General features: G+C 34.1%; 4 protein-coding genes across 4 annotated transcripts; all 4 read left to right on the forward strand.

Moving 5' to 3' along the window:
* The first annotated feature begins 23,030 nt into the window (after positions 1 to 23,030).
* On the forward strand, positions 23,031 to 52,502 carry LOC128165078 (tolloid-like protein 1). Its single transcript, XM_052829286.1, has 11 exons — positions 23,031 to 23,309; positions 33,607 to 33,637; positions 38,276 to 38,369; positions 39,990 to 40,084; positions 41,629 to 41,850; positions 42,334 to 42,566; positions 42,890 to 43,100; positions 47,893 to 48,056; positions 48,973 to 49,213; positions 52,075 to 52,256; positions 52,497 to 52,502. Exons 1-11 carry the CDS (start codon positions 23,229 to 23,231, stop codon positions 52,500 to 52,502), a joined length of 1,560 nt encoding a protein of 519 aa, XP_052685246.1. The 5' UTR covers positions 23,031 to 23,228.
* A 1,987-nt stretch (positions 52,503 to 54,489) lies between these two features.
* Positions 54,490 to 83,498, forward strand: LOC128165079 (fibropellin-1-like). The gene is made up of 14 exons (XM_052829287.1): positions 54,490 to 54,502; positions 54,637 to 54,807; positions 55,170 to 55,343; positions 56,874 to 57,044; positions 59,489 to 59,611; positions 59,829 to 60,032; positions 60,176 to 60,370; positions 60,464 to 60,670; positions 70,615 to 70,830; positions 71,281 to 71,520; positions 80,685 to 80,764; positions 82,133 to 82,325; positions 83,043 to 83,282; positions 83,494 to 83,498. Exons 1-14 carry the CDS (start codon positions 54,490 to 54,492, stop codon positions 83,496 to 83,498), a joined length of 2,232 nt encoding a protein of 743 aa, XP_052685247.1.
* A 12,873-nt stretch (positions 83,499 to 96,371) lies between these two features.
* LOC128164732 (BTB/POZ domain-containing protein KCTD7-like) lies at positions 96,372 to 97,058 on the forward strand. Its single transcript, XM_052828727.1, has one exon. It carries the CDS (start codon positions 96,372 to 96,374, stop codon positions 97,056 to 97,058), a length of 687 nt encoding a protein of 228 aa, XP_052684687.1.
* Positions 97,059 to 104,614: 7,556 nt separating this feature from the next.
* On the forward strand, positions 104,615 to 142,399 carry LOC128165080 (sushi, von Willebrand factor type A, EGF and pentraxin domain-containing protein 1-like). Its single transcript, XM_052829288.1, has 8 exons — positions 104,615 to 104,705; positions 106,349 to 106,486; positions 106,907 to 107,072; positions 115,600 to 115,842; positions 116,008 to 116,273; positions 116,526 to 116,660; positions 141,154 to 141,360; positions 142,140 to 142,399. Exons 1-8 carry the CDS (start codon positions 104,615 to 104,617, stop codon positions 142,397 to 142,399), a joined length of 1,506 nt encoding a protein of 501 aa, XP_052685248.1.
* The last annotated feature ends 1,780 nt before the right edge of the window (positions 142,400 to 144,179 follow it).

Consider the following 144,179-nt stretch of genomic DNA (forward strand, 5'->3'; position numbering starts at 1 on the left):
TTTGTTTTGGTCTTTTTTTTAAAGATATTATGTCTTCAGCTGTAAACTACATTTGTATTATTGAATAACAAAAAAATTCATATATTTTAGCTTTTAACATTTTGCTTTTTGCAATGTGTGTGTATATATATATATATATATATATATATATATATATATATATATATATATATATATATATATATATATATATAGGCACACGGAATGTATATTTGCATTTTCTATTTTCTATTCTATTGGCTTGAAAAGGGTTATTTTCATAAATTCGTCGGGTGAAGTGAATTTTCTTTGCAGAGGCACAGTTTACTTAAGAACGAGAAACTAAATATTTAGACAACAAATCAAATGACGAGGCATTTAAACAACTTCAGGCAATTCATCAGGACACGTGCACACGTTTAAAGAAAATTAAAGCAAGCTAGACCAATACCAATACCAAAATTTGGTTTATTTCTAATATTTTAAAAAGAGCTCCACTATATATAACCTTAAAGTTCAGTTTGATACATATTTTTATAGGAAGAGAGGTTGTTAGGGTGGTTTATTTCAATCTAACCTCTGACCTTTTCGCCCAAAAACGTCGATGGTCATATTATGTATTGCCAAACTCACAGCTGTAGCGTTCAGACATTATTTGATTGATGGTACCAAGTTTTATTTTCCATGAAATCCTTCCCATTTCACCAAATGCAATAAAATGCGTTTACCTTGGCTGCTAGCTACCAGCATACATGTGTGACAGTCATTATAAAGATTTCTTCATTCTATCAATGTCTGATTATAGTTCGTCGAAGGGGCCAACATTACGTGTATTTCTAAATTTATGAGTTTATTCATGCATATAATGTTGTTTATTGGTTCCCAAAGTTGTACATCAATCATAGACTTTGCAAGATATTTTCTATTTTAATTTTCTGTAAGAAACTACGTTATACAAAAAAATGGTTGCAGTGAGTGAAGGTTGCTGGTTTGATTCCAACATTAGGGTCTGCACGGTAGACCATTTCTGCACCGTCTCTTTCTATCCAACTATTGCCGGTGTAACGAAGAATTTTGACCCGGGTTGAAAATTGACCCGGGGGTCATTTTTCCACGTTGAATATTGAGACCAAAGGTGTTGAATAAAGACCCTAATCCGTTGAAAATTGACCCGCATCGTGGAATTTTGATCATGAAACCGGTTCAAAATTCAACAGCAAAGAAGCACAAATTAACGAATCAATATTATAACTTGAGTTTATTTAATTAAAAATTAGCAGTTTTTATATATTTATTCTTTAGATTTACATGTTCACATGTTTCAACGGGGGGGGGGGGGGGGGGGGGGGGGTTAAAATTAGACTTAAATAATTATTTTTTGAATTTACATAGTATCCCTTTAAATATGTACATGTAATAACTATTTTATTCATAATACACTTTTCGCGTATAATTGCTGTGTGTGATATCTATGTATTTTTAAAGAAATGTATGTTTTCTAATAATATTAGAATACATGGTTACACGTTAAAATATTCAATTCAGTAAATCTCTTTTTTTTTAATTTGCTGGAGAAGTGTACAAATATAAATAATTTTTAAAAACTACAATACGTCATATTATTTAATTTTGGTTTTACGTTCACCAGTAAATTGAAACTTTGATATTGTTCATTGTAAATTTTCTGAGTGGGTGTAAATAAAAAAAAAATTACAGTATGTCATTTTGAGATTTTTGTGTTTGCACCCACTTAGTCACTTAATTTTGTAGTCACACCCATCCAGCCAATAACAGTTTACAAAATGATGATATGCTAACATGATTGTACTCTTTCATGAACAATGCTGTAGTAACTATATCTTGAAAGCCGATTGTGGTTGTTTTATTTGTTCCGTTAGAATAACTTTTGATCTAACTAAATATCATCAAATCGCTAATTTTTCTAGGCATTAACAAATCTGCTTCATGGAATCTGTAGCAAGTTAGCAACCTAATTTTTGTACAGGATGAAAGTAGAATTTTGCTTTAAAGTTTCTAAATTGCTTTGATCACAAAAATTTATCATAAATTTACTAACAGTAATTGTTTTCGTCAATAAATTGGTAAATTGCATTTTTTTAAAATAGAAATAAGTAGTAGAAGATCAGCGTTGGTGTAGATGATTGACCTTCCTATCACAGCCAATTAAAACGTGTTAAATGTGTATATTATGTGTATATAAGACATGAGGTACTTGAATATTAAATAATTATCTGAATATTTATCATATATGATTGTAAGACATATTGTTGGTAGACATGTTCACTCACACCTATATTAACAAACATATCACCTTCATTTATACCTGCAGAGATACAAACATAAGAATGAGATTTTCATGATCCAGCCCGTTTAAAAAGAACAGCAAATAAAAGGGAACTGTATATTAAGTAAATATACAGGTATAATACTTAAATAGGTTTAAACAGTGTACCTTAAGAGAATCAAAAACGCTTTGGAGATCTAACATATGGAAAACAATTTTACAATTTTATCTATATGAAAAATCAGAACTACCATAAAGTATATAGTTCATATAAAATGGTACACTAATGTCAATAACTTGTTTAAAAAGTTCGTCTCTTTGTTGAGTGTATCTTGGATATCCAGGGGAAAAATCACATTTCCTTCAGATTCAGACCCACAGTATAAACATCGACTCACATCAGATAAAAAAAATCCTTAAATAAGTAAGCTTTACTAGCTTTATTCCGTAATTGACGTAAAATAATATTTCCTATTGTCTTAACTGAAAGGTTTGTAAGCTCTAAGTATATTTTGTTTTTTAAGTTTTGACTTAAAAAAGAACGATAGAGTTGATGAAATTTTCTTTTCTGCATGAAGATTATTCCATAATTTACATGTAGACGGAGCAAAGCCATTGTAATAAGTATAAAGTGGTAGATAGTAAAAAAGCTAATTCGATCTATGATTATATGCATGTTCAGTAGGAACATATGATTGAATTCAATCTAACATATCTTGTGGTGCTAAACCATTTATATTCTTGTAGAATATAATTAGTTTATTGTTATCCCTTCGAGATTTCGAGGTTTCCAAATTGAGCTCACTATATAAAATTATTTTAGAAGAATTAACTCTGATCCCTGTCACTGTCCTGGTTGCTTCAATCTGTACATGTTTAAGCAATTCGGATTTTCCCTTGATACAGCTGCTCCAAACAACATATCTATCAGTTGTATACTTTTCGCATACCTTTTCATGTATATACCATTAATATAATTAGATCAACAATCCTCCGACTGTATATTTAGATGCAAACCTACTTTTTTAATTGATAACATTTTTGCTGTAGAGGGTATATGATTTTAATTTTGAGAAAATATATTAAGTCAGTTGCCTGTGTTTCTAATTTACAGGTAAATAATAGAATTGAAAACTCAAAATAATAGAAATAAATTGCGTTTTTAAGAAGAACCATGACTGTATATGCAGAAAATTGGATGGTGCTTCAATAAAGTTAATCAGACAAGTTTATGAAAAATTATTTTTAAGTCGTACAAAATTAAAAACATGTGTACATGTAAATATGTATATGCTGTATTTATACGTATAAAAAAAACCAAGTATATATGAAAACGGATAAAAAATATGACAACCAATCATTTATTATTTTGTCAGTGAAATATTCTGACTTCTTCAAATTAATTAAGCATAGGTATCTGACATTATATCCTTTTGTCTTTATATAAATATAGATACCCTTTACCCAATAAAGCAGTATAGAGGTTATATATTTTCAATTATTAGAAAAATATACAACGTCAGGTGCCTGTCGAATAGAGCTCTGTTGAATTGCCTTAAAAGTGACGATAACGGGCAATATGTGTGTTAGATATATTTATCAGAGATTGTGACAAGTTTAAACTTTAAATTCTGTCACATGAGGGAATGAAAAACATGTCATCTATGTCAAAAAGTATTTTAGCCCTACTCGCCTGCTCCATTCCGAAGCAAACGGTCATCTTCTTAGCTTTTATACATAGTATTGTAATATTAAATGGAAATCATTTTTTAAATCTAAAAACTAAATGATTAATTGGACATATCAGCCTAAACGAAATTAGCCACGTCCGCATATGTATCGGACAGTATGTACATTTTAAAACTGAAATTTTCAAATATGTGCATGATTGTACATTTAAACCGTGTAGAGTAAGTTCCAGTTCAGATCAAAACTCTGAGGTTTGGGTCAATTCTCAACAGGATCAATTTTCAACGGGTCGAGGTCATCAGAGTTTAGAAAAATCTTTCTCATACCGTTGAAAAATGACCCCGGGTATAGATTTCACGATTTTGGTCTCAATTTTCAACGTTGAAAAATGACCCCCGGGTCAATATTCAACGTTAAAAAATGACCCCCGGGTCAATTTTCAACCCGGGTCAATATTCTTCGTTACACCGGGAACAAGTTTTGTTTGCATAGTCTTACAAGCAGCAACCATTTTTAAACCTTGAATTTACATTAGATGCAGTTTTGTGCTATTCGGTGGGGCCTCTGTGATTCCTTCATTTTTCCTATGCACCATTGCATAGCGTCCTGCATTCTTCCCATATGAATTTCGGTTTCTCCTGCTTCATTTATATAGCTTCACTCAGGTTGCCTTCAAATACGTGTACATAAACACGTGTATGCATATAAACACATGGGAGTTTTGTAAAGTACATGTATATTTTTCAAAACCGTGTACTCGGAATCGAAGGATTTTTCGATAGTGGAGAACCCTCTCAAAGACCCTGAGTTCAGTTATGACTTTCATTTCTTTTGAATTCTTTAAAATTTGTGCAAGATAGTTTTATATGTTATATGATTATAATCGCATGGAAATCATTAGAAATATTGTTAATTTCAAGATATTTTCGCAGCTTAATTTTATCCTAAATTTCCAATTTTTAATACATTTTATGTATGCTAAGGGGAAATAACCCTTTTTCGTACCTTTCTCTTATATATAGTTGTATGTTTAAATGCTATACATTTCTTATCCCAACAATTAATTTTAAAATGTGCTTGTAGTTTTAGTTTTCTGACACATTTGACAATTATATTAAATAAAATAAACTAGTTTCTGCCTACCAAATTTTTACTTTTGACAAAAATATGCCGTTTGTGATGCTTAAATGTGCTTTAGTATATGTATCATATATCTGACATCTGTGTGATGACATGTATATTTTTTCTTAAAATTGATGAAATCTAAGTCCATTAAGTTAATTCAGTTCAGTTTTTTAACTTTCATCAGAGAACTTTACGAGTATGAATTTACATTAAGTATTTAAGGATCAAATTCATGCTAAATAAAGAACAAATCTTAACGTTTTGTTTCTTGTACACACAAACACATGTACAGATTGACACAAACTACATCTTCGCTAGCGAAGATGCACAAACTATATCAATTTGAAGATCGCACACACTCCGTCGAGCAATATTTCGTCCCTCAGGGGCTAATATAATCAATGTTGCCCTCAGCTCCGGTCAATATTTGTATAATATTCATTCTTTCACCACAGGTCGTGCTACATAAGCTTCGCGAAGCTCGTGTATCACGACCTCTGGTGAGAGAAATTTTTTTTAGGTTGAAGGTTTCGACCAATCGATAAACGGGTCGCGAAGAATTCAGTCTTGTTTTAGTTTCTACGCAGCTATTAATTACAACCATTTCCGTAATATATAGAGGGAATAATATTTGGTGGATGTAAATATTGTTATGTAACAGTTAAATCAATCAATGGAATGTGGCTTTGCGTCTCATCCAATATTTTATGCAAAAAACCTCGTCAAAGTTTTCATTCTCACCTTTCACCTTTTCATAAAAAAATCTTCACTGCATGCGCCCTTGTTCACTTTCAGTGTTTCGTTGCTATCTAATTTTTAACGGTTTCTCTCTCTCCTCCGTAGATGTTTGAGCAAATCTCGACATTGCCATTCAGCCATTTTATTACAAAAAGAGGTCATTTCAAAGGGCAACTACTCTGATTTAAAAAAGTTATTTCAAAGGGCAACTACTGCAAATAAAAATAAAGTTAACGCAGTTTCTATTTTGAAACTGAACAGTAACCTACTTATTTTACAACGCTTGATAAACAAGTTCTAGATATCTCTCGTTGGCACTGATGTTATTTTCCGACAAATATCCAAAACATAAGACGTGTTTATTTTTTTTTTTTTTCGTAATGCATCGTGCGTGTACGAAGTATGTGTATGCAGTGTAGAATTCAAGAAGTTTTTTGATGAGTTGGAATAATTAACATATCGCTGGGTTTAAGCATTTAGATCTAATAAAAAAGGAAATGAGAATACTTTTTTTTCTCTCGTTTTCACATAGTTTTGATTTCCAAAGGTCTTGTCAAAGTTTAAATAGTTTCTTGATTATAATTTTTTTCTTTTGTCATAATCTTATGTAGTTTTACATGTAAAGAACAACTCGGGCCACACCAAGATACGTTCTTGTCCGTATGACCCCGTGCGCTCGTATTTTATAAAAACATAGTAATACACTATATTTTTAATTTCTCGCATCCAGTAAATTCTGCGCTGTTTTCTGTTCTATTATCGCTCTATTTTTTGTATTTTGAATAATTTTAATATATAAATAAGAAACAAGTAGATAAAATATGACCGTCCACACAAATTTATTTATGTGCTGCATAAAAATTATGCCGACAATAAGAAAACAATTTTTCTTATTTAATCGCTCGCCCACTTGTACATTTTTCATTGGACGCCCGACGAACAAGAAATTATATTGGTGTGGTCTCGGAAGATTTAAATTATCCATAAACTGCATCGCTTGACAACTGCCTTTTCCTTTTTAGCTCACCGAGACGAAGTCAAGGGGAGCTTATGCTATACCCCCGGCGTCGGCGTCGGTGTCAGCGTCCGGACCTGGTTAAAGTTTCTGTTGCAGGTCCTGTATCTAAGTTATAACTTGTCCTATCTTCACCAAACTTGCATGGATGATGCATCTGGACCTACTTATGGACTTGAAAGACTTGGATGCTGAATCTGGGTCCTAAATTTCAGATGCTGGAGGAGGTTAAGGTTTTTGGAGCAGGTTAAAGTTTTTGTTGCAGGTGCCCTTTGATAGCAATATCGAAGTAACTGTTGGTCCTAACTTCACCAAACTTGCATGGATGGTGTGTCTTATGATACTAATGCACCAGACAGGCTTGAATGCTGAATCTGAGCTGTAGGTTTCGGATGCTGGAGGAGGTTAAGGTTTTTAGAGATGGTTAAAGTTCTTGTTGCAGGTGCCATCTGATGATGATATCTTAGTTACTACTGGTCCTAACTTCACCAAACTTGTATGGATGGTGCGTCTTATGATACAGATGAACCTGACAGGCTTGAATGCTGAATCTAAGTCATAGGTTTCGGATGCTGGATAACGTTCAGTTTTTTTGAATAGGTCACTTGTTTAATAGATAATAGTACTATTTCTTGCATAGTTGAGTAAACTATAATATCGTATGATACAATATGATATAATATACACTATTGTATCATACGATACAATATTATATATTGCAATATCATATGTAACAGTATCATATGATAATATAATAAATAAATGATACAATATCATATTTTACAATATTGTATCATAATATACACTACTATACATAACAATATCATGATACAATATCATATCATTAAATATAAAAAAAAAATTGATACAATATCATATCGTATCATAAAAGTTTTTACAATATAACATGTGATATTATATTGTACCATATTAAACAATAGTGTAACATATTATACAATACTTTATCATAGTGTTGTAAGTTTGATAGGATGCAATATTGTATTGTATATTATTGTATTGATAAACATTGTATCTTATAATACAGTATGAAATGATGATATGATTATCATACAATTTTTTAACAGATGATATACGATATGATGCAATATTGTATTGTATATTATTGTATTGATAAACATTGTATCTTATAATACAGTATGAAACGATGATATGATTATCATACAATTTTTTAACAAATGATATACGATATTGTGTCAGAACAGTATCCATGAATATCCAAGATTACAAAGTATAATTTTCATATAATATGATAAAGGTGGTCTCATAAATGTGATGCCTCAAAAAGGTGATGCCTCGTCTCGGTGAGCTTTGTAATCAGTGATTACCTATGTTTTGTGTATGCAGTAAATTTTCTTCTTATTTGGTACATAGGGCTATGCCAAAAACGAAAATGATTTATACGTATAAAATGCCAAAAACGAAAATGATTTATACGTATATATTGATAATGGAGATCACTGTATAACATATTTCAACTGGCGCCAATTGCATGTGCTTATAAACAAACAAGATGTGAAAAAAGGATACGTTAATTATGTTTATCAAAAACAATATGATCTTTTAGAACATCAGTAATTTATATATATTTTTTTTCAAAGAGCATTAAGTGTCTCAATAAGAAAAAAATGTTGATGTACCTTCATAACGCACTTTGAAAAAACAATTCAAAGTGCGTTAACCCAGTCTTAGATTTAACCTTCTTTGAAAAATTTTATCAAAGTGCGTTGATTTGGTCCCAAATTTAACGCACTTAATTTTTTTCAAATTGCGTATTTTTTTCAAAGTGCGTTGCCACAATTTCCCAACTTGTACAGTGTATGTGTAGATATGATCATGCACGTGTGTAATTGCTTTAAATATTTAGATTTTAAATGACGAATTAATAAAAATAAATGAGATAATTGTGTTCCATTTTGATAATCCAACTTAAAAGTAATTATCGTGTTAAATTAATATTGAACGTATTAATCAAATAAATCTTTAAATGTATATGTATCCAGTGCAACTATACCAGTATACTTTTGTTCATGCGCTATGCTTATACTCTGATATGTGAATATGTGGAAATTTTCAAATCCCTTAAAAAAAAAATAATCATATACCCATAACTCTGATGTCACCCATTATGAAGTCATTTTTTTTTTTACATGTACAACAAAAATTTTTCGATTATATCTACGCAGGATAGATAAGGCTACACATCCTTTTGAAATGCTAATGAAGGGATAATGAGTTATGACGTCATAATATAAGCCCCGCCTCTGTATTTCCATATATAGAAAATATACCGAAAACAGCAGTTTAAGCAAAAAATACGGCTGATTTAATACTGCAATAGAAAAATATAACTACGAATCATTCATGTGTGTTTTGATAAGTTTACAACAATCAGAATATACGAAGAATTTCCATACCGCATCTGTCGTATGGGTGTGAATCTGCGTCCCAAAAGCGCTCGTCAGACGATGTAAACACGTGTAGCTGGTATTCCCGATGATGGCGATTTTTTGATGATTTATCAGGTATGTAGAATAGATATACACTGATTTGTAATGTACCAGATAGCTTAATAACTATTTTATAGTGATTCTATACTGTTGATGCATTTCTGATCGACTTAATTTGTTGTTTCGTTCAAAACATGAGGAGAGACTGCATTGTTTACATTTAGGCCTATACAAAGTAGGCTACATGTAGCTTTAAATTTATTGCCAGTCCGTTAAATTGTTGATCATTTTCACCAATCGACACGAATCAGTTCATAGTACTTGTACTGACAATATTTAGCTTTACACAACTGTTAGTTTTTTTTTCAATTTGTAAGTAAACAATACCACTACAGCACAAAGACTGTGAAAACAGCTGAGGCCTAAAAAAAAAATAGGTTTGTTTCCGCTTTCCCGACCGACCCTAACTTAAACCCGCCGACCCAAATTTTTTTTTTGAGTTTTTTCGTAAATTTCCGTTTTTATCCGTTTTTTGTTAAAATTTCGTTTTTATCCGATTTAAAAATTTATAAAACCTATGTCATCAGTGTTGTGTAGATGTTTGTTATTTACAAATGGCAGCACATGTCGTGCCAGTTGAGCTCGAGAAATGTTCCCATCAGCCGGCAGCCAAGGAAAAAGTTCATCAGATCATTTAAAAAATGACAACAAATACTTGGTTGTTTTTTATCTTACCCAGTTTAATAGATAAATGGTTTAATAACCACAACTGAACAGATGGAGAGGAAAAAAAAAAGATTAAAAAAAAAAAAAAAAGCCGACCTACCGACCCTAATTTTTTTCAGCCTGAAAGCGGAAACAAACCTATTTTTTTTTTAGGCCTGATTTGATTTTCTGAAAATCGGTAACGTTACAGTACAGGCTAAAAGATGCTGATTTCATTTTCTGGAAATTGATGAACAGCTGATCAATAACACCTTTCAACTGTGTTCAATATTCTTCCAAGACAGTTCATTTATATTTTTTGCACATTCATCCAGTTGATATAAGATGTTTATGCACATTAATTCTTAATTATTACTAGTTAGTATTTAGAACTCAGTATATTACTATGTATCATAACACTGTTTGAAATCTTGTCACCTGGGTTCATACTTACATATGTATGATGCTGTATTATTGGTAATAAAAAAAACCCCAAATAATAATAAATAAATGACTGCATGTCTCCATCTGATTTTCTCAAAATGAGGAATCTACATTCATGGTCATATGATACTATATATGGAATTGTTTGTGTAGAATGTGTATGTGTAACTTTCAAATAATATTTGAAGTGTAGGTCATTTTACCCATCCATGCAAAATATATGTAGACCTTTCACAAAAATGTTCAAATTATTGTTGACATGTTCTTATGTGCATGTAAATTAAATTGTATGACTTAATTCCCATAATAATTTTTTTGTTTTTTGCAGAGTAATTTGAAAAGTGTCACACTTATTTGAGAAAAAAAAGGCTTGAAGAAAATGTAAGTAAATAACATACATGTATACATGCACAATCATTTATCATTGAAATAATGAAAAATCTGATCATTCTATGAAACAATTCAATTAGAAAAAGCATTTCCATGTTTGTATGGTTTCATGTTTTAATATGATTGATAGAAACCTATTTCATTTATAAATTTACAATTTTGAATAGTTCATGTTTACAAATTGCTCATCAACATATTAACAATACATTGGAATGTTTTCACATTGACCGCACCAGCATTATAATATCAATCTTGTATAAAATCAGTTAAGAGAGAGAGAGAGAGAGAGAGAGAGAGAGAGAGAGAGAGAGAGAAAAGTGCACTTTTAAGGTCATGCTGGGTAAAATAAAGAGGTGCAATTAAACTATCATGCACATATCAGGGGTAAGGATGCTAATAATTTCAAATCGATCAAACTGATAAGATATTTCAAAGCTGTATTTAAATTTTTGTCCAAAATTTAAATGCACATCAAAACATAATGAAATGTTTATCAAGATAAACAATTCCATTTATTGTCTAACAAATTGTAGAAAATACTCCATTTCAGTCTTTCCGCCATTTTGCATGATTACAAGTTAAACTTACTGAAATATGTATAATTTTCATTTTAGCTGGTACCTGCTTTGTTTTGGGATTTACTGGTACATAAATGATGTTCTTATTGGTGACAATTTACCTGCACACTTATACTGGGGTCATATAAAAGATGAAATGATAAGAAAAACCTGAACTTTAAGAACAGGAAGACTGTGTTTTTGAAGAGGGGAGAGGAGCAGAACGAAGAAGCCATACAATAAACACATTGACATCATATAAATAAATTGCAATTTTGAGTTTGCATGCATATGTCAGGTTTAAATGATGTCACAGAATTTTTTATTAAGAAATGTATTTTATCTTCTTGAATCAATAAAACTAATGAACCAAATATAATTGTTTTTGTATTGATTACATAATTTTGTTTGAGAAGTGAAAGGAGACATTTACTTAAGTTAATATATTAAATTTCTATATGCTGCATGTATTTAGGATGTAAATGGGTGGGAGAGAGAGTCTCTGATATAGGAGAATTCAGACTTATTTAAATTCTATATATTGATATACCTACCAAAATGTATTTGATCGCCCTTGTCGCAGGATTTACACAACCTCTTTTCTTTCTCAGTAATGAGAAATTAGCAATTAAAATTTATTTTGTTAATGAATAGATATGCTAACCCCCCCCCCTTAATCGTTCTGCATGTCTTGAATAAAAATAAAAGTAAATTTTAATTGTTGTTAAAATTAAAAGTGTAACATGTGTAACACAAAGGTGAATACTGTTGATTTGTTTTATAATATGGGGGATGAGAAAAGGCTACATACATGTACATGGGCAGATCTACATTTTTAGTCCCCGTGGAAAATTTGAATTTAATTCACAATTTATATAGTAAAACACCATGGTACCTGGCCCCTGGCAAACTGAATAAAGTTACACCTTTGAACCCCCCTCCCCAAAATAATATTTACAGACCCAAGCAGTGCTATAGAATATGCAGTCATTGGGCAAAGGCAGCATATGCATTCATTTGGCATTTAATCATTGTGAAAAAAAAACCATATCTTATTTTTTAATATATATTATCCGGGACGTATATATACTCTGATATCATGATGCCAATTTAGATAATTGTGTACAGTGAGCTCTTATATAGTTTTCTCAAATTCCTAGAAAATATTAAGAACTCATTAACTCCGCAAATGTGGTTAACCAAGAAAACTGATACACAGCGGTTTTTTGTTTACATCCATGATGCGACAGAGGAAATGCGGGTGATTCGTCGTAACCTTCTTGTCTCTTTTAGAATAAATGAAACATAAACACCATGTTTAAATAACCATTTACATAATGTAATGTTGAAACATTTCTTAAAATTAATTCGGATTAGGTGATAAAATGACATCGCGCCAATATCAGAAGAGTTATCGCTCAAAGAGTTACCTCCCCTTTTGGGATTACTTGTGCGTTTGAAATGTGTATTGATTTGAGAGACCTTCCAGATTGAGAAATAAAATGCAAAAGTCCAAGTGCAAGACGGCAATGAATATTTCTAAACTTCATATGATTTTCTTCCCCTTTACGAGTTCTTTATGAAAACTGATGCTCATTTGTTGAGAGATGAAGGTTTACTTTGTTATTTTAATCCAAATATACATAAATGCACTATTTTAGGAACAAGTAGCCAGTTTTTTAAGATATTTTCATAACAAGTAAATTTTACAACTGAATGAGCATTGATTTCTGTGATGTATGGATAATTTTGAATATGTTGCCATATTACTTACTCTAAACTTTCTTTGCCTTGCACTTGAACTTTTTGTTTCAATTTAGCATTGACGTTCTTTGTCTAAAAGAAGCCCACGTGACCCTAAAAAGTCACGTGACCGTCAAATTTAGACATGGTCAAGTTAAGGTGACCCATATCTTTACAAAAACACCCAAAATAGTGTTGAACTATTCATTATGCAGAAATTAATAAACAAAAGCAAAACGACCTCCTTTTACTGCTGTTTAAAAGCAAAATGTTGCCTTAACTGTCCTGCGTAATTATGACAGTTGTAAAACATTCCACCTGCTCATATATGTGTTACTAAAAATACTGATCAATATTTTTTACACAGGAAACCTTTGATATTTTCTCGTATTTTTAAAGAGGGGGATTTTAATGACATATAGAAGAAATGTAATATTCGAGTGAAAGTGGTTGTCAGATCGGGGGAGGTGGTCAAATCTTGTTTAAATTATTCAATAATTTGAAAATAAATATGAATTTTGTTTTATATTTACTTCGAATATCATAAAGAATATCTGTATGTAATTATTGCGACTTAAATATTGCGACATCTGAAGTGCGCTAAATAATTTGTTAATGTAAACATATATATGTAATTGCAAATGTATTTACAGTATAGTGCTTGTAATGTATACGCATAAAAATACCCTCACCGAAAAAAATAATTAATAAATAATAATAATTAATGGTTATTATTGATTTTACGCTGAATTTAGCATTACATTCAATATTCTAATACGTAATCAATTTACTGATTGTGTGATCTGAGTTTCTTTATTTACCAAATGTTGATGACAGGCACGTGATATCTTGTGTAGGGGATCATATCCCTTTTCCCCGGGCTCTGAAACATCTAAATTGTCACTGCAATGAAGAAACTGCAGGATGGCCTGGAAACGATTCCTTGATATAATTTTGCAAAAGTTTGGCGTTTCAAAAAACCACGCACGGGGGTTCGATTCCCAGTACGACTCAAATGTCGGCTTTTTAGCTCACCTGAGCTGAAAGCTCAAGTGAGCTATTCTGATCACATTTTGTCCGTCGTCCGTCTGTCCGTCTGTAAACTTTTTACATTTTGAACTTCTTCTCTAAAACCGCTTATCCAATTTCAACCAAATTTGGCACAAAGCATCCTTATGGGAGGGCGAATATAAATTGCAGAAATAAAAGTCAGATCTGTATTCAAAGCGGAGAAAACCTTGAAACTGTAGAAAAAGGGGGGTGCATGTTTAAAAATCTTCTTCTCAAGAACTACCGAGTTCAATTCAACGTAGTTTAGCATCAATTATCCTTATGGGAAGGAAAATATAAATTGCAAAAATTAAGTGCTAATTCTGTTTCAAATCTGAGTTATTACGAAAATAATAATAAAGGAAAGGCGTGTTTCAATCAGTTTAATAGCTTCGGGCTCGGCATACGGTAAAATGGGTAGGCAAGACGTGGCCTGAGCAAAACAAAAGATTGGCAGGTATTAATCCGCCAATCTCATTAAAATTTCGGGATATTTGATGGACCAGTATATTTGTATTCGCTGTAAATATTGCTGCAAAATAATGCGTATTTGGAATTGACGATTGCCGATCTGCCCCGGCTTTTATTTTGCCACGGCCCGGGTTTGCATACCCATTTTACCAAAACTCGTATTCCATACTTCTAAAACGAGGTTCTTTGTTTAAAGCAGCCATGACATTATACGAAAAAGGGTCGATCTGACTATGATGAATTTGCTTGCTATGCAACCGTTCACGTACGAAGGGAAATTGTTGAAACATGCAAAATATATTGGTGCCGATTTTGTGAAGTAAATTAAGGCTAAATATTTCTATGCGTTGACAGTTTTCACACATGACGTTGGTGTTAGCTTGTTCTGATTTTCGTTTCGTTTTCATTATTTATGCTTTGTAACTTGGGAACTATCGTCTGTATTTCGTGATTTTTACGTATCAAATCAAACAAAGACTTCGGTAAATCAAACAATTAACTGTTTATACCTGCACAAATTAAGCAAAATCTGATGTAGGGATACTGAAATACAATTCATTCTATCGGTAATTCGGCATTATCTTTTGCGTAATGGTAGATTACTGCAATAGGTTTTGTTGAGATGCTCGGCATTTTCTGAAGTTTATTCAGTTTAAATAGAGTTTGATATCGCTGACGAAATATGTAGGTATATACATGTATATATATATGATTCATTTCGAAAAAATAAATTGTGTTCTTTATTTGTTATACATGTAGTGCATGTTTCTTGTGTTTAATTGTTTACAATTTCTATTTACTAACCATATTTGAGTGTTAAGCTTCGAATTATAAGCAAGATACAGAGATTTGCTCACAATTCAATGTTTGTACACAGATCTTTAAAGCTAAAGATTAAAAAAGTAAAAAAATTGTCAATATTTATTACGAAAATTTTCAAAGTCTGTTCTTCCAGAAACCAACTTATTGAATTGTAAACTTAAACTTTTTAGCTCACCTGAGGGTGGGGCCACAATGGGGGTCGAAGTGTAACAAATGAATATATAGAGTAAATCTTTAAAAATCTTCTTCTCAGAAACTAATCGGCCAGGAAAGTTGAAACTTGTGTGGCAGCATCCTCAGGTAGTGTAGATTCAAAGTTGTGAAAATAATGACCCCCGGGGGTAGGGTGGGGCCACAATGGGGGTCGAAGTTTAACATATGAATATAAAAAGTAAATCTTTAAAAATCTGTTCTCAGAAACTAATCGGCCAGGAAAGCTGAGACTTGTGTGGAAGCATCCTCAGGTAGTTTAGATTCAAAGTTGTGAAAATCATTGCCCCGGGGGTAGGGTGGGGCCACAATGGGGGATCAAAGTTTTACAAAGGAATATATACAGTAAATCTTTAAAAATCTTCTTCTCAGAAACTAATCAGCCAGGAAAGCTGAACTTGTGTGGATGCATCCTCAGGTAGTGTAAATTTCAAAGTTGTGAAAATCATGACCCCCGGGGGTATGGTGGGGCCACAATGGGGGATCAAAGTTTAACATAGGAGTATATACAGTAAATCTTTAAAAATCTTCTTCTCAGAAACTAATCCGCCGGCAAAGCTGAAACTTGTGTGGAAGCATCCTCAGGTAGTGTAAATTCAAATTTGTGAAAACATGACCCCTGGGGGTAGGTTTGGGCCACAATGGGAGGTCGATGTTTTACATAGGAATAAACAGAGTAAATCTTTAAAAATCTTCTTCTCATAAACTAATCAGCCAGGAAAGCTGAAACTAGTGTGAAAGCATCCTCAGTTAGTGTAGATTCAAAGTTGTGAAAATAATGATCCCCAGGGGTAGGGTGGGGCCACAATGGGGGGGGGGGGTCAAAGTTTAGCAAAGGAATATATAGGGTAAATCTTTAAAAATCTTCTCAGAAACTAATCAGCCATTCTTTATAATTGTTATGACTTTGGTCCCAGGACAATTCTTTGGCCTCACGAGAAGGTTCAGAGTTTGATGTACGTTTATATCCCATATATAAACTATTGTTAGGGATCTTTTTAAGAACTGCAATACTCAACATATGATATGACTATAAAATCATCCTGTTAGAAAAGGGACTAATGATTATAAACATAAGAATATCCAGGGGAAAATGGATTTTATTTATACAGGATCTACATGTATTATTGTACATTGTCCAGATAGTTTGTATCATGACTCCATTGAGCTGATTTTATCATACCTATTGTTCCTCAGGTGAGCGATGTGGCCCATGGGCCTCTTGTTTACAAGTCCCATGCTCAACACTATTCCAACAAGAAATCATCTTGACGCAAGCGTCAAATGGGCCGCAAAAAATATAATTGTTGTATGAATCATTGGTTGTTTACATTAAAACACACCACAAAATAGAAAATAAAATTTGGTTGTACTAATTTGTATGGTAAATTTTAATATAATTTCAGCAACTTGTTTTGAAGTTTAACTTTTTACTATTATCACAAAGAATCGAGTTCGTTACTGTAAGCATTTCTAACGGTAATTGTTTGATCATTGCCATAGTATGAAGTAATGGAAAACACATTGATTTGTACAATTCAAAGTTCAACTCATCATTTTTCTCTTGGAGATTATGTATTTCAAACCAATTTGTTGGTTTTTTTTTGTTGCATTGTATTGAATGAAAACTTAATGCATTAGTTTATATGAATTTAAGAGACCACATGATAAAATAGAAATTGATTAGTTTAAATTTTCCAGTCAATTCAAATTTTCATTTCTGTCATATTTTTGCGTAAATAATTGAAATTGATGTCATTTCATGATATTTTCTACCACATTTTACATGGAAATATAATAAATACACACACAAAGTCATTTTATTTGACACGGCACACAGAAATTCAAATATATCATTTATAAAAAATTTAATGACATTCAGGTCTTTAGTATTTTAGGTCTTTAGTATGTACCGCATACCGATCCCGATGCATTGTTTTGAAAAGAATGTAAAAACTCACGAGTAAAACAAAAATTATGTGATATTTTTTAAAAGGTACATCACATATTTCTATATGCAAATTTACTTTTAATTCATAAAAAATATGCATAGTATTAATTCTATTAAAAAGAACTATCCCGCAGAAACGCAGTAACAATATTTAAATGTGTATCAAATAACGGACCGCCTTCCGGCGGCCCGTAATAAATGCAAGCAATTCGTCAATAGTCACCGGAACCCAATGGCGAAAACGAAATGTGGACCCAATATTCCTGGAGGTCTGCTTTTTTGGGGCGATTTTCTAGTCCGCATAACAATTGGTCTCTCTTACTAAAATATCTATTAGGCCTATATCCTTATCATCATCGGTATGCGAGAATTTAAGAAAATAATCCAGAATTGCCATACCAGGACTAAAGTTGACGGGCCCGGCATTTTCTGTAAAATCTGGCTCCGGCATCTGGAATGTCTGGCGGTCAACTACGCTAAACCATGGACCTCTGAAAAAACCCAGCTTCTTCGCTTTCCAAGTCGGAAACGTCTTCGTCGGATGCGTCAACGTCTGACCCAGTGTCAGAATTGCTTGCCACCGAGAATTGTTAGCGCAATAACATGACGTCATATTTTGACTTCAACTCAGGGTAAAATGACGTCAATTTAAGCTATATCATACATAAAATTTATAATATAACACAAACCTATTATTTACCATTTCTTTCTTTGGAACTTTTCCACACGTTTATATACTTTTTCAGATAAATTCTAGATAAGTATAAAAAAACCGACATTTACGTTGCTTTGGCATAACGACAGGTAACGACATTTCTGTCGCTTTGGCGTTGAAAGGGTTAATGGATGTAAATAATAGTTTACGAATGCAATTATAAGTTTATCTGTATGTAAATAAACTTTAAAAATTGCCTTTGTTGATAAATATAGATCCACATCAATAAACTATCATAATAATTAACAATAGTTAGTTACAGTATAGTTTAAAGTTGTTAATCATAGATTCACAAATCGTGAAACTATATTTATAAAAATAAACGATGTTTTGTAATTGTACAACCGATAAACCTAGTTTATTAACTGTGAACTATATTTAACTCATTTTTGTGAATATGGCATGCCATATCTGAAACATGTAAGTTATCGCGTTAATTATGGTTTATAGATATTTACAAATGGAAATAATAGGTAACGAATCGTTAATTATAGTTAACGGTTCGTAAACTATACATGTAGTTTACAGTCAATTACCCTAGTTTATTAACTGTGAAACTATTTTAAGCTAATTTTTGTGAATTTAGCGTACCATATTCAGAAGTGTTAACATAAGCCATCACTGAAAGAACAATTTGCGATTTAAAACAGTTTAAATGATAAATATAGGACGCCAAAATAGCAAAGTGAGCTAAAGATAGTTTCAAAGTCGATAAAATAGGTTTATAGGTTGTAAACTATACTTTACGGAAAGTTTACTATTATAGTTAACGACGTTAGTTAAAGCAGACATATACCCGGTATGTTTCAGAAGTGTTAACTATAATAAGCACTGAAAGTAACCGATTGCAATAGCAAAACATAGTTAAACGTTTTTACTGTCTACGTATTTTCCCGTTTTCCCGATTACGACAAAGAGCACAAGGCCGATGTGACCGGCCAACAAGGGATGCTCATTCCTCCATGGCACCTGATCCTACCTTTAATTCCTTTAAAGGTCTGTGTTTTCTGAGCTCCTATTTTGTATTTTTCATTCAATTGGACTTTTGATTTTAAACACTATTCGTTATCTCCACATTTCATGTGCTCACATCTTGAGAATTTGGCGTGCCATTAAATCTGTTACTTATTTTTATCTGGTTCCCAAGTTCTGTCTCCATTCTATCTCATTCATACGAATCATTCTTGAAGAATCCAAGTTTGGATGTTGATGATGGCAAACTTATGGATGTTCCTTGTTCTAACTTTTTGGATTTAGAAATATTGTACTCAGATGACTATGTTGACGTTATATGTAACTGGCATACTTTGAATAATGTTATTGTAACATCATGTTAGGTTGGTATGGAATGGGTCATTTGGTGTTTAATTCTTAATCTTCGATTTCACTATCTGCGAGTTGAGTGCATGTTGTGAAATGGCGTTTCGGCTCTTGAAGGAAAATGTGTGCTTGATACGATCACCTGGATCATGACAGGTGTTAGATAATTGTAGTTTCTTGTCAGATACAGTCATTTAGGGATAAACCCAAACACTGTGTCGTGTTTCTCGGAAGTTTAAATTACTACATGTAGTATCGCTATGAATTGTTTCTGTGCAACTGGAATGTATAGTTGGGACCTAAACGAGTAACTTGATAAGGACCACGCACTTGATATGTCAAACTGTCTGACTAAGGGTCGTTCGGGTATCTGTAACTAAAGCACGATCATCTTGTCTACAATCGGGAACGTTGGCTGTTGTTTCATACATACCTTAGAGTTTCTTTTGCTGTTATGGTACATCTTAACAAGGTTTGACATGAACTGTTGCATGAACAGTCCGTGGCACTTAAATACTAGTATTTTGGCTGGAGCTCAGAGGCTTGAGAAGAGAAAAAAACTAGTGACATGTAAAAATAAGGCATATTTGTATTTATAAGAACATGAAAAATATGTAGTATGATATTTAAATAAGACAACGGATTTTAAAATTTATTATACATTTGATTTATCATATTACATGTAATTAGTTTGCTGTCTCTAATCTATGTGATAAGAACAAATGAAACACACTGCCTGAGATTCGTCTGACTTTAACATTATTTATTATTAATATTATTAATTTTATAAAAGTATTTTGTAAAAAAATGATATTTTTTTTTATTGTTTTCTGTCGTGACAAGAAAATCAAAGATCTACACCTCAACCTGGATAACAAGTATTCAGCATTATATCATTTTGCATAATGGTAATATATTTAGCATGTGCTCGTGATACCAACTACCTTTGTCCTTTGTCCTTTAAGTTTTCCCGATGTTCACGAAAAGGGGCCCATAATACAAATATAGTCATCCTAAAACTTATTACATACTTAGTAATAAATACAGGTTTTTGGCATATGTGAAACAGATGACATCACACAACTCATATCGGCCTCCGGGGCTGATACAGGTTATCAGCCCTAGGGCTGATACGTATGGTGTTCCGATGGGGCCACTTCGACCTTCGCACTTTCGCCTTAAGGTCGAAGATGCGAGAGTGCGACGGCGAAGGAGCGAAAGTGCGAAGATGCAACGGCGAAGCGCGAAGATGCGATGGCGAAAGTGCAAAGGTGCGAAGGCGAAGGAGCGATACTACCATCGCTCTTTCGCCTTCGCAACTTCGCACTCTCGCCTTCGCACCTTCGCACTTTCGCCTTCGCCTTTTTTGAAAGCATTCAGAAAGTCTCGGTCGAATACATAGAATTTGATGCAGACACCGTATTCGTCAAGGTTTTCCGATTAATCCATGATATTATTGGTACGCATGCGCTAGGCCATTGTTTATAAATATTTTAATGTGTATATGAGACATATATGTTTACCATTGCTGGCTATGCCTAATCATTATATACTCCACTTAAAATGTAATGTCCGCCATAATGTATACAAATGCACTTCCACAAATACACTCCTGTCACTCCCCAGTTGTCTGTTTACCGTGGATCAAACACAGTAACGTTCTAACCATGTTTCATTATGCGACACTCCTTGCTCATGTATGGATCCAGGGGGGGGGGGGGGGGATCCGCGCCCCGGAAAATTCAATATTAAGAACTTCACACTTGCAGTAAAGGGGGAGAAAGGGTCCGGAAAATTTAATTTTATTAATTATTTATAATAAAATCTCCAAAATATGTCTCGGGACCTCCCCCTCCACCCCGACAAATATAATTATCCATCGACACCCCCCCCCCCCTAGAAAAAAAAGTTATGGATCTGCGCAGGCTGTTGACAATAATTTCTAAAAAGTTCATCGCCTTCCTCAGATGTCCTTTTATACAGCTAGAGTTGTCTTTAAACGATAGAGAGCTCCACAATTATTAAAAGGCGAAGGCGAAAGCGCGAAGATGCGAAGGCGAGAGTGCGAAGTTGCGATGGCGAAGGAGCGATAGTAGTATCGCAACTTCGCCTTCGCACTCTCGCCTTCGCATCTTAGTAGTATCGCAACTTCGCCTTCGCAACTTCGCACTCTCGCCTTCGCATATTCGAGCTTCGCCGTCGCATCTTCGCACTTTCGCTCCTTCGCCGTCGCATCTTCGCACTTTCGCCTTCGCAACTTCGCACTCTCGCACCTCGACATAAAGGCGAAAGTGCGAAGGTCGAAGTGGCCCCATCGGAACACCATAGATACGGATCCGTATCACACACCTTGCGGAACATCTCTGCCTTTTTCCGTTTCGGCATTTTTGCATGTTTACAGACGAAATGAAACATTTCTTGCAGTTGACATTTTTAAATGCAGTTAAAAACTTTAGTTTTGGAGCATTTAATTTTAATACACGAAGATATTCCGGTTCTGTAGCGACATGTTGGTAAAACAATAAGATCTCATATTTTTATTTAATACATGTACAAACTACTTTCAAATAATATTTAAAATCAATTTGTTCAAGTTGATGCCTTTTTAAATAATTTATTACTAAGTATGTAATAAATATAATAATAAATACCCTTTTTCCAGAGCACAGCCTGTATCAGCCCTCGACCAATATCATCCCTCGGGCCTTCGGCCCTCGGGCTGATATTGGAGTCTTGGGCTGATACAGGCTGTGATATGAAAAAGGGTATGTATTATTCTCGATTTATCGAACGTCATTATTTCGAATTGTTTCGTGATTCGAGATACTGAAGAGAGAGAGAGAGAGAGAGAGAGAGAGAGAGAGAGAGAGAGAGAGAGAGAGAGCTACTCCATTTTGTGAATTCGGAGATGATAATATCAAGTTTCGGGCTTTTTGTCTTTACGTTTACTTCAATCGTCATTTTTTGAATCAAACATACATTTTTGATAAATTCAGGTGTATTATCACGAGAGAGCAAGCTTTGCACATTAATCAACACGCGCTTGAATTTAATTGTAACAGAAGTTACCATCAAAATGAAAGACAGATCAATTCTGGGTTTTTTCATCATACTAAAATCATTTTGTATGTACATGTGTATACCCATATTTAAAACTGCGTAGTTACTTTGGTGAATTTATCCGGGTGTTACCTAACAATGCAAACTATGTCACATAGTAAAAGCAAAGAACCGTGGAATTTTTAAATAAAAAAAAACATTGAGAAGTGTCGAAATTGCTCTTTTGTGACGTATTTAGTGGTCGAAAATGAAACTGAATAAATATCTTGATGAATAAAAAAATATAATAATTACAATATGCAAACAGCGTAAAAATCCCCTGTACAGAAATGGTCCAGTGTTTGGGGCGACAGATGCTCTAGATTTGTCCTTCACGCTTCTTGCATGTTTTGGGACAATTGGAAAGTGACAATCTTTTGAAAACGTTAAGAGCGCTACTTAAACTACCATTATGAATGTAGTTCTGTGAAAATGTCTTCGAAATTTGTGGAATTTAGCATCTATGGAAAGTTATACTTTCTTTGGATTTTATGTTTTGTGAAATTATCCAAGGTAAGTTCCAAAAGACCTGATTAATTGATAATAAGTAATATGTTATTTTTTCTTCCTGGTAGCCTACTTTTAAGAATAATAGATACATCGATCTGAACGTGTGCCGTAAAGATTTTTTTTTTTACGTTATGATACTTTAGATTTGTTTATATTTTTGAAAAACTAAATGTATGTTACGTCTATATTACATATGAAGCAAATCAAAGCATAAGTTTAAGTATTTAAAAGAACGCTAAAAAGAATAAATCACATTCCATTGGGGTCAAAAGTCATCAAGAATTGAGGAAGTGGCACTGGGGTGGGTTTTTGAACTGAATATTGAACAGTCCTAAAACTATACTAAAGCAATAGTACATGGCGGTCAGGGTTGGTGGCGATGTTGCTACCCGAGACATGATTACCTCTATCACATTCGTCTCAGGCCACGGCCCGGATTCCGCATACCTCTCTCCTAGATGGGAGAGGATCAGACATTTTTGGTCGTGGTTTGCGATGCGACGAGGTTCACCACAGGACACAGACTTGCATTGTGTAAGACATCTTTCTGAGTGTTCGGGTGTACATCAGTCGAACAAACTAACATTATAAAACAGATCAGATTTGGTCACAATTTTGTGAATTTGAAGTGCAATTAATACTACTGTCTTTTACTCATGGACGATTTTTAATTGTCAATAAGTCCATGAGTAAATAGTCACTGTTTATTAGCAAAAGCGGATCCAGAATTCTTTTTGAAAGTTTTTGAAAATTTGTGTATGTGTGTTGGGGGCCGGTAATTTTGCCATGTAAATTGAATAAATTTGAATTTTCCAGGGGTCCAAAAAATAATATTTTTCATAAATAAAAAAAAATATAATTTATGTAATTATTGCTAAATACTGTCATCAGTTGACCTGTGTAATATATATACATGTGTATATCGTATGCAGTAAGTCAGTTATTATTTCCTATAATACTTTTATGTGCCAAATGTCATTTTAATCGTTCCCGCTCTATTTTTCAAAGGCTTTCTTTCTTTCTTTTAAAATAATGATAATTCATTTTGCATTTTTGTCATACATTGAAATGCTCTCATCTCATTTGTAAAATTGGTATTTCAACAATTATTATTATTATTTTTTTTCAAAATTAGATTTTTACCCTTTATGTATTTTTTGCAAAAATGTTACAGTTACTTATTCAGGTAGTTTACTCCTATAGTATAAATGTGGTTGTATCAAGAAGTATATAATTGAAATCTACAGAAAAAAAACATACTTAAAGCATAAAAAGAAAAGGATAGGACAGTGTTTATCCCTTTGAGTTAGGGCGGATTTTTTTTACCCTTTTTATTGCAATGAAAACACAGTTTTTGCTGTACTGACATTTGTAGCCAGTACTTAATTATTACTAAGCGGAATAATTACATCAAATATTGTGTTGATTTATGCCCACACTCATACATAGGTCAAATTGAAAAGGGTAGGCCGCATAATTTGTTATGACCTTTTTGCAAATCAAATGGCTCGCTGTTAAAAACTACATTTAAATTAAATTTGAAGTAAAATAAATCATAGCACCTGAGTGTATCACAGTTTGTATCACGCATGCGCAAAAGGGATACTGTGTGGAACCTGAACGAAGTCGGGTCACCTTACCCAGAGACATTATACTATATAGAATACGTCCCTGTCTTACCACAAAAGACGCTCTCTCATGAGGTAAATGCTCGCCAGTTGTTTGCATGAACTGTATAGCATCAAACTTAACACAAAAAGTGACACTATACGAATTTTGAAATAAGCCTACAGCCATTTGGCCAATTTGGCGTATACCTAATCACTTTCATTTTTTTGGTTTCAAAACATCGGGGGCGTAGTATCTAGATCTGTACGTCCCTGAAAATATGTTTAACAGCATAACCATGATAAGCATGTTTATAATTGATTGTTTGGTATATGTTTGGTATCAAAAGAAAGGAGATTATATGTTAGGAAACATCTCTGCATCACAAAATGTGTCTATCTTTGACCATAGACATAGCGAATTCGACAAGGGTTCTTGTGACACCACCACTTAGTGTTGCAGGTTACTTCCAAATCCACGCTTTACTGAAGTTGTTTTCCAGGGTTAACCCAAAGCAACGCTATCATGATACCCTTCTATGATTAATGTTCCTAAATATTTGGGCAACCTGTGATTAAATTTCTTTGGATTTAAAATAAACTATTCCTTCAATGCATGGGCAATCAAAATAAAAAATTAGTTTAGTCCACTTTTACAAAGTTATGTCCCTTAGCAGCCGATTATTGGCGATTCTTTCAACTTTTAAGAAACATGGAATTATATGCAGGATGATTGAAAATATGATAAATGACTGTTCACCTTCATGTATAATGTGCTGCAGTGAAGTACCTGGTTTTAAAATGTGCATCATCTGATTTCATCTCATAATAATTTTTCTCAAATCCTATTGTTCATCGTCGGTGACCCATGTGTGATTCACATAGATTCTCTCCGAGGAAACCATGTGAACTCAAAAGTGTGGTTTGCGACGATGGCTATTGTTTTGCTTATCTCTAAAGTGATGTCTTCAATCACACGTAATATACATGTAATAAGGATAAAAGCTTTAGTCAGCCTTTTTCGCTTATAATTTGAAGCACATATTTTTATTTACAATACATGATGATGTAGATAGGGTTTCTAATTAGTAACTAATTAACGATATCAACTAAAATATAAAAGACTTAAAAAATTTAGCAGTATCAACACATGCACAAAAAAGTTTTCATGCATTTATCGTCAAATTTATTATTTGTTTTTAGGAAAAAAATCTTTCTGTGCAGGGACAAACTATTGCCATTGTTCAGTAAAAGTAGGCTAAGTTGCTGAAATTTAATTATCCCCTTGCGCAAGTTGTGGCGAAGGGGATATAGCATTGCTGCTGTGCGTGTGTGTGTGTATGTATGTATGTCCAATTCAGCCTTTTAAGCAGAATTAAAGAAAAACCCTTGCATGCTTGTTTATCAAACTTGGTACCGGTGTCATATAATATTTTGATACCGCGAAATATTGAACCCGGGTTCAATATATTATGCGATATTATGAATCCGGGTTCAAAATATCGCTGCATTTGGACTGCGATATTATGGCTGCGATATATTGAACCCCCTACTGTTTCCAATTTCCTTTTAAGAGGGGGTTAAAAATATTATGGCTGTGATATTTTAAACCCCCCTCAATTTTTTATTGCTATTGGAGAAGGGGTTCAAATACTCCCTTTGGAGAGGGGGCTCAAAATATTATGGCTGCAATATATTGAACCGAAAGCAATGAAAAATAGAGGGGGTTCAATATATCGCGGCCGTAATATTTTGAACCCCCTCTCCAATAGCAATGAAAAATAGAGGGGGGTTCAAAATATCGCGGCCAAAATACTTTGAACCCCCTCTCCAATGGGAATTGGAACAGGGTAGGGGGTTCAATATATCGCGGCCATAATATTTTGAACCCCCTCTCCAATAGCAATGAAAAATAGAGGGGGGTTCAAAATATCGCGGCCATAATATTTTGAACCCCCTATCCAATGGGAATTGGAAAAAGGTAGGAGGTTCAATATATCGCAGCCATAATATTTTGAACCCCCTCTCCAATGGGAATTGGAAAAAGGTAGGGGGTTCAATATATCCGACCATAACATTTTGAACCCCCTCTCCAAATGCAATGAAAAATAGAGGGGGTTCAATATATCACAGCCATAATATTTTGAACCCCCTCTCCAATGGGAATTGGAAAAAGGTAGGGGGTTCAAAATATCGTGGCCATAATGATAATATTTGAACCCCCTCTCCAGTAGGAATTGGAAAAAGGTAGGGGGTTCAAAATATCGCGGCCATAATATTTTGAACCCCCTCTCCAATGGGAATTGTAGAAAAATAAGGGGTTCAATATATCACAGCCATAATATTTTGAACCCCCTCTCCAATAGCAATGAAAAATAGAGGAGGGTTCAAAATATCCCGGCCGTAATATTTTGAACCCCCTATCCAATGGGAATTGGAAAAAGGTAGGGGGTTCAATGTATCGCAGCCATAATATTTTGACCCCCCTCTCCAATACCAATGAAAAATAGAGGGGGGTTCAAAATATCGCGGCCATAATATTTTGAACCCCCTATCCAATGGGAATTGGAAAAAGGTAGGGGGTTCAATATATCGCAGCCATAATATTTTGAACCCCCTCTCCAATAGCAATGAAAAATAGAGGGGGGTTCAATATATCCGACCATAACATTTTGAACCCCCTCTCAAAACGCAATGAAAAATAGAGGGGGTTCAATATATCACAGCCATAATATTTTGAACCCCCTCTCCAATGGGAATTGGAAAAAGGTAGGGGGTTCAAAATATCGTGGCCATAATGATAATATTTTGAACCCCCTTTCCAATAGGAATTGGAAAAAGGTAGGGGGTTCAAAATATCGCGGCCATAATATTTTGAACCCCCTCTCCAATGGGAATTGTAGAAAAATAGGGGGTTCAATATATCACAGCCATAATATTTTGAACCCCCTCTCCAATAGCAATGAAAAATAGAGGAGGGTTCAAAATATCGCGGCCGTAATATTTTGAACCCCCTATCCAATGGGAATTGGAAAAAGGTAGGGGGTTCAATATATCGCAGCCATAATATTTTGAACCCCCTCTCCAATACCAATGAAAAATAGAGGGGGGTTGAAAATATCGCGGCCATAAAATATTGAACCATTTTATGGGGGGGTTCAATATATCGCAGCGATATTTTGAACCCGGGTTCAATATATCGCGGGGTTCAAAATATTATATGACACCGGTATACTTTATAAGCATGGTTAAAAGACAAACTCTATTCATTTTCATGTAATTCTGTTAAATATTTATTAAAATATCGTTAATTACAACACTTAAAATAGAAATTTTATGTACGACTTGAAAATAAACATTTCCTGTTTGCGAAAGTAAACATTTCAAATCAACAACTTGATATTTTGTAGGATTAAGGCCTTGTAAAAGGTAAAAAATGGGGAGTTGTAAGGATGTCCAAGGTGTAAAAGTGTAAAATTGAAGCGAGCAGGATATTAAGTTCATCCCAATTTAATCAAAACAAGCAGCTGTCCGAGATGAATTTCGGGCTAAATTTTTTGAGTTACTAAGAGAAGAACAGGTTTAATTATAATATTTTAATATTTTAATTCAAAGAGGTTTAAAGAAGATGAATATTTGGTCTAATTAATTACTTGAATAGCCTAAATGATGCATTTCCCTCCACAATATTTTATTTTGCAAGGGGATGCTCCGCTTTTGCGGTGCCCTTGTAATGTCACTAAGTGAAAAATGTTTATGTCCAAGGTGTCCAAGTAGCGTAGTGGACAATGCACTCGCTTTTCACTGCTGCGACCCAAGTTCGATCTCCGTGATCGACTGGTTGTATGTGATAGGGTATGGCGGTCGCCCGCTTGGACACGTGGGTTCTCTCCGGGTACTCCTGCTTCTTCCTACACCAGTGACCCCCTCACGCTAACATCCGTGCAAACGAGAGATATTAATATAAGTTGTTGAACTTGCTTATCAATCATTGTAAAATAAATAAAGTTCAGTTTTAAAAATGTTTATGCTATAATATCATAAGTTTTGCTTAAAATAACTCAATATTCGTAATTTCAAACAATATTCATAAATTAAAATAAAATAACAAATGTCCCTGGAATATAAAGGTTTATGGAGATTTTGCCTTGCTAACTGCATGAAAGTACTTGGTCAAATGTTGAAGAATTTAAAAATCTCAATAAGAAATTTTAATTTTTTCTTATCTTTTTTTTTCTGGCACCAGTAAATTAAAAATGATATAAAAGTCAAAGAAGAACTAGTATTTTTTTTTAGGCCTAAAAAAAAAAAGTTGTGTGTTTAGGGTAACCCGACCTAACCTACAAAAATGCCCTGATCCTACCATTTTTAGCTCACCGAGACGAAGTCAAGGGGAGCTGCTATACCCCAGGCATCGGCGTCCGGACCTGGTTAAAGTTTTTATTGCAGGTCCTGTATCTAAGCTATTATTTGTCCTATCTTCACCAAACTTGCATGGATGATGCATCTGGACCTACTTATGGACTTGAAAGACTTGGATGCTGAATCTGGGTCCTAAATTTCAGATGCTGAAGGAGGTTAAGGTCTTTGGAGCCGGTTAAAGTTTTTGTTGAGGTGCCCTTTGATAGCAATATCTAAGTTACCGCTGGTCCGTACTTCACCAAACTTGCATGGATGGTGTGTCTTATGATACTGATGCACCAGACAGGCTTGAATGCTGAATCTGAACTATAGGTTTCGGATGCTGGAGATGGTTAAGGTTTTTGGAGCTGGTTAAAGTTTTTTGAGCAGGTGCCCTCTAATGATTATATCTTAACTACTCCTGGTCCAAACTTCATCAAACTTGTATGGATGGTGCGTCTTATAATACTGATGCACCTGAACGGCTTGAATGCTGAATCTGACCCATAGGTTTCGGATGCTGGAGGAGGTTAAGGTTTTTAAGAGCTGGTTAAAGTTTTTAAAACAGGTGCCCTCTGATGATGATATCTTAGTTATTACTTGTCCTAACTTCACCAAACTTCCATGGATGGTGCGTTTTATGATACTGATGCACCTGACAGGCTAGAATGCTGAGTCTGAGCCATAGTTTTCAGATGCTGGATAAGGTTAAGTTTTTTTTAACAGGTAACATGTTACATAGATAATAGTACTATTTCAAACATGCATAGTTGATTAAACTGTAATATGAATGAATCGCAGAGGAAGCTTCAGATGCAGAGCTTGATCTCCATTATCAAGGATGCTAAAAAATATATCTTAGTTATTACTGGTCCTTACTTCACCAAACTTGAATGGATGGTGTGTCTTATGATACAGATGCACCTGACAGGCATGGATGCTGAATCTGAGCCATAGGTTGCGGATGCTGAAGGAGGTGAAGTTTTTAATTGCTGGTGCCCTCTGATGATGATATCTTAGTTATTACTGGTCCTAACTTCACCAGACTTGCATGGGTGATGCATCTTATGATACTGATGCACCTGACAGGCTTGAATGCTGAATCTGAGCCATAGGTTACGGATGCTGGATGAGGTTTAGTTTTTTGGAACAGGTCACATGTTTTATAGATGATAGCTTGCATTGTTGATTTAACTATATTATAAATGAATCTCAGAGGAAGCTTCAGATGCAGAGCCTGATCTCCATTATCAAGGATGCTAAAGAAATCTTCTACCTCACTTAAACCTGCTTGATAGAAAGACGTGGTTGTTGTTAAATGATATAACATGATTCCTATGATAAAGTATTGTATGATATGAAACACTACTGTTTAATATGATACAATGTAATATCATATGTTATATTGTAAAAAGTTATTTGATACATATGATATTGTATCAATTTTTTTTATATTTTATGATATGATATTGTATCATGATATTGTTTTGTATAGTATTGTATGTTATGATACAATATTATATTTTATCTATGATATTGTATCATACGATATTGTATAATATGATATTGGTTTCTGTAATATACAATTATATCATGTGAAATTGTATCATATGATATTGTTATATTATATATTATATATTATCGTATCATACAATATTGTATAATATTATACAATATAATATCATATGTTTCAATGTTATGATGTATTATGTAATATGATATTGTATCATATTATACAATATTGTATAATATATAATGATGTTGTATTATGTGATCAAATAGAATAAGGTTTAACACAATACAACGTCATTTCATATTTACATCTTTGTTACATCATCTTTGTTTATTACAGTATTTTATTGTATTATATGATATATATTGTATGTATGATACAATGCAAAATTTAATTTTATATTATTATATTGATTAACATTTGAACATATGATTATCATAAAACTTTTAAACAGATGATATATGATTTTGTGTCAAAACAGAATCCATGAATATCCAAGATCAAAAAGTATGATTTTCATACAATATGATAAAGGTGGTCTCATAAAGGTGAAGTCTCATAAGGGTGATGCCTCGTCTCGGTGAGTTTTGTAATCTGCGATTACCTATGTTTAGATGTCTGTATTGTATCCGATTGTGAATTTTACATTATTTCTATTATAAAATCTGTTTTTAAATATGACACAAACAAACATTCTTAAATAGGATTTATGCAGAAAAAAATATGATAAAAAAAAACAAACAAAAAACCCTATCTACCTAACCTAATTTTTTCATCCGTGTTACCCGAAACACACAATTTTTTTTATTGGCCTTTACTTAAATCTATTCCAATCGTACTTTTTGACAAAAGAGTTTATTAATTATTAATCACCCAAAAGTGACACACATTGGACAGAGTTTAAATTCAAAGATTTATTAAAATGCTTTAATAAAGAAAAAATAATAACATCCTGTGAAATCAGTGAGTAAAATATTTCTGGTCATTGCTTTGAGAACTTCTAAATTAAAGCACAAATTTATAATTTTGTGGCTGAACAGATATTTAGCAAGAATAGCTTGGTCCTAGGCCAGTATTGATGAATTTATAATTTAGATGCACATTTGTTTAAGTAAGGCCAGCATTTTTTAATTTTTAGATTTACGAAATATTTTTCAAATTATTTGGGTAGGAGGAGGGAAAAAAAATAAAAATAAAATTTAAAAATTTGTCCGTCGAGAAAAAAAATAAAACAATTTTTCAACAATATTTTTTTTATTTTTAAAATAAGAACACATGTCCAGGAGCTGCCATTTTTTAAATATATAAGTAATTTTGGTTGTTGATGATGTTCTTATCATAACATATTTTATCCATGGGCTCTGAAAATTTGTGTTAATATATTGTATATGCATGTATAAAAACGAAGGGTTTTTTTTTATATATAATTACATGTATATATATATATACAAGTACATACTTTGCCTATACATTAAGACCAAAAAAATTAAGGGAGTTTTCACTTCTTCCTTGCAGAAAAAATAGGAAGAAGTTTGAGAAATCATTTATCTGATTAAGTTAACAATGCTATTCACAAATTCAAAATTTAAAATATTGTTACTGAAAATAAATTGGATTAGAAGCATGTCCATAAATGTCAGTAAAAAATCAAACAAGTTTTTTTTATTTAAAAAAGACGAACTAATTTTTAAAATTTTATTTATTTATGTAATTATACCTTTAATAAAGGAAATTTTTTGTTATTTTGTTAGCTTAATGACAAATAAAATCATTCTCTTTCCTTCAGTCATAAGACTCCTGTGTTCAGTGTGTTTAGGGTTATTAGTCCAACCTTATGACCCACTTACAACCGTTATGTAGAGGATCTATTTCCAAATGGTTAAATTATGATTATTTTAGAATTTATTTTGCAAAAATGTTTTTTAAATAAGTAACTTATCATTTTCTTGCCAATGAGGTTTTTTTTTTTTTAATTTACGGAATTGTGATAGAAAAAGACTTCAACTTCTCTTTCTTGAGGAAATTCTGGCTAAGTTGCCGATCACAAAACTTAATAGGGTCGTAAATTGTAGGGTTGGACGAAAGCAAACAGGAGTAGGCCCAATGGTGTTTTTTTTTGTGTGACTTCTAGTGCCTGTGACTTGATCGGAAAGAACTTGGTCTTTTTAATCAATGCATGAACAACAATAATTCAGACTATACGTACGTGATTGCATCAACATTATTTTTATTTTTACCAGAAAGAAAATTTCGGGTCGGAGGAAAAAATAAAATTAATAGCTAGTTCAGGTCCTTTTATTTTTATTTGAATTTTTAAAAAAATAGGGTCGGCGGGTTTGTAAATCGAAATTTCAAAAAATGCTGGCCTAAATGAATCTCTTCTACTGATGGTAAAGAATGCACGCACACATGCACCCATAATTTTTGGGCAACCTGATATCTAGCCTCGGGGCATTCAAACTACGCAAGTGCTTTTATGATCTCAGTTATACTTTAACAAATGGAGAATACAGTTAAAAAGTGGGACTGAGATCGAAAGTGAGCTTTATGGCCTTCGGGCACTATAATAAGATGTTTGTATCAGTCACCATGTCAATACAGAATGAACAATTAATATCCCATTTTCAGCCCCCAAAATCATTTGAAAATTGAAAAATCTTGAATTTTTGCTGCTGCTGAGAGTTCTTTTGTGGAAATGGATGTATACTTATATGTGATGTACCGGTACCAAAAGTTTATAGTTCATTTAAATGACTGTATTACTAATTTCTTTTTGCAGGGAACATCTATTACACTTACCTGTTCTGCAGGTAAGTAACATATAATATATGATATTATATACGAAATTATATGATAGCTAGAAGGCAGTTGTTAGTGATTTCTGCATGCATGCTCACTTTATGAATATTGCTTGTTGTCGAATTATGAATATTAAATCTATATGCATTTCCTGTTAAAATTTGTACTAAGCTTTAATAAGAATTATGGTCTATCTTTAGCAAATTGAATATTTTTATACATGCTCACATTTTAAGGCGGTAATGGGAAATCTGTTGATAATGTGGATTAAAGTACATTATAATTACAATACTTTCACCGGTTTAGAATTTTCAAATTTACAATACTTAAAAAAATATACATTTTAAATTTTTTTGAAAAGGTGAAAATTTAAAAAATCCCCAGCATGATTCCAACTCATGACCTGCAGATTGGTAGTAAACCCTCTAACTGACTGCACTACGCTGTTGGATGACAATATTTACATTCACTTCCTTTTCCCTATTAAATTGCATTAATTAATTTGAGTGATATTTATGCATAACACAGCTAGAAAACCCAATCACCAAATCTGGTGCGTATGAATACATTCAGTATTTCTCAAAGAACATGACTGACTCTCATCGCGACTTCAAACCGGATTACGACCTGATATTATACTTACACTGATTGATATTTTATTGTTGTGAATATTTTTTAACAGTTAAATGACTTCAGTTGATTATTGTTTTAGAATACCAAAAGTAAATTCATCAAATTACAGAATGAAAAGTAAAATTGTGTTACAATGATTTAAAACGCTGTGGACTATTTTTGTCAGCATAATTGGACTGTTCCAATGGCTAGTCCGTTAATTGCGCATTACTCGTTAAATGAGGCAGAGATTTAAAAAAATATATATTTGCAGAAAGGGAAAAAATGTTAAAAAAACGTAAATATAAGATTGAATCATTATTTTTAGCTCACCGAGCTGAAAGCTCAAGTGAGCTATTCTGATCACATTTTGTCTGTTGTCCGTCTGTCTGTCTGTCCGTCTGTCCGTCTGTCTGTAAACTTTTCACATTTTCAACATCTTCTCAAGAACCACTGGGCCAATTTTTACCAAACTTGGCACAAAGCATCCTTAGCCTGAGGGGATTCAAAGTTGTGAAAATTAAGGACCACGCCTTTGTGTAAAGGAAGATAATTAGGAATTTATGAAAATTTTTCGAGAAATTTTCAAAAATCTTCTTCCCATGAACCATAAGACCAGGAAAGCTGAAACTTATGTGAAAGCATCCTCAGGTAGTGTAGATTTAAATTTGTGAAAATAATGACCCCCGGGGGTAGGGTGGGGCCACAATGGGGGGTCGAAGTTTAACATAGGAATATATAGAGTAAATCTTTAAAAATCTTCTTCTCAGAAACTAATCACCCAGGAAAGCTGAAACTTGTGTGAAAGCATCCTCAGGTAATGTAGATTCAAAGTTGTGAAAATTATGTCCCCCGGGGATAGGATGGGGCCACAATGGGGGGTTGAAGTTTAACATAGGAATATAAAGAGTTAATCTTTAAAAATCTTCTTCTCAGACACTAATCAGCCAGGAAAGCTGAAACTTGTGTGGAAGGTAGTGTAGATACAAAGTTGTGAAAATCATGACCCCTGGGGGTAGGGTGGGGCCACAATGGGGGGTCGAAGTGTAACATATGAATATATAAAGTAAATCTTTAAAAATCTTCTTCTCATAAACTAATTAGCCGGCAAAGCTGAAACTTGTGTGGAAGCATCCTCAGGTAGTGTAGATTCAAAGTTGTTTTAAAGTCGTGAAAATAATAACCCCTGGGGGTAGGGTGGGGCCACAATGGGGGGTTGAAATTAAACATAGGAATATATAGAGTAAATCTTTAAAAATCATCTTCTCAGAAACTAATCAGCCAGATGATTCTTTATAATTGTTAAGACTTTGGCCCCAGGACAATTCTTTGGCTTTACAAGAAGGTTCAGAGTTTGATGTAGGTTTATATCCCATATATAAACTATTGTTAAGGATCTTTTTGAGAACTGCAATACTCAACATATGATATGACTATAAAATCATCCTGTTAGAAAAGGGACTAAGGATTATAAACATAAGAATATCCAGGGGAAAAATGAATTTTATTTATACAGGATCTACATGTATTATTGTACATTGTCCAGATAGTTTGTATTAATTATGACTCCATTAAGCTGATTTTATTATACCTATTGTTCCTCAGGTGAGCGATGTGGCCCATGGGGCACTTGTTTGAAAGATGTGGTCTCATAGCTGCAATGGTGTGGGCAAACAAATTTTCATAACACGCTAGCGCGCGTTATTCAATTTGTATGCACACACCGTTGCAGTTATGAGACCACGTCTTTCAAAAAATAATGATTCAATGCTTAAATATTGATAAAATGAAACAACTTATATAATTACACTTTATTTTATTGTTTATTTCGATAAACTATACGTCACAACATGGAGGTGTCCCATACCACCGTGAATAAAAAAATATCTGCATTCCTCTACTTAGTCTGTCAACAGTGCCTGCAACTTGCACCATTTTGGACTGGAAGTGGTTGTAGTTTATAACATGCATCTTAATATGATTATTGCTCATCTTCATATTATTGGAATGTAAACTACTTGTAAAACTGTAAATGATTTTTTAAAATATGGTATGTGTACGTACAAACTTTAGTCACTTCTGACCAAAATGGAGTTGCATGCAGAGCTTGTTGATTTTATAGTGTATTGATTTAGTTTTTTATACACTATAAAAGGTGGGAAGTGTCTATCATATGGTTAATGGCCCCCATGGCAAAATGAACTGCCTATTTTAGCAGTAGTTAGACAGTTCTTAAACAGTTTTCAAATTATTTGGCAGTTTTCAAGCAGTTAATTCCAAGCAGTAAGGGCTTTAGTGGCAGGTCAAAACTGCCTAGGTAAAAGTATAAGCAGTTATTCTAAGCAGTTTTCTTAGCAGTCTTTGCAGTATAAGCAGTTATAGGTCAATATGCACCTCACAGGGGACTTGCATCATTCTAGAATTCATTTCCAATCAGTTACAAATCTGGGTCACTGGCCGCTGTCAGATAAGCTGACCACTCAGAATCAAGATCAGAGATAAAAGGAAGTTGGGTTGAAAATTTTGAATGTATCAGTGCCATGAGGGGCAGTTAAGAGTGCATGTGATATTCACCACAAAAAATGTTGTGTATGGGCAAACTCAAATAAATTTATGGATTTTAATATGTTCTAAGGATATTACATATATTTCTCTTAAGGTCAGACAACACGTTCCTCAATTTTAGATAACTTTTTCCATGAATTTGTTAATGATTTACTACTACTTTGACAAGCTTTCTTGCGAAAAATTAGGGTACCTTAATACCAGGCATTTCTGCAAAATACTAGAGTATGCAATATCCTACATAATCTTCTTGAAAATACATTTGAATTGCTGATATAAAAATAAATACATCTACAGCACAGCGAAATTCACTATATTAGAACAATATCTCCGCCGGGGCGGGGCTTTGAACTTACGACCTCTAGAACCTATACGCTTCTGGCAGTGAGCGGCCACGGTTCTAACCACTTGACCATCTAGACATATAACCAAATCCAAGTAAATTTTGATGATTTTTAAAGTAATTATAAAATTGATATTTTTTATTGGAACTCTTTATTACGCGGAGATACAAATAAGATTCTCGAGGAACATGTCGCCTGACCTTAAGGTAAATAAAATATTTCACATAAATTTTCACTGAACAGTTTTTAATAATAGTCTGCTAAGATCACTTAATTTACTGGTATATATAAGATCAGATATAGCTGAGTGTACTACAATGGTCAATCAAAGGTCTGAGAGTATCTAACATGAAAACATTTTAAATAACAACTTCTCAAGAACAACTTGGGAAGAAGCTTATAAGGTCATGATTGTAATTTGAAGTCTTACAATATATATTTATATTTACTATGCTAAAAGCTAGCTAAATGCAGTATCCACATGCAGTGTAGATTCAAGTTGGCTTAAATGGTACAATATTGTACAAGTATGTCTTAATGTAATAATTTATTCTTGAAAATGATAAAACTTATACATATAACCTATAGATGATATCAGCAGTTCCTAGCAGTTTTCATCTTGATTATATTTCATGCATATTCATTTATGAAAACCATATTAGGAAATGAGCAAGCAGTTTCTGGCAGTTTCAAACAGTTTTTACCAGTTTACATCAACTCATTTAAATTTTTAGGCCAAAATAACTGCCTTAAAACTGCTAGATAACTGGAAGGCTTAAAATTACTGCCTGGAACTGCTTATATTCATTATGAGACATATAGGGGAATCCAACTGCTAAGGAAAGTATGGAAGGCTAAGGAACTGCTAAAAACTGCTTAGATACCAAAACTGGTACTGCTAAGGAACTGCTTAAAAACTGCCTTCCACTTTGACATGGGGGCCGGCTTATAAACAATCTTTCAAACCTTGTTAGATTTGTTAACAATACATGTTATTGTAATAGAGTTTTGACCGAGATGTCAAAAGAAATTATTTGGAAGAAGAAGGGAAAGGAAAACATTGATACTTTTATACTTTTATTAACGTACATGCTAAATGTTAATCATGTCCTCTGTTGTGCGAATTAGGATGGGTTTTGTCGGGAACTATGTGCTACAGACTATATGGCCAAGATACCCTCACCAGCTCTACGTGGGACAATGCATATCGGGTGTGCAAGGGGTAAGTCAACCATGCCAGTGCTCCAATCACACTATCTAGTCGCTAAATGGTGACCAAACTTTACTTTTGGTCACCATTTCAAAAGTTTTGGTTGCCATCAAGAAATATTTCACTCACCATGTACGTTATATTTCACTCACCATGTTCAAAGCATTTTTTAAATGACACAGGTATATTATGAAACACAGAATGAACACTCATATGCCTTTTGTATTATTATTTATATTATTAACAAGGACTTTTTATTAATATTAAAACTTTATCATCTTATGCTTGGAGATTGTCTTGCACAAAGACACACCTTTACTTTTCCCGTGAATTGTTACAATCTCAAGCTTGTAAGGAGTATTTCAAGTTGTAGCAAAATCAGACATGTTTGCCAAAGATGCATGTGGATGAAAAAAGAAAACTTTGCAAAGTTTACAGAACATGGTCTCCTATGTAGGTTAACCAAAAAATTCTCAATGCTATGTATTTACATCTATCGAGTGTGCATGTACAATACAAATGAAAACTATGAATAAATTGGTGCTGAAAAGAATACCATAAATCAGTATTTGAATATTCGTGAGTGCTATTCGATTCATATTCGATAATCATAGATGTCATTGACAAGGTATTGAGCATATTTGATAGTTTGTATTACTAAGTGCATGTATGTATAGACTGCCTAAACACGTCAGTTCGAAGTTGACACTTAGTGCATGAGTATCCATTGAATTAGGTGCGCGTTTATTTTTTATGCAAATAATATTAATATACTTAATTTTTTTAACTTCCATCAACTACAATCAAAAGATTTACGACTTCTTTAATAATATACTGCAGTCCTGACTCCTGTATGAGACTGATACGTAACTTCGTAAGTCATTCCAAATATTTACGCCATGTTTGATATAGTATTAAAAAGAAAACTTAACAACGCTCAGTACTCCGGAAATGTTCTGTTTATTTAAAAAAAACAGCAAATTACATCAAAGTATCTTTTTAAAAAAAAACTTTCGGTGTACCTTTCGAGAATAACACTCGGTAGCTCACACTCGTTCAAACTTTAAGCAAATTATTTCTTCATCGTCTGATATGAATTAAAAAATCCAGGATGTTTGTCTCCATTCGATGAGAACCCTGCTTTTACTTTCAATGTAAACAAGCATGGCGGAAGAGTCTATTACTGGGTTAAGTAATAGACTCTACCAAACATGGCAGTCATAGATGGCTTTGTCTTTACTTTTGTTCAGAGTAAAATGATCCCAGCTTCTCTTTTCCATCGTAACAAAATAACACGATGCTGCATACTTTACAGCATTTTATATGGGTGTTAAACACGTGATCGAATATTCGAATGCTAAATATGCATTTGAATATTAGAAATTTACTATTCATTCGCGAATATTCGAACATTCGTGTCAGCACTAATATAAATACAATACAAATTTAAACTTAAAATGCAATACAAATTTAGACGATACAAATGGAAAATTGTATAGTACAGTGAAAAATTATAACAAATAAAGACCAAGTATTGAAACTTTTGACATATGCCATAGAAATTTTATTTCTCAAAGAAGTAGTGTTTAGTAGAGACAGTTTATCTGCCCATTGTTACTTTTCTTTGTATAGCAATGGTGCAGAGATGGTAACCATTGACGACTACTTCACCAATCAGAATGTCTGTGATTTTGCGTCAGCACGGAATTCCAACAAGTTTTGGACAGGTAATATAAGTTAAACATTCTGGGTATTTTACAAAACTCCATTCTTTCTCTTAACTCTTTAGATATTTAATTTGTGATAGATTCAAATTTGTTTAAACCATGACTTTCTATGGTCAGAGGAAAGACCCAGCAGAGGTCCAAAGTTCATCAATTCATAGAAATACAATCTTCTAAAAGAGAACAGAGTAGAGAGAACCTATGAAATTATTGTGGTTGCAAGATAATCTGCTGAAGTTTCAGGTTAGCTAGATGTCCAAAATTAGGACGGAAAGGGTCCAATTTCAGTGGTATAATTCTCAAACAGAAAATTCATATGAAATGTAGTAGAGACAAATTGACCTCACACAACCTCAAAAGGATTCTGAAAGTGCAACTTTCTACCTTAAGTTAGCATCCAAACTGAAAGCATGTGAATCAATTAGCTGAGAACAATTACTGAAAGATATATATGTACTACCTGATAGTCTTCTTATTTATCTGTAAAGAAGGGATTGTAGGTGTAGAAAAAAACCTGCATCCAACTCAAGTTGACCAATGAGGTAAACTTGTTTGAACTACTTAATATTCACAGGGACCAACCTAGAGCAAAATTTTAGGGAGACTTCACTTCTCCCTAACTGAAAAATAGAGAGAAGCTATAAGTTTGAGAAATCAGGGAGACTTCCATTACTTGACAACAGCATAACACTTATGATTCAACTTTTAATGATTTGAATTAGATTAGAAGTCAATAAAAAATAAAACAACTTCTAAAAATTAAAAAAAAACTTATCCCATTTATTAAATTTAACATATTTGATATATTCATACATTTTATACATGAAATGTGTTGTAATTGTGTTAGCTAAATGACAAATAAAATCAGTCTCTGCATTTCTGTGTATTTTGGAGGTATTAGTCTATAAACCCTTTGACCCAATTGCAACCGTTATGTAGATGATCTTATTTTTAAAGATAACTGTAAACAAACGGTTTTATGATTATTTTAGCATTACTTTGGCAGAGTTATTAACTAATTACAAGTAACAAACTAATTGTAACATCAACACTAAAAGAAATAAACATTGGTTGCACAGTATGTGGTTGCATCACCCGTATTTATAACCCCCTAAAGATAAGACAGTCTTGAGTAATTAATCACAACAGGGGTTAACTGAGACTGTGAAAACGTCTTTAGAATTAGTTAATTATCATTTCATTGCCTTTGGAGTTAATTTACACGATTGTGAAGTCATAATACAGGGCGACTTCAACTTCTCTTTCGGAGGAAATTCCGGCGAAGTTACGATCAAAAAGCGATTATTTCGCCCAAGTCGATCGCCCCCTAGGTTGGTCCTTGATTCACAAATGTCACATATATGCAAGAACCAATATATTGCCACTGCATGTACCGGTATATGATATATGCATAAATCATATATCAGTAAAAATCAGAACAACCAACCATTAGACAATTTCCAGGATTATGGGAAAAACCTTATGATATCTAATGAGTAATGATTATAATGTTTGACTTATTGAAAATATGTTTCATGATTTTATAGGAATGAGTGAGAAGGGTATTACCACTCAAAATGGAGTGGCCATGACTTGGAACATGAATGTTGCAGCATCCATTTATCAGGGACAATGGTCGGTGAAGAACCCAGATAAAGCTCACGGAGATTGTGTCTACATAGAGAAGAAAGATGGAGAGTATGTTTGGACTATAAACAGCTGTCTGATGAAGATGGCATTCGTATGCCAAAGAACTCCCTGTCTACCTCGTACGTAATACATTTACGGTAGTCTCGACTCATCATACTTAATGGTCAGATTTATGTATGATATTTATAATTGCAGGTGCAAGTATTATTAATGCTTTAGGTAATAAGTTGCACTGGCTGATGAAGAGTTGATCAGCTTTTAACTATAGCTTTCATTACTGTGACTACATTGTGTATTCAATGTTATCCTTGTTCATTTGTACCATGCAATAAAATTGTAAAAAAAATAATTGCAGAATTTTCAACTAAGGGGCTAAGGGTCTTTTGTTTTTTCTGTCCAGGGAATTTTTTTTACCGCCTCCCCCATTTTTCACCTTCTCTAATATATATGAAAAACCAGAATAAAGTCCAAGGGTCTTTTGTTTTTTCTGTCCATGGAATTTTTTTTACCGCCTCCCCCATTTTTCACCTTCTCTAATATATATATGAAAAACCAGAATAAAGTCCTGTACAAGCTCAGGTATTTTTATTTCGACCTTATAGAGAGTTTTCACTGTGACAATGGTCGCTGTGTTAACTCCAACTGGCGCTGTGATGGCGTGGATGACTGTGGAGATTTTTCGGATGAAGTGGAATGTGCAGAAAGATGTACTTTCTTGCTAGACACTGCTAGCTCTGGAAGAATCCAATCTCCAAACCACCCCTCAAACTACCTACCTTCCAGAGTGTGCACATGGACAATAGTTGGACCAGAAGGGTCCAATATTTATTTAGAGGTAATGGATATATTTTACTGAATGGGTTATTTTGCACAATATTATTTAAGCCCATAAGGAAGATTTTGCCCTGTAAAAAAATCTGAAATTACACAAAGAAAAAATATAGTTTAAGAGAAATTTTAAGTTATAATGTTTAAAATATGCCCATACTCTACCAAAAAAATGAACAGTTGAAAAAAATTGAAGATTGGGGAATTTGTTTACCTGCAGTATTAGTTAGAAATATTTTTTTGAAGTATCAACCTCTGGTAATGTTTGATAAACTAATGAAGAGTTATTTAGTTCTTGAAAAAATTTTGTTATAAACTTCTCTTCCTTAGTTTACATCCTTTAACACGGAGAAAGACACAGACATTGTGGAGGTCCTTATTGGGGGCCGTACGGAGTCCACCGCCCGCTCTGTGGCCCGCTTGTCAGGACAGCCTAGTCTCTCAACGGCCAGATACAGAAGCTACAACAACTTCATGATCATCCGATTCTCCACAGATTCCCAGACAGAGAAAGTGGGCTTCACAGCCAATTACAATAGCTGTAAGGGGAAAAAACTTCATGCTAAATGAATTTTTGTTGAAGAAATTTTCATGAGCTTGAAACTTTTTGGAATCATACCCTGGAATGGTTCTGAGGTTTTGTTTTTCATAATTATGCACCACAGTTTAATATTTAACTTAGTAAAAGTTTTATTAAGGATTTAATTTCAGTGATAAATAAAAAAATGAAAGGATGACTGCACTTAAGGACATACAATATTTGCGAAAAGATAAACTTTTATTAAAAAGAAGATTTTTTCTTTCAATTGCAGAAATCGTCATCATCTAAATTGCAATTTTACGTAATTGCGTTAAATAAAAGTATGTTGTACGTTACCAAGTACAAATTTGTTTTCATAGGATCGGGTCAACTTGATTTCTTCAATCTCCATACGATAATGAGGACGCCCACTTTTATACTGACTTCATACATAGTCAGTGCATGTTTATCTATTGTTCTTCGTTTAACAGTGGTTGTATATTTGCATTATCAAAGTTTTGTCAAAGGGAGATTAATAGACAAACATGCACTCATGGTTTAAATGAGAAAAAACTGCCTCTTCTATCTTTCGCTTTCCCTGTTGTAAGCAAGGGCTGATGCATGTTTAATATTATAATTCACCACGTAATTTCTCACCTCTGGTGAACATATGTACAAAATTCTATCACATGACGTGTAAGGTAGCATGTTATGTGCTAACTAGAACAATGTTTTTGAACACGTTAAGTTGTCAAGCATTAATTGATTTAAAGTCTTCTGTACTAAAATGGGCGTGGTTAAATTGTTGAAACCATAGTAAATAGTAGACTTGTACCATATAGAATAGATAGGGTTATGGTGAAAGAGTGACCACATAAATTTTATACATGGCATTGCTATTCATGCTAGTCTAATTTTAGTACCATTCTGATTATGTCAGCTCCACCTTAATATCAGTCTTTGTTTCATCAAGGGCAGATAAGCGAAAATTCTCCTTTTTTCGAAGTTGTAAGGAGAAAAACTTAGAATGAGCTTAATTATTGTATCACAGTCTAAATTCTTATTGGATGTTGGAAATTGACTAGATTCTTTCAAATTTTTAATAAAAGTGTTATTAGGTTAAGAAATAACGCAACAGAAGTGACCGAAAAGTGCCCAAAACCCGGCGCTAATTGCAGTCATCCTTTAATCAACAACAAATATTTCTTCTTTTATACCAGTAGGTAGACACCAGGCTTCACTTTTTCATAAGAAATCTCTTTTTTTTCTCAAATTTCCAAATAAAAAAATACTATAAACATATTACATTTGGCTGTGTATTAATTCTATTTAGCATTTCTGGCGGAATGCGGCTTCCGCAAAATTGAGTATATCGCTAAATGCCATGCATACAGGATGTACATATTTATTTTAAAAAGTTGAAATCTCTGCAATCTATGTAAGGCAAATAGTCCATCGACAAATGTAGAATTTTTTCAGTATTGTTAACTTTCAGTGTTCTTCATCAAGAAAGTCAACAAAAAGTGTGGTTCTTAAGAACTAACTGAAAGTTGAGTAACTGTTCGGGATAAAATTCAGGAAATGTATTTTCAAGAGTACACATTTGTACATTTATGTAATTAAGGTCTTCCGTTGGAAACAGAAGACCTTATTGTTTTTGCTTTGTTTCTTTTCCTCTATTATTATTATTCTTTTTTTTTTCTCCCACGTTTTCTCTAAAACGCTTCAGCCGATTTTGATTAAACTTTCAGATCTTGTTTATGACAACATGTGTAAGAAAAGTACGTGGGATTTTTTTGGTCGTCACTTCCGGTCCCGAGATATTAAAGATTTTATGTTTTTGCTTGTTCACAAGTTTTCTCCAAAAGTATTTAAGATAGAACTTTCAAATTTTCAGAGATCGTAGAGAGTGAACGGCCGCAGTGTACTACGCATATCCGAACGTCCGCCGTCACTTCCGGTCGTCAGCGGAAGGAAATGAAAAACCTTAATTTTTCAATTTTTTGAACTTGAATTTTTTTTATGTTACTATTCGATAGAGACACTCTAAAAACCTCTGAATATGAAATCTGTTTTAAAATCGATCCATGCATTCTCGAGATTTTGGGCTCCAAAGTTCTGAAGCGAGAGTCCGCGTAGCTCAGTCGTTAGAGTGGTGGACTTGTGTCCAGGCGACCCGGGTTCAGTCCCCGAGTGCCGATTATTTTTTCTTGCTTAACTGTGTTTTGTTTAACGATTTTATCTTTATAATGATGGATTTGAATGTTTTCCGTTTTCTTTTTGTCATAAATAAAATAATAGCGGCTTTTTTCAGTACAAATATAGAGCTCTTTTCTGTCAACTGCTCGCTAAATTCGGACGATTGTCGCATTGCCGGCATCAAAGACATGCCGCCGTAGCACCCCTGCAGTTCGACCGCATTAGAGTTCACTGGATCGCTTTGTCGGCATCAAAGAAATGCCGCCATTTCAATGATTGTATACACACAACATTTAGCAATGCACCAACGTTTTTAGTATTTCACATGGCTTAAAAAGAAAGGTTGTTTTGTATGTATTCAAACATTTAGATATGTACATGTATGCATGTATACATGCGTTTATTGACAAATGTTGCGTTTATATTGAATTCCTGAACACTAAAATCAATCTCTCTCTCTCTCTCTCTCTCTCTCTCTCTCTCTCTCTCTCTAAAAGATCTACTACAGGTAACATGGAGTAATGAGGCTAGAGGCTAATGTACATTTGACGTCAAAAAAGTAAATACGTATTTTTTTCTAGTTACGGGATATTGTCTACGGATGTTATTTTTTGAAATTCACTGTTCAATGAATCAAATCTATTGACTGTCTGGGATTAAAAAAAAACGATTTTTATTATCAACTGAATGCTTAACATTGGTCATTTAGACATAACACTTGGGTATCGTTTGGATTCGGGGAAATGGGGAATAAATAATCATACTATATTTCTAATGATGTAGGTTATTTTATTTGCTGACTTACCAGAATTTTTTTTATTATGCAGTTATTGTCGGCAAAGAAAAACTTGAGAAAAAAAAGAAATATAATAGATATGAAAAAGCAGATAAAACAATTATAAATTTCTTTATCAAATCAGAGACATAAATGTTATTTATGTCTCTGATCAAATCGATATCTGATTAATCTCTCTTTCTCTCTCTCTCTCTCTCTCTCTCTCTCTCGTCATACATATGTAGTGTTTAGCATGTAAATGTTATGGCATTTTATATATCTTATTTCTGAAAACTTTAAAAGTAAAAAGTAAATCCATAAATTGCGTTTGATGTAAGATTTTAAAAGATTATTGCAAATGTTTCTCGACTTGTTGCAATACTGCTGTTGTCATAGGCAAAATCCCATCGTGAGCTCTTGACCGGTAAATGTCCGAGTAAAAATAAACTGGCGACTTCGAGAGAATAATTGCGTATATCTCCGCTATTGTAAGACCCATCAACTTAAAATTCGGCAGGAGTGTATCTCAGACATTACTTTTATGAAAAATACATGCACGTTGCGAGTGTTTTAAAGATTAATTGATTTTTTAGGATTTTGAAGCGAGCTGGTAGTTTTCTATCTGGGTCAGAGTTCGACCTCTTTCTTTATTTATGGTTTCATTGAAATTAATGTTGAAATGGGCTTGGCCCCTGTGCAGCCGCGTAATATTTCTGTTGCATGTATATTTCTTTTTTTCCGTTTAGTCTGAATCTACGATAGCGTGTGAACTACTTATGAATGTTAGAACTGTGGAAATTACTGCATCAAATTTTTACCGAATAAATTTACGTGTTACTGATTTCGTTATTTCTACATTTATAAAGATTTTATCAATCCTGCTGAAATAAAACAGTCAAACATAATAGTAAACGACACGAACAAAAATTCTCAACACTGAAATACATGGGTAAACTGCATCAGTCATTGTTTTAGGACTTCCCCTAATTGTTGTTACCCGAATCCGAGATCCACACCTCAAAATTCTATTTTCGATTTATTTACGACGAAAATCAAGCTCGGGTTTTTTCACCCCCCTCCAGACAAAAACACGCGTCAATATTTCAAATGACCTCGCACTGTTACCAAACCTAAATAGTCAGACATCTTACACTTTGTTTTTCATCTCATACAAAAACTCAGCTCTTCTCCCGGGCGGAAACGCCCCAAATTCAAACACAAATTCGGGAATTATTTCGCGTCACCCATGTTTTAAGACACCTGCAAAGGCTGTGTGTTCTAATCTCGCCGGAGCCAAGATTTGTTCTTTCTCTCTATTTCTTTCTCTCCTTTTTATTTAATTTTCTAATTAAAATAATCAACTTAAAAGGGTTGTTGGACTGTAGTACAAGTTGAAAAACACTCTTCAATTAAGATTTATACAAAAACAGTCTTTTATTATTAGGGTCTTCCGTCTTCAGCGGAAGACCCTTCTATTCTTATTGTTATTAAGGTCTTCCGTTTACAAAGGAAGGCCCTCTTTTTTTCTTCGGTTTCTTTTTATTACAGGTTATTAGACCTGTTATTAAGTCAAAAGACCTCTTATTTAATATGAAATAAAATGGGACTGGTCCTTAAAATTAAGGATCCTACAGGGTGGATAATCCTTCATCCATCGCTCTTTTAGATCACATCTGCATTTCCTGATATGTTTCGTTGATGAAAATAAAAGGAAAGGTCATTTCCTGGTCCAAAAATCGGACGGAAGACCTCCTCGTTGCTCGCAACGAGATCGTGTCTAGTTGATATTGCTGATTGTTTTTGAGTGGTTTTAAGAGAAAACAATACTGAATATTTCAGCACGAGATAGTTATCCCAGAGAGTTGTACATGACCGCTAGAACCACAGTCAGTACCTTGGAACCTCCTCTATTTAGCTCTCATGGAAGTAATGCATACCTGGGAAATCGGGACTACGTGTGGATTATTAAAGCTGAGGAACGACAGAAAATAGTTACCCTAGAGGTATGTAATACAATAGTACACAAAGTAAGTTTATAGGGTATTTATATTTTGAATGTAGAGCAATTTTAGTTAGTGATGGGTTGAATATGAAGAAACCGCAAAAAATGTGATTTTTAGATCACCTGAGAAAGAGGCCCTAGTAAGGTTTTCTAATTAGAAATTTGTCCATTGTTATCATTGTTGTTGTTGGCATTGTCGTTGTTGGGGTAAAATTTTCACATTTTTTACTTCTTTTTTAAGAACCACTGGACAATTTTCAACCAAACTTAGCCAAAGCATCCTAAGGGGGAGGGGATTCTTGTTTGTTAAAATGAAGGGTCACTCCCTCTTTTAAGAGGAGATAAGTATTTTTTTCTTCAAACTATAGAGCCAAAAAAGATGAAACTTGTGAAGCATTCTCAGATGGTATAGCTTAAAGTTTGGTCAAACCATGATCCCCAGGGTTAGATTGGGGCAACAGTTGGGGGATGACTTAATACAGGAAAATCTTATTCTCAAAAACCATTTGCCAGAAAGGCTGAAATGTGTGTGGAAGCATCCTCAAGCAGTATTAATTCAAGTTGTTTAAACCATTATCCTTGAGGTAAGGGTGGGGTGACAAGGGGGTTGAATTTTTACATAGGAATAAATAGAAAAAAAATCTTTAAAAATTTTCTCAAAAGCTGACACAACAAAAGGGTCTCAGTTTTTAACATATAGTTTATAGTGGAGAAAATTTGAAAATCTTTTTAAACAAGAGCTTATGTTTTAACATATCAAAAATTTTTTGTATTTGATACCATAAAGCTAATTTGAGTTATAAATTTGTTGCTTAGGTGAGTGATGTGGCCCCTAAGCCGCTTATTAAAAATTTTGAGGGAAAAAATCACCTTGCTTCATATAAGTTTTATTCATTTATAAGGTTTTCATGTTTCAGAGAATGAAAATTGACCTGACAGGAGATGACGTGATAGAGATTCATGATGGAGACTCGGGCAATGCCCCTCTCCTGGAGAAGTATACGTCCAGTAACAACGACGATGTGGACCTCCCTCTCTCCCAGTCAGAGCCCATCATGGGGAAGAGGTTCGTGTTCTCCACAAGCAATGTGATGTACGTCATCATGAGGACCAGTGGTTCTACGTCAGGCACTGGGTTTTCCTTCCAGTTCAAACAAGGTACTTATTATCCTCTTTTTTTCATTTGTAGCATGTCTGTTTCGATGAACTATTATGAAGAATGCTTATTTTCCCTCTATGTTTTGTAGGATATTGATTGTTGCATGATTTTGTATGTACTTTTGTGTTAAAAAAAATACCAATAGGATTTTTTAGCCTTAGGTGATTAAGATAAAGATATGAAATTATTGTGTAAAATGTGCAAATTTTATCATAAAAAAATGTAATGACAATGCTATAGTTATCATCAGTTGAATAAAAAAGTATTCATTCTCTTTTTAGCTCACCTGAGCTGAAAGCTCAAGTGAGCTATTCTGATCACCTTTTGTCCGTCGTCCGTCTGTCCGTCTGTCTGTCCGTCTGTAAACTTTTCACATTTTGAACTTCTTCTCTAAAACCACTGAACCAAATTCAACCAAATTTGGCTCAAAGCATTCTTATGGAAAGATGAATATAAATTGCAGAAATGATAGAAAAATTTTCATTGAAAGCGGAGAAAACCTCAGAACTATAAAAAAAGGGGGGTGCATTTTAAAAAATCTTCTTCTCAAGAACTACTGAGGCAAATTCAACGTAATTTAGCATGAATAATTCTTATGGGAAGGAAAATATAAATTGCAAAAATTAGGGACAAATTCTGTTTCAAATCTGAGTTATTACGAAAGAAAAGGCGTGTTTCAAGCAATTTATAGCATCCATGAGTCTTGGTAAAATGGGTAGGCATGACCGGGCCAGGGCAAAACAAAAGATTAACAGTTATTAAATCTGCCAATCTCATTAAAATTTCAAGATATTTACTGACCAGTATATTTGTATTCGCTGTAAATATTGCTGCAAAATAATGCGTAATTGGAATTGACGATTGCCGATCTGCACCGGCTTTTATTTTGCCCCGGCCCGGATTTGCTTACCCATTTTACCAAGACTCGTATTCATGATAAACGGATCGATCTGACAATGATGAATTTGTTTGTTGTGCAACAGTTCGTGTACGAAGGGAATCTTTGAAACATGCAAAATACATTGGTGCCAATTTTGTGAAGTAAATTGAGGCTAAATATTTCAATGCGTTGACAGTTTTCACATATGACGGTGGTGTTAGCTTGTTGTGATTTTCGTTTCGTTTTCATTTATGCTTTGCGTTAACCTGGGAACTGTCGCTTGTATTTCCTGATTTTTACATATCAAATCAAACAGAGACTTCGGTAAATCAAACAGTTTACTGTTTACCTGCGCAAATTAAGCAAAAAAATGCAATTCATTCAGGCTGTCAGTAATTCGGTATCATCTTTTGCGGAATGGTAGAATAATGCAATTTGTTTTGTTGAGATGCTCGGCATTTTCTCGAGTTTATTCAGTTTAAATAGAGTTTAATATCGCTGACGGAAATATGTAGGTATATACATGTATATGATTCATTTTGAAAAATAAATTGTGTTCTTTATTTGTTATAGTGCATGTTTTCTTGTGTTTAATTGTTTACAATTTCTAATTACTTACCATATTTGAGTGTTAAGCTTCGAATTATAAGCAAGATACAGAGATTTGTCACAATTCTATATTTGTACACAGATCTGAGGCCATTCATTTTTTTCCATTTTAAATGCCGAATAGGATATACCAAGTTAAAAATCTTAAGCTGAATGTAATAAACTCATGTGAACAAAATATGACTCAAACCTAGCAAAATTTTGAGCTCATCTTGCTTATAATTCTACGATTGACGCTGAAATTTTGGTTGATCATTAGAAATTCTATATGAATTAGAGTATGTTAAATACTTGTACACAAAAAAATTAAAGAATCATGTGCTGTATATAACTACTCTCTGGGGCCCCCTCTTTATACAATGAATAATGTGAAATGTGAGTAAATAAAAACGACATCGTTAAAACAGTTTCCATAGTTCTGACACATTTCTGTTGCGGGGATAAAAGAATTATTGCTATTCCTAAGAAAATGTTACAGCGAAAAATTATCCTGGTTTATAGCCATTTGTTATTTTTGAATAAAAATGAAAATAATGGGTGGGCCATAGTAAATTAGATTGATGTGCCTGTCAGTACGGTAACATTGATTTTTATAGCTCTTTAACATGTCACGTGACAACATTTTTCATTCCAGTGTATTCATCAATCAAGTGTGAGTAAAGTTATAAAAGTCACGATAAACAACAGTCATTTAATTATAATGGAGAAGACAAATTAAATTGTTGAATATTTTTAATTTGAGAAATTGAGCGCATTAAGGTGCAATTTTCTTCTTCACATATATATACATGTAGGATTTTTTTGATAAAATACAATAACTATTATATTTAAAAAAAAAATACAATAACTAGTAAGTAGTTGAGGAAGAAATTGTACCTATATGCTCTCATATATTTTGATCGCTTTATTAAGTGGGGGAGGGGGGCAGAATGAAAAAACAGGGAATTAGAAGTTATATAACAGTGTACCCCTACCAAATATTTAGTTCTATATCTTGCGTAGGATTTTCTTATTCTGTGTACAAACAGTATTTCATGAAGGTACAATGTCAAAGATTACGTGTATGCAAAAATAAGTGTAAACTTCGAATACTTTACAATATTTATTTTTTTGTTATTCTATCGAGGGCCATATGGCACAATATCTTTTGAACGCCCATTGTTGCTCAGGTGAGCGATGTGGCCCCATGGGCCTCTTGTTCCATTTAATAGTAAATTATTGTTAAGAATAAGAGAAAAACACATCTCATATTAGTAAATATGATTTGAACAAACCTTAGATACACAAGTAATTCATCTATATTTAATATAAAACCTCTGGAATCGCCTTCCAAGTCCCTGATGATACACATGTACCTTGTTGTGTTTTCAGGATGCGTTGCTAGATACACTGTGGATGCAGGGGAGATAACCAGTCCAGGATATCCTAATGTGAATTATGCCAATTTCCAGACATGTACTTGGACTATAGATATACCTAGTGGCAAAGGGGTCAAGGTTATGTTGGATAGATCAAAGGGCTTCGAAATTGCTGATAATGAGGACTTCATTCAGGTAATAAGGAAATGTACAACTTATCTCATTTAAGTTGCCATGTTTCAAATGCTATGTTTAGTACCTTGATGATATGAAAAATTGTGAATATATATATATATAACTAGATACGATCTCGTTACGAGTAGATCTTCCGTGCAATTTCTGTTGTAAATGATACAATTTCAGAAAAAACACCCGCCCCCCCCTTACTCTCACATAATGTATGAAAATCCCTAATTGCATAATTAATGGTTGTAGCAATGAATTTTTCAAACAGATATTGTTACGATCAACAACTTTGATTCTATATGATACTTTACAAAATCTTTATCGTTTCAAGTTATTTTTATATACTTTACAAGTCTCTTGGTCCCTAAATAAAAGGGCCCAGCACCTTTATTCTTGATTTTCTTGAGAAGGTCTCACAAATACTTTTTTTTCTTGCACCTATCTAAAATTGTTGTTCATTTTTGAGATGCAAATGATTTAATATTTTAAGGGCCAGCCCTCTAGATCCTTAATGGGGACATACATGGATGTTTTTAATAGTGGAATTGGTTAGAATCATCAATTCAGACATTTTCTATTCTACAATGCTTAACAAAATATGTCTCCTTCTTTAGATATAATGGATCAAAGTTTAAGAACTTTAGCCAGCCCCTTTGTTATGGTTTTGTTGGAAAGATTTAACTTTTGATTCTCTATCACTTTTGTTATATGTGCCTTAACAAAATATCAACTAATAAAAAGATGCAGACCAAAACATACAAAAAATTTGACATTTTAACATATATCCCTGATAATAGTTTAGTTCTCCAACGAAGGTTTGATGATAATTTAATGAGCACCGTGCCAACATATTTATGAGGCAGAAATATGTATTATGAATTAGGTATACCGTACATTACTTTCTAATAAAAATTCATATGGGATATGTTACATACATTACAAGGTAATCAAGAAGTCATAGAAATTATGTTCTTAAAAAAACTGGAAGTATTACATGTTCTGATGATATGTACTTTACTTTAAGTAATTATATTATGTAACTTTATGCATTCATCAATTTTTATTCCACATTCTGGGGGTTGCAGTCCTCCAGTTGGAAGACAAGGGGTTCAAAGGACTACGGATTGGACTATGTGTGTGAATCCCTTGTCTCTTGTCTTTGTGGAAAAGATTGTATATATACATTATATCTTGTGTAATACTAATGCTTAAGCTATATTTGATATTGTATTTCTGTTGAAATTTGAAATGAATTATGGAAAATTAAAAAAAAAAAAAAGAAGTCATAGAAATTTAATTCTATTTACTTAGATTTACTGTACAAGGTATAATTTTGCCACAAACATTAAGAATAGATATATAGTGCAAATCAACTAAATTCTATGCTGTGAAATTTCTTGCAAATTACCAGTAGATCCTCTTTTTGAGCAATAAAATCAAAAACATATGAAGCAGTGTAATGCAAGATCATAACCTCATAAATAAATGAATTGTTGTTTGTAGATATATATCTCTATCATTTTAAGGTATACACTGGTACCACAGATGATTCCGGAATTGCTGCCCATGGATCAGGAGCTGGGTTCACGACCATCTCTCTTTCCAATGATCAGCCTTTTCACAGTCCCAATGGGAAAATGTTCATCAGATTCAAATCTACTGCTATCACCAACAAGAAGGGATTTAGATTTCTTTATTCTGTTGGTGAGAATTTAAATTTATGTGGTGGTAACCATGTACTTCCCATCAAAATATCATATGCCAATTCTGTTTGATTAAAGAAAAAATTAAAAGATTTATAATTTCAAGCACACCCCCCACACATCCTCCTTTTTACAGAAAGAATAAATTTTGTAATGATTGCTTGATGTTAAAAGTTCCATATAAAGATTAAAGGATGTTTTATACATTGTCAATAATAGTGAGTTTTTTTTAAATAGACTGCCCAGACCCTGGTTTGACAGAAGCCTCTGAGGTGAACCCCTCACAGACAGCTGTACAATTACGTCAGTTTGACAATGAGTTCACTGTCAGCTGTAAAAATGGATACGGCTTTCATTCCGATGAGTTGAATCTGCGCACTGCAAGAATGAAGTGCATGTATGGAGGGAAATGGTTGGTTGAGCAGAGAACTCTTACAATTCCTCAGTGTAAACGTGAGTATGTAACATTTGACTAATTTACACATTGTAATTTTTGAAGTGTGTTCAAGTGTTCTCATAAAACAACTAACCTTAAAGCAATGTCAATGTCAGGTAGACAAAATATCAAAACATTTAAGTTTATTGAGTTTATTTTCAACAACACAAAGTAATATTTCATGACCATGCACATTTACAAGTACACACATGTACCAGTGATGCAATAACTTTAAGCATTTTATTAATAGCCACTTACTGTGGAGAACCAGTGGCTGTTGAGAATGGTTACATTTCACACTCCAGTGGTGTTGTGTTTGGATCGTTTGTGACCTTCACTTGTTTCCCAGGGTTCTCTCTGCTGGGTTCTGCCAACATCACGTGTCAGGCCAATCAGTGGACCAGCAAGCCACAATGTGTTTGTAAGTCTCCATATTCATTATTCCGAACACTGAATTTTTTAACAATTAAACTGCATGTAAATTAAGTTTTTCATTTTAAAAGATGTTCAGTAGTGAATATGTTTGCATGAAGCTTGGCAGATTTATGGAAGCATAATTGTTTTGTAAAACTTTCTGGACTGTTGATACCTCTTTATACTTAATTATGTTCAATTTTTATGTATGAAGTAACCAATGTTTTGTAAATATATGTATAAGAAGAGGGAAATAATTCAGCTGAAGTTCATCAAGTAAATAATTCCTCCCAAGTGAGAATTATACAAATGATTATTTGCAATTGATGGTAACAAATGATGACCTATTAATTTAATTTCTATCCCCAGCTGCTAACTGTCCAGCCCTGCCTACCATCAGCAATGGCCAGCTCTCCAGCAGCGGCGACCAGTATGCTGCCATTGTTAACTACACCTGTAACGCCGGGTACCAGTTGATTGGAGCACCAATCTTGTTTTGTCAGTCCACAGGCCAATGGACAGCTTCAGCTCCTAAGTGTATAAGTATGTACAGTAAAACTCGTTTAGTACAAACACGGATATAGCGAATTCTTGGATATAGCGAAGTTTTTTTGAGTCCCCGATAAAATGCTTAATAAATCTTTGCAAAATTTTACGGTTATAACGAATTCGGATATAACGAATTTACGGATATAGCGAACTGATTTTGAGTCCCGTAGAGGTGAATAATAACGAAAATTAACACCTTTATAACGAATTTCTTTACAGTTTATAAAAGTGTGCACTACCATTTAAAAAATAGTTTGAAGGAACTTATTTTCATATATTTTTTTAATTCACAGTCCAATTATTCAAGGTATCTAAGTAATGTAGTTTTAATTTATGCATCAATTAGCAAAAGATACAGTCTGGTGAAAGTGAAAGAAAACATGTTTATAGTGAATTCGCTATAATTATTATTACAAATTCGTTCTACGGATATAACGAATTACGGATATAACGAAGTAATTCCATTGGTCCCTGGAACTTCGCTATAACCGAGTTTTACTGTATAGATGGCTATATAGATTTGTTTTATGTTTGATTTGGCATAGAGCTATTGTGTGATTTCTTTACATTATGTCATTTTCTTAATAATATATAAATTCAGGTAAACATGTATATATCTATCACAGCAGTTACAGTTTAGCCTATTCTTAATTGGTTAAAAAAAATAATTTTAAAGAGACAGTATGGGGCGTCTTATCAAAAACCCGACTTGAAAAAATTTTCTGATCGGGTTTGGTATTTTTGTACTACTCATGAATGTATAAACTTTCAGTAAATTACAAAGTTCTCTGTGCAATAAATCTAATTATATCATTAAAATTAATAATTACGTATAACCTATCACATAAATACATTGCAATGTGTTCGGGGTTCAGCCTTTTAAAATATTACGCATGGGTATTTACTGTAAACAAAACACATGCAGGGCTCGCGAAGAATTTCCTGGACAAGTTTGTTGATAAAAATATATCTTTTCTACTTCTCATAGGTAAAAACTGTTCAAAGTTTTTAAAATAACCACAATTATTATTTTGTAACCATGTAATTTTCGTGTTTATCATAGGAGTTGCTACAACCTAAATCTATTTTTATAAATGAGGCCCCTTGAGGGGTTATTTGACATATATATATATCTATTCATTTTAAAATGAACCTGAATTTGTAAAACATTTATAAATTATCGAGAAAGAAAGGATGTGTTTCATTTAGGGAATCGCTTTAACCTCGTTTTCCATGATGACCGTAGTGGGACGAAGATCTTGTAGTTTTAAGCAGTGTCAATTACTGTCAATCAAAGTCCAAGTGGTACAAATAAACGATATAAGATTATTCCAGTTTGTACGACCCTTGAATTTGCGGAAGCTCATAATTACGTAATTAAGTATGTGAAAGGGATTTTCATATATTTCAACTTTTACAATTAACGTTATTTTTTATTTCCTAACTATACAATAGGTAAATCTGAAGTTATTCACACATGTGTTTTCAGCTGTACTGTCTCTTTAACTTTGAAATTTTTTACAGAAACAACGTGTCCCATTCCTGCAATAAAGAATGGCAGATTGTCCTCTTCCACCTTGCCTAAGTTCCAAGAAACTCTGACAGTAACTTGTGATGTAGGATACATTGTGAATGGATCTGCCACCATTACATGTGGGGATGACAGGAATTTTGATGCTGTGCCCAATTGTATTGGTATGAAAATGATTACCGGACAGTATATTCATGCAACCATATACAGTCACACCTGCTGTTACGGCCACCTTTAATCAGCGGCCACTCGCTATTAACGGCCAGTTTCAATCCCGACTGTTTAGTTCTCCACTATTTTTTAACTCATTTAAGCGGCCACCTGTCTAACGCAGCCAGGGGCCAGTATTTTTAGGTCCCGTGGTTTTAACATGCCCGTTTAAAATGGCCATTTTGTCTGTTTTGTCACATGACTTCTGACTCTGACATGTGACCCCGTATCGAGATAAGCCAAACTTAGACAGCTGATAATGAGTTAATGACAAATAATTGAGTGTGTTATTTGATGTTTCCTGAGATTTAATGAGATAATTGATTATAACACCAGTTTTGTGTAGTTTATATATCTGCGTGTATTTATATACTTCATTTCAATGTTAATAAATCGCTAGTCTTGACATGTACAGCAATTTTCGATAATACCTTTTTTCTAGATAATCTCTTTGAGAGAATAAAAGGTGTGCTTATTATACATCCAAATGGAATTTTGACACTTTTTGAAGAGGTGAAACATTGTATTACTACTGTAATTGAGTACATAGCTTTTGTACGGAAACACTACTTTTGTTTGTTTACCGCATTTAATCAATTGAAAATTGTTTGGGAATATTTAGCAGAAAATGTTTTGCTCTTAATCACCTGATAGATAAATGAATTAAAAAGCAATTCGAGCTGTGCATTCACCGAGTCCAAGAACACTGCCATACAGATGCTATTTATAAATGTGCAATAGAGCCAAAATGATTATACTCGTGTTTTTTTTCTTCACTAATTTGAAATCTGGAATAAGAGGCCACCTGTCTTAAGCGACCAGTTTGTCATTGTCCAACAAGTGGCCTCTTAAAACAGGTGCGACTTTTAATGTACCTGTATAGAACATGTCGGCATTAATTAAATTTACTCAGAAGATAGATGGATAAACTTGGATATCTCTAATTTTTTAACCAGTCCCATCTACTTGGATATAACGAAGTCTGACTGTAAATACCAATTTATAACTTAATTTTTAATGATTCATACCTGTTAACCCTCCCGCATTGCGCGGGAGACTCCCGCAAAACGGCCTAAAAATCTAAGATCTCCCGCATCCAACCTATCACCCGCGCGGGAGACAAATTTCTCCCGCAATCGTATTTGTCTTCCCCATTACCCCCCCCCCCCCCCCATTCTGAATCTTTACATGCAAATTTCAACATCCACTGCGGGTTTTTCTCCGATTTTGAACTCAAAAAGCTGCTGTGTAGCTTGAATATATCAAAATCCATCCAAGTACTGTCTACCGTGATCATAGTATGACATGTTATAGCCCAGTTTACTTCTTACGATTACTTCCGGTTTTGACCTAAATCAGTTACGTATTTAGTTATGCATAGGCCTTATAAAAAAATAAGTGAAAGGTTAAAACATCTTGATTTTACTCTGTAACACCAAAGAAAACAATAACAGCCGGTGGTGTCACTTAACAGGTGCACAGGTAAAGCACCCAAGCCACGTGCAGTGAGTCGTGACTAATTCTGTCTGGCCAGCACGGTCGGTAAAAATCAAAGTGAGTTTGGAACACGGAGTGTTTATACAAGCTACCAATAAAGTGAAGCTCGAGGAAAAAGTGTAAAAGCATTTCACAAGAGTTTTTAAAGTTTATAGTACCGGTATTATGAATTACAGGGATGCTATAGACATTACAACAGAGATCATTTTTTAATGATACTGGAGAAATACATTTTAAAATTGTTTTGTGAATTAAAAATCTATCCTACATATAAGAAAAAAAATAGTTTTAATGAATATTATTTTCTGGTATTTTCTTAACTGGGTTTCACTGCATATTCAAAATAGGCAAAATAAATTTTCTGTGTTTACCCTAGATGTCAGCATGCAGTGATGGTTCAATACTGAACAATAGAAAGACTTCATATAAAAAGTGGCACTATTGACTTCTTGTATTGTACCATGCAAACAAAATAATAGTTTTCTGAACATGTACAGCAACACAAGTTGTAATTGCACACTGGTAGTCATAGAAATAATAAAATTTAAAATGATTGCAAATGCATTAATTACAATGGTAAAATAAGGTATCTAACAGTATTTTTAATATATATTTGCTTTTCACGTGAAAAAACGTCGTTTACGCAAAATCTCCCCCATAGCCAAGTTGGTAAGGGGGAGATTCTCCCACATAGCAGCTTTGAAAGGTTAACAGGTATGATAATTATGGTATCATATCCGTATTCAGCAGCTGCTATACCCTGGTACATGTATTTATGTAGTGGACCTGTATATAATATTCAAACACACATGGTTTTCTGTGAATAAGAATGGAAGTTACAATGCATGTAAAATTAAATACATGTACATTGGTTTAAAACGTGTTTTTTTTTCTATTTTAGATCAAAATGAATGTGATACAACAAACGGAGGGTGTTCTCAGAACTGTATCAATACAGAAGGCTATTTCTACTGTACCTGTAATGCTGGTTATAAACTGAATGCAGACAAACGGCAGTGTGACGGTGAGGATAAGTTTATATAAACAAATAAATATAGCATATGTAAGCTGTAGATTTTAACAGCCTGACTGGAAATGAACTTCAATAAATTATGAATAATTATTGGCAAGTATTAGTACATGTGATGCCAACTGAAAAAAAAATATAATCCTTAATGAATATAGACTATAATAAGGTCTCATTCAAGAATTACTTTAGAGAACTCTGTTCTGTCTTGTAGATATTGATGAATGCACTGCTGATAGTCCAAAGAATGGCGGATGCTCTCAGATTTGTACAAACTCTGTTGGGTCCTACACTTGCTCGTGTGACCAACCCGGATATGTTCTGTTTGATGTGGATGGTAGATCTGGCTATACCATTCAGTCTCCAGATGATGGAAACAAGGCAGGAGATGTTTATCATCTTGGACATAGCTGTGTTCGTGAGTGTTAGGCATAGATAAGATACTACTTGTACCTGCTTGGTTATAATATGACCTGGACAGTTTTCTAAGTTCTGTATTTAGAATCAACTGAAAAATCAAAAGGAACTTATGCTAATTTTGCTGTTATTTTTCTCCAAAAGGTCGAAACTGCTCTGAGCCTGCTGTGGTTAATAATGCGATGCTGATGACAAAGCGTGCAATACATCGATACATGGACAAGATCACGTTCATGTGTGATTTGGGCTATGTAAAGTCTAGAGGAGAAGAAACTTTCACCTGCGGGTCAGACGGGCAGTGGACGCCTTCACAGACCACAAATCTGTTGGAGTGCTCAGGTCAGTGATAGAATTACATCACATTAAATAGTGCCTGTAATGATTAAGTTTTATTGTAAAAATTTTTCCTTTGAACTTTGATTAAAATTTCAGTGGCAACCTGCCCTGTGAGTGACTTGAATACACTGAACTTAAATAATCGCCCCACTCTTAGTACCACAAACCCGGTCAGTTACTTGGACTATCTGAACATGACATGTGATGTCCCAGGGAAGGGCACAATTGTCAATCAGCAACAGTGCTTGTTTGACAAGAAAACCAATACTTACGCCCTCTATGGTGCTTCTTATGAATGTGAAGGTGAGTTAGTCTACATTGTACTTGTAATTTGGATAATTTTTTAAGGTCTTCCGTTCCAACGGAAGACCTTCTTGTTATTCTACGGTTTCTTTTTCTTTATTAAGGTCTTCCGTCTTCAGCGGAACACCTCACTGTTTTTCTATGGGTTCTCATTAAGGTCTTCCGTTTCCAACGGAAGACCTTATAGTGATTGTAGTGTTTCTTATTATTTTTAAGGTCTTCTGTTTCCAACGGAAGACCTTATAGTGATTGTAAGGTTTTTTATTATTAGGGTCTTCCGTTTTCAACGTAGGACCCTTTTGTTTTTCTTCGGTTTCTTTTTATTATTATTATACTTTTTCTTTTTTTTCTGACTCCTTTTTTGCTTCATAACTCAAAAAGTTTAAAACCGATTCTAATGAAATTTTTAGAGATTTTAGCACGTTAGCGTCCCTCAAAGATGTAAAAGTTTTAAAGAGAACGTCACCTCAGTTTTGACGTGACGTCATTTTTAAAAATTTAAAAAAGTCATTTTGTCTGGGACTTTTCTCAAAAATACTTTAAGATACAGGTTTGAAATTTTGAACGGTAATAAATTTGTCATTTTACCTCTGTAATAGGGCCGGATATAAAAAATCCGTTACTTCCGGTCGAAACCGGAAATGATTCAAATTTTTCGAAAAATTAATTTTTTTGATCAAATTAAAAACGTATATGTAATTTGTAGAGCTTAATAAGCTGAACATATCACTGAAAAATGTTTGAAAATCAGACGATGCATTACAGAGTTATTGGGGTTAAAAATTGATTTTTCCGGAATTTTTTATTCCGCGCCCTTGGTTTAAAAAATAGCGTAATCTTCAAAGTAAGATTAACTTGTACCAAAAATAATTGTTAAATCGTACTTGAACATACTCGGAGATTTTTTTTGTTAAATCGTTCTTGAAATTGGAAAGGTTTTTGTTAAGTCGTACTTAAAATCATTCGTATTTTGTTAAGTTGTACCAGGAATAATTCGATTTTTTTCATTTTTTTATTTCAGTTACTCTTGTTATTGGTCTTAGAGCTCTGCTTCTTACAGGAACTTCCTGCTTTACTTCCAAATTAACGGAAGACCCACTCGTTGCTTTGCAACGAGGTTTGCTCTAGTTATTATTTTTTCCCCAGTTTTTGTCCACAAGATTTCTCAGAGATGACTTGATAGATTTACATAAAGTTTTCAGAATTGATAGAAAATGATCATATCTCTAGGCGTTTTTTCATTTTATATTGTATATTCTATAATATTGTATCATACGATTTTGTATAATATGATATTAGTTTCTGTAATATAGAATTATATCACATGAAATTGTATAATATGATACTGTTATATAATATCGTATCATACGATATTGTATAATATGATATTGGTTTATAATATGAAATATTATCACATTACATGAAATTGTATTGTATGATACTGTAAAATATATTATTGTATCATATAATATAATATGTATAATATAATATTGTATTATATAATATTTTACTTTATTACATAATATTGTATCATTTGATATGATACAATGTTGTATCAAATAATATTGTTTCATATGATACAATATCATATTATGTATCAAAAATGATACAGTATCATACAATATCATACTATATTATTTTTAAATTTTTTGATCAAAATTAACCGATATTATATGTAAATCATATCTGTTAACATTGAAAATGAAAAACGAAGTTCTTAGGAACAAGGTAACATATTTACCTGTAAATCGAATATATTAAATCGTACGCCTGAGTGTATACCTGCGTAAACATTAACTTTTATGCAATATAATTTTGTTGCATCATATTTTACAGAAACAAAACTATTTATGATATAATTTATATTTAATTTAAATCCGAGTTGTTATTTTCCGTGTGATATTTGATTTCAGGCTGAAATGTTCTCGGCAATCAGCTAGGGTGTGTGATAATGAAAACAATGTTAACAAATCGTACGCGGAATGTGTATCTGCGTAAATATTTATTATACCCCCGCTCAGAAGGAGAGGGGGTATACTGTTTTACCCTTGTGTGTCTGTCTGTCTGTCCGTCTGTCTGTCCGTCCGTAACAAAAATTTCTGTCGCATTTATCTCAGCAACTATTTATCGCAGATGCTTGAAATTTTAACACAGTGTTTGTATTGGCATGCCATATTGTGGGATATATTTTTGTACCAATCGGACGTCAACTTCCTGTTAAATGACGACTTTGCTAATTTTTTTACCAAAATTTTCAAACAAATTTTCGTCAAAGATTTCTCAGCAACTATTTATCGCAGATGCTTGAAATTTTAACACACTATTTGTGTAGGCATGCCATATCGTGGGATATATTTTTGTACCAATTAGACGTCAACTTCCTGTTAAATGACGACTTTGCTTATTTTTTGCCAAAATTTTCAAACAAATTTTCGTCAAAGAATTCTCAGAAACTGTTTATCGCAGATGCTTGAAATTTTTACATAGTATTTGTATAGGCATGCTATATCGTGGGATGTATTTTTGTACCAATCAGACGTCAACTTCCTGTTAGATGACAACTTTGCTTATTTTTTAACCAAAATTTTCAACCAATTTCCGTCAAAGAATTCTCAGCAACTATTTATCGCAGATGCTTGAAATTTTAACACACTATTTGTTTTTGCATGCCATATTGTGGGATATATTTTTGTATCAATAGGACGTCAACTTCCTGTTAAATGACGACTTTGCTTATTTTTACACAGTGTTTGTTAAGGCATGCCATATCGTGGGATGTATTTTTGTACCAATCAGATGTCAACTTCCTGTTAAATGACGACTTTGTTTATTTTTTGCCAAAATTTTCAAACAAATTTTCGTCAAAGATTTCTTAGCAACTATTTATCGCAGATGCTTGAAATTTTTACACAATATTTGTATAGGCATGCCATATTGTGGGATATATTTCTGTACCAATCAGACGTCAACTTCCTGTTAAATGACGACTTTGCTTATTTTTAGCCAAAATTTTCAAACAAATTTTCGTCAAAGATTTCTCAGCAGCTGTTTATCGCAGATGCTTGAAATTTTAACACACTATTTGTTTTTGCATGCCATATTGTGGGATATATTTTTGTATCAATCGGACGTCAACTTCCTGTTAAATAATGACTTTGTTTATTTTTTGCCAAAATTTTCAAACAAATTTTCGTCAAAGATTTCTCAGCAGCTATTTATCGGAGATGCTTTTTTTTACACAGTGTTTGTTTAGGCATGCTATATTGTGGGATATATTTCTGTACCAATCGGATGCCAGCTTTCTGTTAAATGTCGACTTTGCTTATTTTGCATATTCACATCAGAGCGGGGGTATCACTAGTGAGCATTGGCTCACAGATATCTTGTTTCATTTTGTCAAAAATAATTTCCGGTCGTCCGTTTCATGTCCCGCGTTGAAAAAGCTTGTCACCTCGAGAACTCAGAATCGGAAAAGACTTCAGCATCCAAACTTTGTGGGATGATAGACCTTTAGTTGTAGATGTGTTTAAACATTTTTGTTTTGTTCGGCGTAACTTCCAATCGTCACCGGAAGCACTTTAAAATAAAAACTTTTACGCATTCAATTCCTTTTCCATAGAATAAATATATAAGTATAAATCTATACATAGGTTATGTATGCGATGTTATATTAACAAAAAATTCTACTTCCGGTGAGATATTTGAAGTATCTTAGGTAGCTTTTTGGAAACATATTTTGTACCCACAAGATCTCAGAAACTATTAATGATCAAGCCCAAAAACTTTCATGGATGGTAGACATTTGATTGAAGATGTGTTTAACCAGTTTCATTTTTTCTTCTGTCACTTCCAGTCCACATAGGAAGAGTTCAAACAAATCAAGCTGTTTATCAGTTTAACTGTTTTTCTTTGATATCTGTTGTTAGCTCAATGAATAATAATGTACAAAGGGCAAGTAAACAAGAAATATTTAATACAATTTTCATTGAGCACTTTCGTTTGTCCGTTTCCTGTCCCGCAACAAAAAACCTTGTCACCTCTTGATCTCAGAAACGGTAAAGACTTGAACATCCAAACAAGCAAATATTTTTATGTTTTGTATTTGCAATAAGGGACCTAATGCGCAAACTGGAAAAGGTCTTAGAAAAAAAAATCTAAAAAAGAAGGGATCTGAAGGGGTCAATATTAAAAACATCCCTTTAGCTCAACTGATTTTCAAAATCTTTTCGGTTTATAGTTCAGAAGTACGAGTACAAGAGTACAATTTAAAAATTATTGTCCGAGGGCCCACTTTTAGACTCCTTATAGGGGTTTTAAGGGTCTGAAAATGATAATTTTATCCCAATTCAAAAAAAATAAATTTGAAGAGTTATCTCGCTTAGCTAAAAAAAATGATTAACATTAGACCTATTGGCATACCAAAACTCTTGAATCATAAATGCGTACTTTCTTACAGTGGTAGCAACGTTATTGTTGACAAACACCAAGCACGATTCTGATAAACAAACGATCATGCATGATTCACGAACGATCACGCACGATACACGGACAATCACTAACATTGAATTTTACGATACACGAACAAAAACGATAAAACACGCAACCCAACGATTCTACACCATTTAACACCATTAAACACGCAAAATCAAAATTAATTTTTAAGATAAGAATTAAGGAAACGTATTACTTTAATTTGCATTGCTTTATGATTGTGTTTTATTGAAAAGCGGCATGTACTTTAGTCATGCATTGTTTTATATTTTATGAGTTAACACAAATATAAAGGATTCACACACAAATTAATTTTCTTTTGTCTCCATAATGAATATTAACTTCTATCATAAGTTAAAGAAAATTATGTCTAATGGAAATGAAGATAATGCACGAAATTATTTACATACGAGTTAACTGTTTATGTAATTAAATTCTCTAACGTACGATTTAATTATGCTGGATACAGGTTAATTTGTTACCTTGTTCCATAGAATTTCGATTTTTCACATCCAATATTTTCATAATTTACAGTACATAATTGATTTATTTCTATTTATCATCAATTTTAAAGCGTCTTAATGAATTTTATTTCAAACAAATGTTTATACAATCTACCAAATAATAATGCGTATTCTCATTTGGAAGAAAAACGTTTGGAATAATCGTTTAGTTTAAAACGGGGAATGAATCAGCTTGGCCGCTTTCATTTAACGTGTCGCTCTTGCCAATATGATAGAAATTATGTGTCAAGACACAATGTATGCTTGATATAGGCTGATTATAAAATTAAGCAAAACTAACTCGACCAAACAAAAGATTGAATGAGCTATGGAAATAAAAAAAATGTATTTAACGACAAACGAGAGAATGAATGTTAACTACTGTCAATGTTCTTATATAAAGAAAAAAGTTTTAAATTCACATTGTTTTACAAAAACTACTTGTCTTTGTGTTAAGAATAAATCCTGGGATTCCGTAAAAAATGTTACAAAACGGAAAAACCACATGATCAAGCACGAACACGCACGGTAAAAAACGCAAACCAATTTTCCTGATACACGCACGATCTCGCACGTTACACGAACTATTTAACACGATTGGCTTGTCAGCATGAACGTTGTTACCACTGTACATATTAATTTTTAAAAATTTTCTTAAAGAAATAAAAGATATACTTGGATATAAGATTCTGGAGTTGTCTTTCTTTGGGCATTTAATTTCTTAAATGTTAATGTGTGGGTATATGTTCATGATATTTGTTCTCATTTTATCATATATCACAGTTTTTGAGAAAAAAAACTTAAGAATTTAAATAAGGGGTTAAAAGGGCTGTCGAAAAGCCCTTCCTTTTTGTTGAAGACAAAAACAGGTCTAGTTTTAAATTGTGTTCGTGACACTTTTTTAGCTGCATTTGATAAGGGGGTATGTGTGTTCTAAAGGTCGTAGAAAAAATAGAAGCATGTGAAGTGCTATATTTTTTTGCTATTTAGTTGCTTTTTAGTTGCAGTAGACATAAATCTAATATTTTAAAATTTAAAAAATGGTGTTTGACCATAAATTTTTCAGTTAAGTTAAAAAATGTGAAATTATATAAAAATTTTGAAATACCGTAATCCTGTGAATATAATACGCACTTTTTTCCCAGCATTTTTTACCGTCAGAAAGGGGTGCGTATTATACATCCCTATAGGATTTGGACATATTTTTTTCCCTAGCTGAAGCACGGGGTATCATACTGCTGTATTACCTCTGCTGTTCACAGACAGGATCGATACCCCGCTATACATCGTAACATTCCTTCATTATCACATATATATTATCATTTAAGCCTTAGGAAATAATTGTTATAGCATGTAATTAAAGAAAATGTATACTTGAAGTCTGTTAATAAATAAACTGTTTCAAAATGGCCTTTAAAAATTAATTTGAACTGCCTATTCTTTATCTCCGTGTACGCCGCCATTACAGATGTTATTAATAGAATGCGGAATTGGATGGCCACGTGCTATTTGTAACCGATCTTTGAAAACAGCTTACACATCATTTGGCACATTTTCAACCATTTTCATGTAATGCTAACTGATTTATTGCAAATAATTATGAATATGAATAATTCTATAACCTATTCCATTAATTGAAGCCATTGAAACAGTTGTGCTCCCCAACCGCTAACGCTTGACACCTTGGGTATCTCAGACACTTCCCATAGGCTATAAGTGAACTATACACAACACAACTATTTGTGCACATATTTATTATGTTCCAGGCCTCTAATTGATCACTTTGATCATCATCGGAATCATTTAAGAATTTAATTAGGTCCGTTATCTCCATACCTGTACATCGTCCGTTTTTCTCTTCACGTGGATTGTAATGACCAAACAATTATATAACGCTTCTTAAAAGTAGTTGATTTTATTTACGATAGAATATTTAATACTAGGTATTTTTAAAACATTGATTATGAATTAAAGATATTACCACGATGTATTAGTTACAATAAATCCGTATCTAAGAAAATATTGTTCAGCTTATTTCCGGTAGCGTATTCCCGCGATGAAGTTGAGCGTGCATACAAAGTGTAACTGCTTTGTTGATATTTAGGATTACCGTTTGGTCATTTTTTTTTATGCGTATTATACATCCCAACAAGCTTTTTTTCATCATTTTCAGGCCCAAAGTGGGGGATGCGTATTGTACACTACTGCGTATTATATTCACCGGATTATGGTAGCATTTTTGTAACATTTCATTTTAAAATTCAATTTTATTCAATCAAATAATGATAATCACACTTGTTATTACTTTCTTACATATTTAATGATTAATTAAAACATTTGAATCTTTGTTTTGCTGTGATATTTTTTTAATATGAGCCAAATAATGATTTTGGTTGAAATCATGTGATCGAAGAAGGGGGTATGCATCTTCTGGAGACTCTAGTGACAAAAGTAAATAGTTAAGGCATGTATTTTTGGGGCTTTTTTATTACGTAAGGTATTATTCTACTTCATTAATGAAAAAAACCCTTACTTTAACCTCAAAAATCCTGAGTAGGGACCTGCCTTAAATGATCAATAAATTATCTGTATTGTTAACATTGATTTCATTACCGAACACCCAAGCCGATCACCGCAAACATTTCAACCGGAGATCAAATCACTTGAAAAATAGTGGTTCAATTAAAGTACAACCTGTTTAAAGTAAAGATAAACTCTATCACAGATGCATTTCTTTCTGTATAAGAAAATGATGCATTAAAAAGAATTATATTACTGACAGTAAAGTTACCGTAATCCGGTGAATATAATACGCACTTTTTTCCCAGCATTTTTAACCTTCAGAAAGGGGTGCGTATTATACATCCCTATAGGATTTGGGCATATTTTTTCCTAGCTGAAGCACGGGGTATCATACTGCCGTATTACCTATGCTGTTCACAGACAGAACTGATACCCCGCTATACATCGTAATATTCCTTCATTATCACATATATATTACTATGTGACCCCTTTAGGAAATCATTGTTATAGCATGTAATTAAAGAAAATGTACACTTTAAGTCTGTTAATAAATAAACTGTTTCAAAATGGCCTTTAAAAATTAATTTGAACTGCCTATTCTTTATCTCCGTGTACGCCGCCATTACAGCTGTTATTAATAGAATGTGGACTTGGATGGCCACGTGCTATTTGACGCCGATCTTTGAAAACAGCTTACACATCATTTGGCTCATTTTTAACCATTTTCATTTAATGCTAATTAATTTATTGCAAATAATTATGAATATAAATGATTCTATAACCTATTCCGTTAATTGAAGCCATTGAAACAGTTGTGGTTCCCCACCGCTAACGCTTGACACCTTGGGTATCTCAGACACCCCCTTAGGCTATGTGTACTAAACACAACACAACTATTTGTGCATATATTTTATTATGTTCCAGGCCTCTAATTGATCGCTTTGATCGGAGTCATTTAAGAATTTAATTACATGTAGGTCCGTTATCTCCATACCTGTACATCGTCCGTTTTTCACTTCAAAGGGATTGTAATGACTAAACAATTATATCACGCTTGTTAAAAGTAGTTGATTTTATTTACGGTAGAATATTTAATACTCGGTCTATTAAAACATTGATTACGAAATAAAGATATTACCACGATGTATTAGTTACAATAAATCCGTATCTAAGAAAATATTGTGTTTTTCTTATTTCCGGTAGCATATTCCCGCGATGAAGTTGAGCGTGCATACAAAGTAAAACTGCTTTGTTGATACTCAGGATTACCGTTTGGTCAATTTTTTTGATGCGTATTATACATCCCAACAAGCTTTTTTTCACCATTTTCAGGCCCAAAGTGGGGGGTGCGTATTGTACACTACTGCGTATTATATTCACCGGATTACGGTAAATATATATTTACACAGATACACATTCCGCGTACGATTTGTTACCATTGTTTTCATCATGTTCATTACCGCACACCCTAGCCGATCCCGGAGAACATTTCAGCCCAAGATCAAATATCACACGGAAAATAACAGGTTTAATTAAAATACTCTTGCTTTAAGTAAATATAAATTACATCTTAAGCACAATGATGCATAAAAAACAAATTAAATTGCATAGAAGTTAATGTTTAGGCAGGTATACACGTCACGTACAATTTAATATATTCGATATGCAGGAAAAAATGTTACCTTGTCCCTATAAGAACTTGCAAAGTTTACATAAAGAACAGGGGCATACAAGGCGTTGCACATCCCCCACTCGGAGCAATGAAGACGAAAGAATTTCAGTTCAAGTAAGAATATTAATTTTTGACTTGTATGCATTGTTTTCATTATAAATTTCACGATGGAAGTCAATATTGTGCTTTCATTCTATAAACACGACAGGTATTGGTTTTCAAATTAAGTTGCACATCGTGTTTTGCCAAAATCTTGGATCATTCACTGTTCTTAATTGCAAATTAGGTATGAATGGGTCCTTACTCCATCCTAAAGTACTTTTATTTAAAGAATCAGTTTGTTTTGATTTTTATTCTTGATTTATTAAAATGGAGTCTAGATAAAAATAATAACATAGCGGGTACTGTAAAAGATGGAATAGCCATAAAACATATCATTAAGTTCGCTTAAATTTATTGTGCCAGAAACTTTGTCGAGAAAACTTTTTTTTCTGATCGAAAAGATATGATTTAATGATGATTTTTCAGAAGTACATTCTTATTTATGTAAGTTTGAACGTTTCCTTTAATGATAAAATAATAAATCTATTCAAAATATGTAATGACTTTAACTTGTAATCATACATTGTGATTGGCATGTTATGGAAAATTGATTGTCACAGATTTCCAATGCAAACATAAGGGGAAATAAACACGGAGTATAAATATCATCATTTATTTGCCTGAGACACTTAATTAATAGATTCTACCCTTAGTTTTAGACGACTGTGCCTCTAACCCTTGCCTGTATGGAGGGACCTGTACAGACCTAGTCGGTGGGTATTCCTGTACTTGTCCTACTGGATACCAAGGCACCCGCTGTCAGAATCGAGTCAATCCCTGCAGTCTGAATCGGTGTAGCAATGGTCAGTGTGTAGATGCTTATTCCATGGACCTCTTCAAGTGTATATGTCAGCCCGGATATCAGTATGGTACGTTGAGTTTTTTTCTTTGCTAATACAGTGTAATGATTTACCAGGAATTAAATATTTGTTTATAAAGTTCTGTTTAATTTTATGTATGTACAAGATGTAATTTCATTCAGCAGTATAGGGTTTATTGACAAAAGTAACACAATTAAGATGTACACATTGTTTGAACCAATTTCTTATTATAGTGGCAGTGGACACACCTTTCTTATAATTTGTTGAGTAAGGGCATTTTTGTGCTTTGAGGTTCATTACAAATCGATCATGATATATGATATGAATATTGTTTTGAAATTACATATTTGTACTTCCTTTAAAAAAATCCATTTGTACCCTTTTTGCACTGATGACTTAAGGTCTTGATTTTTAGGGAGGAAGTAGGCTTTAAAGGTTTTAGGTTAGAATCAATTTTTTATGGTTTGCATAATGGTGCTTCTCTCCTGCTTTCTGAAGGTCTGATCTGTCCCTATGAGATGTACAATGGCAATGGAACAAGTTTGACTCCATTTTCTACATCAAGTGGTACAACCACAATTGGTAACTGTCTTCAGCAGTGTGACAATTTACAGATCTGTCAGGCGTACACCTTTGCAGCAGGGACCTGCAAACTCTATCAAACTGCCCCCACAGATCCAACTATCACTGCAGCGGCTGGGTCAACTCTCAACATAAAGAAGTGCATCTACCCTGATGGTAGGGTTATAATGGTTCACCTAAAATTCAAATTGTTGCAACCAATTAAACTAGATACATGTAAACATGAGTAAAGTTGGCCAACAGTACATGCATTGTACAGTGAAATTTGAAAATTATGCTGCTGATTCATTGGTTTTATTAGCTCACCGAGACGAAGTCAAGGGGAGCTTATGCTATACCCACGGCGTTGGCGTCGGCGTCCGGACCTGGTTAAAGTTTTTGTTGCAGGTTCTGTATCTCAGCTGTTACTTGTCCTATCTTCACCACCCTTGCATGGATGATGCATCTGGACCTACTTATTGACTTGAAAGACTTGGATGCTGAATCTGGGTCCTAAATTTTAGATGCTGAAGGAGGTTAAGGTTTTTGGAGCAGGTTAAAGTTTTTGTTGCAGGTGCCCTTTGATAGCAATATATAAGTTACTGCTGGTCCTAACTTCACCAAACTTGCATGGATGGTGTGTCTTATGATACTAATGCACCAAGCAGGCTTGAGTGCTGAATCTGATCTATAGGTTTCGGATGCTGGAGGTGGTTAAGGTTTTTGGAGCAAGTTAAAGTTTTTGTTGCAGGTGCCCTTTGATAGCAATATCTAAGTTACTGCTGGTCCGTACTTCACCAAACTTGCATGGATGGTGTGTCTTATGATACTGATGCACTAGACAGGCTTGAGTGCTGAATCTGATCTATAGGTTTCGGATGCTGGAGGAGGTTAAGGTTTTTGGAGCAAGTTAAAGTTTTTGTTGCAGGTGCCCTTTGATAGCAATATCTAAGTTACTGCTGGTCCGTACTTCACCAAACTTGCATGGATGGTGTGTCTTATGATATTGATGCACCAGACAGGCTTGAATGCTGATTCTGAGCTATAGGTTTCGGATGCTGGAGGTTGTTAAGGTTTTAAGAGCTGGTTAAAGTTTTTGTTGCAGGTGCCCTCTGATGATATCTTACTTACTACTGGTCCTTACTTCATCAAACTTGTGTGGATGGTGCGTCTTTTTATATTGATGCACCTGAACGGCTTGAATGCTTAATCTGAGCCATAGGTTTTGGATGCTGGAGGAGGTTACGGTTTTAAGAGCTGGTTAAAGTTTTTGAAACAGGTCCCCTTATTGATGATATCTTAGTTATTACGTGTCCTAACTTCACCAGACTTCCATGGATGGTGCGTTTTCTGGTACTGATGCACCTGACTTGAATGCTGAGTCTGAGCCATAGGTTTCGGATGCTTGATAAGGTTAAGTTTTTTTATCCCCTCGCGCAACTTGTTGCGAAGGGGATATAGCATCGCTACCGTGCGTGTGTGTGTTCGTATGTGTGTATGTATGTGTGTATGTATGTATGTGTGTGTGTGCACTCCATTTCAATTTTCTAGTAAATTAATAAAAAACCTTCCAATAGAATTTCCTCAACCTTTGCACAAATATGCCTCATTGTAAAAGATTAAAACAAATGCAATGTCATATTAATTGGTCAAATTTTTATGCAAAAACTTAGATAAAATTACACCATTGTAAAGGGGGGGGGCATACATTATGACAAAATTCGTTCAAAACTAAAAAATATTTATCATAGATTGCACAGTTCTGTAAAATAACGAATAAAAAATGCATGTGCCTTTCCAAACCATTAATACTATTACAAATTATTATTTCATTAAATCAATGTCATAATCAATTTTGTATACGAGTTATCAATCGAAATTTAAATTATGTTTTTTTCTTTAAATTACTTAAGAAGTGACTTGTTGTTTTGCAAGAAAGTTGTATTCCTAACAAACACAGTTAATGCAACAAAGTGTAACGGTTGGTCTGAGGTATACACTATGCTATCATTTATTGTGCCCACAGGCTGTGTCTAAGACACGGGTTTCACACCTTTGTATACACACGACACCAGAATACCGTTATTTCAACTAACAGGAGATTAATTGAACCCAATTAAGTATTTGATTTATTCTACACCCAAGACCACTGATTCCTACAAACGCTGCCATGAAAGAATCACAAAAATCAAGATGATGCAATTTATTACCATGAATCAACGAGCATAAAAACATTCTAAAAGCACTTCATGTTCACATCATAACATTTTATAAAAAAAAGTTCAACAGCACAACGTTCTTATTGCTTTTACAGCACTAGTTCACAGAATTCACAGTCACTTTACACGTTCTTCAATCCTCATCGGCTGAAAATCCCTCGAAGTCGGATTCTTCGCTGTCGCTGTGGAAGAGGGCTGCGAGCGCCAGGGGGAGGTCATCAGCTGACTTGGCAGGGGCTGGCGGTGGAACCTCATCAGGTAGTGGGGCGTCGACGATATTGGCTTTGATGAAGCCGTTGATGATGGCTGTGTCGGGGACGGCGTTCCAAGCTTGTAGTACCCACTGGCAGACAGTGCTGTAAGATGCCCGTCTCATCCGGCCTGTTGCAGTAAAGCTTTTCTCCCCCGTCGTCATCCAGTTTTCCCAGATAACTCGCAGTTCCGCCTTGAAGCATCGGTTGACAGATATATCAAGGGGCTGTAATAACTTGGTAAGACCGCCAGGGATAACTGCCGGGACACTGCCAGTAGCACGGATGCGATGTTTTGTGACGTCACTGATGTGCGCCCTCATCGAGTCTAGCACCAGGAGGCTCTTCGACTGCCGGAAGAATCCACCGGGACGCTTCACGAAACATCTGGACAGCCACAAGTCCATCACGTCATTGTCCATCCAGCCTTTCTCGTTCTGGTGGACAACTATGCCGGGTGGGAACTTCTCTTTTATCGCCGTCTTCCGCTTGAAGATGACCATGGGGGGTAGTTTTTTACCGCTGGCTGTGCAACCCAGTACAACGGTAAAGCTGGCTTTCTCATGACCAGTTGTACGAATAGTGACGCTGCTGGCTCCTTGGGCGTTGATTGTTCTGTTCATGGGGATGTCAAATGTTAAAGGAACTTCGTCCATGCCTAAGTTGAACTTCTTAGTCTGCTCTGCGACGAAGGCTTGAAATGCGGCAATCTTTTCTTTGTGATCCTCTGAAAGGGCCTGGGACAGGGTGGTGCGTTGTCTGATGGCGAGATTCTTTCTCTTCATAAACCGGAAACACCAGGAGACTGTGCCTTGGAAATTTGTAATGTTCATCTCTTCTGCCATCGCTACCGCTTTCAGTCGTAGTTGAACGGTGTTCAGGGCTCGGCAGGCTGCTCTCTGCTCCATGACGAACGTTTCAAGCTTGTCTTCTAGATCTGGCCAGTGTGGTGCGTGTCTGCGGAAGGCTTTCTGGGACTTCTTTGTCTGTCGTAGGGCATCTTTCTGTTTCCTCCAGGATCGGATGTTCTTCTCGTGGACGCCAAATTTTCTTTGGGCTGCCAGGTTCCCTCCGTTTTCTTCTGCATACTCTATAACTTGCAGCTTGAATCCAGCGGTGTAAGATCTTCTTGACTGTACTGGGGGCATGGTGACTGTGATACCCCGATGGCAGTGTGCCCCCCTTTTTAAACGATTCTGCGGATTGAAATTTCCTCCACTGTCCCCACTGTCAAAACACCAGAGATGTAAAACAACTAATGATTGATTCCTTTGTTTTTTTATCCCCCTTGCTGATTGGTTAAAACAAAAACATGTAAAATTGTATTTGATTGATTGTTTGTTTTATAAACGATAATTTTGTTCATTGTTTAACACCAATAGCTGGAGAAAAAAACGTTTTAAGACTACGGTAAATCATAAACATGTACAATTAAACATTTATATGTACCTGTCTTCTTAACTATTTGATATCAAGAATTTCAATTATATAAAATAGATATTACTATCTGCTCCAACTATAAGTACAAGAGCAATTTTTAAACAATTTATGATTAGATCATTACATACCGGTAACTATTGTTTATTGTTCATAGTACTGAATGCACTGATTTCAGCTTCACCTTATTGCCGGTTGATTTGAATTATGATATACGGTGTCCAATCTTTTGATGTCATTCTTAAATATCTATTCTTAATTTCACTTTTTCACTTTAAAACCAAACTGCACACATTCATCATACCGGGGATTGCAATATTCGTTATATCACAGTCTTCCGTAATATTACTTTCTACACGGTTTCGTTTTCTTTTTTAGTATGCAACAATAGTTTCCTCGTTTCATACACGAGCGATTTCGGATTAGTTTATATAATGAAACATGGATATGGAAAAAAGACATTCTTTTGATTTTGGATTGTAAAGAAAATATAGCGTATATTTTATTGAATCGTAAGGAAAATATCGCGTATATTTTATTATTTATTATGTTACATATTAACGAAAATTATCAACATGATCAACGAGACAACTATCGAACAATAGTTTAAATGGATGAAAAAAAAACCAACCTCTCATAATAAATGATGGATAAAAGCAGTGGATTTGGGATTTTACTGTCTGATTTTTTAACTTTGGGACAAGATAAGCCCATATGGGGGATAGGCCGAATCTCGCGCATCGGAGAAAAAAAATACCGGCGTATGCCCCGAAAAATACGGTAGATAATAGTACTTTTTCAAACTTGCATAGTTGATCAAACTGTAATATAAGTGAATCGCCAAGGAAGCTTTAGATGCAGAGCTTGATCTCCATTATCAAGGATGCTAAAAAATATATCTTGGTTATTACAGGTCCTCACTTCACCAAACTTGAATGAATGGTGTGTCTTATGATACAGATGCACATGATAGGCATGGATGCTGAATCTGAGCCATAGGTTTCGGATGCTGGAGGAGGTTAAGGTTTTTGGAGCTGGTGCCCTCTGATGATGATATTTTAGTTATTACTGGTCCTAACTTCACTAAACTTGCATTGGTGATGCGTCTTATGATACTGATGCACCAGACAGGATTGAATGCTGAATCTGAGACATAGGTTACAAGGTCATTTGGGCAAGGTCAAGGTCACAGGAAGAAAACACACAAAAATTTGTGCCCGGTCCATATCTTTCTAATGGAGAAACATTGGAAGTTCTTACTTCACACAAAGATTGCTTATGACCTAATGGTGTGTCATGACCTTGATCCAAGGTCATTTGGGCAAGGTCAAGGTCGTTGGGAAAAATAGTGCAAAATTCGTGTCCAGTCATTATCTTTCTTATGGAGAAGCATTGAATGTTCTAACTTCACACAAATATGCTTAGGACCAAAGGGTGTGTCATGAATTTGACCCAAGGTCATTTGGGCAAAGTCAAGGTCACTGGCAGAAAAAGTGCAAAATTCGTGTCCGGTCATTATCTTTCTTATGGAGAAGCATTGAATGTTCCTACTTCACACAAAGATTGCTTATGACCAACAGTTTTTAAAAAAATAGAGCTCCAGCAGTTGTTATTTAAAGAAAATGGATGGTGAAATAGATTTATCCAATATTTTCTATAATTGGAAAAATACACGCATTATGATTTTTATCTTAGCGGGGGGTATCAATTGTGAGCTTGCTCACAGTACCTCTAGTTGATTTAACTATATTATAAATGAAACGCAGAGGTTGCTTCAGATGGGTATAGTCCACTAATGCATTTTCCATAGGCGGTAATGTTAACGTTATGGTTCATAGCTCCGGCCCTAATTTTCGTTCAGCAACGAGGGACCTCTTGAATGAAAGCTCATCAAATTGTCTCTTTCCTGTTAAAATTTTGTGGTTTGAAGTCAGATTCGTTTTCCGGCAAAATGCATCTGTATTGAAAAACTCTGAAAATGAAAGTAAAAGTAGGGAATTTCTCAGTTTTGGAAAGGGTGTACATCAAACAATTTCAATTCTTTTCTCAAATGATAATTCAATTTTTACACTTGTTTTAAAAATTGCAAATCCTCTTTTCTGACATGTGTCAAGCATTATGATTTAAAATGTCCCAATAAATGTATATACACTCTGCAAGTATAGGGACTATTTTGCTTAAAGGCACTTCTTTGTTGTCCTACCGATTCTAAAAATAGTTAGAGGGATATACCCAGATGCAGAGTCTGATCTCCATTATCAAGAAATCTCCTACCTCACTTAAACTTGCTTGATAGAAAGATGTGGTTGTTAAATGATATAACATGATTCCTAATGATAAAGTATTGTATGATATAAAACACTATTGTTTAATATGATACAATATAATATCATATGTTATATTGTAAAAAGTTATATGATATGATATGATATTGTATCAATTTTTTTTATATTATATGATATGATATTGGTCTGTAAATTATTGTATATTATGATACAGTATTATATGATATTACATTGTATCTATAATATTGTATCATACAATATTGTATAATATGATATTGGTTTCTGTAATATACAAGTATATCACGTGAAATTGTATTATATGATGTTGTAATATTTTATATTAGCATATCATATGATATTGTATATTCTACTACAGTTATCGCCAAGATCAAAGAGATGCCGCAGACATTATTCTCTAATATACCACTGATCATGAAAGTACAACTTCAAACCGTCAAAATTTTTAAAACCATGTCAATTTCACACGTTAGTTCCAGTCAAAACGATGTGTATTGCCTCAACTGTTTATTTTTACGAGATCAATGCGGCTGTTCCGAGGACCTCCCCACCACATTTTCACTGCGTGTTTTTACATAAAATATATAAAGTATAGTAGTAATATTCGTATTAAATTGCCCTTAAAATATTAGGAACATGATTCAAAGATATTTTATAAATTTAATAAGTGAAGAGTATTAAAGATCCAAACAAAAATATGTCGTCTGCATTTGATTCCTTTAATCGATACACATGTAAACATTACTAACAAAACCGTTGGGGTTACACGGAACAGCCGTCAAAATGACCTAGATCGTCTCTCTATAGGAGAAACGATCTGTAGAAATACTGGGCTGTTAGTAGAATAGAAATAAAGTTCTTGTTATCGTGAATGTTGCAGGATAACCTCCTCGGTCTCGAAATGTTGTTTGAAATATAAAAGCCTCGGCTAACGCCTCGGCTTTTATATTTCAAAACAACATTTCTCGACCTTGGAGGTTATTCTGCAACATTCACGAAAACTTGTACTTTATTTCTTAAATATAATATTAGTTTATATGATATATTATTTATATAATAGTGTTGTGTTGTGCATGTACTATGCCTATATAGTAGTCAGGGTTTGATACATAGTGCACGAGCCGGAGGCGTTATTGTTATGCCGACTGTTGAATATACTGACGTGCTTTGCTATATTTAAGTAGCTGTGATGTTCGAGTGTTGACAAGACCCTATAAATTATCACTGGAAAAGCAAGCTTTTGGGTTTTTTATTCAAATAAATCAATTGATTTTATTATTTATTAAATCAACAAGTTGTTGTACAATAAAAATTCAACAAAGGTTTATGTTCTTTTCAAGAAATGAGAGACGTTTGGCCTTACCGAGAAAACTCGAAATGTTTAGCAGACGAAATCTCATTGAATTTTTTTCTTGTACATTCTTTATCAAGCGCCATTTAAAAAAGCGTTTTTGTGATTCTCATGTAGAATTTCTTTGAAAAATGTTCAATCAATTTGTTCAAAAGTTTATAAAAACTTTAACTTTAAAATTACCGTCAATAATGAAGTATTTTTGAAAAAATGAATAATTTTAATTGCTTGATGTCAGTCGTATATATCTACGTTTTATATAGATAAATACTGTTACTTTTAATAACGGCTAAATAAGCGTAGCGGTAATGCGTTGGGCTTCAAGCTTGAAAGATTTTAGCATCGTGAGTTCGAATCCCGCTGTCGGCGCTTGAAAGATTTTCGTTGAAAACATTTGCCGTGCTCTATTTCGGCATAGTATGCTTACGCTATATAAATCCTTTGACACTTACGAAAATAGATGAGTATTGAATATATAGTGACAAACTGACAGGAGGCATAATAATGTATCATATGATACAAAATGTTTATTATAATATTAATAGAATCATTCATTATTACGAGTGTGGGATAGTGAAATTCCACCGAGGGGACAAGATTCATAGTCTAGGACGAGGCTTTGCCGAGTCCTAGACCGTGAATCTTGGCCCCGAGTTGGAATTTCACTATCTCACACGAGTAAATAATGAATGATTATTTTTCTCGCATTAATTTACATTAAAAAACCATGTCTGACAACTTTCTGTCATGACGTTCAAAAGATTACTTTCGGTTTATCCCTCCGCGTGCTTCAAATAGTGCAAGTAAAAATAAGAGCATCCGACAGTTTCATTAATAAAAATATAATAAATTGTAATTAACGAAGCAAAACAATTTCTTAATGAATAATCTCAATCAATCATTTTGCATTTCCATACAGCAGAAAACTGTTTACGTTTTAAAGCGGCGTAGTAATACACAGTGTAAGACAGAAAAATCTCACACTGCTGTCTCACACTGGACAAACCGATCTCACACCAGTGATAATGCGAGAATGTATTATATAATATTTTACTTTATCACATGATATTGTATCATTTGATATGATACATATTGTATCAAATTATAGTGTATCACATGATACAATATCATATTATGTATCCAATATTATACAATATCATACAATATGATATCATACTATATTATACAATACAATATCATGTTTCAATGTTATGATGTATTATGTAATATGATACTGTATCATATTATACAATATTGTATTATATATGATGATGTTGTATTATGTGATCAAATTCAATAAGGTTTAACACAATACAACGTTATTTCATATTTACAATACCATCTTTGTTTATTACAGTATTTTATTGTATTATATGATATATATTGTAAGTATGATAGGATGCGATATTTAATTTTATATTATGATCAATATTTAATTTTATATTATGATATTGATTAACATATGAACATATGATTATCATACAATTTTTTAATAGATGATATATGATTTTGTGTCAAAACAGAATCTATGAATATCCAAGATCATAAAGTATGATTTTCATATAACATGATAAAGGTGGTCTCATAAAGGTGATGTCTCATAAGGGTGATGCCTAGTCTCTGTAAGCTTTGTAATCTGTGATTACCTATGTTTCTATCAAAAATTAATGTGTTAAATTTTAAATTGCTGAGCTGAACTGAGGAGGACTTTGCTGTAAATTTAGCTATGAATAAAAAGATAGGTTTTAAATAATTATATACTGTGTCTTTTCTTTATCAGATGACTACTGGAGTCCTTGGTATAATCAGGGCCCACCAAATGGTGGAAAAGAGGAAGAGAAGAGAGTGCAGCTCGTAACGGTACGTGGGGTGTAGATGTTTGAAGTTTTGAGTCGTACATGTGTGGTAGAGTCAGGTATATGGCATTCCTACTACCTCTCACTAGTGGTTAACCCTTTAGCTTGGTCGGTAGAGTGCTGGACTGGCTTACCAGAGGACATGGGTTCAAACCCCAGCAGAGGCAATAAGTGTTACACATGTAGTGTTGGTAATTATAGCAAGAGGCAGGTAATTACAGTCGCACCTGCTGTTACGGCCACCTTTAATCAGCGGCCACTCACCATGAGCGGCCAGTTTCAATCCCGCCTGTCTAGTTTTTCACTATATTTTAACTGATTTAAGCGGCCACCTGTCTAACGCGGCCAGCGGCCACTGTTTTTAGGTCCCGTGGTTTCAACATGCCTGTTTTCAACGGCCATTTTGTATATTTTGTCACATGACTTTTGACTCTGACATGTGACCTCGTATCGAAAGAAGCCAAACTTGGACAGCCGATAATGAGTTAATGACAAATAATTTAGTGTTTAATTTGAAGTCTGCTGAGATTTAATGAGATAATTGATAATCATATCACCTGTTTTGTGTTTTTATATCTACACGTCCTTATATACTTCATTACTATGTTATTTAATGGCAAGTCTTGCGCCGAACAGCTTAACATGTACAGCAATTATAGCTAGTAATACCCACCTTTTTTTTCTAGAAAAATTCTTTTGAGATAATTAAAGGGGTGCTTATTATATATCCCAATGGAATTTTGATACTTTTTAAAGAGGTAAAACATTGGCCATCGTAGTTCAGTGCGTAGCCGTTGTTGGAAACGCTACTTCTGTTTGTTTATCGCATTTAATCACTTGAAAATTATTATTTGGGCGGATTTTGCAGAAAATGTTTTGCTCTTAATCCCTTGATAAATAAATTGAATTAAAACGGCTATTTAAAATTATTATAAACTGTTTATTCAGCAATCCGAGCTGTGCATTCACCATCTCCGTGTATGCCGCCATTACAGATGCTATTAATAAATCTGTGGAATAGAGCCAAAATGAAAATACTTGGTGTTATTTCTTCATTAATTTGAAACCTGGAATAAGAGGCTCCCTGTCTTAAGCGGCCAGTTTGTCACTGTCCCACAGGTGGCCGCTCAAAACAGGTGCGACTGTAGTTGCAATGTTGTTAATAATTTAGAATTCATGTGTTTTGATAAAGACTTTATTTGTTATGTGTTTTGATAAAGACTTTATTTGTTATTATGCATTTTTACCTGCAAATCAAAGTTATAAATAGATTTTCATCTCTTTTTTAACTACAGTATACGAAACATTAAACTCATCAAGCCATTTTAGTACCATTTTAGTACATAATACATAACATTTTATGGTTTTTTAGTATGGAGTAAATGTTTGTAACGGTACAGAGCCGATTGATGCAGAGTGCCGTGTGGTTGGATCTAAAGCACCATCATCTGGAACAGGGGATACATTCTCCCTGCCGTGTGGAGTGGACGGAATAGAGTGTACTGATCAGGTCAATAACCCATGTGAAGACTACGAAGTGCGCTACAAGTGTGCTGTTTATAAAGGTAAGTTGAATCAAAATTTCTATGTATTTAATCTTAACCTATTGACAATGATTTTCCAGACTACTTAAACTATTTTGTAAATTTTACCACATATAATCTTGGAAATGTTAATGTAAAGTAAATATTTGCAAAATAAATAACAGCTGCAGTAGTTTAAAAATAAAGATTATAACATGTCAAAGAGTTTTAATCAAAAATGAAAAACAATTTAACCACTCTAGCTGCATGACATGTATTGAAAATACATTTCGAAAATTTTTTACTTCTGCTAAAAATATCCCTCATGTGAGTGTTATTTTACATGGAAATTGCAAAATCTTGCTCAGTAATTATGTCCATATTTCCAGTAAGGCATTATTATCCCATTCTGCCTGGGTTAGCCCACACCAATAGAACATGACAGTCCCTAGCTGGTACATTGTATCATTAAGTTTTCTCTGCTATGTCTTTTTGAAAATCACCAATTCCCATAGAATATTCCGTGTGTTTACATACAGTATGTCTCTACAATGCAAACATCAGATATATATTCACCATGTCAGAGAAAGTATTATTGCATATTTCAGTATACCGGTACTCTAAATTGCTCGTTATATACCTGTGCATGATATTTTGCTCACAATGTATGATCGATGGTTTTATCACTGCTGTTTATGTTAGAAGCAAATAAATTATAAAGTATAATTGTTATGGGGTTTATCTTTTACTTTTTTACAGGATTTCAGAGCAACACCTGCGATGTGAAGAATCACTGTCTCTCCAACCCTTGTATGAATGGAGGAGTATGTTCTTATAGATTTAAAGACTTTGTGTGCAGCTGTCCCAGTGGATACACTGGAAAACTCTGTCAACATGATGTTGATTCCTGTCAAACCAATCCCTGCCTACAAGGGGGGACCTGCATAGATAAACCAGGGTCCCAGGGATTTGAGTGTCAGTGTCCTGCTGGGTACGGAGGTAAGCAAGCATCGCTTGGTCAAGCAATGAACGAAGTTATTAGATGAATTTATTAAAGCGTTAAAATAAATATGGAGGTTTTATAAATTTATTTTGAGCTAGCTAGCTTTCACTTCAGAGAAGAAATTTGTGAGTGTTAGCTTTTATTAGCACCTGGGGGAAGCCACTAGAGGTGGTTCTGAGTGTTAATAATTGGTTTACATTTTCATAGATTAACGGTGTAGGTATGAGCAATGATGACTAAAAACAAGATTAAAGTTATAGGCATCCTCTGTACACTGATTTATGAAAATTTGATTTTTATACGATACTATTAAAAATTGGCTGAAATCAGGGGCAGATATTTGACCATACCGCATGTAGTCCTTTCTTTTGAGCTAGCTTTCACTTCAGAGAAGAAATTTGTGAGTGTTAGCTTTTATTAGCACCTGGGGGAAGCCACTAGAGGTGGTTCTGAGTGTTAATAATTGGTTTACATTTTTATTTTCAACAGATTGAATGTTTTATGAATTCAGTATCCATGATCTCTTTGCTTTCTAATCATCCACTTCAATTATCTGTCTCTGTTTCATAATTTCTGTAAAACATTTTGACTGGTGGTACATATATATATGAAGATTACTAGAAAAAATATGAAAACTTTATAATTTCTCACATTATGAACGTGCTCTGGAGCTTAAAATTTGCATAATTATATGTAATTTTAGAGTGAACATACTTATCGAAATAATTTGAAATATCATGCAGCTTAATTGCTTTTAAAAACTTAATTCTTAACTTAATTAAGTTTTAATTTACCATAACTATTATAATCGTTTTCCTGATGTGTATACTAATGTAAGACATATGACAAGATTTCTGATGTTTGATTCATTTACAACTAGGGTCCATCTGTCAGAGTAACATCAATGAATGCTCATCAAACCCCTGTGATCCTGTTGGAAGTTTATGGTGTCGTGATGCTGTAAATGATTACATGTGTAACTGTAAACCTGGCTACACAGGGAAGAATTGTTCGGTCAGTGTTCACGCTTCGCATCCTTCAAACACTATTTTTGTTCAAAAATTCAATTTACTATATACAGTCAAACTTGTATTAAGCAGTCACCTTCGGGAGGCACCCAAAGTGACCTCTTAACAGAGGTGACATTTGAATAGAGACTTGTGAATTTGCCAACATCAAATATCTTATTAAAATAATTATCACAACAAAACAATATGTATCAAAATGATAGATAAAGTAATTGATTAAATGTTTTATGGTATCTATTATATTTACAAATAAGTACAAATACATAACAATGTATTGTATTGTACATGCATTTTTTGTATTTTTTAAAATTATTGAAAAAAGTCATAACGTGGTAAAACCTTGTCGCTGACATTTTCACAATTATAACACTAACTATTTTCATGAGTACCGTATATATACAAAACAAACACTTTTAATACAAATCAACAATTAAGTTTTTAACTGACCATATCTGAACTTAAATCATATTATGAAATCAAGCAATATTCTCTTGCCTCACCTGTTTCATTCATGTTTATAAAACAACTATTGTTAATACATGTTTAAACAATTCACTTGATTCCAATTCGTATCTGATCTGCCAATTATGTATTATAAATACATCAATTTATTTGGTTTCTCTTGCCTCAAGCGTATAATTATTGTTTACTTTTATCAACCGACATTCGGAAGCCATGTTTAAAAATCCCCGGGTGTTAATCATATGACCGGCCAAAATGGCCGCCTAATGCAAGTCGACTGTAAAATACGATGACTGCTGACCGCGTTAGACAGGTGACCGCTCTTTAGAGGGCAATTATAAAGGATTTTTCATCGGGAGGAAATAAAATGACCGCATACGAAAGGTGACTGCTTAATAGGGGTGGCCGATTCGGCAGTTTTGACTGTATAGAGAAATAATCTTAAGTATTAAATGCATTAAATTACTAGTGTTGATTAACTTTAATTGATGTGTGCAGTATCTAAATTTATATTAGATATGAAATTTTAAACGTGTTGACTTAATTTTCTCAAAAGTTTGTTGTATTGAACTATTTTACCAGTATAAATAAAACATGAAATTTCCGTGAATAAAGGTTGGTTAACAGTATGCAGTTTTTACAATAATCCTGTATAATTATATATAATGTTCCATCTTAATGAATAGCCTTAAAAGCACTCACAAGCATTGTATTATCTTTCCAACCTCTATCTACTGTATAGTACTGCATTATGTGGATGTGAGCACCTGCTTTGCACGTTATCTCCTCAGCCCTCCTGAATTGGTTTTTCTTTTTCAGACTGAAATAAATGAATGTGATGCTAAGCCGTGTATGCATGGAGGTAATTGTACAGACCAAGTCAACGACTTCCAGTGCGCATGTCCTGAAGGTTGGACAGGCAAGCGGTGTGAGATGATTTATGATGAATGTACGGTCAACAACAAGTGTCCCAGCTCTTCACAGTGTCTCAACATCTTCAAAAAATCCTACTGCAAGTAAGTATGCTCGAAATATATGTCATAGTTTTTTATGTCATAATTTTCCTGCTTATTATGATCGACTAACATTATTTAAGTGTATACAAACAAAGATATAATTCTTGAAATTTAAACAATAGATGTCCTATAAACACTTACGGAGAAGTTTGTGAATATAGTCCAGACATTTGCAGTGATCTGAGACCCTGTTTGAATTCAGCCACATGTACAGCAGGTGTCGATGCACAGTTCAAATGTACCTGTCCTAATGATGGTAAGAATTTCTTGCTTGCTACTGTTACGGATTTATCAGTCAATACAGCATCATAATTTTCCCTTCTATCTGTTCCTAAGTAACATGTAAAGCTCAATTTCTTCGTTAATACATCCTAGTTGTTTGGTTATTTATATCAAGATAATGCATTGTATTTATATTAGCTTGTATTGAATATTTGTTACGTATGTATATCATGAACCCGAATTTCCTCAATGAGAGAAACTCATTTACAATCATCCGTAATATAAATGGAGTATTTACTGCAACAAGACTTACCTAAATGTTCAAGGCATAATTCTTTTACTTATCCAAGCAATTAATCATAAGCATAGTCCCATATCTACTCGTAAACACTACTTTGGTTGCAAAGATAATCTCAGTGTAATTCTCCTCAAACATGGCGCCAATCCGTACGGTACCGTATGTTTTGCGCGTGAGGTGATTTGCACCTACCGACCAAAGTGTATATATACGAGCGCCCTGAGCAGACGACAGCAGTGCAGTGCAGTACAACATTTACGTAACTCACTCCCGTTCAAATGGAGCCTTTAGCGCCCAGCAGAATGGTAAATATGTACTCAAGACGTTTTGTGCCTTACATTTAGGTTGGGTAAGTCTGATGCTGAATTTCGTACCCAGTATATTTGGGTCCCCCAAAAACTCCCCATACTGTTTCATCGGGTAAATTACCCATTACCCATCGTATCTATTACCCATTACCCATCATGTGATTTTGTTGTTTATTTACACCCATCTTGTATTTTGACTGTTTAATGCAATTATCAATAAATTTATAGAAAACTATAAATCCTTTTATTTATCAGGTAAATTTCAGATATAAGAGACCCACACAATTTATGTAACGAAATTGTTTCAGTAACTATTAAAGCTACTAGACACAAAAACGTTACAACTGGTGTCAGAAGTGGGATATCCATTGTCTTATCTCTGTTTACCCCTAAACTAATTAATAAGTAAACGACATTTTTTTTTGCTTTGGTATATTTTTATTGACCAAATATTTTTATTTGTACCCATTTACAATATGGAGTCTGAAGAAAGTTTTGAAGTCACTTTTAAGTCCCATCCATCTACGCCCCACCATTTGGAGGCTGACAGGGTGGCTACATCCGCTCTCGATCCTTACTCCTCGTCCCAGGCATCAGACATTGCCCAACCTGTTAATCAAAATCAATTTGATGTTATTATGTCTCTTATGCAAAATGTAAATGAAAAATTATTGGGCATGACAAATGAATACCAAAAATTGAGAGAGCATGTTAATAACTTGGAAAAAGAAGTCAAAAGTCCTATTTATGATAGGGAGACAATCATCACTTTCCAAATTATATACCGAGACCCGTTTACCCATCCCAAGCACCTGGGCAGAATCAAGTTCATACAGACCCATTGCATGATTAGAGCACAATTATGGTTGCAACCCACAAGATACCCATTTCCTATTATATGAGATGGACAGAAAACAAAATCGAGTTCCCAATCATTTTGCTCAAAAGCCCAATCATGTCACCATAAAACCTCAAACGTTTGACGAGTCAGAGGATTTTGATGAATACCTTACCCAGTTTGAAATTTTATGCGACTTACATGGATGGGATTATAGAACTAAATCTCTGTACCTTGCCAGCAGTCTAACGGGTGGTGCCCGGGCTCTACTAAGTGAACTCAATGGAAACCAACGGCGGGATTTCAATTCCTTGGTTAAAATATTAAACAGACGTTATGGCTCTGTCGAGAGATCTGAAATGTACCGTGCCCAGCTAAAAACCAAAACAAGAGGTTCCAATGAGACCTTACCCGAACTGGCCAAATCCATTAAAAAATTAACCCGCAAAGCATACCCAACAGCTGACCAAACTAGTATAAGTTTTCTGGCACTGGATCAATTCATTGATGCCTTACCTGACCCAGAAATGCGATTAAGGTTAAGGGAAGCTAAACCCAGGGATATAAATGAAGCAGAGATATTGGCCATTCGTTTGGAAACTTACAGACTGGCAGATGCCCACAGAGTTAGAACTGCTCATGAAATTACTGGCAATGAAATGGACCCAATTTCTTCTTTAAAACAAGATGATCAAAACTTGCGGAAAGATTTACAGTCCCTTACCCAAGAAATCAGAGCTCTCACAAGAAATGGCCAAAAGTCAGCTCGAAATTTTGAACAAAATTCCCATGCATCTTACTCAAACCAGGGTTCTTACCAAAATCCATATAGGCCCAACTATCCAAATCAAAAACCCACAAATTATGGACCTAAACCCCAGGGTTCACCAAACCAAATTCTAGCAATGGGAGCAATTACCCCAACAACTCCAGACCTTTCCAACCTCGAAGACAGGGAAACTACCCAATGTCGAATTCAGGGGTCGGAAGTCGGCAGTTTCAAGGGGCAGGCCCCAACAACAGCCATTAAATATGGCTCAACCACTCCCACTAAAACCTAAACTCAATAATAAAAACAAAGTAAAATCTGAAAAAGAGATCCTTTGTCCTACACTTACCCCAAAAGAAATTTTAAAGGGAGATATTAAAGGGGGAAATGATGGAATATATGTTATTGGAAAAATTGGGAGTAAAAGAATACCTACAGTACAGGCAACGCGGATCCCGTGTTTCCCGCGCCCCGTCACGGTATAAACACATCGAGGTGATCGGCCAGGTGAGACAGGTATACCGCGTTCCCATCACGGTAAACTCATCATCTACCTGTCCCCGCCACGGTAAAATTATCGATGGAAAAGTATCGTATACAAGCGGGAGTTATCTCCCCAAATGACAAATAAATTGCATGTTTCTTTATATTTAATGACGATATTTAACCAGATTTTGACAGAGATTATAATCGAAATACTTGGAGTCTTTTTTACTATATATTTTTTTATTTCATAGCTATTAAATAAATTATAAACGTATTTAATTTAATACTTGTGCAGCAATTGCAAATAAAATATTTTCGAATCCATTATCATATTTTAAAAAGGTCGTTAAATTAAAAATTATCATGAAATGATTTTAATTGCCAATAAAATTATAAATGTGTACGCAGTGTGATTGTGTTTTCTCAACAATTAATTGGTCCGCCTACATTTGTATTGTTTGTTGTTGAAGTCCATGCGTGTCAACTAATGATGACCAAGTGATTAAAAATTAGGGCTTCCTATAAAATTACCAACCCGGTATTTTTAGCATGTTCCGTTCATTTCTTACAACGTCTTCTACGTGTAAAGAACATTTTTTTGTGAATTCACGTTTTTAATTAGTGAATTTGTGTTGCGTTACTTTAGGTACATGTATTGCTCGTCGTTTGTCATTGCGCGAGGATTCCCACTTTCTAGTGCGTTACGTTTGCGACGACAATCTTTAAGTGCGAAGCCGTTAGTTCTTCAAAACTCAGTCTGACTTGAATATTCAATGTGGAAATGAGTTCGATGTTCAGTGGGGCCGGCCTGAGGAAGTCGATCGAGCTGTGGTCTTGCATGCTGGATGTGAACAGGACATGAGGGCCAAGCTGCGAGAGATAGAAGATACCGAGGGTCTACCAGCCTCTCCTTTCTCATCAACTTCTTTGTCACCTTCGAATACGCCCCATTGTTATGCGAAAAATCAAATTAACGTATATCTCTCTGAATTGAATTAATACAAATAGAGAGTAAGGAGCCTTAGAGATACCCAGAGTTGCATAAAATTATGTAATCGAAAGATATTGTGGGTATCCCATGTCATGGTGTCATGATGGTGTACCAGCTACCCGCCGTGACGGAGGTTAGCGTTCGCTCGCGACCGAGCCCCCCCCCCCTCATATTTCATATTTATATATATATATATATATCGATATTTCATGTCGATAAAAAAACATTTAAACATTTCAGTAAATGTATTGATATCATTTTATGTGCGCATGTACATGTAATCTTATTGAAAGCTACTACAAATATGTAAACCCGTTTCCTGTTATCGTAACCTTACCCCCCCCCCCCCCCCCCCCCCCCCCCCCCACCGCTTTATGACTGTCGAAGTTAACTTTAGTCCCAATTGTTTTACACAAAGGTGTGAAACCGTCGCACTGACAGGAAATCACTCTACGCTTGAACGCACAGAATACACAGGAATGAGGCAGGTAGATAATCTGTGTAACGATTGACCAAGAAGAATTCTACATCAAACAATTTTACTGATAGTTATATCAGATAATTGATTCATTTTACTGCGTTCTTTAACCGCTTAACGTGTTGAAGATGTTCCTTCCCGCAAAAAACCTCCATTATAAACTAAACGAGAGATAGAGAAAAAACACAACGAATTAAACTTTCCAAACACAGTATATCATGCATCACGAACATTGTAAAGAAACTTAACTGTTAAACATACTTCTTATTTTCTTTATTAAAAATAAAACTAATGGAACGAAACTTTATCATGGAGGAAACACGTGGTAGAGCTAGCGGGTTGATTTGATTGACAGGTGCAGCACCTGGACTCAAATCTGAAATTGCATGATGGATTCAATCACAGTGTACCATATTCTTTTATGAATACTAATTTTATGAATATTTAGTATTGGATATTAGTATATTTCACATAAGTGTACGTTAAATTACGCCTAAACGTCCTCTCTCTCTCTCTCTCTCTCTCTCTCTCTCCTGCAAGGTGTTGTGCGATTAGACGAAGCCGTATGCGATATAGACTTTTTCTTTTGTCGTAAATAGGTGTGAAAACCCTCAAGGGCATGTGGTTTTCTACCCTGAGTTTGTTAATCACTACATGTATACACAGAAAATGATCGGACTTAAACTTTATATGTATACACAGGAAACGTATACTGACATAATACATTATGATTCCATGTGCTTTAACGCAGCACCAACTCTATATATGAATGATAATTTTATTATTGAATGGAAAAATAGATTTGTTAGTTGATTCCCGACATTTGTTCATTTCTCAATTTAAAACATACACATATATTGACAGTTTACGGCGCTATACGTGTCAACTTATAAAATGAGAAGATGAAATTGCTCTGCATTGATACGAGTTCATCTAATGAAAATATTTTAATTTTAAGATTGTTATAAAAACAGGATTATCAACTAATAGAAATAATAACTGAAATAAGCACGTCAAATACAAAGATATGTGTTCTTTTTACACATCACAAAAATTTAACAGCGCAATAATCATGTTATGTTGTAATTCGAATGTAGTTTCCGATTTCATGAAATTCTATAATTTATTAAATTTATATTAATATGGACCACAATTTATTTACAATGCAGCTGTTATGCTTAAATCTGAAGTCGCATATTTGACGTGGATTTACGCGACCCGCATTGCCTGTAATGTACAGTACAGGTAAAGTAACAACAACAAGCAGCAGCAGGAATAACGGTAAATCACACCGTCGCGGTGTCACCACGGTCGCTATCCATACCGCGATCAAAAACCGCGATGGTGTATCGCGGGAACGATAATAATACCGTGACGGTAACGCGGGCCAATACGGGATCTGCGTTGCCTGTACTGTATGCAAGTTGACACGGGCGCTAGCGTGACTATAGTCACTACCCAATTCTATAAAAATTTAAAAATGGAAAAGCCTCAACTTACCCAAGTTTCAATAAAACTTACATCTGCAAGTGGCGATATAATCCCAGTTTCTGGAGAATGCCCCATTCAAATATCCCTTGAAAATTTTCAAGTTACCCATACAGTACTTGTGGCTGATATACAAACCCCATTTATATTGGGATTAGATTTTATGACTCAGAATTCATGTGACCTTTTTGTGAAGAAGATGAAACTAAAGGTACAGGGTCTAGACATTCCCTGCTTTAGTAAATCTTGTGTAGAAGTTGTGTCGTGTAGCAAGATACGTTTTGCTGAGGATATTGAAATTCCTCCCCATTGTGAATTTATTGCACCTGCAAAGGTGGATAACCCCTTATTTAAGGATGAGGTTGGAGTAATAGAACCCATCCAGAGTTTTGTTGAGAAGTATGAATTATTGATTCCCCAAATCCTTATAACTGTGACAGTGAGGTCGCAGTTCGGTACATGAATCTGAAAGATGAAAGTGTCAAGCTTTACAAAAATACCCAAATTGCCACAGTCAACTGTGTTGACAAAGTGTTAGAAAGGGAAGTCTCTTACGATTCCCACACCCTTAATACTCTGAACCCGGAGTTTAAACCCCAATTCCCCAACCACTAACAGTGTATTGTTGAGAAACTCCCCAATGAAGTTACTCTTGAACAAAAGCAAAAATTGCAATATCTCCTTAATGAATACCAAAATAGCTTTTCCACTACCTCAACTGACATGGGTCTTACTAATCTTGTTGAACACAAAATTAATACTGGGAATGCCCCTCCCATTAAACAACACCCGAGAAGATTACCCTTAGCTAAAATGGGTGAAGTCGAAAAGAAATAGAGGATATGTTAGATAAGGGAGTAATAGAAACCTCCAATAGCCCATGGAGTTCCCCGATTGTCCTAGTTAAGAAAAAGGACGGGTCCATAAGATTTTGTATTGATTATAGAAAGTTAAATGATGTGACAATTAAAGATAAAAGATAGCTACCCAATTCCCAGAATTGATTCTACTCTAGACGCCCTAGCAGGAGCAAAATGGTTTTCAACCATAGACCTAAAAAGCAGTTATTGGCAAGTTAAGATGGCCCCAGATGACAAACCCAAAACAGCATTTTCCATACCTGGCGGTGGTCATTGGCAATTCTTGAAGAGACAGTATGGCGCATCTTATCGAAAAACCGACTTGAAAAAATTTTCCGATCGGGTTCGGTATTTTTGTACTACTCATGAATGTATAAACTTTCAGAAAATTACAAAGTTCTCCATGCAATAAATCTAACTATTTCATTAAAATTAATAATTACGTATAACCTATCACATAAATACATCGCAACGTGTTCGGGGTTCAGCCTTCTATACTATTACGCATGCGTATTTACTGTAAACAAAACACATGCAGGGCTCGCAAAGAATCTCCTGGACAGGTTTGTTGATAAAAATATGTCTTTTCTACTTCTCAAAGGTAATAACTGTTCAAAGTTTTTTAAACAACCACAATTACTATTTTGTAAGCATGTATTTTTCGTGTTTATCATAGGAGTTGCTACAACCTAAATCTATTTTTATAAATGAGGCCCCTTGAGGGGTTATTTGACATATTTGTGTCTGTTCATTTTAAAATGAACCTAAATTGGCAAACCATTTATAAATTATCGAGTAAGTAAGGATATGTTTCATGTAGAGAATCGCTTTAACCTCGTTTTCCATGATGACCGTAGTGGGACGAAGATCTTGTAGTTTTCAGCATGTGTCAATTACTGTCAATCAAAGTCCATGTGGTACAAATAAACGATATAAGATTATTCCGGTTTGTACGGCCCTTGAATTTCAGGAAGCTGATAATTAGGTTAATTAAATATGTGAAAGGGATTTTCATGTATTTCAACTATTACAATAAACGTTATTTCTTATTTCCTAACAATACAGTAGGAAAATCTGAAATGTTTTCACACATGTGTTTTCAGCTGTTAACTGTCTCTTTAAACATGCCCTTTGGTCTTTGCAATGCAGGTGCTACTTTCGAAAGGCTTATGGAGAAAGTCCTCTCCAACTTGTCCTGGAAAATATGTATGGTCTATTTAGATGATATAATCATTCTTTCCCAGACATTTGATGAACACATCATAAATCTGAAACAAGTTTTTGATAGACTAAAAGGGGCAAACCTAAAAATGAACCCCAAAAAGTGTTACCTACTTCAGAAACAACAGGTTTCATTCTTAGGACATATTGTTGATGTAAATGGAGTCGCAACAGACCCATCCAAAATTGAATCAGTTCAAAATTGGCCAACCCCATCCTCTGTTAAAAATATCAGAAGTTTTCTCGGTTTATGTTCTTATTATCGCAAATTTATTTACAAGTTTGCTGATATTGCACAACCCCTACATAAACTCACAGAATCAAAACAAGAGTTTCGTTGGGATAAGAACTGCCAAGAAGCTTTTGATAAACTCAAACGAGCCCTTACCAGTACCCCAATCCTCTCCTACCCAAACAATGAAGGATTATTCATCCTCGATACTGATGCTTCAAATAACGGCTTAGGCGCAGTACTTTCCCAAGAACAAAATGGAATTTAAAAAATTCATCTGCTATTACAGTAAAACTTTCAGTGCTACAGAAAGATGGTATTGTATAACACGCAGAGAATTATTGGCTATTGTAAAATCCATTAAAAATTTTCACCATTATTTATATGGTAGATCCTTCAAAGTTAGGACAGACCACGGTTCACTTACCTGGCTCCTAAACTTTAAAAACCCAGAAAGCCAAATTGCTCGTTGGTTCGAATTATTGTCACAATATGAATTTAAAGTTGAGCATAGAGCTGGCAGATCTCACAGCAATGCTGATGCCCTCTCTAGGAGACCCTGTCCCCTTGACTGCAAACACTGTAATAAAGCAGAAGAGAAATATGAGCCCTCTTGCTCTGCTATAACTACAAGAGCTCAAAGTACCGCCCAAAATAATTTGCCCAATATTGATTCCCATGCCCCAATTCTTGACATCAAAGAATCCCAAAACCAAGACCCAATCATTAAAACCGTCATAGAATGGGTAAAATCCAAGGACAGACCTAAATGGGAAGAAATATCCCATCTTAGTGAAGCCCATAAATACTACTGGGTCAGATATGATTCCCTCAAATTTTTAAAAGGGATCTCATATCATATTTGGGAAGGTGTCCAGCCTAAATACCAAATTGTCCTTCCCAAATCCCTAAAACATCTCATATTTCAACAATTGCACAACAGTGTTACTGGCGGTCATTTAGGTGTTCGGAAAACCCTATCAAAAATTAAAGACAGATACTTCTGGTATCATATGTCTCAAGACACTAAAACCTTTTGTAGTAAATTGGATCTATGCCAATCAAGAAAATCCCCCCATAAATTACCCAAAGCACCCTTACAAAAATATATTGTGGGAGAACCTATGGAAAGGTTGGCCATAGATATTATGGGTCCACTCCCCCTTACTAAAAAGAAGAATTCATATCTTCTTGTAGTGGGTGACTATTTTACAAAATGGGTAGATGCTTTCCCTATCAAAAACCAAAAGGCCCACACTATTGCCAAAATACTTATTGAAAGAGTTATATCTATATTTGGTGTACCTATGGAATTACATTCTGACCAAGGTAGATCCTTTGAGTCTGAGTTATTACAAGACATCTGCAATATACTTGGCATTGTAAAAACCCGCACTACCCCTTATAGGCCACAGTCTGATGGCATGATCGAACGTGCTAACCACACGATAGAGAACATGCTTTCAGCCTTTATCAATGAAACCCAACAAGATTGGGATGAATACATACCCCTTTTTAATGATGGGATATAGATCATCTGTCCACGAATCTACAAAGGTTAGCCCAAATGAAATGGTCTTTGGTAGACCAACCCATCTATCCATTGATCTGGTGCTTGGTGTCCCAGACCCTGAAACACAAAAGCAAAAGTACGGATCTGAATTTGCAAATGAATTAGCAAGTAAATTACAAGTTATTCATAACCACGCCCGTAATCAACTTCAATCATCTACCAAACACATGATCAGAGAATATAGCAAAAAAATTCATCAACACTTGTATCAAGTTGGTGATGCAGTTTGGTTTTACTTTCCAAAATATGAGAAACATGGAAAAAAAGTTATGTAGACCATGGACTGGTCCCTACCTTATTGTTAAAAGAGTAAATGATGTTATATACAAAATCAGAAAAACTCTAAAACATAAGCCAAAAATCGTCCACCATAACTTACTTAAACCATATAAGGGAGATAACCTACCTTGCTTTCCCTAAGTGATGATTGGATCCCCTTCCATTATTTTTATCTTTTTCTATTATATTTACCTTTTACGTCTTGCTAATAAAATTTACTTTGTCAAATTTCAGATCCAGAAATACGATTGCACCATTTGTGACAAAGAATTCTCACTCCCTAACAATTGCGAGAGGCATATAACGACCGTCCACTCCGGATTCGGGCATAAGTGCACCTCCTGTGGCACCATATTCTGTAGAACGGATCAAAAGCATGGTTGTCCAGTGTCTTCATTCCAACTAATCAAAAAGTCAACGGGTACGTTCACTAGTGACGAGGCGATCGAATTCCAGACCTTCCAGAAAAACAGGTCCAAGTTCTGCAATCCAGTTCAACGACATAATGCTTGGAGCCTCTTCCAAAGAAGAAGCTGATGAGCTTGAAAATCCCAGTTCCAAAGTCTTCAGGCGACTCTCTGACTCCAAAGGATCCAGCTTCTGCCTCTATTGGTCCCGACACTTCAACTTCTGCAGCCTTACCTGTACAGTCAGCTACTCCAAAAGCCTCAGAAATCCCTTTGCCTGACCTTAATAAAGACTTGGCTTTATCAGAATCTGACAAGGACTCCATCTATTCCAAAACAACTCTTGTCTCCAAACGCTCCAATCCTGATCAGTTATCTATTCACACAGATGGTGTTATTGACCCAGAACCTGAACAGGAGTATGCTGTTCCAGACCTCCCATCTTCCACTCCATACATACCAACCAATAAGCAGTCCCTAAAAGTTAAAGACATCATCGCAAGGCAGGATGAGGTTGTAACCCTAAACATTGGAGGGACCATGTTCACAACTACCAGATCCACACTGCGGGAGGATCCTTCCTCGTTGCTCGCGACTTTATCCTCAAAGCTTTCATCAACACCTTTCTTCATCGACCGCAATCCGAAACATTTCCCTTTCATATTAGACTTCCTGAGGAACAGCTGCTGTGTCTCATCCATCTCTATTCCAACTTCGGCTACAGCTCTGAAGGAACTTTCTCAAGAATGTGCGTTTTATGAGATTGACATTCTCTCCAGATTAATTGAGCCCATGCTCAAGTTGTTCTCACATTAGTGATGTTGTGCTGGATTTGTGATGCATCTGATGTGTACCTGTGATGAAACATTTTATTGATATATGTGTCATATTATTCATTTTCTTAAATTGTTATCATTATTGGTTAAGTTATATGTTTATTCACATTATTGTCATTGTTTAAAATGTTACTATTAATGTATTGTATTTATGATGTCATATTGTTATCCCATAAATTGTTGTAATTGAACTCAGTGAGTATGTTGTCTTTATAAATGGAGATTTATTCCCATATAAAGAAAGCCAACTTTTAACATAAGAGTTCTTACCTGTACAACATTCGGGACGAATGTACAGAAGAAGGGGGGCTGTGTTACGGATTTTTCAGTCAATACAGCATCATAATTTTCCCTTCTATCTGTTCCTAAGTAACATGTAAAGCTCAATTTCTTTGTTAATACATCCTAGTTGTTTGGTACTTTATATCAAGATAATGCATTGTATTAATATTAGCTTGTATTGAATATTTGTTACGTATGTATATCATGAACCCGAATTTCCTCAATGAGAGAAACTCATTTACAATCATCCGTAATATAAACGGAGTATTTACCGCAACAAGACTTACCTAAATGTTTAAGGCATAATTCTTTTACTTATCCAAGCAATTAATCATAAGCATAGTCCCATATCTACTCGTAAACACTACTTTGGTTGCAAAGATAATCTCAGTGTGATTCTCCTCAAACATGGCGCCAATCCGTACAGTACCGTATGTTTTGCGCGTGAGGTGATTCGCACCTACCGACCAAAGTGTATATATACGAGCGCCCTGAGCAGACGACAGCAGTGCAGTGCAGTACAACATTTACGTAACTCACTCCCGTTCAAATGGAGCCTTTAGGGCCCAGCAGAATGGTAAAATGTACTCAAGACGTTTTGTGCCTTACATTTAGGTTGGGTAAGTCTGATGCTGAATTTCGTACCCAGTATATTTGGGTCCCCCAAAAACTCCCCATACTGTTTCATCGGGTAAATTACCCATTACCCATCGTATCTACATGTATTACCCATTACCCATCGTGTGATTTTGTTGTTTATTTACACCCATCTTGTATTTTGACTGTTTAATGCAATTATCAATAAATTTATAGAAAACTATAAATCCTTTTATTTATTGGGTAAATTTCAGATATAAGAGACCCACACAATTTATGTAACGAAATTGTTTCAGTAACTATTAAAGCTACGAGACCCAAAAACATTACACTACTTTCAGTTTGTCATCAAATCAAGGTATTGAAAGTAATGGTTCTGTTTTGCTGTTATGGAGGCTGGATAGCCAAGTCTACTTCAAATTTTAATGATGAATTTCTTGACCATAGACTATTTGCTCTTTTTCCCCTCTCTAAACCCACTTTAGCCTGAAAGTTGAGGAGGAGGGAGGTAGTTTGGATGTATTATATGCACACATAGACTTTCGACCAAGCTGTATGTTGACTTTTAAAATCATGGTAATGCAGGAAAAATATATGAAGAAATAATGTACTGAAAAATATTCATTCATGATAATGTTATTAACACAGATTTCTTAAAAAAAATATTGAATTTTTACTTTAAGTTAGTGGTAACCTTCAGACTTCCCAGTAGGGTTACCTAACGTGAAAGCAACTTCAGATAGTTTAGATTTAAATTCGTTAAAATCAAAATCTTGAGGAATAGGGTGGGGCCACATTGAGGAAAACATTTAAATTATTCACAAAAACTGAAAAGTTATTATAATGGTTTTACTTATATGCAAGCATATTAACATGTTGTTGATTCTTTAAAATTGTTTAGACTTTGGCTCCTGGGCAATTCTTGAGCATCACAAAGGGTTCGGAATTTGATGGAAGTTTATATCTTGTGTATAAACAATTATTTAGGATCTTTTTTGAGAACTGTAATACTCAACATGTGATATGATCATTAAATCATCATGTTAGAAAAGGGACTCTATTATAAACATAGGAATATTAAGGGGGGAATGGATTTTATTTATACAGGATCTACATGTATTATACCACATTTTTCAAATAATTTGTATTATGACTCCATTAAGCTGATTTTACCATACCTATTGTTGCTCAAGTGAGCTATGTAGCCCATGAGCCTCTTGTTATTTGGTTATTCTTGTCTTGATTTTTGTACTGAAGTCTTCTTCTTAAATAATGGTTTCAACCACCATATGTTCTTTTAAATTCAACAAGTACAAATAATGTACAGTAAAACCTGCACATATGTGACCTAATATATGGACAACTCTGTTATTATGAAAATATATTATTTTCTCTTTCCTCAGATCTCATACTTTCTTATGTGGATAATTTTACCCACAAACAAGTTGCTGAGTTCGCTGTCCTATCCATAAGTCCTTATTTTTAAAACAACTGATGCTAAGTAGCTGTACATTTCAACCTATGTCTTGAAGATTTTGACTGTTATATGAACTAGAATTACAGATAAAATACAGAGGGTTCCGCTTTATCTGATTGTCTGTTTGTCAGGCAAAAATGATCAGATTAACCGAATATCAGATAAACCAGTTTAGCATTTCATAAAGGAAATCGTGAAATATAAACAACCTATATGTGCATTATTTTCAGCCACACTTCTATTTTAACGATTTAATGTACACAGGATGAATGACCATCTTTAAGTTCTCCTTAAAGATAGCTTAAAGGTGTTTAAAGGTAGCTTAAAGACGATCTTTAAGCCATCTTTAAGCTATATGTGTTGCTTAAAGATGGCTTAAAGAAAGCGTAAAGATGGCTTAAAGGCAGCTTAAAGACTATCTTTAAGCCACCTTTAAGCCACCTTTAAGGACAACTTAAAGGTCCTTAATGTCCAAATTTCTTTAAGCCACCTTTAAGCTACCTTTAAGCTACCTTTAAGCCACCTTTAAGCCACCTTTAAGCCATTAATAAAAAAATAATTCAATATTGTGCTTTATTTACCAACAAAATGTATTAACTTTATGAAAGGAATGGTATTAAAAAACGGTTTTTGTTCTAGAAAATAAAAAAAATAACAAAAAAAAAAACGCCCTTGGCGAGAATTGAACCTGGGACCCTTGGTTTACTAACATCACCTCACTTCCTCTGCGCCACTGTAACTTACATATTAACAGGTGTTTTTATATCCTATATATCAGTGGATATTGAATCAATGTATTGAATGTATTTACTTGAAAAGATTTTGACAAACCATTCAGTTTGTAACAATCAATTATATCTAATTTATAAATTACATGCATGCATGTATATAGAATGAAATACGGAACTTGGTCTTCAGTGAACAAAAATATGTTATACCTAAATGGAAACCGTTAGGCTCACTAGTAGGCTTTCTTAGTTAATAAATTTAAACCGAGTAGATATACGTTCATCTAATTTATAGCTATAAAAATGTAAGAAAGAAAATGAAATCATTTCTTTTATTAAATGCATTGAAACGTATTAGGGTATTTGCTCAATTTTCCGCAATTTCCCGGTTTTCATGATCGCGGCGCCGTTCCCAGCTGGTTCCAGTATGTTTAAATATTTAATTGTATACATGATTTTTAACTCTTTTCCCCCTGATGCCACCATATGACGCATTTGTCATTTCCCTACAAGGTTTTCTTAGCTTCCCCCTGAAGCTTTTTTCACTGTTTGAGTGGTATTGTTTTACTATAGTTATTTACAAGAATTATTGTCTGACCATGCCATATGATATACCATTGTGATCGGGAAAGATTGAACTTTAACATTATAACTTTAGAGTACACAAATAAATTAACAGAAATTAATTAGGTGAGTTTATTCAGGTAATTTTACCTGTACGTTAAAAAAAATTACTGTAAACATGAAAATTAATGAATGAAATTTTAACATATGATCAAATATTGTTCAAAAATATTTTTTCATGTTTTGAATAATTTGTTTCTTGTTTTATCTTGCGAATTGAGACCAATTAACCCCTTCACGGTAACTGTGGTACTGCTCTTTTGCAGGGCAAAATGACATAGTTTGGTGAAATATGACGTAACGTCAATTGTTTCATTTACGTCATTTAATTATCTATCTACTGAAATTTCGGCAAAGTATATCATTTTGCCCTGCAAGATAGCAGTACCGCAGTTATCGTGAAGGGGTCTATACACAACAATCGGATTTAATCAAAAGTGTAGAAATTCATCCCTAGAGTAATATTCTATCAAACTATCATGGTTCATGTATCACTGCAATCAGAATTTTTCTAAGTTTTGCATTTATAATTATTTTTTATATAAATTATATCAGATACCTGTAGTAAAGGTACAGAAATTCAGGTAAAAATACCTGTACACTTTTGTATCTATTGTCTGCACAGTTACATGTATAAAGCAATATTTATTTCAAAATAGTTATTGTAATTCAGTCAAAACATTATACTATTCAAAGGGGGATTTCAAAACATTTAGTTCAGACCCAGGTATGAACTAATAATTTACCGACTTCGACAAGTTTCGTTTTTTGGCACACACCCCCCCCCCCCCCCCCCCTCGCCGATGTATAGCATATACAGCATTGTATATTAGTTTCTATTGGGTTTTATTTCTTAAATAATTTTATGGAACAGTATAACTACAAAATACTGGGAAAGATCCACAGTTAATGTGTTGAATTTATAAGTTAGATTATGCCCAGGCTGACGCAATGCACATGTGCCGATGTTCGGAGGCCGCCATTGTTGTTGTCATGCAGGTGTCATGAATTAGCCCTAATTCACCGCTAATCAACCAAATTCCTGTCATAAACTTCAAAGGAAGTGGATTGGTCATGTTTATTTCCACTTGGGAGTAATTTTAAACACACAGAATCATCTAGAATATCTAAACCAATCTCTGTCATGATCGTCCGATGCCGCCATTTTTTTAAACTTCACAGGTGTGTGTATCACGTGATATCTGTCAAACCATTGCATAACCTGACTGTGTATAATCGTCTGTGTAAGGTAGACACCATTAGGTGTTATTTGCCACTCAATTTTGCTTCAGACAAGTAAAATAAACAAAGAAAATTGGGGTTCTATACAGACGCGTCATAAGTCGTCATTAGGGAAATGACCAATGCGTCATATCGTGGCATTAGGGGGTAAAGGGTAAAATGCTTCAGGGGGAATAGAGTTAAACTATCAATTCTATAACAAACAATATTACCAATTACCGGTGACGCACTTACTGCATGTGGCAATTGCAAATGATGTCCTTGTAAGTACAATTGTATGATGTACTAGGCCGGGTATGTGATATTATATTTTCCCTTATACATATATTTAAATAATTAACCCCTATTGATGATCACCGGTATATTAATTAATTAGCCTCAAGATTTTACTCTTACATACATGTAACGTTAATTTGTAGACGTAACATTTTTGAAACCCAGAGTTTGAAAATGAATTACAAATGTAAATTAACTTTTATTCACTAGACTTATCGTATACTCGTATATACTAAAATTCAACGCCTTTAGAAACCCTGACGTGCACCTGGGCACACGACACACCTGTTGTGTATATCTTGTATATTCTGTGTTAGTGCCAGGGGTTTTCTTAAGTTGGACAAACAATAGACTTTAATTAGATATACACAAACCTGCACCTGGGCACACGACACAACTGTTGTGTATATCTTGTATATTCTGTGTTAGTTCCAGGGGTTTTCTTAAGTTGGACAAACAATAGAGAGATTTCACCGATTAATTTATAATAGGAAACAAACATACTTTAATTAGTTTCATGCACAGATTAAGATACAGAGACTGCGCTCACACCTACAATAATTTTGAACCCCCCCCCCCAACCCCCCCCCACCCCAAAAAAAATTATAAAGAATTTTATAACGGCAATCTGTGTCCATCGGAGCGGTGTTGATGATAGCGATCTGTGTTTAATGGAGTGACAATTAAAACCGCCTGGAACACCATCCCCTTCCTTGGAAATTATATTATCATTCGGATGACCCCCTCCCATCACTATAAAAGAGCTTTTTCATTTAATATATGTTCTTATTGTTCAGCTTGATCAAACTTGACTTAAAGGGAACTTAAAGATGGTTTAAAGACAACTTAAAGGGAGCGTAAATGCCACTTAAAGATGCTTAAAGGCGGCTTAAAGATGGCTTAAAGGTGACTTAAAGAAGTTTGGACATTAAGGACCTATAAGCTCAGCTTAAAGGTGACTTAAAGATGGCTTAAAGATGGTATATCCTTTAAGCCACCTTTACGCCACCTTTAAGCCACCTTTAAGGACTTGCTTAAAGATTGTTTTTTGCCCTGTGGTAATAAATATCATAAAAAAATAAATACCAGGTATTTTTATTGGATTTTTTAATCGCTATGCAATAAAATTTACCGGTTTTACAGATTAAATCATTATTTACTTGCATGTGATTGCTCCTATCCATATTCATACGATGTATTGGACGCCATCTTAAACCGGAAGTGCGTTTATTGGTAGAATAATCCTGTATAATCTAATTCTTTCTGGAAAGAAAAACAACTTTATTTTTTATGAATTTAATATTCAGCACTAAAACTACAAACATTTCCTATGGGCACTACAAAATAAAATTATTACATGATTGTCAGTCACTTATCAGTACACGAGCACTAGAACACCGCAGTAACACATCACATAATCACAAGGGATTTTCACTCGACCACCGGTTCAATTAGCGATCTCTGCCTGGGACACCTTCTGTTCTAACAGCTTTACTGCTTCATATTTGTCAGCTAGTGAGAGATCTGTTCTTTTCCTTTTCAGAGCCATGTTGAGAATGATTTGTGATTGGAAATTTCAGGTTACTTATAGAAACGGCATAATTACACACAAGCCAAAGTATCGTTTAAGCCGAATTCCAAAAGTCCGCGTACACATACACACGAACTAATTGCCATAATTGCTCATCAAATGGTTTAATAATTTGTATGCGTGAATAGATAATCAAAACAATCAAAAACAAGCAACACTATTTACTCTAAATTTCTTTGAATCAAAATTGCCCCCAGGCAAGTGTCGTCTGGAATGTGGTCGTCCTGAACTATCGATGTCTGTATCTTTCATCTATCGACCATCTGACCATCTGTGTGCGTTGAGCTGTGACTAATCCCCTGAAGCACCGTTATTTGCAAGTTTTAGGCACGTGCCAAACTGTTTACACAGTGAGAGGTTATACAAGAGGTGTGGATATGGTGGAAGAGGTGTGAAAACGTTAACTGATATTTGATCGGCCGACAGAAATCAATCAGATTAACCAAAAATGACATTTTTTCCCAATCAGATTATCTGTAGAAATTACAAAGGCTTATATATAGCAAATGGATCGGTGTTTTGATTTTTAATCGAATAATCAGATTAACCGCGATCAGATTAAGTGGAACCCTCTGTATTGAAGCTTTAAAATCTAAATGCAGGTATATTAAACAAATATTATTATAAGTAAATATTATTTGATTTTAGAAGAAAAAAATGCATTGTTGATTTGGTTTTCTGTTATGCTTGTAGACTATCGTGAAATTGGATGTGAAATCATGGTTAACCATTGTGGTGATCCTAATAAGTGTGAGAATGGAGGAACATGTGTCAACTTGGCACCAGGATTTAGATGTGACTGCCCTCCAGGTAAAAAATTATCAGATTATTAATTTCTAATAATAATTGTTTAACAGCTTTAGCAATTAAAGCAGCTATGTGTAAAAGGTTGGAAATAGTGCACATATTCTTATGCTAAAATTGGTATCACCAATTAAAATGGATAAATTATTTGGTGGACTTAATGACATGCACATGCATATTCAAAAGGTTTTTAATGCATACTTGTGCACCTTTCCCCATCGGATTATTTTTAATAGATCAAGACTTTAAAATTGACATGAAGCAGATCTGCTTTGCAACTGCTACATTGTGAGTACATGAAACAAATTCTTACTTTGACCTGAGCACTAAGCCTAATGATGGTAAAAGTCTTCTTCTTAAAAATTTATTCTTTAGCATAATATTATGTTTTTTATACTGCTGAACATCCAGTTGGCAAAGTAAGAGCATGATTAGGATGAGCATTTTTTTAAGATTACTTTAGGGTCAAGCACAACATTGATGTTTTTGATATTGTGGTTATTTGGTATCGGGTGCGTTCGCCCTATCTACATGTTCGCCTTAGTCCGTTCGCTCTAGGTCCGTTCGCTCTAATTACCGTTCGCCCAAATTCTCGTTCGCCTTAAACCTCGTTCGCTCCTTGTTTATAAATAACGTAAATTATAAGTTATTTCATTAACTTTTAACTTAAAACTTGTAAACTTTTATTAATTATTCGTATATTCTATGTTTTTCTTTCATCAAAAAAGAGGTAATTGGTATAATTGTTAGATTTTATTGCCGTAAATTGTCGATAACCGTCCTCTTGTTTTTCTAATGATTCGCTTGGTGTTTTTTTTTAAACAATTAAAGAATTTGAGACTTTAATTGGGTCATTCAGAAGCTCATCAGATGATTATCACCTATTCTATCTTTGAAGAATTTACATAACACAATCCTTTGATCTCTAAATGAGATATATACGGAGATGGAACATGAAACTGTATCAATAAAATTAAATTAGTAAATATATATAAACATATTTGCTAATTTAATTATATTTAATTATCGTACCCCCTAATTAATAATAAGATCGTATTATCTTTTTTAGTCACTACAAACTTCATAATTATAATATGGTTATATTATGAGGTAAAATTGAAAATAATTACAAAATAAACAGAAAATACAAACAGAGGAACATAAAATATAGTAACATTTAAAAAAATAAAATAAATCAATTAACAAGTTTTCGTAACAATATAATGTCACCGTCAGTCAAATGATGATTATTATGTAGAAGTGGAAAGGGTGGTATTGTTTTCATTAATTATATATCTATCTTTCAAAATGTTTAAATTCACCAGAATACACAGAAATATATAAATTAATTAATCCTATATAAAATTAAGGCGAACGGACCCAGTGCGAACGGCGTCAAGAGCGAACGGACCTAGGGCGAACGGCGTCAAGGGCGAACGCATTTTAGGGCGAACGAACAGCCATTCTGGTTATTTAATGTGTGACAGGTTACTATGGTAACAAATGCAGTATTGATATACATTACTTTAAAATTATTTATTGATAGGTTACACTGGTAGAATATTGATGATTGTTCTAAAATTGTCTTAGTTGCATAAAACAACTATAGTTTACATTGCTTAATATATACATGACTTTTGTTTAATAAGGTTACTCTGGTGCTAACTGCAGCATCAATGTTAATGACTGTTCCAACAACTGTCCTAGTACCAGCACCTGCATTGATATGGTCAACGCCCACTACTGCAGGTGTCCTCTTGGGAAGACAGGGGAGTCGTGTGTAAGAGGTAAGGCAAGGCCCTCTACAACTACTGGTGTACATGTATAACCAAACCAGGTTATGAGTGTTAGATGTACCATTGGTGTTAATGAGAAAGATACTGATTAACAATTTATTGAGAATTTTGTATATAAAAGACTTTATAATAAATAATAATCAATAAATGTTTCAGTATTTTGAACGTGAAGGTACTAAACAAAAATGATACATTTTGTTCTTTTGTTATAAAAGGGCAATGTGTTTTGTGACTGAAACAAGCATGATTTCCACTGTCATCTAGTCTGTTGTGGCTTGAGAATTTGTTAAAAGTTGATAATAAAGTTTCTCGGTGAATAAGTCACAAAATTAAATCACTGGCATGTGATTAATTGAGACTATGGATGGAAAAGTTGTCGTCTTAATGTCTATGATGGATTTGTTTTTGTAGATTTGGATACAAATTATGATCTGTACTTTTACCTGACTAGTCAGGACAGCTATGCAGCCCTACCCTACCCCATCTACCTGAGTGGGAGCTCCTTCTCCCTCAGTGTCTGGGTCCGCTTCTACCAGTCCTCTCTCACAGGAACCTTCCTGACCATTTTCATTGCAAAGTAAGAATACATGTGTAATTACATATTCATAAGGCAGAGCAAGAATAAAAAAAATGTTTTAAGGTATAAAATGAATTGGAAAAGAAAGTTAGAAAGGAGGTCATTAAATGTTATTATACCCCCGGCAATCAAAGTTTAGGGGAGTAATGTAAACCAACTATTATTCATGTGCAAATTTTCATATGGTTAGCAAGAGCTGACAAGTGGTGGCAGATCTATGCCACCATAGAAAATTGTTAGAAGTTAAAATTAAACACAAAGATTGCTTGTGACCTGTAAAGATGTCCTGACCTTGAGCTTTGGTCATTGTGCAAAAAGTTGCATCCATTATTTTCTAATAAAAAATACTTTAATTATTATATTTTTAGCTGGGGTATCATTTGTTAGCTTGCTCATAGTACCTTTAGTTGTAATTGTTTTATTTTTTGAAATGTTTCGAAGCAATGTAGATTTGTTAAAGTGTTAAGTTTGAGCTTAAGAATCATTATTTAAAAACAAAAAAACTTGGTAATAGCTAAGTCTTTGGGATCCGTTGATTTACTTTGCTTTTCCTGTAATCTGTTATATCAGTACAATGAATTATGTACGACAAGTATAGTAAATTAATGATACCAAAAAATTTTCTTCCCCAGCCCTTTTCTGCCAAATGTGCCAATTTTAGTAATATATGGATTCTAAATTGAAGAATTTATGTGGAAATAAATTCTTTCAAAAGAGAAAGTCCTTCATAAGTCAAACTATGTTATCTCAAACTAGATGGGAGTATTTAAAAACTTTGATATATCCAAGTATTTGAGATATCAAGAGTAAAATACTTAAAAAATAAGTGGTTGGGACTAAAAATCACTTTGACTTATGCACTGTTTTCGATATATCAAAGTTCAACTGTATTGTAAATTGTTTAAATCATATAATAATTCATTACAAAAGATGTAAACTTTGTTGTTTCATCTCTCTGAGACTCAAACATTATCTGAATATTTTTTATATATCCTACTTCAATGAAACTTTGAAAATTGATAAAAATAATAATAATTTTACTGGGGATCCAACAAAACTTTGCCTTATCTGTTAGGCCACATAAAATTAATTCTCTGGTTCTCAGGCCAAATTTTGCAAAAATAGATGAGGGAGGGAGGTTTTTTTTTTTTTTTATTGGCAAAAAAACAGATGAGGGAGGCTTTTTTTTATTTGAGAAAGAAATTAACAACGTAAAATTTAAAAAACAAGATTTTTTTTTTCAAGTTGCTGTTTAATTATTTAATAAAGGATATCTATTAAATATTTAAACAGATAAACAAAAACCTATGAGCATTCAGAAAATACAGTCCATCTTTCAAAATACAACAATGCTGTTTAATATTTAAGTCAAATAAAAAACATCAACTCTTTTATATGTGAACTGGTTTTTATTATTAGGGCCCCGCAAGGATTTGCGGGTGCCCTATAGTAATCACTCTGTCCGTATGTCCTTCTGTCCATCCGTCCTTCTGTCCGTCCGTCTGTCACTCTTCCGTCCACAATTTTCCTGTTTTTTTCTAATAACTTTTTTTATGGTTGCCCAATCAAGTTCAAATTTGGTATGGTAGTTCAGTAGGCAGAAATACATATTTTGATGCTAAGTTTGGTTCTCTATGTCTTCTGGTTTGGAGCTGGGGTGGTGGGGTAGATTCCTAACTATGCATAAGAAGAATGGGCAAAGAGAGATAACTGCTGAGAATGAATGGGCAAAGAGAGATAACTGCTGAGAATGTTACCATTGTATACATGGAAGGCTGTGCAATATTTGTCCTTTGGGATAAATTAACCTTCCACAGGAAGAAAATCCTAAGCTTTATCTCTATCTGTCACATTGAGATTAATTACTGCACTGCCTGTGTCTGCAAATGAACTTTGTTTTGAAGTTAAGGTCAATTTTGAATGATGTGTAGTATTGTGTACATTCTTTGAAATATGGATTTAAAATATAATATTCATATTTTATTTTGGTTAAAATACCGTACACAATGATTTATAATAATTTATTGAATAGAGGCAAAGCCTAGGTATGATTGCATTGGTATCAATTCTTTTTTTTTTTAACAAATTTTATTTCATCCCATGTTAATCCACTATATCCCGTGGATATGACTCATTGGATATTTTTTTGATATCCCACAGTTGTGACTTTACAATGGGATTTGCCTAGGCATAATGAAGTAAAATAATGTAGAGTTTTATAAACAGTATAAACATTGATTGCGGTGTATAAAACATGGGATAAATAGAATCTCATATGATTTGTAGTATAATATGATTTTTATCCAACTTGTGTGTTTTATTCCCTCACTAAGGCTCAAGAAAAAAACACTTTAATTGTTGGATGAAAATCATATCCAATTACAAATCACGAGATCCTATATATTCCAGTTCTTTTCATCTTCTGCCGGGCATTTATTTTTCATCATTGTTAATATAAAGAGGATGGAATTCAAAGTTTTTTTCACTTCTCTATATTAATTGTCATAGCGGGGCCCTTCCTGACTGGTCAGTTTTCTAGTTTTGTTTTTTGCTTCTTTGATCTCAATTTTTGAATATTGTTCCGCTTTAACGGAGGCTGTCGTTGCGAAGCAACACAATCAGGACACATTGGGTATTGTCCTTCTTCTGTGTCTGGGTCTTGTGTCCCACAGTGAAAACATATATTGGGGGAAATGCACCAGAGCTGTAGTAGGGGGTTTCAACTGAAGATACACAGCCCAAATTTGATCGCACGTAAACTTTCTCCAAGAGAGCACATATACGAGGTGCTTTCTCGGGGTTCTCAGGTTTTAATTCCTGAAGTTCGGACCCACATGAAAACTGATAAAGTCCAATGATTTTGGTAAGCAAGGCACTTTCTTGGGCACCAAGTTTAGTAGCACTATATATGACTCTGGGTTTCTGGCAATCTATGCAAGTTACTGTTTGTTTCACTGTTTTAGCAGTCTGAGCAGATGGAATGAATGGAATTCCATGACTGCTTGCAGTTGATTGTGCTTGTTTTGTTGATAGAGAAGGACAGTGTTCATCTGTAGTATTGGTTCCAAAAACCTCATTGAACTCCTTGTAGTGGCCTTCTTCTCCTAAAATAAATGTCAATCATTTAAAAATAAATAACAATACCAAACCACTTTACAAAACTTTAAATGACATATACCCGGTATGATATTCACTCTAAAATACCTTGCACTGGATCAGGAAAGTTGTGTAACTGGCTAAAAATATCAATAGGCAATCTTGGGGATTAAACATATCTGACAGTCACTAGAACCACATTTCTTCACAGTAAAGAAGTAAGTCCTGGATACACAGCAGTAATCAATAAACTCTGCAAGTTTTGGGCTACAAAGTTGAACATCTGAATTAAAATTAAACAAATACCAAATACATTTACAATGCTAGAACAGTTTCTGGTTATTGTTTTTTGTCTTTCAGTGTAAAGAAACAAAGTGTGTACAAATGTTACTATAGAAGGGAGAAAGAAATATATGAAAAATTAAATAGCAGAGTATAATAAACATGAGGTATGCACAATGTTTAATACATTAAACCACTGTCAATGAATATGTAGTGTCAGCTAGCATGGCAGTTGAATGAAGTTATGAGTTAATGGAGCTTAGTGGACAATAAAAGTTAGCAGATACCAGTAAAAAGACCTTCATCTTTAATATAGGTATACAGAATATGTTACAAAAGGAATCCCATCTATACTTGAAGCTACACACAGTGCATGTACAAAATACAATGATCACCACACAAGATTAGCTGTGCCTTAGAAATAGACTGGCTATTACAACACATTAAATATAAACTCACCAAATATTTCCTGTTTTGAATAGAGCATTGGTTTTATAATATTAAATACTTGATAAAACAGTCAATACAAAATCTGAAATCATGCATAAAAATGAAATTTCCACTTTAATGTAAAAACTTTATGCCTTGTAAAAATATTGAATGTTGAGGGTTTTTTTTTTTATCTTGGAAAGTAAATGATTTGTAAATTTTATACATACCAATCCTTCAAACTTTGCTTCAACTCAATTTGCTTTTTTCCAACAGGTAGGTTTCCAAACTTGCCCAATTCTCCCCAAAGGTCTTCCATTTTTTCTTCTGAAGAAGCAGTGAACAACTTGAATTGTTTCTCTTTTAGGCAGAGTCGCTTGAAAAGCTGAGACAGAAGTACCTACATAAGTAAAACAAATTAATTATTAAATATGTCTATTTAAATATTTCTTAATTCTAATGTCACCAGTATTTATATTTTGAAATTTCAACAACCAAATATTACCTTTACTGGTTTAATCGAGTCAACCATGTCCTCGCGGAATTTTGGATTTTTTGCAATGTCCTTAAGCTGCTGAAGTCCACTGGCTGATTTCAATTTCTGCTCAGTTTCTGCTGAGGTTTCTTTCCTCATTAAACCAACAGCTTGAAGTGCTAAATTTAATATGGACATAACACGTTCTGGTGGGTTTTTCCAAGATGCCATTGGTGGTGTCCTAGCTGCTACAATCATGTCATAATAAGCAAATGATGGACAGTTGGACAGAAAGGTAGGTAAGTCTGTGATCTGGACCACCATCTGTATAAAGACACAATATTGGCTTTGTCAGTTCTTCATTGGTCAAAATGTCCTTCAGCTCTGTAATATGATGCAGGGGACTGGAAGGTTCCAACACTAAATCCTTCACACCAACATAAACTTGGCCTCTATAGAAGGACCCTTCATTCACAGATTCTGGTATATCTATCAACATTGTTACACTTGGCACAATACTGAATTTGGTGAAATCATGATCGGAGACAGCAAAGACTTGATCTGCACCAACAACAAATCTCTTTCCCCTCTCCACTGCTGCCACTGGGTGTCCTGGTTCTCCAACTTTGCAGTGGTGTTTATCATCCATAGCCACAAGAACACAAAAGTCTCTAAACTTGACTGCAAACTCTTTCAGGTACCTAAATGTCGCTGATGCATAATGGAGATCAATATGCGACTTTCGAAGCTGTCGACTTTGGACTTGAAATTTCACTTTTAGATTTCCAGTGAACTGCAGTGAGGTAACAGCTGAAGGGTTTTTTGGAGCAAACTGTAAGCGCAGCCATTGTTCGGATGGAATAGGAGTATTTTCTGGGCAAATTTCCTTAACTTGACGTAGGAGATCTGGAACGGACATAGCTTGGGCCATATGTGTGAACTGGTCATGTCTGCGTTCATCAACTGCAGTTTCTACAACATTTTCTAAGTACTGCTTAGCATGGTTAAAAAAAGTTTCATATCTGGAAGGTTGCCCTGTGTTATGGTGTCTAAGATCTGTAATTATATCCGGATCTTCCATTTCAAAAGCCTGTTGCACTCTTAAGTCTACTGCTTTTTCTGTCTCATTTTCTGCCAAACTGCAATCCCCTGCTAAAGACTTGTAAATGTATCTTGCATCACTTGTCTTCAAACTGCACAGTAAAGAGGCCTTACTCATAAATGCTTTTCTCATCGCACGAGTGTGATATTCTGGAATGTCTTTGCTCAAGTTTTGTATGACGTCAGAGTTCTTTTGCATAACATCACTATCTGTTTCTGAAACCCCACCTGGAATTTTCCACAGAAAATTGTGTGATTCAAGGTTATTGCCTGCACTAAATTTCAAATGAACACATTTGTAAGGTAATCCATGCTTCATATTGTCAAAAAAATATTGTCGTTCTCTTGTGTTCTGTGGTGTGTATTCATCCAAACAGATTGGCTTGTATATTTCTAGCTTTTGAACAGAGTCTACAAGAGCTCTATAACAAGACGCGGCCCCAGGCTTAACAACATAGCTAGGTCGTATGACAGTTACACTCTTAGTTTCATCCATGCTTCTCACAGGAAACATAAGTTGTCTGTTCTGATTCATTATACCCCCCGCAAACAAAGTTTGGGGGGTATATAGGAATCACCTTGTCCGTCCGTCCGTCTGTCAGTCTGTCTGTCTGTCTGTCTGTCCGTCTGTCTGTGCAATCGTGTCCGGTCCATATCTTTCTTATGGAGAAACATTGGAAGTTCTTACTTCACACAAAGATTGCTTATGACCTAAGGGTGTGTCATGACCATGACCTAAAATCATTTGGGCAAGGTCAAGGTCACTGGCAGAAAAAATGCAAAATTTGTGTCCGGTCCATATCTTTCCTATAGAGAAACATTGACATTGGAAGTTCTTACTTCACACAAAGATTGCTTATGACCTAAGGGTGTGTAATGACCTTAACCCAAGGTCATTTGTGCAAGGTCAAGGTCTCTGGCAGAAAAAATGCAAAATTCGTATTCGGTCCATATCTTTCTAATGGAGAAATATTGGAAGTTCTTACTTCACACAATGATTGCTTATGACCTAATGGTGTGTCATGACCTTGACCCAAGGTCATTCGTGCAAGGTCAAGGTCACTGGCAGAAAAAATGCAAAATTCGTGTCCAGTCCATATCTTCCTAATGGAGAAGCATTGAATGTTCACTTCACTTCACACAAATATTGCTTATGACTTAAGGGTGTGTCATGACCTTGACCCAAGGTCAATTGAGGAAGTTCAAAGTCATTGTTTCGAAAATGCTAAATTTTGTCTGTGTCATTTCTTGTATTAATGGAAATATTAGAAGCTAAAATTTGACACAAAGCTTGCTCTTCTCAGGCCACATAAAATTATTTTTAGATTTTCATCCCCATCTCTCTGAAAATGGCCTGCCTCGATGAAATTTTTATTTGGAAAAAAAAATGTGTGGAAAAAAAATTTAGGAAAAAATTGGGCTTAGTATACCAATAATTCAAAATGTTTAAATATTAAATGGCTGCTTGACATGTGGATTTCGTTTGATTCAAGTTTGATTAGAGTCATGGTTGTTAAAGGAAGGATGCAAATGTCCTCATGCATTAACAGTTAACTTAAAATAAAATGGAATTAAAGGATAGAAATTGGTTTGTTTACTCCTATTAGCATTAACAGTTTTAAAAAATAGAGCAGTTGTTATTTATAGAAAATGGTCAGTGAAATAGATTCATCCAATATTTTCTATAATAGCAAAAATACACGCGTTATGATTTTTTTCTTAGCGGGGGGTATCAATTGTGAGCTTGCTCACAGTACCTCTAGTTTGTTCTGCTTTCTTCTTCAAATAATCAATATACTTGTGCATGCTATCTGATAATGTTTGAGTAGCAACTTTGATAGGTGCCCACATTACTTTAGAAATCCAAGGTTTCTCTAAACATGCATCCAAATGGCCTGCTAAGGAAAGCAGAGTTGATTGACTCAATTCACCTTTCTTATGTTTGTGGTTTTCAGGAACATTGTAACCCAAAAGATTTTCAAACAAAATTGGCATAGCAAAACAACGCTCCCTAAGAGTGTCAATAAATGGATCTATCGCCCAGATGCAATTTGTTAAGGCATTGATAAAATCTTTACCTTCATTCAATGTCATTGGTGTAAACCCCAAACCTGCATTTCCTAGTAAGTATAATATCTTGTTGTAGACTACTCTCTTGTTGTTTGTTATTTTCGCATCTTCAGAAAATGGTTCTGGTAGCTGCAGTTTACGAGCATTTGAAACTAAAACATCGTTGATATTTCGTGTGGGTCTTTCCTCTTTCTGATATTCTGTATTTCTGTTCTCTTCAGCAGAAGGTGCTAAATCGTCAGTAGGCTTTGTTTCCGAAAGCGAGAATCGTATGTAATGGCCAAAAATTGGAATTGTTGATGCTACTTTGTTGGTTATAATCGCGGCGTCCAAATCGTTCTTGTTTTTACCAACTGACACAGAAACGGAGGCACCCAGTAATTTTTCTGGGAAGGTCCAACTTTCTAAATCGAATTTCATCGATTTCACACCCTCGTAGATGTCTAACAAAGAACATCCATTGGAAAAACCCTCGATGATAGTCCACAGTAGAATTAAAAGGGCTCCATGGCGAATACAAATCGAAACAGCAGACATATTGATTCGTTATAAGTCAAAAATTTCCATCGACCACATTTTCACTAGTATCGTCTATATCATCGTGACGTTTGGATCATAAAGTTTTTACACCATACGAAAATAAGCGTCTTAATGATTAAGACTACACCGGAGGCTGCGCATCATAAGCAAAAGTAAAACTATGCAATAGATATTGGTAAGACACGAGGAGTTCCGATGAATGAAAAAACCGAAAGCGGGAACTTTTTTTTTCCGGATAGGTCTCCGCATTATTAACTTTTTATTTTATTGAAAATGCAATAAAATTTGCAATGTGGCACCCTCAAAACGGATGCACGCGGGCCTGAGAACCGTAATTTCAATTTTATTTAGCCTTATTTCTCTTTATCCATGTGCATACTTAACATGTTTACTTTCTGTGTCATCTACCAGTAATCTATTCTTTGATTACTCAAAGGTGTTCAGAGGGATAATTTGTATCATGCCTGTTAGAAAATGTTTAAATGGCATTAACTTATGATTTGATGTACATACATGGTTGTCTCCTGTGTACAGGTCTGCCAACAGCCTGGCCGGTGTGACAAAGTTCCTGTCCCTGGACCACCAAGGTTTGGTCGTCTACAACCAGAATGGTCAGAATCCACAGAGGGCCGCCTACCAACAGCAGACGGTCACTGACGGACAATGGAACTTTGTGGTGGTGTCCTGGAACAAGGACAATGGGTTTGACTTGGTGGTCAACAGTCTGAGACAGAGTCAGATTCCCACCACCCCCTACACATCAATGATGGCCCAAAAGTAATTGACTCTGGATTTTACCATCACTACATTTGTAAAATAATGTGTTTGTTAAATAATATGTTTTTTGAATAATGTGTATTTTTCAAGAGCAATTTATCTTCAGTGTAGTGGATTAAACTAATGCTGACACACTTGCAATAGTAGGAATTATTTTCCTTCCAGTATATGGGTCACTCTTGGTGCAGACTTTGACAGCACAATCATGCCAAAAGTAAATGGTGGTTTCCGAGGTTATGTTAGCCAGCTAAATATTTACAACCGAGGGCTAAGCTTCGAAAATGAGATGCCCCAGCTAATCCCTGATCCACGAAAGGTATTCAGTGGGTCCATTTTACGCTGGAATGAGTTTGTCTACCACCGCGGTGTGAAGCCGGTGTATCCATCAAGTGCCCAGAAACCCTGCACTGGAGCTAACTGTCTCGCCCATAGTAAGTGGACTTTCTGGGAGAAAAAATAGGAGAAAGGGTGTAATAGTGGCACTTAATAATTCTTAGTTTGAATTAATGTATTATTGGTCCTGAAAATCTGATGTCTCAGTTAAAAATTAATTGCTGAAGAGTGTATGATAGCATTTATCATACCTGTATTCTATATTTTTTCGCCTTAATTCTGTGTCAGGTTAAATATATTGTGTCAAGTTAAAAAAATTGAATAATATATGCAATATTGCTACTTTTCAGACAAGAAGTTCCCAGTTTTTAAGACACCATGCCCCTCTAACGTGTACAAGGTGTCAGCTGACAGACTGACCTCTGTGACCTGGACTGAACCCATCCCACAAGGTGCCACCATACAGGAGAGTAGCTACAAATCAGGTATGCAGGAATTTAGATTAATTGTGTAGCTTACAAAGAAGTTTTCATATCACTAAATCAGTAATGTAGACTAAGAGGTTTATTTAAACAAAAAAAGCTTTCTTTTGTAATTCATGCAGAATATGAATAGGCAACATTGCAAGAAAAATATGTAACCTGCATAATGATATGAATCATCAACGAAAGCATTTCATTGTTTATATTTACATCTTTCTTTTAACTAATTGATAAATTGATTATAAAAAGTATGTATAATTCACTAAACTATATTGTTAAGGATGATGTTTACTCAGAATGAAAATAAAATCCACTGATGATAATGAAAAACCATCTATTGTAAGTTATAGACTGTTGAATGTTGTTTTATTTTTTACTTTCAAAAAAGTAGGTCAATAATGACCTACTTTTTGAGTTAATGGCCATTAAATATTTTCTGAAAAATCAAGAAAAATCCAATAAATTTTTACACTATGATTGAGATTTTTTTTATTTGTAAAAATAATATGTTTTACGGTGCTACTGTTCTGGCGAGCGCAGCAAGAATTACACATACATGTACCTTGCATCATCGTCAACCTAGTGTTATTTAGGTATCAACGAACGTCAAAGAATTTTTGAGAGAGTATTGCTCTACAATAAGTATGCCAAAGGTACTAATTTTTATGGTTATGATACATACATGTACAGCGCAACCCCCTACCCCTCTCCCGAGAGAGAGAGAGAGAAAGAGAGAGGAGTGTGTGCCTGGTCCCTGTTTGTAGGTGTGTAATTTCCCACTTTTAAATTTAATGGTTTGACTCTATGCAATATCTACATAAATTTTTTAACTGTTTATTTTTTCTCTTTATTCCTTTTTATTTAGTTCAAAATGTCCTATTGTTTATGATTTCCTTCCTACTTATATACTTACCTGCCTACTGTACATGCATGCACAATAAGCTTAAAAATAGATAAATATGACAGTAAAGTATGGCTCTTGTTAGTATATATTTATAAAATCTCTAAATTAAAAAAAGTTAAAAACAAATTATATGTCAATGAGGCTGGTATCGCAGTCTATACTGAAATAGCTAATGCACGCAATATACAGATGTTTGATCCACCTCTAAATTTATCGCGGGAAATGTAGCGCGAGAGCACTGTGACATCATCCATGACTTTGTTCGCCTTTGTTTACGTATCTCGACTCAAAACGAAGGTATGGAAGCAAGTAACAAATCTCTTGAGTCTCACCAAAGCATATGCAGTACTCTAAACGTGTCTTCAAAGCTCAAGACACTGTAAATTACAAGTTAAATGTCAGCCATTTTTGGCATAGCACCACGGGTGAAAACATTAGAGAGCATTATGGGACGTAGACAGAAAATTTTGTTTGATGAACTGTAGGTTTAGCTCGTTCTTTTTCCCATGCACACTGGTTCTTAGAGCTCGCTTCGCTCGCTATTACAAATAAATAAACACTTTAAACAATGAAATACAGTTTATGAATGGTAGGGCACTTAAAATAGATACAAAGCATTAAGATTTCAGCGACAATTTTTAAAAATATTCCAGTCCGAATTTCCTCTATCAGTTTTAAAATTCCTACCTTTTTTGATTCAATTTTACAAAAAATTTAATGATATATGATAATACAAAAACATTTATAGTATTAATTTTCTTATATTAGCCTTATTTTGTTGGCATAAAATTTATATGAGGTCAATGATCAAAATTTTGAGATTTGTGTCTTTTATCGTTTTTAAGCATTTTAAACCGGGTTTTCAAACGGGAAAACCCAGTTATTAAAATGGTGCAAATGGTCGGTGGGCGGGCGGCTGCCAAAAGGGTACCCTCATTGTACAGATAACTCCTACAGTTCTCAAGATAGGAAGTTGTTCTTTTGCAGATCAATGGTACATATATCAGAGGTGTGCATATTGCTAGGATTTTGATTTCTGATAATTTATCAAAAAAATACCAGCTTTTGAACTTAGTCATTTTTTGGCAAAATATTGCATATACAGTACCCTCATTGTATGGATAACTATTCCTACATTTTTAGCTCACCGAGACGAAGTCAGGGGGAGCTTATGCTATACCGTCGGCGTCCGGACCTGGTTAAAGTTTTTGTTGCAGGTCCTGTATCTAAGCTATTACTTGTCCTATCTTCACCAAACTTGCATGGATGATGCATATGGACCTACTTATGGACTTGAAAGACTTGGATGCTCAATCTGAGTCCTAAATTTCAGATGCTGGAGGAGGTTAAGGTTGTTGGAGCAGGTTGAAGTTTTTGTTGCAGGTGCCCTTTGATAGCAATATCTAAGTTACTGCTGGTCCGTACTTCACCAAACTTGCATTGATGGTGCGTCTTATGATACTGATGCACCAGACAGGCTTGGGTGCTGAATTTGAGCTATAGGTTTCGGATGCTGAAGGAGGTTAAGGTTTTTAGAGCTGGTTAAAGTTTTTGTTGCAGGTGCCCTCTGATGATTGTATCTTAGTTACTACTTGTCCTAACTTCACCAAACTTCCATGGATGGTGCGTCTTATGATACTGATGCACCAGACAGGCTTGAGTGCTGAATCTGAGCTATCGGTTTCAGATGCTGGAGGAGGTTAAGGTTTTTAGAGCTTGTTAAAGTTTTTGAAACAGGTGCCCTCTGATGATTATGTCTTAGTTATTACTTGTCCTAACTTCACCAGACTTCCATGGATGGTGTATCTTATGATACTGATGCACCTGACAGGCTTGAATGCTGAGTCTGAGCCATAGGTTTCAGATACTGGATATGGTTTTTTGGAACAGGTCACATGTTTAATAGATAATAGTATTATTTTAAACTTGCATAGTTGATTAAACTGTAATATGAATGAATCACAGAGGAAGCTTTAGATGCAGAGCTTGATCTCCATTATCAAGGATGCTAAAAAATATATCTTAGTTATTACAGGTCTAATCTTGAATGGATAGTGTGTCTTATGATACAGATGCACCTGAGAGGCATGGGTGTTAAATCTGAGCCAAAGGTTGCGGATGCTGGAGCAGGTTAATGTTTTAATAGCTAGTGCCCTCTGATGATGATATCTTATAGTTATTACTGGTCTGAACTTCACCAAACTTGCATGGAGATGCGTCTTATGTATACTGATGCACCTGACAGGCTTGAATCCTGAATCTGAGCCATAGGTTTGGGATGCTGGATGAGGTTTAGTTTTTTTGTAACAGGTCACATGTTTTATAGATGATAGCTTGCATAGTTGATTTAACTATATTATAAATGAAATGCAGAGGTTGCTTCAGATGCAGAGCCTGATCTCCATTATCAAGAAATCTCCTACCTTACTCAAACCTGCTGGATAGATAGATGTGTTTGTTGATAAATGATATAACATGATTCGTATGATATAGTGTTGTATGGTATGAAACAATATTGTTTAATATGATACAATATAATATCATATGTAATATTAAAAAAAGTTAAATGATACGATATGATATTGTATCAATTTTTTTGATATTTTATGTTATGATATTGTATCATGATATTGTTATGTATAGTATTGTATATTATGATACAATATTGTATAATATTATATTGTATTACTAATCTATTATTTTATCACATGATATGATTACATAATATATTGCATTATATAATATTGTATCCTATGATACAATATTGTATATTCTATAATATTGTATCATACGATATTGTATAATATGATACAAGATTCTGTAATATAGAATTATAACACATGAAAGTGTATATTAATATGATTCTGTAATATTATATAATATCGTATCATACAATATTGTATAATATGATATTGGTTTATAATATGATATATTATCACATCACATGAAATTGTATTGTATGATATTTAAAATATATTATTGTATCATATGATACAATATATATAATATAATATTGTATTATATAATATTTTACTTTATCACATAATATTTGATATGATACAATGTTGTATCTAATTATATTGTATCATATGATACAATATCATTTTATGTATCAAAAATGATACAGTATCATACAATATCATACTATATTATACAATATAATATCATATGTTTCAATGTTATGATGTATTATGTAATATGATATTGTAATATAATACTATATTGTTTTTTATATATTATGATATTGTATTATGTGATCAAATACAATAACATATAACACAATACAATGTCATATCATACGTATCATATCTCATCATCGTTTTTATGGTATTTTATTGTATTATATGATATATGTTGCAAACATGATAGGATGCAATATTTAATTTTATATTATTGTATTGATTAACATATGAACATATGATTATCATACAATTTTTTTAACAGATGATATACGATATTGTGTCAAAACAGAATCCATGAATATCGAAGATTATAAAGTATGATTTCATTTAATATGATAAAGGTGGTCTCATAAAGGTGAAGTCTCATAAGGGTGATGTCTCGTCTCGGTGAGCTTTGTAATCTATGATTACCTATGTTTTAAGATAGGAAGTTGTTCTTTCGCAGATCAATTGTACATATATTAGAGGTGTGCATATTGCTAGAATTTTGATTTCCGATAATTTATGAAAAAAATACCAGCTTTTGAACTTAGTCATTTTTTGACAAAATATTGCATATAGGGTACTCCATTTCACTGGATACAGGTTGACATGGATTGATACATTGTTACATTGACAGCTTTTCACTTCTTCAATATTTTTACAATTCGTGTTCATTCAATTGATTTTTAAAATAATTGAGGTAAAACCAACGGCGATTATGCAAAATTATATAGACTAAATTATATAATCTTAACTTTTAATATTAGAGTACTGTCAAAATGTTTAAGAGGAAAGCAAAATCTACAAAATTTAGTCCAAATTTCCTCTGTTTCGCTAATAGTTTATTTTTGTTTGAGCTTAATTTCATGATAAAGTAAAAATATTGAATATTATGTCAATAATAATTCATTTCATAAATACTTTTTGTGCTTAGAACAAGTTTTACTCATGACATTGTACTTTCTAACAATCCGAATTTGAGAACTCAAACCCTGAGTAAACAATTACACTGTTAATGTACAACATTACATTAGCTAAAAGAAACAGCTACATTGTGTCCTAGAGGAGATTGAGTCTGACATAATTATGATTATTTCGTGCAGTCAGTTATTTTTAGCTCACCGAGACGAAGTCAACGGGAGCTTATGCTATACCCTCGGCGTCGGCGTCCGGACCTGGTTAAAGTTTTTGTTGCAGGTCCTGTATCTAAGAAATTACTTGTCCTATCTTCACCAAACTTGCATGGATGATGCATCTGGACCTACTAATGGACTTGAAAGACTTGGATGCTTTCAGATGCTGGAGGAGGTTAAGGTTGTTGGAGCAGGTTAAAGTTTTTGTTACAGGTGCCCTTTGATAGCAATATCTAAGTTCCTGCTAGTCCATACTTCACCAAACTTGCATGGATGGTGTGTCTTATGATACTGATGCACCAGACAGGCTTGAGTGCTGAATCTGAGCTATAGGTTTCGGATGCTGGAGGAGGTTAAGGTTTTTAGAGCAGGTTAAAGTTTTTGTTGCAGGTGCCCTTTGATAGCAAACTCTAAGTTACTGCTGGTCCGTACTTCACCAAACTTGCATTGATGATGTGTCTTATGATACTGATGCACTCGACAGGCTTGAGTGCTGAATCTGAGCTATCGGTTTCAGATGCTGGAGGAGGTTAAGGTTTTTAGAGCTGGTTAAAGTTTTTTGAGCAGGTGTCCTCTAATGATTATATCTTAGTTATTACTTGTCCTAACTTCACCAGACTTCCATGGATGGTGCGTCTTATGATACTGATGTACCTGACAAGCTTGAATGCTGAGTCTGAGCCATAGGTTTCGGATGCTGGATAAGGTTAAGTTTTTTGGAACAGGTAACATGTTTTATAGATAATAGCGAGCGCAGCTCGCCGGCGCGCAGCGCCGGCGAGCGAAGCGAGCTCTAAGAACCAGTGTGCACGGGAAAAAGAACGAGCTAAACCTACAGTTCATCAAACAAAATTTGTTGTCTACGTCCCATAATGCTCTCTAATGTTTTCACCCGTGGTGCTATGCCAAAAATGGCCGACTTTAAACTCGTAATTTACGGTGACTTAAAGTTTGAAGACACGTTTTGAGTACCGCATATGCTTTGGCGAGACTCAAAAGATTTGTTACATGCTTCCATACCTCCGTATCGAGTCGAGATACGTAAACAAAGACGAACAAAGTCATGGATGACGTCACAGTGCACTCGCGCTATATTTCCCGCGATAAATTTAGAGGTGGATCAAACATCTGTAATGAGTGTACTGGCTATTTCAGTATAGACTGCGATACCTGCCTCATTGACATATGATTTGTTTTCTTTTTTTTTAATATAGAGATTTTATGTATATATACTAGCAAGAGCCATACTTTACTGTCATATCGATCCATTTTTAAGCTAATTGTGCATGCATGTACAGTAGGCAGGTAAGTATATGAGAAGGGAGGAAATAAACAATAGGATATTTTGAACTAAATAAAAAGGAATAAAATGAAAAAATAAACATTTAAAAAAAATATGTAGATATTGCATATAGTCAGACCATCAAATTTAAAAGTGGGAAATTACACACCTACAAACAGGAACCGGTCTCTCTCTCTCTCTCTCTCTCTCTCTCTCTCTCTCTCTCTCTCTCTCTCTCTCTCTCTCTCGGGGTAGGGGGTTGCGCTGTATGTATCATAACCATTAAAATTAGTACCTTTGGCATATTTATTGTAGAGCAATACTCTCTCAAAAATTCTTTGACATTCGTTGATACCTAAATAAAACTATAAGTTGACAATGATGCAAGGTATGTGTAATTCTTGCTGCGCTCGCCAGAACGGTAGCACCGTAAAACATATTAGTACTATGCATAGTTGATTAAACTGTAATATGAATGAATTGCAGAGGTAGCTTCAGATGCAGAGCTTGATCTCCATCATCAAGGATGCTAAAAAATATATCTTAGTTATTACAGGTCCTAACTTCACCAAACTTGAATGGATGGTGTGTCTTATGATACAGATGCACCTGACAGGCATGGATGCTGAATCTAAGCCATAGGTTGCGGATGCTGGAGGAGGTTAAGGTTTTAATCGCTAGTGCCCTCTGATGATGATATCTTAGTTATTACTGGTCTGAACTTCACTAAACCTGCATGGATGATGTGTCTTATGATACTGATGCACCTGACAGGCTTGAATGCTGAATCTAAGCCATAGGTTTCGGATGCTGGATGAGGTTTAGTTTTTTGGAACAGGTCACATGTTTTATAAATGACAGCTTGCATAGTTGATTAAACTATATAATAAATGAAATGCAGAGGTTGCTTCAGATGCAGAGCCTGATCTCGATTATCAAAGATGCTCAAGAAATCTCCTACCTCACTCAAACCTGCTCAATAGATAGATGTGTTTGTTGATAAATGATATAACTTTTTCCTATGATATAGTATTGTATGATATGAAACAATATTGTTTAAAATGATACAATATAATATCATATGTTATATTATAAAAAGTTATATGATTTAATATGATATTGTATCAATTTTTTTTATATTTTATGATATTGTATCATGATATTGTTATGTATAGTATTGTTTATTATGATACAATATTGTATAATATTATATTGTATTATTAATTTGTTATTTTATTGCATGAAAATATTCAATAAAATATTGCAAAATATAATATTGTATGCTATGATACAATTTTGTATATTCTATCATATTGTATCATGCGATATTGTATAATATGATATTGGTTTCTGTTCGATAGAATTATATCACATGAAATTGTATCGTATGATATTGTAATATTATATAATATTGTATCATACAATATTGTTTAATATGATATCGGTTTATAAAAAGGATATATAGAGAATAATACATACCCTTTTCCATATCGCAGCTTGTATCAGCCCGAGACTCCAATATCAGCCTGAGGGCCGAAGGCCCGAGTGATGATATTGGTCGAGGGCTGATACAAGCTGTGATATGGAAAAGGGTATGTATTATTATATTTATTACATACTTAGTAATAAATTTAAAAAGAAAACCCATCAAATTGAACAAATTGATTATTCATATAATTTGAAAAAGTATGGACATGTACATGTATTTAATAAAAATATGAGTTCTTCTTGTTTTAACAAACATGAAGCTACAGAACAGAATTTCATCAGGTTTAAAAGTTGACTGCTTTAAAACATTTGCTAGCATTTGAAGTTTTTAACTGCACTCAAAAATGTCGACTGTAACTGAAAATGTTTCATTTTTCGTCTGTAAACATGCAAAAATGCCGTAGCGAAAAAGGGCAGAGGAGTTCCGCAAGGGGTGTGATACGGATCCGCATCAGCCCTGGAGGGCTGATAACCTGTATCAGCCCCGGAGGCCGATACGGATTATGTGATGTCATCTGTACCACATGTGCAAAAAAACCTGTTTTTATAACTAAGTATGTAATAAATTATCATATCACATGAAATTGTATTATAAAAATATGATATTGTAATATATATTATTGTATCATGTGATACAACATGTATAATATAATATTGTATTATATAATATTTTACTCTATCACATAATATTGTATCATTTGATATGATACATTGTTTTATCAAATTATATTGTGTCATATAATACAATATCGTATTATGCATCAAAAATGATACAATATTATACAATATTATACTATATTATACAATATAATATTATATGTTTTAATGTTATGATGTATTATGTAATATGATATTGTAATATAAGACAATATTGTATTATATATTATGATGTTGTATTATGTGATCAAATACAATAATGTATAACACAACACAATGTCATATCATACGTTACAATATCATATTTCATAATTGTTTATTACAGTATTTTATTGTATTATATGATATATATTGTAAATTTGATAGGATGCAATATTTAATTTTATATCATTGTATTGATAAACATATGAAAATATGATTATCATGCAATTTTTTTAACAGATGATATACGATATTGTGTCAAAACAGAATCCGTGAATATCCAAGATCATAAAGTATGATTTTCATATAATATGATAAAGGTGGTCTCATAAAGGTGATGTCCCGTCTCGGTGAGCTTTGTAATCTGTGATTTCTTATGTTTCTTAGGTAGCTGAAGGTTTCGATAAATGGCCAAGCGAATAGATTTTAATCCTGTCAGTTTCAGCCGCTGTAGATTTCGAACGATCAATAGACTCTTTCTATAGAGCTGTGAATTAACTCTAAGTTTCCATAAAAAATTCCTTTATATATATATATATATATATATATATATATATATATATATATATATATATATATATATATTAATTAGTTTATTTGTTTGATACCTAGAAGAAAAGATTTCTAAAGATTTCATAATTTTTAGTTTTAAAAAATGAAAATCCCACAGGAGGGGAAAAAGATGTCATATCTATGTTTCCTTATCTTACAAATGCATAATACTAAATTTTGTCAATATTGGATAAGCCGTATGTACCACATATACTTGTCTGTATTAAGTCAGATATTTTCGTGTAGAAAATCTAGTGAAAGTTACAGGACTGTGATCGGACATGATATACAGTAAGAAATATTTTGCATGCAAGAAGAAGTTAGCACTTAATGACTTAATTTCTAGAGCGATAGGTTTGGCTAAAGCTCTCTTAAATGCTTTTTTTTCCTTTACTAATTATAGCAGGTTTTGAAGGGATTGGTATCTTTATAAATCTCTCTTAAATGCTTTGATGTCCTTTATTAATTATAGCAGGTTTTGAAGGGATTTGTATCTTTATAAAGCTCTCTTAAATGCTTTGATGTCCTGTATTAATTATAGCATGTTTTGAAAGGATTGGCATCTCTATGATGTTTAGTTTCAATTGTCTCATTTTGTCCTTGTTTGGATCGTACTTCGCCAAGAGAGTATAGTTGATTAATTATTTTGAAATGGTTGTAATCCTCTAGAGTCCCCTAAACAATATAATTTTCTTGTAGCTCTTGTTAAGATTAACCAACCAAATGCCTAGTTGAACAAGTGCTCTCAGGGTGATCCCTAAGTTGTGGTATAACTTATACATATCTATTCTTGCTGATCATTTGAGGTTGTTATGATTTGATCAATGCATGAATGAATGTTCCTGAGGGCATCCTAGTATATGTTTATGTAAATGCCATCCATGTCATCACCCCTCATCCTCTCCAAACTTAGAATTGATCAAATAAGTAAAAAAAAAATTAAGATTTTTTATTTTAAACCATATATCCTCTTGTTGGTTATAAGTCTGCCAGCAATTTTACTTTCAAAAGTTGCACTACACTCTGGTGATCATTAAAACCAATGAGCTTCTAAAGTTGTGAAGGGCTCACAAGTAAAATTAAAGTCCATGCATTGCCGATCACTGTGTGTACTATTATGCTTTAAGGTTTTGAGCTTATTTCTTATTTCAGGAGAGACATTCTTATGGGGCAAATACACCAACATGTATGTTATTCGTGATGAAAAAAATACTTCAAATTTCTGTTCCTTCAACATATATGTAATGCGTAAGTATATTCTTATATACCCTAAAAATATATAATTATTTCATATACAAACCAACGCCCTTTTTAAAGAAGAAATTAAATGGGAATCAGGCAAACAGAATGAGGAGTTTTTAACAAATCTCCAAAACTAAAATTAAAAGTTTTCCATTAACTTTTTCATATACAGTACCCGCAACGTAATTTTTATTACTCTCTATTGCTATTCGTTTTCGTCCATCGTTGTGCTACGTTCATCGTCCCTCAAGCGTTAACAATTTTATATTTTTTACTTCCTCTTAAAAGCTACAAGGCTGATTGTTACCATTTTTGGTTTGAGGCATCTCTATGGTAAGAGGAATCTAAATTGACCACCCCCGGGGCACCACAAGTGGGGCCAAATATGCATACAAAAAACAAATTTTCAAAAATCTCAACTTCCACAAGTGAGAAAAAAAACTGGTTTCACGGGTATAATGTCTATGAAGCCCTCTACCAAAACTAGAGAATAGGGGGTGGGGCCAATATGGCCATATAGTAAAAAATGTATTAAATCTTACAAAATCTTCTTCTCTACTAGCTCCTATGTATATTTGTTAAAAACTAAATGCATGATTATGATGTCCATGAAGCCCTCTACCAAAATTGTGAAATTCATGGCCCCTGGGTCAGGGGTTATGGCTCTAGGGTGAGGCCAATATAGCAATATACCGGTAGTTAAAATGCATTAAATCTTTGAAAATCTTCTTCTCTACTCCCATATATACTTGTTAAAAACTAAATCTTCTACTGTGGAATCATTAGATTTCGTGGTGGCTCAATTTTCGTGGAATTCGTGGGTACCTCTTATCCACGAATTTACATCCTCCACGAATTAATAAATTGAAGTAATAAAGTCATGTTTCCTTTTGTAGATATAAGAGAATACACGAAATTACGTCCCCACGAGCCTGTAAAATTCTAGCAATCCACGAAAATTGACCCCCACGAAAATTAATGATTCCACAGTATACTCCCAAACATGTGGGCAAAACACTGAATGCATGGTTATAATGTCCGCTAACTCCTCTACCTAAATTGTGAAATTCATGGCCTCTGGGTCAGAGGTTCAGAACATTAGGGGGGGGGGGGGAATATGGCAATATAGTGTTAATGCATATAATGTTTAAAATTTTCTTCTCTATTCTCACACATCTGTATGAAAAACTGACTTATAATTATGTTAACCAGGAAGTTCTCTACTAAAATTTTAAATTTTATGTCCCCAGGAGTATGGGTTTTGACTCTAGGGCAGGGCCAAAATGGATGAATTTGTGTTAATGCATATAATGTTTAAAAATTATCTTCTCTACTCCCACACACCTGGAAGGAAAAATGAATCCACGATTTTGTAGACCAGATCTTTAAGTTTTTCTCCAAAATTGTAGGTTTCATCGTTCTTTTTGAAAGATTTCAGGCAGGGAGGTGGTCGTCAATACAAAGAACTACGAACGCTAACGCCCGTTTCCCGCCTACATTTTACATCCAAATATTTTAGAATTTCTTTGAGATTTTCAAAAACTTAATGCATGGTTAAGATCTCCCTCGCCATTATGCAATAAATGTATAAATTTTGTTCTGAAACACAGATACTTATACAGGGCATATATACCAGTAGCAAAGCATGGCATATAGAGGCTGATAAGTCGTGCAATGATAGTAAAACGTCGCAAGATTACTGTTGTTTCATCAATATTCGTTGAATATCAATTTTCGTGGATTTCGTTTTTGAGTTCATCCACGAAATTAAATGTTCATTGAAATGCAACTTCTATTAACATTTTGTATTGCTTGGATCATTGGCCACAAATTCACATATCCTTGAAACTGTGATTTTCACTTTCTCCACGAAAATTGGTACCCTTATATATGAATGAAACCACAGTACATGAGACACGTTGAGCAAAACAGACGCATTAACACCAGCGATTTATCTTACGATCTTTATAAATCATGTATCACTCTTGCGAGTACACAAAAAATTGTAAAACATTCATACTAATGTTCGTGCGTTGCACTGCGATAATTTGGATCGCGTTAAGTCACGTCTGAATAGTGTGCAAATAGGATTCAAACACGATATGATAGGATTAATGCACGATTGAACAGTATACACGCACGATACAATAGGCTTGATACACAATACCATAGGATAGGATTGTAAAAAAATAACGTTGCGAGTACTGTACATGTACTAGTATTATGTAATGACAATAGTTAATTTTGTGTAACCAAACGTAGGGTAAATATGGTTTATCATAGAAAGAGTGATTCATTTTGTTAAGTGTTTTGTACAGTTTTACAATTAAGATTGCTCACTACACCTTGAAATATTTTCTCAAATCAGCAGAATTTTTTTTGATTGTGATTGATATTATAATGGATAAGAAGTATCTTAGTCATATAGGCAAAAAATGTGCAATTTTGGATGAAAAATTACATTTTCAAAAATTTAGTTCAGTAAACATGAACAAAAGCTCCAGGCGGATTTGAACTCATGATCTGCAGTTCAGAAGCCCAATACTTTAACCATGCACTTACCTATGACGATAAACAACCTTGTCGAAGGATATAAACTGTTTTACAAAACATTTAAATCGCCATCTTGTGACTAAGTGTCTTAAAAAGTATAAGTCTAGGTGTAGTGAGGTACCTTAATTCGCCTGCCTTGGATGTATGGTTTTAGTAATGTGCATCCTTATCAAATGCTAGAAAGAACAAGTGCACTTAAGCTATAGAGAATGGGCCCTTTTTCAGTGCCGTTTATATGTAGAAAATATAAAAAAAAATTTCTTTTTTCTCGTAATAGTTAAGCACTCATGGATACTTCTGATTTATATGCACGCTTAATTTTACCAAAATTAGCATACAATGTAAAAAATTGAGGATTTTTAAATGCCTATAAATAATCTAAATCCGGAAAAATCGAACCGAACCTACTTGAATTGTGTCTATTTAAATTAGAGGGAGGAGACATTTAAATCAACATTGCTCTGTTGGTGGATCGATTGGCGCGTTTGCTGAATTATACTTTATGTATTATTTTACGTCTGAAAAAAAATCGAATGAAGCTTTGAAGTTGCATATTTCCATAATGACAAACAAACATTCCTGACCATACAAAGATGATGGAAAGCGATCTAAAACGTGTCAATGTTTTACAGTGAGCACATTTGACAAACGTTTACCTGGATAGAAACCACGTGATTGTTTGAAAAATTTATTCCATGCGTGAGTTCAAACATGGGTCACGCAGGTAATAGCTTTCGCTTGCTATAGGAAAAACCTTGAAATTTTCATACGTTTTTCATTTTTTAGGTACCAGCCTAACCGAGTACAAACTTCTTACTTTCACAGGAGTTTTCTAAATGTATAATGCGTATTTTGTCTTTTCGACACGTTTGTACTCGGTTAGGCTGACAGTAAACAAAGGCTTTAAAATGAATGCCTGTCCTCGATTTACTATACAAAATCAAGAATGTCTGCTGACCCCTACTATGTTTTAAAGCTTCGTGCTTTTTATAAACAATAAATTCAGCGCTAAAACTTGTTAATTCTTATGGAATAGATATAAATAGATAATGTTAGGGGAAAAAATATGCTTAATTTGATTCTTTATTTTTTCACTTTTTACCGGGGCCCATAAGTGCACTCGTCCTTTAGAAAGTTTAGATGGCTAAAACATTTATAATTGCTACCCTTTTTCAATAAAAGTAGATATATTTTAATAGTCAAAACTTATTGCATTAACAAATGAGATACAATCACATTATACTGGCATATGTGCATAGGAAAGACGCCCCAATGTGGTGACAGTATATGCCAGCAAAATGTAAAAGTATCCCCAAACCAGGGTAAATTAGCCCCTTTCATTTATGTATTAAAATTGTTTTCACAAAAAAATTACCTGCAAATTACAATGTTCTTAACAGTCAAGATTACCGTTTGCTCATAAGTTTTTGTGCATATAATACACCTGAACAATGTTTTCTCCCTAATTTTCAGACCCAAAATAGGAGTGTGTATTATACATACATGCAGAGGCGGATCCAGCGCTTACGACTGTTTTTTGACATAACGTCACATGTATGATATTTTGTGAATAAGCAAAATCTTTCGAAAAACTCTTGCGTCAAACTTACGTCTACGATTAAACGTACGACCATTAAACCCGTATGAATCACCACAGAAAACATTGAAAGAAAAATTCCAAGAAAAAAAAACGTTTATTGTAACGATTTCACAATTCTGAACTTTCATAAGAAAGTACGACAACATACATATTCCCCACAAAAGATTTCCAAAAAGAGATTATTAAATTGTCAAATGATTCGTGTGACTTGATCTCAAGTTTCCACATTATTAAAGAAGAATGATATTCGATATAAGGTGTGAAATACGCCAACTGCAAGCATGCATGATAAATCAGAACATCATATTGCATACCTGTTAACCCTCCCGCATTGCGCGGGAGACTCCCGCAAAACGGCCCAAAAATCTAAGATCTCCCGCATCCAACCTATCTCCCGCGCGGGAGACAAATTTCTCCCGCAATCGTATTTGTCTTCTTCCCCATACCCCCCCCCCATTCTGAATCTTTGCATGCAAATTTCAACAACCACTGCGGGTTTTTCTCTGATTTTGAGCTCAAAAAGCTGCTGTGTAGCTTGAATATATCAAAATCCATCCAAATACTGTCTACCGTGATCATAGTATGACATGTTATAGCCCAGTTTACTTTTTACGATTACTTCCGGTTTTGACTTAAATCAGTTACGTATTTTGTTATGCATAGGCCTCATCAAAAAATTAAGTGAAAGCTTAAAATATCTTGATTTTACTCTGTAACACCAAAGAAAACAATAACAGCCAGTGGTGTCACTGAACAGGTGCACAGGTAAAGCACCCAAGCCACGTGCAGTGAGTCGTGACTAATTCTGTCTGGCCAGCACGGTCGGTAAAAATCAAAGTGAGTTTGGAACAGAGTGTTTATACAAGCTACAGATAAAAGTGAAGCTCGAGGAAAAAGTCACAAGAGTTTTTAGCTCACCTGAGCTGAAAGCTCAAGTGAGCTATTCTGATCACTTTTTGTCCGTCGTCCGTCCGTCCGTCCGTCTGTCCGTCCGTCCGTCCGTCTGTCCGTCTGTAAACTTTTTACATTTTGAACTTCTTCTCTAAAACCGCTTATCCAATTTCAACCAAATTTGGCACAAAGCATCCTTATGGGAGGGCGAATATAAATTGCAGAAATAAAAGTCAGATCTGTATTCAAAGCGGAGAAAACCTTGAAACTGTAAAAAAAGGGGGGTGCATTTTAAAAAATCTTCTTCTCAAGAACTACTGATTCCAATTCAACGTTGTTAAGCATAAATTATCCTTATGGGAAGGAAAATATAAATTGCAAAAATTAAGGTCTAATTATGTTTCAAATCTGAGTTATTACGAAAATAATAATAAAGGAAAGGCGTGTTTCAATCAGTTTAATAGCTTCGGATTCGGCATTCGGTAAAATGGGTAGACAAGACTTGGCCTGGGCAAAACAAAAGATTGGCAGTTATTAATCTGCCAATCTCATTAAAATTTCAGGATATTTGATGGACCAGTATATTTGTATTTGCTGTAAATATTGCTGCAAAATAATGCGTATTTGGAATTGACGATTGCCGATCTGCCCCGGCTTTTATTTTGCCACGGCCCAGGTTTGCGTACCCATTTTACCAAGACTCGTATTCCATACATCTAAAACGAGGTTCTTTGTTTAAAGCAGCCATGACATTATACGAAAAAGGGTCGATCTGACTATGATGAATTTGCTTGTTGTGCAACAGTTCGCGTTTTGAAACATGCAAAATGTATTTGTGCCGATTTTGTGAAGTAAATTGAGGCTAAATATTTCAATGCGTTGACAGTTTTCACACATGACGTTGGTGTTAACTTGTTCTGATTTTCGTTTCGTTTTCATTATTTATGCTTTGTAACCTGGGAACTATCGTCTGTATTTCGTGATTTTTACGTATCAAATCAAACAGAGACTTCGGTAAATCAAACAGTTAACTGTTTACCTGCGCAAATTAAGCAAAATCTGATGTATCAAAAAAGTACTGAAATACAATTCATTCTATCGGTAATTCGGCATTATATTTTGCGTAATGGTATATTAATGCAATAGGTTTTGTTGAGATGCTCGGCATTTTCTCGAGTTTATTCAGTTTAAATAGAGTTTGATATCGCTGTCGGAAATATGTAGGTATATACATGTACATGTATATATATGATTCATTTCGAAAAAATAAATTGTGTTCTTTATTTGTTATAGTGCATGTTTCTTGTGTTTTATATAATTGTTTACAATTTCTATTTACTAACCATATTTGAGTGTTAAGCTTCGAATTATAAGCAAGATACAGAGATTTGCTCACAATTCTATGTTTGTACACAGATCTTAAAAACTAAAGATTAAAAAACTAAAAAAATTTCAATATTTATTAAGAAAATTTTCAAAGTCTCTTCTTCCAGAAACCAACTTTAACAACTTATTGCATTGTAAACTTAACCTTTTTTAGCTCACCTGAGCCAAAGTCTTCTCAAAAACTATTAGGCCAGGAAAGCTCAAATTTGAGTGGAAGCATCCTCAGATAGTGTAGATTCAAGTTTGTTCAAATCATGGTTCCCGGGGGTAGGGTGGGGCCACAATAGGGGGATCATGTTTTACATAAGAATATATAGAGAAAATCTTTAAAAATCTTCTCAAAAACTATTAGGCCAGAAAAGTTCAAATTGAAATGAAAGCATCCTCAGGTAGTGTAGATTCAAGTTTGTTCAAATCATGATCCCCGGGGGTAGGGTGGGGCCACAATTGGGAGATCAAGTTTTACATAGGAATATATTGAGAAAATCTTTTAAAAATCTTCTTCTCAAAAATATTTGGCCAAGAAATCTCAAATTGGCATGTAACCATCCTTAGGAAGTGTAGATTCAAGTTTGTTCAAATCATGGTCCCTGGGGGTAGGGCGGGGTCACAATGGGGGATGAATTTTTATAGATAGAAAAAATCTTTAAAAGTCTTCTTCTCAAAATTATTAGGCCAGAAAAGCCCAAATTTGAGTGGAAGCATCCCCAGATCGTATAGATTCAAGTTTGTTTAAATAATAGTCCAGGGGTAGGGTGAGGCCACAATGGGGGATGAATTTTTACTTAGGAATATATAGAGAAAATCTTTAAAAATCTTCTTTTTAAAGAATTTTTGGCCAGAAAGGGTTTAAACTTGTGTAGAGGCATCCTCGGGTAGTGTAAATTCAAGTTTGCAAAATCACAGTCCCTAGTGGTAGGGCGGGACCGTGATGGCGGTTTGAATTTTTACATAGGAATATGAAGAGAAAATCTTTAAAACTATTCTGGGAAAGTGTTCGGTTCAAAACTCAGTACTTAGTGTGAAAGCAAAGGTTATGCAGATTTAAGTCTGATGAAACCATGATTCCCTAGAGAAAAATGGGGCCATGAAATGGGGGGAGGGGGGGGGGGGTATATAGGAATAGAGACAAATCTTCTTACAGGTACAACAACAAAAGGGGCTTGGTATTTACCAAAAAATAAGAGGTTGATAAAAATTGGCAGATTTTCAATTTTTTTTTTAGCAAGATCTACTGTACTCAGTTGTCAAGATATTTTGATACTGTAATGCTAATTTGATCAGAATTAAGGCAATTTTTGCTCAGGTGAGCGATGTGGCCCCTGGGCCTCTTGTTAAAGTTTATAGTAGCGGTACTATGAATTACAGGGATATGCTATAGACATTACAACAGAGATCATTTTTAAAAAATGCTGGAGAAATACATGTTGTTTTGTGAATAAAAAATCTATCCTATATATAAGGCAAAAAATAATTTTAATGAATATTATTTTCTGGTATTTTCTCAACTGGGTTTCACTGCAAATTCAAAATAGGCAAAATAAATTTTCTGTGTTTACCCTAGATGTCAGCATGCAGTGATGGTTCAATACTGAACAATAAGAAGACTTATAATATAAATAATATAAAAAGTGGCACTATTGACTTCTTGTTTTGTACCATGCAAACAAAATAATAGTTTTCTGAACATGTACAGCAACACAAGTTGTAATTGCACACTGGTAGTCATAGAAATGATAAAATTTAAAATGATTGCAAATGCATTAATTACAATGGTAAAATAAGGTATCTAACAGTATTTTTAATATATATTTGCATTTCACGTGAAAAAACGTCGTTTACGCAAAATCTCCCCCTTAGCCAAGTTGGTAAGGGGGAGAATCTCCCACATAGCAGCTTTGAAAGGTTAACAGGTATGATATTGTCCTCTCTGATATACTATATAAGGTTAAGGTAAATGCCAGGTGTTGGAATCATTAACAAATGTTTATGATACTCATTCTTTAAAAGTACATTTAGAATATTCAAATTTTGGTTCAAATTGTCACAAAGTCAGAATTGTATTTTGCAGTCCTGTTATGAAATGCTGTATACCGTAATCCGGTGAATATAATACGCACTTTTTCCCCAGCATTTTTTACCGTGAGAAAGGGGTGCGTATTATACATCCCTATAGGATTTGGACATATTTTTTCCCTAGCTGAAGCACGGGGTATCATACTGCTGTATTACCTATGCTGTTCACAGACAGGACCGATACCCCGCTATACATCGTAACATTCCTTCATTTATCACATATATATTATTATTTAACCCTTAGGAAATCATTGTTATAGCATGTAATTAAAGAAAATGTATACTTGAAGTCTGTTAATAAATAAACTGTTTCAAAATGGCCTTTAAAAATTAATTTGAACTGCCTATTCTTTATCTCCGTGTACGCCGCCATTACAGATGTTATTAATAGAATGCGGACTTGGATGGCCACGTGCTATTTGTAACCGATCTTTGAAAACAGCTTGCACATCATTTGGCTCATTTTTAACCATTTTCATGTAATGCTAACTGATTTATTGCAAATAATTATGAATATAAATAATTCTATAACCTATTCCGTTAATCGAAGCCATTGAAACAGTTGTGCTCCCCCACCGCTAACGCTTGACACCTTGGGTATCTCAGACACCCCCCTTAGGCTATAAGTGTACTATACACAACACAACTATTTGTGCACATATTTTATTATGTTCCAGACCTATAATTGATCACTTTGATCATCATCGGAATCATTTAAGAATTTAATTAGGTCCGTTATCTCCATTCCTGTACATCGTCCGTTTTTCACTTCACATGGATTGTAATGACTAAACAATTATATAACGCTTGTTAAAAGTAGTTGATTTTATTTACGGTAGAATATTTAATACTAGTTCTTTTTAAAACATTGATTATGAATTAAAGATATTACCGCGATGTATTAGTTACAATAAATCCGTATCTAAGAAAATATTGTTTTTCTTATTTCCGGTAGCGTATTCCCGCGATGAAGTTGAGCGTGCATACAAAGTATAACTGCTTTGTTGATACTCAGGATTACCGTTTGGTCATTTTTTAAATGCGTATTATACATCCAAACAAGCTTTTTTTCACCATTTTCAGACCCAAAGTGGGGGGTGTGTATTGTACACTACTGCGTATTATATTCACCGGATTACAGTAATGAATGTGAATCGTCTTTGGCACCTGCTGAAAATTGGGTAAATGTAATTAAAAATAAACTTTTTGAAATAGGTCTAGGACATAGATGGTATGAGCAGGAATATATACATTGTGCAACCTTTTTTCCTACAATTAAGCAAAGAATCATTGATCAATTTATTCAACAACTTGTAGAACAGATTAATTCCTCATCTCGATGTTATTTTAACAAGCATATTATTGATAAAAAAGGAGGGGGGTTCCAATTGATGAAAATCAATACATGCAAAATTCATTATTTGTTAATAAACAAGGCCTTTTGAATGTTTTCCATGCGTAAATTTAATAAACATTTATCACTTCGATATCTATTTCACATCTATTCTATAATATCAGAGTGCACTGCCATTATTAAGCATTTTGGTTTAGGTAAGGAAGATTGCATAATTTCTGGCCTTAAAAAAACCAAGTCTCCAGCATGAGAACATGCGTCTATACTATGCTTAATAGAAAGAAACACTAAGAAACCAAAAATAATTCAGACTTATTACGACAAGCTATTATAATCAAAGTACTGAAGTACTGACGGGAGTTGATTTTATCGATTATTATTAATTTTAAAATCAACGATATGTTATTTTGCATGGCAAGTAGTTTCTAATCTGTATATGAATTACGCACATTTTTATAATATGAATTCTCGAACTTTTCCGACAAGAATTTTGAGAAAACCCCATATGAATCATGTTGTGTAATATTTAAAGATAGAATTCCATCAAACTATGTATCAGTAATACAGTGAAACTTCTCTAAACCGGCAGACTGCCGGACCGGACAAAATGGCCGATTTACAGGGGGTGCTGGTTTACTGAGGTTTAGTTAAAACCAGCCATTGTCAAGGATATTATGTCTCTGTTCGATCCATTTATATAAACACAATACATGTAAAGATATATACAGGTATAATGCTTTTTGTAACTTACAGACAATAATAAGATTTGATTTTTTTATATTCATTGTAAAAATGAATTATGCATATTAACATAATTACAATTACAGTTAATATGTAAAAGCATTGCGAAAACATAATCTCAAAGATAGAACACCAACTTTGTACATGTACGTGTGTACAAAGTCATATGTCAAATTTCCTTTGAAAGGCATTTATATCATATTGCGTTTACATTGAAACTGTGATAAAATATTTTAGTTTTGAAAACATCTGAAATGAAATTAAAATATTTTTTTGTGTATATGTAGAATATAAAATCACAGTAGATAAAACATTTTAGAATGTCTTATCAAGAATTTGTTATCTAAACATTTTAGCCGCTTGTATCATTGACTCGACTAATTGCCGAGTTCTAATCTTTACTCAGTGTAGTATAAAATAGAATACAATAACTAAATACGAATCAAATCGATGAATTAAAAAATAAAATAAGAATAAACACAAAAACACCCCACGGTTTCTCAGTCATTTGATATAACAACATTAATTAAACAACTCGCTATAAAACCATATTCAGCACGCGTAATTAACACTTATCACACTAACACTCTGTCGAGTCGGTGTACCTGCTGTTTGCACACCTTCTGTCAATTATACGGGTGTCTCTGCCCTCTGGCTATAGGCAGCTTTTGTGAGGGTATATTTCACAAGTTTGTTAAAGACCGGCCGACAAAAAAACGGCCGGTGTCTGGTATTCAGGGGGTGCCGGTTTTCTAAGGGTTTATATATAAGAAATGAAGAGAGAGCTGGCTGGGACTTTTTAAATCGGCCGATATTGAGGGGGTGCTGGTTTTCAGGGGTGCCGGTTTTGAGAAGTTTCACTGTAGAAATAATTTTAAAAATTGTACACTTCTGGAACCAAGCAATATTGAACTCTAGTCTCGTTCAACCAGACGCTCGGCTGTCTCCGTTAATCTCCGACTACTCACTGTTTGTTGGAGATTAACGGATACAGCCGAGCGTCTAATTTGAACGAGACTAAATTGAACTCTGGCGTAGGAATACATAGGACTACAAAATATATCTAAATTGTTCCTACTATTTAAAATCTGACTATTTTTAAGGTATTTATAAATACGTTTCCTTGAAAATTAATGGTTCAGCATACAGTACACAGAATTTATCTAATATTTTCAATATCTCAGTCTTGTCAGCGGTGATGATTTGTGCTTAGGTCTAAACACTGTTTCAGTTTCAGTTTGCCAGAGTAACTGCATAGGAGAGTTCATTAAAATCAACTCCCCCAAAATTAGGAATTTCTGTCATCATTTTAATGTGATGGGTAGTTTGAACTGACTTGAGTTTTACCAACATTGAAAAACTGTAGTTCAAGTAGTGAGAATATTCAGATAGATACTTTATTATTTACAAGTACAAAATATGGAACCGCTTAACAGACAAACTTGAACAAAATCACAAATTACAGTCAAACAAACATGGAAACAAAATGCAATGTTAACAGAACATTCCCATAAGTGAGATGCAGTTCCAAGTTCTCTTTAACTCAAAACAACATCAAATTAACTTACCGGGTATTTGTATGAATTTGGACTCTAATCATAATTATGCAAACTAACCAGATATATACATATTTAGAAGAGCTAAATTATAGTTTAATATATTAAGATAACAAAACAATGTATACGTATTTTTATTTATCTATTACAATGTGGCTGTAATACTGTGTGTGAATTTCTTTAGTAATAAAAAAGGGGGGCGGTGGAGAGGGTATAGCCTTATTTACTTACATTTTCAATTTTTGAACTGCATGGTAAAAAATAAACACTTATATGGTCAGTTTGCTTAAAAACGCATTAAAAAATTTTTATATAATGAAAAAAATGTGGGTTGGCAACCTCTTGTACATTTTTTTGTGTAATCGTTAAAAACCGGACTTAAATATTTCAAATAATTTCAATTTTAAAAATGTTTAGATTTTAAATATTTATTTTATTGAACTTTGGATATATTAAAATAAACATTACACATTTTAAAAATGATACAACTTTTCAGAAATACATTTTTTATTCTTGAAACATTATTTTTTTATTCTTTAAACATTCTTTTGGTTATTGTTTTTTATTGACATTTGCATTAATAAATTCTCTCTCTCTTTCTCTCCTCTCTCTCTCTTTTTCAATGAATATTTGGGTAATTTTTTTTAATGTTTTTGATGTTTAAATTCTGAACTATTTATTGATTTTGATTTCTATCGATTGCCTTCTTAAATAAAGGTCTAAATGATAGGATATGACAAAAATGGGGATAGTTTATTTGTTGAATAGATGGAGCATGTGTATTACAATTTACAAGCAATAGTGGTCCCAGGAAAATTGGAGTGACCTCTGTATAATGGGTGCGCCACATCATCGGTCACTAGTACAGATGCGATCTTATTCAGGAAAGTCTTGAAAAGTTGTGCATTTTCATAATGGTTTACATATAAACCCCTAGCTAACACGATATTTTGTAACATTATTACCGATTCTTGGAAACAAAACAAGAAAAGGACTTTCTTTTGTGTTTCATGTGGGTATGAAGGTACGGTATAGCTAGCATTCCAGAAAAATAGCATAACTTGCATAAGCGGGTCGATGTTTCTTTGTACTTTTTGTATGAAACGAAGTAAAACTTTTCTATCATAATTAAGTTAATTAACTAAACAATACATTTGAAAGCAACTGTTAAAAGAAAAACAAATGTGCGTACTCGTACTTGAACGTCAATTTACTCGAATGCTTAGTATCAGTTCAAAACTGTTATGAACTATTATCAATTTTTTAAAGAGATAGAGCAAAAAATACAATGTAGATGTATTAGAAATCTGTGTTTTTAGTGACACTGCTAAGTTTATTTTTTTTTAAATTTTCCACATGTTTACTTATGGATGTGAACACCGGATGCCGATGGGGAGTACCTTTTTCGATAAAAAAAATCATTAGGATTTTTCATCTTTAAGGAAAAAAGTTCAAATCTATGAAAAACTGGACTGCTGTTTGACTTTGAGGGATCAAGGGTTTTTAAAAGATCAAGAGTTTGAGAAATGAAGACTAAAATTGCTTATAGCTATTACTTATATAAGGAAAAAATGGGACCAGAGACTCACTTTGAGCGATCAAGCAACTAAAGTTCAAGCCATGAAGATTTACCTGTATGTTAATTTAACAATTAGAAAAATTTACATTGCTCCAGTGATCAATGTGGTTCATATGCATCATGTTCTTTCTTTGTAGGAGAGCAGTGTCCAGATCCTGACCCTCCACATCTAGGTACAAGGGCCTGTGAGAGGAGCTACAACCCTTACTTTGGATGCACCATTGGGTGCACTGATGCCAATCGTAGGATCGATCGGTACACACCTAATGTTTACACCTGTGGACCCTCAGGAGCTTGGAACCCATCCAACAGAAATATTCCACTTCGTTTCCCATCTTGTGGATGTGAGTCATAGGATAAATACCTGTAGCTTACAAAATCAGAGTAGAGAATGTACTTCTGGCAGTTGAACTGTCTTTAAGACTGGTACTTAATTATTTGAGCTGTTTTATTGGTTAATTAAATTGCTGTTGACATTGGTTGCCCCTTATGAGCTCTTTATTTGATGTTGCTTCTCCAAGTAAAAAAATAATAATAGTGTCACAATATGACATTAAAGTTATGTTAACTTTATCTTTATCAGTTACTTTTAGATCGTCTTTTTTTGTACAACCAAGCAGATTCATTAATTCTTCTAAATATTCTGAATTTTTTTAACATATGAATTAATAAAATTGGTTGCCATGGCAACCAAGGTAAAAGACATTATAGACCCCTTTACGATAATTGCAGTACTGCTTTCTTGCAGGGCAAATTGATATACTTTGCCGAAATTTTAGAAGATAGATAATTAAATGACGTAAATAAAACAATTGACATAACGTCATATTTCATCAAATGATGTCATTTTGCCCTGCAAAAGAGCAGTACCGCAGTTACCACAAAGGGGTTAATTTTGATGGTGTGTAATGTCATACCTTATGAATATCAATCACCGAGAAAGTTTCATGAAAATCTGAGATGGTGTGTGCCACGACTCTAGCCATAGTAATATTTTGGTCTTTACAAAGAATTGTTGTTAAATTCTTGTTATCTGACAAAGAATAACACTTCATACATATGCAAAATATACTCACGTGAATAGTTATTGATGAATGAGTTTCTCTTATTTTTAAATGTTCAGTGGTTCAGAGCCAAGCTAGAAGGCGAGTAATGATGAAGCTGGCATATCCCAACATTTCTGCTATCTTCTGTGACGCCCTGGCTTTGAATCTAAGAGAAGCCTTTACCTCAGTGAACACTAGATGGTCCAGTCAGATTTGTAATCAGCCTGACTGTAGTGACATGACTGTTGCTGTTAACTGTCGGGCAAATGAACGAAGGAAACGCCAAACATCATTAAGACCAACATCAGTAACAATGATCATTTCTACATCCATGTAAGTTGATATTGATCTGAGTTAAGATCCAAAGTTGAAAATCCTAAAGTAAAATAAGGGGATGGGGGGGGGGGAGGTAATTAAAGAGCCATCAAGATATGTCCCTTTCAAAGACAATTATCTTTATTTTAGTCTTTGTATGGCTTATTTCCAAATGACATTGCTTATAATTTTGAGGTACAGTGGTAGATGGTTATTTTTGACATGCAAAATGATTTCATTCTTTTATCAGCCCAATTAAGCATTTTGCATCATTTCACAATAACCCATATTATTTTCATAAAACTGTTGGGCATAAGTTTTGAACCATCAACCAAAGTGGCAAATTATTAATCAATGACCAGGTTTTGGGCTGGAAATCAATAAAAAGAAAGTTAATTAAATCAATGGACAGCAATTAACAATATCATTAAAAGAGAAATAAGGCAAAAAAATTCAGAAACCGAATTTGAGGCAAAGTCAATATTTTAGTCCAGGTCAGAATGATACCAAGTCAGAGGTATCAAGCCAAGTTTTAGAGTGTGTCTAATTGTGAAATTTTTATATATTTTGTTGATTCTTAGCCTCCCTATTAATCTTGATTTTAAGCTAAATGAACCTGTATCAGTTTAATTTCCTATATTGTTATACCCCCCGCAAACGAAGTTTGGGGGGGTATATAGGAATCACCTTGTCCGGCCGTCCGTCCGTCTGTCCGTCTGTCTGTTCGATTCGTGTCCGGTCCATATCTTTCTTATGGAGAAACATTAGAAGTTCTTACTTCACACAAAGATTGCTTATGACCTAAGGGTGTGTCATGACCTTGAACCAAGGTCATTCGGGCAAGGTCAAGGTCACTGGCAGAAAAAGTGCAAAATTCGTGTCCGGTCCATATCTTTCTTATGGAGAAACATTAGAAGTTCTTACTTCGCACAAAGATTGCTTATGACCTAAGGGTGTGTCATGACTTTGAACCAAGGTCATTCGGGCAAGGTCAAGGTCACCAACAGAAAAAGTGCTAAATTTGTGTCTGGTCCATATCTTTCTTATGGAGAAACATTGGAAGTTTTTACATCACACAAAGATTGCTTATGACCTAAGGGTGTGTCATGACCTTAAACCAAGGTCATTTGGGCAAGGTCAAGGTCACTGACAAAAAAAAGTGCAAAATTCGTGTCCGGTCCATATCTTTTTGATGGAGAAACATTGGAAGTTCTTACTTCACACAAAGATTGCTTATGACCTAAGGGTGTGTCATGACCTTGACCCAAGGTCATTTGGACAAGGTCAAGGTCAATGGCAGAAAAAAGTGCAAAATTCTCGTCCTGTCCATATCTTTCTTATGGTGAAACATTGGAAGTTATCAGTTCACACAAAGATTGCTTATGAGCTAAGGGCTTGTCATGACCTTGCAGAAAAGTGTAAAACTCGTGTGCAGTCCATATCTTTCTAATGGACAAATATCGGAAGTTCTTAATTAGGGCTTTTCGACTTTCGGTCGAAAAGACCTATTGTTTTTGTTCTGTTTTATTATTATTTTTACTTATTCTCGACAAACTTTCGTCAGCGATTTTTTGAAAACAGAAAGACATATTGAAAAAATGATGAAATAGTCTTAAAGCATTTGTTTATGACACGCGTATGTCTAGTTTTGGACTTCCAGATTTGGTACTTCCGGTTTACACAAGCAAAATACTAGAAATTAAAAGAATCAATATATTGTTTTTATTTTTTGAACAGATTCGTTTAAATTTTAGAATTAGATTCATCTTATCCAGATGTACAAAATGTTTAGTGGCGGCGAG

The sequence above is a fragment of the Crassostrea angulata genome, chromosome 10, assembly GCF_025612915.1.
Source record: "Crassostrea angulata isolate pt1a10 chromosome 10, ASM2561291v2, whole genome shotgun sequence".
NCBI lineage: Eukaryota > Metazoa > Mollusca > Bivalvia > Ostreida > Ostreidae > Magallana > Magallana angulata.

Coding starts and splice junctions, on each gene's coding strand:
- LOC128165078 (XM_052829286.1), top strand. CDS start 23,229: ATGTCTTCGAAATTTGTGGAATTTAGCATCTATGGAAAGTTATACTTT. Junction 33,638..38,275: donor TACACTTACCTGTTCTGCAG/GTAAGTAACATA, acceptor TGTGCGAATTAG/GATGGGTTTTGTCGGGAACT. Junction 38,370..39,989: donor GCATATCGGGTGTGCAAGGG/GTAAGTCAACCA, acceptor TTCTTTGTATAG/CAATGGTGCAGAGATGGTAA.
- LOC128165079 (XM_052829287.1), top strand. Junction 60,671..70,614: donor TGCTTCTTATGAATGTGAAG/GTGAGTTAGTCT, acceptor TTCTACCCTTAG/TTTTAGACGACTGTGCCTCT. Junction 70,831..71,280: donor TCAGCCCGGATATCAGTATG/GTACGTTGAGTT, acceptor TGCTTTCTGAAG/GTCTGATCTGTCCCTATGAG.
- LOC128165080 (XM_052829288.1), top strand. CDS start 104,615: ATGGTTAACCATTGTGGTGATCCTAATAAGTGTGAGAATGGAGGAACA. Junction 116,274..116,525: donor AGCTAACTGTCTCGCCCATA/GTAAGTGGACTT, acceptor GCTACTTTTCAG/ACAAGAAGTTCCCAGTTTTT. Junction 116,661..141,153: donor GGAGAGTAGCTACAAATCAG/GTATGCAGGAAT, acceptor CTTTCTTTGTAG/GAGAGCAGTGTCCAGATCCT.
- LOC128164732 (XM_052828727.1), top strand. CDS start 96,372: ATGAGCTTGAAAATCCCAGTTCCAAAGTCTTCAGGCGACTCTCTGACT.